General features: G+C 40.7%; 9 protein-coding genes and 1 long non-coding RNA gene across 27 annotated transcripts in view; 6 read left to right on the forward strand and 4 right to left on the reverse strand.

Moving 5' to 3' along the window:
* dcun1d3 (defective in cullin neddylation 1 domain containing 3) overlaps positions 1-4434 on the reverse strand; it is a 7048-nt gene extending 2614 nt beyond the window's left edge. The window contains exons 1-4 of one of the 2 annotated variants that reach the window (XM_040135319.1): positions 4321-4434; positions 3102-3184; positions 2373-2423; positions 1645-2204 (exon numbers count right to left, since the gene is read on the reverse strand). In XM_040135319.1, coding sequence (XP_039991253.1) covers positions 1645-2093 — 449 coding nt within the window. In that variant the 5' untranslated portion in view covers positions 2094-2204; positions 2373-2423; positions 3102-3184; positions 4321-4434. The remainder of the gene's footprint in view (positions 1-1644; positions 2205-2372; positions 2424-3101; positions 3185-4320) is intronic. The other variant, XM_040135320.1, reaches the window with a different exon arrangement.
* lyrm1 (LYR motif containing 1) lies at positions 4151-8541 on the forward strand. Of its 4 annotated transcripts, XR_005708115.1 has the most exons (7): positions 4653-4746; positions 5095-5161; positions 6377-6548; positions 6641-6701; positions 7613-7644; positions 7748-8120; positions 8405-8541. XR_005708115.1 is itself a non-coding variant. In XM_040135321.1 (6 exons), the coding sequence occupies exons 3-6, from the start codon at positions 6390-6392 to the stop codon at positions 7859-7861; spliced, it is 366 nt and encodes a 121-aa protein (XP_039991255.1). In that variant the 5' UTR covers positions 4653-4746; positions 5095-5161; positions 6377-6389; the 3' UTR covers positions 7862-8392. The 4 variants fall into 4 exon arrangements, 3 of the variants coding, with proteins under 3 accessions (XP_039991258.1, XP_039991257.1, XP_039991255.1); XM_040135321.1 differs by lacking the exon at positions 8405-8541 and having other exon boundaries at positions 7748-8392; XM_040135324.1 differs by lacking the exons at positions 4653-4746; positions 5095-5161; positions 8405-8541 and adding an exon at positions 4151-4407 and having other exon boundaries at positions 7748-8394.
* Positions 8542-35036: 26495 nt separating this feature from the next.
* LOC120793899 lies at positions 35037-53191 on the reverse strand. Of its 3 annotated transcripts, XR_005708066.1 has the most exons (5): positions 52957-53191; positions 52695-52818; positions 52351-52561; positions 35592-35696; positions 35037-35286 (listed from the first exon to the last, which is right to left on the reverse strand). It is a non-coding gene; the product is annotated as an uncharacterized LOC120793899 (long non-coding RNA). The 3 variants fall into 3 exon arrangements; XR_005708064.1 differs by lacking the exon at positions 35037-35286 and having other exon boundaries at positions 35295-35696; XR_005708065.1 differs by lacking the exons at positions 35037-35286; positions 52695-52818 and having other exon boundaries at positions 35295-35696.
* On the forward strand, positions 41604-42908 carry kcnj12a (potassium inwardly rectifying channel subfamily J member 12a). The gene has a single exon (XM_040134329.1). The coding sequence runs from the start codon at positions 41607-41609 to the stop codon at positions 42906-42908; it is 1302 nt and encodes a 433-aa protein (XP_039990263.1). The 5' UTR covers positions 41604-41606.
* Positions 53192-53346: 155 nt separating the features above from the next.
* Positions 53347-66265, forward strand: med24 (mediator complex subunit 24). 4 transcript variants are annotated; one of them, XM_040135634.1, is made up of 26 exons: positions 53347-53469; positions 53766-53899; positions 54000-54082; positions 54171-54209; positions 54313-54386; positions 55278-55501; positions 55686-55797; positions 55920-56070; positions 56411-56524; positions 56813-56866; positions 56992-57074; positions 57224-57310; positions 57593-57704; positions 57998-58140; positions 58390-58427; positions 58544-58626; positions 58906-59084; positions 60021-60120; positions 60491-60666; positions 60794-61058; positions 62284-62465; positions 62559-62652; positions 62784-62883; positions 63890-63970; positions 64660-64808; positions 65352-66265. In XM_040135634.1, exons 2-26 carry the CDS (start codon positions 53770-53772, stop codon positions 65466-65468), a joined length of 2970 nt encoding a protein of 989 aa, XP_039991568.1. In that variant the 5' UTR covers positions 53347-53469; positions 53766-53769; the 3' UTR covers positions 65469-66265. The 4 variants fall into 4 exon arrangements, with proteins under 4 accessions (XP_039991568.1, XP_039991572.1, XP_039991569.1 ...); XM_040135638.1 differs by having other exon boundaries at positions 57605-57704; XM_040135635.1 differs by having other exon boundaries at positions 53355-53469; positions 53769-53899.
* Positions 66266-66665: 400 nt separating this feature from the next.
* csf3a (colony stimulating factor 3 (granulocyte) a) lies at positions 66666-68952 on the reverse strand. 2 transcript variants are annotated; one of them, XM_040135640.1, is made up of 5 exons: positions 68834-68952; positions 68220-68392; positions 67315-67422; positions 67072-67212; positions 66666-66982 (listed from the first exon to the last, which is right to left on the reverse strand). In XM_040135640.1, exons 2-5 carry the CDS (start codon positions 68370-68372, stop codon positions 66791-66793), a joined length of 594 nt encoding a protein of 197 aa, XP_039991574.1. In that variant the 5' UTR covers positions 68373-68392; positions 68834-68952; the 3' UTR covers positions 66666-66790. The 2 variants fall into 2 exon arrangements, with proteins under 2 accessions (XP_039991574.1, XP_039991573.1); XM_040135639.1 differs by lacking the exon at positions 68834-68952 and having other exon boundaries at positions 66667-66982; positions 68220-68470.
* An 8333-nt stretch (positions 68953-77285) lies between these two features.
* Positions 77286-82751, reverse strand: lrrc3ca (leucine rich repeat containing 3Ca). 3 transcript variants are annotated; one of them, XM_040134379.1, is made up of 3 exons: positions 82604-82751; positions 81962-82277; positions 77286-78635 (listed from the first exon to the last, which is right to left on the reverse strand). In XM_040134379.1, the coding sequence occupies exon 3, from the start codon at positions 78547-78549 to the stop codon at positions 77755-77757; it is 795 nt and encodes a 264-aa protein (XP_039990313.1). In that variant the 5' UTR covers positions 78550-78635; positions 81962-82277; positions 82604-82751; the 3' UTR covers positions 77286-77754. The 3 variants fall into 3 exon arrangements, with proteins under 3 accessions (XP_039990313.1, XP_039990312.1, XP_039990314.1); XM_040134378.1 differs by lacking the exon at positions 82604-82751 and having other exon boundaries at positions 81962-82471; XM_040134380.1 differs by lacking the exon at positions 82604-82751 and having other exon boundaries at positions 81958-82471.
* An 8721-nt stretch (positions 82752-91472) lies between these two features.
* Positions 91473-104499, forward strand: top2a (DNA topoisomerase II alpha). 5 transcript variants are annotated; one of them, XM_040135745.1, is made up of 35 exons: positions 91473-91644; positions 92216-92365; positions 92610-92700; positions 92817-92880; positions 93042-93187; positions 93701-93798; positions 93893-94105; positions 94467-94640; positions 95017-95118; positions 95313-95450; positions 95547-95685; positions 95786-95943; positions 96216-96341; positions 96577-96687; positions 97057-97162; positions 97308-97417; positions 97607-97699; positions 97784-97898; positions 97997-98118; positions 98504-98652; positions 98803-99034; positions 99152-99286; positions 99436-99636; positions 99797-99992; positions 100296-100387; positions 100505-100654; positions 100766-100849; positions 101104-101310; positions 101502-101622; positions 102318-102479; positions 102884-103067; positions 103171-103226; positions 103320-103439; positions 103581-103813; positions 103956-104499. In XM_040135745.1, the coding sequence occupies exons 1-35, from the start codon at positions 91627-91629 to the stop codon at positions 104100-104102; spliced, it is 4743 nt and encodes a 1580-aa protein (XP_039991679.1). In that variant the 5' UTR covers positions 91473-91626; the 3' UTR covers positions 104103-104499. The 5 variants fall into 5 exon arrangements, with proteins under 5 accessions (XP_039991679.1, XP_039991678.1, XP_039991681.1 ...); XM_040135744.1 differs by having other exon boundaries at positions 101502-101621; positions 102314-102479; XM_040135747.1 differs by having other exon boundaries at positions 101502-101621; positions 102314-102479; positions 102890-103067.
* Positions 104500-105992: 1493 nt separating this feature from the next.
* On the forward strand, positions 105993-106897 carry LOC120794593 (gap junction delta-3 protein-like). The gene has a single exon (XM_040135800.1). It carries the CDS (start codon positions 106046-106048, stop codon positions 106895-106897), a length of 852 nt encoding a protein of 283 aa, XP_039991734.1. The 5' UTR covers positions 105993-106045.
* Positions 106898-142162: 35265 nt separating this feature from the next.
* Positions 142163-142431, forward strand: part of raraa (retinoic acid receptor, alpha a) — a 138522-nt gene continuing 138253 nt past the window's right edge. For both annotated transcript variants that reach the window (XM_040134312.1, XM_040134316.1), the window contains exon 1: positions 142163-142324. The gene's annotated coding sequence lies outside the window, so the exon portion shown is untranslated. The remainder of the gene's footprint in view (positions 142325-142431) is intronic.

Genomic DNA, 142431 nt, shown 5'->3' on the forward strand with positions numbered 1-142431 from the left:
AGTGACAAGGGACCCGGCCAGCAGGCAGCCCTATTCATCTCCACAGAGTGGGAGCTCAGAGCAGGATCCATTTCCTCCATGCCCCCTACCTGAAAGGGGAAAATTCAGAGTGAGTGTGTGTGTGTGTGTGTGTGTGTGTGTGTGTGTGTGTTTGAGGTGGGATGGGTGGATGGACCACTGCAGAGTGAAAGACTGAAGACTTGAGGTCAAACAGTTCAGTGCTGCTGTCTTATAAAGTGGCTAGAAGTGTAATATCAGACAATAAGCTGCTTATTAAGGGTGCACAATATATTGTGGTAGCAGTATCAGACAATAATTGCTTGAAAACAAGTATATGTCAGGAACTGTTTCAAAAGAATGACAGAAAGGCACTTGTATTTAATAAACCAATTATCCAGCTGGCAAATTGAAAGTTCAGCCTAAGTGTACACCATTTAAACTTTCCTCAGATATGATCATTTCTGGCCAAGTTTAAAGAGGTCTTTTTTTTCTTTGCATTTTTAAAAACTTCTCTTACCCAAACATTTCTAGCCCTGTCAAAATGCTTAGTCTTTTCATTGATTACTGGCAGCACCCTGAGGAGCAGAGTGCCTGGTCAGAAAAAGGGTGATATTGTCATTAACTTCCAAATGGACAGGGATCTTTGTGCACAGTGCTGGTCATGTGGAGATGTGTCAACAGTCTGTCTTTATACCATGTCAGGGGGTTGCCCTGATATAAGTCAAAAACAGTAAAGCCAACTGAGTTAAGAACAGATGTGTTTAAGAGCTACCAGCTTTACATTATTACATAGTGAACATAGCATCAGTGTGGAACATGGTGTCAGGAAATTTTGACTCTCTCTCTCGCTCCCCTGCATTAACAAAATATTCCAGTTGAATTATAGGTGTCAGCTCACACTTCAGAGGTGTGGGGAGCCTGCAAATTCCCCTTAAATAAGACACAAAGATAATTTTTTAACCTGCAAATGGCTCTACTCACACTGTGCTGCAAAGCTGTGCGTTAGGCAGAGGTTTTAATATTTTAAATGGAGCGCAATTAAAGGTTTTTTTTGATAGCTGGTGTGCATAGAGTGATTGGGTTACATGAGTAACATGTGGGTGGGTTACAATAAACAATACAATACAATAAAGTCTGGGTCATGGATGTAACCAATAACAAATAATGCCCCTATTGGCCTTATTCCCTTGGAATCCCTTCCACTATTATTTTTATTTATTTAATTATTTTTTGCATTTTCATCTTTATTGGCTAGAGTGATGGTGAAAATAAAGACAGGACAAATGGGGAGAGAGATGGGTATGAGATGCAACAAAGGAATCTAGCCAGGGATGTTGAGACACCAGGACGAAAGAGAAATGAGAAATGGCAAATATACTGCCAAAATAAACGTGGCATGTATTATATATTTGAGTTAAAGTAGTCTGTGCTAATCTCCATGAGTGTTTGCAGATAAAACGGGTAATTAAATAAGCGCAGACATTAATGAAACTCTGTTTTTTAGTCATCTGTGATAAGGAAATATCTGTATCTGTAATAAAATGTTCAGTTTTCACCTACAGCTGATTACTGTGCAGTAGTTATGCTAGTTTATCCTGATAAAGAAATTCCAGTGAAAACCTCTTCCCCAAAGCTCCACTTTACCTTGTAAACTTGCACATGGTGGCTGCTTGAAACTTCCAGGCAAGAACAAGCACACGAAACTCTGCTGGGTCCACGCACAGGTCATTGCAAAACCTCTCCATGCCTTCCTCCAAGATGGCATCTTCCTGTTCATCCTTGTAGCAGCAGAACAGCTCCTCAATGCACAGCATTGAGAGTCCATCTCCATCCGGAAACTCATCCTTGGGTGGTTCCCCCATCACTGTGGGTATAACAGGTGTCTCCACTGTAACTTCCAAGGCCTTGGTGCCATTTGACAGCTCGCTAGGGGCTTTGCTACATGGGATGCTGGGCTCTTCTTTATGGCCCCCACCACCACCACCACCACTGCCACCTTTCTTGTGGTGGGACTTGGAGCTGTTCTCCTTGTCTCCACTCTTACTGCCGAGTGAGGACGTCGGATTCTTACACTTGGTGACACACTGGCCCATGTCTTACTCCCTGGTCCCTTGTCTATCTTTCCTCCTCGCCTTCAGTCCCCGTCCGAACCACCTAGACGCCTCTGCTCTGGCCTGGCGAGACGTCTCAACATACCCTCAGGCCTGAAGTGAAGAACAATTTAATAACGTTCATTATCATAGAGTGTAGCCCTAAACTGAGTCAGTCTTGGTCAAAATCAAAAGGTCAAGATCCAAATTCCTGCGAGTCTTAGTAGAAAGAAATGAAGCCACATGGATCTCTGAACATTGACAGTCAATAAATTAAGATACCTGTGCCAAATCTGCCACGATCCAGGTCTTGCACTGCTAGACTTAAAAACCCTAAAAAGAGAAGACCAGAGAAAAACAATCTATATGTAGACATACAATGCTTGCACAGTGAAGATTACCACAGAAACCTCTCAGATGAAATCCAAGAAAAACATATTTGATAACCACAGAAACCCACTCAAGTAGAACTGATTGTCTTCCACAGAAGACCTACATAACTTTAATATGAACTTTATTAGGTTTTTCTTTGTAGTCACCAAAGGTTCAGCCATCTTAGGCAATTAAAATGACTCCATTTGTATAACTTTATCTTGTTATTTTACTTATTAGTTTTATTGTGCATTATTTTATTTCTCAATGATCAATAATCAACACTAAAATGGGAACTGGGGTTGAGATTGGCAAGCAAGAAAAGGGGGAGAATGGGAACTTAATGTGCAGACAACTTAATAGGCAGATAATGACATTATTTACTTTTTATGGAGAGGAGGATAAACTGATCACTGACCAAACTGCATACTGAGGTTTCACAGTAATCAGACCAATGCAACATGTGCCAATGGATTATCTCTCTTAAATCTACTCAATTACTCAAAATAACCTGATTTCATGTCTAAATGTTATTGCAATTAATCATTCTGCTTCACATCTTCACATCTACAGCCATAAATGTACAAGTTAATCAAGTGATTGATAACTAATAAAGTAGCCAATAAGGAGGTTACTTACAGGCAGTCCCTCAAATGGCACTGGCCACAGATCAAAGTGTCTTTCTATTCTGCTCCATCATTGTGACCTTGACATCTGCAATGCTGAGAAGACACATTATCTTGTCATCATAAGCAGAAACTGATACCTTTTCACTCCCCAACCTGCATGACTATTTTAGTCGACATGCTACGAATATGTAATTTGAGCACAACCTAACAGTCTGGACTTATTGGGGGATAATTCAGTTACTGATTTATACCTACAACAAAGTTGCTTCACAGCATTTGAATTGAAACCAAACTGCGCACCTTGGACTTAAGAAGGACTTCTGGGGTGGTAGATCTCTAACGCTAGGTTTCCACTAAGGAACCTCACACTGGGCAGAGGTTAGCCTTGTCCTGAGTTACAGCTCATGAGCTCTGTTGTAGAATCCACAACTTTCCAGCTATTTCTTAAACCTTCCTCTGAAACCAACTTTTACTGTGTGTGGTTATCACTGATCTTGTCAAGCCACGGCTCATATCAGACACAGGTGTAGAAAATCTATGTTCAGCAGGGGAGCTGTATGACTGATAGTAGCACTGGGCATGTAGAGGCAAATCTCCCACAGGTCCATTCTGGTTATCTTCCCCTAACTAACATCTGGTGGACGTGTGATGGCCTACCTATTGATTAGACTTTTTTTTTTTTTTTTTTTAAATCCACAATTAGCTAACATGCTAGGTTTGCAAACACGTCAGTATTCATCAGTTTAGATTGTTCGTCCTTAAACAGTGAGAGATAAAGTTCAGCTAGAATACAAATGTGTGATATTTGGACCATTATGCTCACTGCACAGTCTCAGTTAAGTTAGATATCTGACATTAACTAACGTTAGCTAGCTTTAACGTTATTTTACCAACTTGTGTTCTTTGGGAAGAGGCGAGCACAAACAGAATCAAGTGAGCTCAACAGCACATTCACAACACTAAAAAATGTTATGTAAACACTGTTTGGCTAATCAATTAAACCTGGCAATTTAAACATTCACTAACTCAGAAGGTACTTGTTGTGAAGCTGTTGTCGATTCCTAACATCACCGCCGCCGGGCCATTTACATCTTTACTGCCTGGCCCTGACGACGTCGCCATAGCTAGCTAGCATCCGATCGGTTAACTAAAAGTTAGCTATCGGCTAAGCTAGGTCTTTCGGTTAAGACACCGAGAAATACCACAACTATTCTCGTCAAGAAACTTACCTTTTGGAAAAATCCTACTCTTTGGAACTGGATGTACATCACTTCAGGAATGCCAGTACAAATTGAGTTGTTAGTAAGTTGGCCAAGGTATCGTTTACGAGCAGAAGCGAACTGAGGCAAACTCGTCGCGTTAACTCAGATAGCTAGCTAACTAGCTGGCAGCTGACAAAAAACTTACACATCAATATCACATTCTTCTCCACTTTTAGAAAAAAATAAGTAAAAACCTAGCAACCAGTGTTTGCTTTTGAATTCATTTTGAAATGTGTTCGCTCTTTGAAGAGAGTTAAAAGACCACCTCCGACTACAGGAGCCAGTTTCTTTGTGCTTCCCCCTTTTAGTCATTGAGTGTAGCTACATTATGGGCATTTTCCTGCATCACTTCCTCCAACAGCTGATCCTCATCTCCGCGGTGGCAACGACAACGTAAATCTTTTCATTTTAACAAAGTGATGTTTTTGTAAATACTACATCACATCCAGATGGATATGTTATTACAGAAACAATTACCGAAGCACGTGTTTTGACGATGACATTTTACAGAGCCTTTAGAGTATAATACATAACACTGGAAAGTGTGTGAAAACCCCTTTGTAACTTATCTGAAATAGCTAAAACTGTCTCATAAATAATGAATTTTAGAAATATAGCTAATAATTTAAACATCTTAGTCCTCTCCGACTATGCATGCGATAAAAAGTAGACTTAGTCATTTATGGTTATGAGTTAATTTTTCGTTTCTTCTTTGCAACCTTTTGAAAACGTCATCATTAGTCGACAAATGTGTTTAGGCTGCCCTAGTAAGCTGCTGGCGAACCAGCCTCTGCTTCAGACACAGCCGGTAGGTCAAAGTTTATGCTGTTAGATAAATTGTGAAACAGAACGAATGATAACTCTGTTAATGTGGATGTGGACCTAAACCCGAGACTAATTTAACTCCGTTCTCTTACAGAGCAGTAGCTCTTTTCGGGCTGTAATACGAGAAGTGTTGATGAGAGCTAGCTTCTTGCGACCAAGTGATGCCCATGTATAATAAAATAAGAATTGATACAAATATGCCAATGATATTATTCTCAAGACTTCCGGTAATCTCAACGCATATCAGATTGTATGATGATACCTGACAGTCAGTCATGTAACTGCTTGTAAAGACTACGCTTGGCAAACGACCCGGGTGTTGGTTTTAGTGACATCTTGTGTTGAATGATGGGGACACTCTGGGATAACAAATACCGTCAAAGCGAGTAACTGCCCCCAAATGTCCTAGGTTTACTGCGTCTCAGTTTGATTTGGTAAATTGATCATGTGCAGATCTGGTGGGGAATCTGCACCATTAAAGCACAACTTCAACAAAGACAAGTCTTATATTATCAACAAATCTCGTGGCCCTGACTTGCAGAGGGGCAGATTTAAGATCTTTATTATTTTGTTTTTGTTTGTTTTTGTTCACATGATGCATATTCCTGAATGCTCTGTTTAACCAAAGCATCACAAATTTACAGATACTCCGAAAACCTGGGCAATGGTTTTGTGGTTTCTGTAACAAATAATGAAACTGCCACGTTTAGTGTGTGTGTACCAAACATAAAGGAAAGGGTTTTTAAAGAATTCTATTATCTTAGTTAAAAAGAAAAAAAAAACACATCACATGGGGCTGCCAACAAAAAAGTAATGACAACTGTAAAGAGAACTTACCTTTCCCTGTCCTCAAAAGATGCATACTCCTACATTATAGATGTGTGACAGCGTAGCATTATGTTCTCTGGTCACCATTCATAAGTAATGTGATGTCCAATAAACTGGTATCAAACTAGCAGCCTATTGTCTGATACAGTGTCTGTAGAGGCATATAAATTGAAAAAGGGACTAAGCAGGTTCAACTGAGGGCGGGGTGTTGGAAACATGATTTTGTGTGTCATCTTCATGACCAACCCTCAAACTTGTTAACTTATTTTTAGCAGGAGGTTAGCATAAGAAACAGGTGATGCAATAGTATTAGCAGGGTTTGTGATGCCGTTAAGCTTTATTTCCTTTAAGACACCTGCTGTTTTCTCAGATTTTGATTCCAGATGACGGCCTCCACTCGCAGGACGGTGCTGTCACTGTACATGCGGGTGTTTCGCATCGCCCGAACCTGGCAGGCACAGAGTGGAGTAACAAGTGACGCAGAGACTGAGAGAAAATACATACTTCAGGAGGCCCGCACTCTGTTCAGACAAAACCAGCAGGTGCGAACAACAATACTCTGCTCACAAAAGCGAACGTACAGTAGTTTTATGACAGTGTGCATGACTAATGCTTTCTTCTTTGAACTTTTCAGCTCACAGAACAAGAGTCAATAAAGAGATGTATAGAAGAATGTGAAGCAAGGATAGAAATAGGTAAGAGTGGAGAGATGCCACAAGTTTTCCTTTCATAACTCAGAACTAAGTTTTATTGTGCCCAGATAAAAGGCCACAGTTCAAAGTAGCACTATTTTGTGCCTCCCATGAATTTCAGGATGTTTTCATGTTTTTTTTGTCTTGATTAGCCTTAAACTTTTCACAAGCATCACAAGTGGTGTGACAAGTTAAATTCAGTGAAACATCTGCCAGGTGCTGACATGATAAATCATGCGACACAGTTGCACTTCCTTGTGTTTTCATTAGGTGAATGATACTGGCATCTGATAGTTTTGTCAGTCTCAGTTTGAGGGCGTTGTCCAGTGTCATTTTTGGTCAGATGTAATAAATGGCAAAATGGAATAAAGTATTCGTCATCAACTGACTGTGCAAGTTCATCTGAAAGTCCTGAGTGTTTCAGCTTGACTAATCGGAGGACTAAACACTAACTTGATGATCTGAATATTGCTGGTAAAAGAAAAGCCAGAAAAAGCAGAACCATCAGCATGAGCAACATTTATATTGTCAACAGCTAAGTAAAACATAAGCCTACTTTAATGACTTGTACAAATCCTCTTGAATGCTTAATTTGTAAAAGGAGATGAGTTCATTTTTAGTACTAAACAAACTTTTGACAATTTTACACCCATGCTCAGCTTTTTTAAAATGGTCTCTATAATTTGACCACTGGGATACTTCAATTAAAGTTTATATCCTGTCTTTGAAAGGAGTAAACAAGTCAATACAGATTAAATTAACACCTCAGAAATCATTCATATATCAAAGGAATTGGACGCTTTGGTTAGAGCGATGCAGGTCTATAGGATTTGCTCTGAGAGAGTAATACTGTATGTTTTCAAGGCTGTATATGATGTTGACAATTCCTGCCAACATGATTATTTTCTTCACAGGTCTCCATTACAGGAACCCATATCCAAGGGCTGTAAGTTTCCATTTATCAAGCCAACCTTTTATTTCTGTTTTATAGGTTATAATGTTGCTGATGGATTTTATTCGGTTATTTTGTTCTCTGAATGTTCCCGTAGACCTACTTGCCACCACTGGGACTGGCAACTCAGAAGGGCAGGAAGCTGCGAGCACAGCAGCGCCTGAGGAAGCAGGCCAAGCCAATTTACTTGCAGTCACATGACGAGACCTGATGCTCGATCTCGCCAATCCTCTCCAAGAGTTCAAGTGAACAAGGACAGGAAACTAGAGTGCAGTCACAAGCTGATCCCACAGGCTGAGTTGTTGCAAGCACTCACTGATGCAGCAACATCTGTCATTCAGGAAAAAGCCATTTTTCATTGTCATTATTTCCTGTAAACCGCATAACCATAAGTTGTTATTGTAGCTGCGGAGTGTCAGCTTCTGTTCAGCTCAGGAAGGTCAACAGTGTGGTGTGACTTGTAAGATAAGGTAAAGTTGTATATTTTATTTATTCTTCAGTGTAAAAAAAGTGTAAAAAAATAAACACTTCAAATTCTTTCTATATCAAACAGAATCATACAGCGATAAACTTTGGTGATTAAATCGTGTCAAAATGCAAACACATTCATTTCAATTAAACTGCTAAGAGACAAAGTTGTCTTAAAGTAAAGACTTATATTCTAGTAATAAATTTGTGAATTGATGAAGAATTCATGTAGTATCTATGTAAGCTCTTTAGGACACACTCACAGTAACTCTTCTCTCTTTCCCAGCATGCATCCTTTTTAGGAACCACCCCATTCTTCAGCTTTTCCATCTAGGTTGCCTGTTTAATCATGTTAAAAATATGAAATAAACTCCAGAAATGTTGGCAACAGCACAGAGGAAGATTTTCGGTGTAAATGATCCCTCCTGGTTGAACAGATGTAGATTTAAGTTAATGTTCAGAGAGTACCAATTGATTTAGCTGCAAAAGCAGTAAAAAAAAAAATAATAATAATATTTTTTAACGAGTCTTACATTTCATTTGTTCCCTAAATTAGTCATTTGAAACAGTAAAAGAGCACCAGTAATTAAAAGTGAGCAAAGTAATGCAATTCTTTTAGATCAAACCAGCTAAAATGCTGCATAGGGCCCTATTTAAATAAAGTGGTACATTTCAGTTAGTTGGCTACATCCCAAATGCACTTGAAAAGCCCTTTATAGCTGCGGTATTCTGTGGGGACTACAGCATAGTTTATGTTCTGCTCCACTTTCCAGCAGTGAGCGGAAAATCAAAAATGTGGATCAGCAAATATGACTTTTGATAATCTCAGTGGGGCACACATTTACAGTTCACTATTGTTCTCTGGTGATACAGTGCTGTATATCACTGAGCTGTAATGCCCCAGAGCTCAGAATGTGGACCTTATCAGACCATTTAAATTTCACACCCTGGACTGAGTCACCTTGATGAGCGCAGTCTCCTCTTTTCTAGGACTTTTTGAGGGCATTTTCTTTGTCCTCCAGTGTCACATTGGCCTGCATGCAGCCACATGATGGAGCCAAATGAACACAGAGCGAAGGGAGGCGTGCATTTTTCACTGGGTGACGTCAGTCCAGGGGCTGACACACCAGACTCCAGCCTCAGGCGTCTGGGCTGTGGTGTCTTCAGGAGTGAACAGTCCTGGTAGAATTAAGTGGCCTTGGTTTTAACATAGAACTAACATGTCCTATATAGATGGTAGTTTGTCCTCCTTCTGCTGGTAACAGAGAAAATGAGTGGATATAACAAATATTAAGGAGAGGGAGATTAAAAATCAAAAAGTTCTTGTCAAGTTCTGTTTCAGTCATGCTGTCACAGATCCCACACAGTGCTGCAGGACCTAATGAGTGACGCACACAGAAAATAAGGTTTGTAAAGGAATCCTCAAGGGAGACTGTCTTTAAAGTAATCTCCTGAACAAGAAGGGGTCAGACGGGGAGACACAGTGGGAAGACGAGCCTGCAGCAACATCAAGACTAGCCAAACTAGTTTGTCTACAAATAGGAGACCTATAAACCAGTAGGAAGACAGATTGTCATGATTAATTCTGGGCGTCAACTGTAGTTTCTGCTAAACAAACTGTCTGACTGACTGAATGATGGACTGACTGGGTGGTCGCACAACTGACTACATAAATACATAAAATACAGCCTTGAAACATTGCCTCATGCGGTTTGAAACCTTGGAAAAGGCAAGGAGTCTCTTATCAGTCAAGTGCAGTATGACAGAGCGAGAGTGGGCAAACAAAGGTTTATTACAACTAAGATGTTGAAAACAATCGCTACAGTCTTTATCCACCAGGGGTCACAAAATACTTAGTACTGAAACCTCATATAGTTCAGTGAGTTCACTTGTCAGAACCTCGAATGGGCTTCACAGGTGTGAGCAGACCACAGGCTTTGCTCTGAATCTGAGGGATCTGTCAGGTGACATTCAATATGACACAAACCTGATGCACTGTATAAAAAAAAAGATGCCCTTTGATCAGGAGTAAAAACAATCATTAATGCAACTTTAACCTAAACTGAGCTACAATTATGATTTATTTCCACCTCTCTACAAAAAGTCCTCTGTTTGGTTCTCTGAGGACTGTGTCACATTCACTACCACTTCAGACTCAAATAAATGTCTGACGCACAGCAAATACTCTCGGTTAAAGTGGTGGGGTCGTTGCTGCTCTCTCTGTTCTCTCTCTGGAGACTATATTACCTCAGTGATTAATGACTGTCTTCACTGTAATTGACCGCTGATGGGAGAGCAGGAGCAGCAGCAGTAGCAGCAGCAGCAGCAGCAGCAGCAGCAGCAGCAGCAGCAGCAGCAGACCGCACTCTATGCATTCATAAAGTGTATAGCAGTCATGATTAACAATGACTCCTCTCTTTTTCTGAGTCATATCTTGCTGGGATGATATTTCATTCAACTCATTGATGGGTTGGTACATACAGTATCTGAACAGTTTACAGTACATATGTCACTTCTCTCAGTAAACTAAAAAATGTGAACAAGGGACAAACAAACCCCTTTATAAACACTCTTACAGTAGACTGCACATTTTGTATCTGTAATCCATTTACTATTTGTAATCAGTGCTAATTATCATTTGTTCGCATGCTTGGATGTGAAACGAAGATGGTGCACAAAGTGACCATTATAACTGCTAAACATCAGCATCAGCATTATCGTTGTGAGCATGTTAGCATTTACCTCAAAGAATAACTGTTCCTAAGTACAGCCTCATAGAGCTGCCAGTGTGGCTTTACACCCTTTGTCTTCTTAATGTGGTCTATATAACGCATTTTTTCAGGGAAACTTTCTAGCCCCTTATTTCCCATTGTCTTACTCTATTAAACAAAGGGTGTGTTGCAGTGGCGGCTATGGGCAGAAATCTGTTACTTTCGACACACTGTCACCTGTTTCTGTGGAAGTATGTGAAAGGATGTTTTAACTACGGCAAGGATGGTGGAGTGGTTGCTGAACATCGTATGGAAGCCTGCTGTTTTACTTGAACGGGAAATGTGACAGCTCGTGAACAGTGATCAGTATGCTATTGATTATGATACAGGAAAATACAAAACATGGGCTTCATTGTCAGCAAAGCAGCAGTGTGTGGACAGTGTCTCCCACCATGGTAAATCATGCTGCTGTGTTGCTTTTTTAATACTACACTATACAGGTGGATAAGAAAACAATATCTATGTGAAAAATCAAGAGTTAATGAAGCAACTTTAAAGCTGTGTTAGTAAAAATCCATGTGTAAAAATACCCAAATGGCACAGAAGCTGCAACACCCTCTGACTGACCCCTTTTCAGATCTGCTCTTATTGTCCATGTTTATCTCCGGTTCTGGGCATGGTAACCGCCATAACGTCTATGTCATAATGTCATGATGTCTCCGTAGCTCAGAGATCCTCCCTGGGGACATTAAACCTCATGGCACCTGTCCTTTCCTTTTCGAAAGAATACACATTTTATTTGAAAAAAAGTTTCATTCATAAAATATTTGTGAAAAGACAAAATGGTCATTGTATGTGTTGTTCGAATATTTTCAGATTGAATTTACAGTCAGGTAGGTTATTTAGGAGTTATTTCATCTCCTAAACTGTATATACAGTCTAATTATTGGTTGTGTCCTTATATATTTTGTTCCTTACTGCTGCAATGAGCTAATTTCCCCATGGGGATCATTAAAGTTTCATTTAATCTTACAAGTAGACTTTATGTAGACATAGTTTGTTTCAGGCGTTATTCATACTGGTGAGAGCAGAAGTTTCCTTTCAGTTGCATTTTCTCTCCTTTCCCAAGCCAAAAAGTTATTCAAAACAATCGATAAACATTCTCATGAAATGCATGTTTAAAGTTAATTGTAAATTGTTGGACTTTTATCTGTTATCTCCTTACATTTATATCTTTACCATTATTTCTACTGGAGTGTTTATTATGTATATTTGTAGGAAAGTTTGTTTTCTGAACCTATAACAATAGTTCAACCATAAAGCGATGAAATAAAATGAATGAGTGTGAATCAAACAGCTGCCGCATTTACTTTCCCAAAAATCATGTAACAAACAAACAGGAGCTTTAAGTGCAGTGCTTAGATGTTGATGTTTTAGGAAAACTGCAAAATAGACCAAAGGTTTGAATTCAGATGGAATCACAATAGTATTTGGACTTATTTCCTTTAAATATGTTCTCCCATTATACTTTAAATTTGCATTATAACCCATTGGACACCGAATTTCTGTAAAAAAAAAAAAAAGTCAGTTCTGGATAAACACCACAACTGGCAATTTGTTGATTTCACTGCCTGTAAATACACTTTCAAAATAAAAGTCTCAAAGCAGTCAAGTGACCCATTTTCGCCACAATGTCACTACTAAAAAGTGGATCATGGGAAAAAGAAGTGGCTCTTTTTAAAGATTGTCTGGTGCAAATATAGATATTTAAAGATTCACCCGAAAGCACTGTCATTATGGAAATGATAAATAAGCTTCAGTTCAAGAAGAATACAACAGCTCCAGAAAGTGGAGCGTGATCCATCATACAGCCCCTTTAAGCCTTTCACTCGGTGTGCATTATTTAGGGATTTCGGAGAGACCCTGGGGGAAATATGGCGGAAGAAACAGTGGGAGCAGGAAAAAGAGGGAAAAGTATAGGGTAAAGAATAATGCAGGGGTTAGACATCTAATGTTGTACTTAAGGAGCTAGGGTAAGGTAATTAGATGCTTTTAAATCGGGAAATCCATCTCATCGTCTTACATGGACAGCTTGCTTTAATGCTTTGATGCAGATCGTATTATCGGCTGTCCTGACAACACCTGAACCATCATTAAATAAATATCAAGCTTGTTTTCGCTTTACAATGCAGTCAAAACACACAAGATGAAGCATATAATAGTGCTACTGTGATGGCATATCATTTCTACTGAGGTTTAAAACAAACACATTTTACGGACTTTAACATACTGTATTACTGGAAGCTGATGAATTAAATTCTTTTCTATTCTAGTCTAGAACAGAAAATTACTTTCAACAACGTCACAGCCATGAACATTGCAGCACTTCCTGCTGCCCTGCAGCTACGACCTGTACGGCCTGTCATGCTTTCTTATGTAAAAAGCACATCTGTAGCTCTTTGTTGCATGTTTGATTTGAATAATTGTTAGTTCTTGATTAGACTGGTGCTCCAGTGATTCAGTTATGGGCAATCATCCTCATCAGAGTCATGGTATATATTCAAGGCAATCAAGCATTTTCTGAAGCCTCTAAGACTTGAATACATCTCAGTGGGCTTGTGGGATTTTTCCATGATTGAATGATTTCTATTATATCTTTTTTATGTCTTAACTCATAAACTCACTAATAAACCATACGTATATGGTACTGTAAGTGCTAGTTCGACTACACATGTACTCCACACATCATGGCTTCTTTTGCATGCAGTCCCTAGTAGCCTCCATTCAAAATATAACTAATGAAGACAATTTAGCATGTTCTCGCAACAGTTTCTCCATCTTTGGTCCATTAGGCAACACCTTAGGATCATTAGAGCATATTAAAATGATACAGTATATCAGTTTTCAGCACACACATAATTTGTCATGATAGTCACTTTTGAAGTAAGCCCATCTTGTCCATAGCCCATCTTGAAGTAAATTTTTCAAAGGAAACAGTGTTTATGAAGGGCAATGATTGATGAGAAGTGACAAAACAACAAAATACATCAGACAAAGATTTGATATTTTCGTTTCAAGGGTTATATTTGGACTGACACAATATAGGCAATAACAGGATGAGATGTTCTCTCATGACTAAGCGACTAATTGCCATTTCGTGTTGCCACAGACATTTGTCCCATCTCCAGCTCTCTTGCTCGCTCCTGTCCCACTCACTCTTCGTCTTTCTCTGGGCTTTTGTTTGGATTATGCGTTTCACATTGTCTCAGCTCATGGACTAGCTGCTCTGAGGTTAGAGGAGGAGGACCGAGGTGTGTGAGAGTTGACTGGAGCAGCGTAGCGACTATTGCTGAATGCCTGCAGTATGGAGAGCGCAGACAAGTGCTGATGCATGCCTGGTTAAGCTCTGCCCATTGGGACGCTACAATGGGAAGTGTGTGAAGTGAGTGTATGCAAGTGTGTCAGGGAGTCAAGGTGAGGTCAGGGGCGACGGGGTGTTGATTAGCTCATGACGAAGAAGACCGAGCACCTAAGAAAACAAACTTATTTTCATTTTTTTAAAGATGATTTAGTAAAAAGCTGACACACTTTTGTCCTCTGGCTTCATACACTTTCTTTTTATAAACACCTCACATGCTGTACCAGAACATCTATAACTGTGTGAGTTTATACTTGGTACACTGAGGACCACTACTGAGAGTCATAATTGTGGCCAGTACAGAGAGCAGAGAGAGCACAAAGCCTGCCAACCAGAGTCATGTGCCCTCAGGTGTGAGCCAGTGATCTGTAGAGGTGTTTAACAATGACTGGATGTGCTGAGGTCCAACTCTAGTGTTGGGTCACAGGGTGACTGCTCCTGGGTAACTCGAAGAAGCCATCAAATATTTAGCTGGCCTCCTTTTCATGATCGCGGTATGTAAACAAACATATTATCCGTGTGATTGACACACAATCTTGTGTCCTGGCACGACAGAGCTTGGACAGCTCTTTAGCGTAAAAGGAAAAGAAGGTCACGGAGGAGGATTAATTATCAAATTAATTTTCACAAGATGTGATCAGACTAGTAGGAATGTTAGACTTCTGCAGGGACACCGTGAACATGGCTCCTGGAAAGTAAGCAAACTGGTGCCTCAATAAAATTAGGTTTGACAGATAAATGAGAACACGAAAGAAAAAACAATTTCCACGCTACACCTTGTGTTCTGCGTGTTTCTGCTGTTCTTTTTAGGGCATCCAATCTGCTGAGAAATGTACCCTCATTTTGCATTTTCTGGTCCATTACTTACTTCCTCCCCAATCATTAAAAGTATCTTAAAAATAGGGGATAGATGCATTGTACAAAGCAATAGTTTGATGAAATGAAATTAAAGTGATCAAACAGAATAATTGTTTATTTTAATTGTGGTAGATGCATGAAGGTGGATGGAAAACTCATTAAAGGGGGCAGATGAATAATGGAGGAGGGTGTGTTGGTGTTGTGCTAGCTTAGTTTACATCTTTGCTGGATGGTGCGTTGTTGTTTGCTTGGGGGGGCTGGTTCAGGGCAGGCAAGGCAGCAGAAGGAGGAGGAGGAGGAGGCTGGCAGGGCAGAGAGCCAGAGTGTCTCAGCGCTATGGAGTGAAAGTGAGGAGACGGCTTCACTGAAAGGCACAGCCAGCACCAGCCTCATCAGGCAAAAATGGAAAAAGGGTAGCCTGCCAGACAGCGAGCTGCAGGGATGCAAGAAAACCATGACCACTGGCAACCATTACAGGAAACACAACCTTCTTCATTGTAGTTGATGGAAAAAAAAACTGTGGGTGGGAATTGCTTCATGTAATGTGATAGGCTGCCTCATTATGCATGGTTAATGCACATTTTGATTTCTGAATGTCACATGCTATGTTATGTATAATCTAATTCAACTGTATGTGAGCTTAATTTTCCCCTTTGCTCTGTCTAATTGTACCAAGGAAAGAACCTGTTTCATGATGAGTATGATTTCTACTCTATTTCTGATTCTTAAATGTTTGTTTGTGGCCCCAGTGTGAAATAATGAAGATCACCGTTTTGCAGCAGTTACTGATAAGTCATCATTGATAAGTCATCATGTATATCAGGAAGACAAACTGCGCTTCATACTGTACCTTCAGGCAGAGGATATATATGTGGAGCATACCGTGAATCTATATGCACAGCTGTGTGGTGAAAGTGACAAATGAAGCCAACTGGTTGTAGGTGGCTGTAGGTGCTGGGTTTCAGGTGACCAGTGTTGCATGGTCAGTGTGGTAACCAGAGCTGGAATCTCCTTTAGAGAATAAAGAGTCCAGGGTCCATCAGGTTCGGTCTGATATGTTCTGCGTCATGCACAAGGCATGCAGATGCAGATGCAGATGTAGATGCAGATGCAGATGTAGATGCAGAAACTGAAAAAAAACAGCTACATTAATACGCAGATCAGCGCCTACATGCATTCCTACATGCGTTCACACACTAAATTAATGTGAGCCAAGCTAACTAGCCATGCTTCTTCCTCCAAGGTGTCAGGGAGCATCAGGAAGTGAAAATTAATAATCACAGGTCTTAAAGTGTGATCTTCTGCACATCCTTTACATATGCCTTGTTACGAGAGACAAGGCAATGATGTGTCCTTCTTATTTTAGAAAGCATCTGAATAGGTAAATCGTCTGCCACAACAGCATTTCTAAGTAACAGAATCGGAATGAAGACTTCAGAGGGCTAGGTGGATGGCTAATTTGTGGCTCAAAGCACAAATCAATTTTAGTGGAATGGGGAACAATGTAGAAATAGTTATCAGGGAGGACATTTTGCTATTACATCCTTAAAGACATTTCATTACCTCATCAACAATACACTCAGCTGGATCCAAGTGTGGGGGGGAAGCATTACATATTCATTAGTCATTCTCCTCAACAGCAGAACGTTCACTTCCACTGCATATTTATCTTGTCAGCTTTGTCTTTTTGGGTGTTACATATACAAAAAGCCTTTCATTCTGTCATTGCTGAATTTTTTATGTCTCCTTAGATAGAAATGGGAGTCTCATTTGTTGTTCTTCACCTGTGGATGAATCCATTCTAAACAGAGAGAGCAGCAGCGGGTGCAAACTCGGAGAATGACGGCAGCAGAGATGAGGTTCGGCCGGGGTTCAGGCTGGTATAGAACTGGTGCTGGTGCAGCACGTAACCTGGGCAGAAACAATGCACTCAGAGTGGCGGATGATTCATTTCAAGTGTGATTGCACAGCACTGAGAGAGCAGACAAAGAGAGCGTGGTTGAGAAAACACTCACCATGAGTAGGAAGACTAACAACTCACAGCTCAGCAGATTCATCTTCATTGCACCTATGTTGTATTGTATAGATTAATATTCTGAACAGCAGAAGAGTATAGTTTTGATGCTTTTGAATAGCCTTCTTTAACATTACAACATATCTCTGAAGTCATATATTTAAAAAATGAAGTAAGGTATCTATAATAGGTAGAAAAAAACAAATCCCAGTGACTTGATGATCATATTGCTTGTGGTGTGAAAACAAGGTCAGGGTTTCACAGTCCCAACAGTACCTACACACACGGAACAAATATAGGGCTTCCCAAACATAGCATTTAACATAAAATTCATTCATATTCAGTGTTAAAAGGCCAATGTATTCAAGCCAGGTGTCATTAAGAGGAGTTTCAGCTGTCGTGGAAAGAGAAGTGAATGACCATTAATGTAATTGGTTATGCTCAATATGTAAAGGCACATAAAAAGAAGAGCGTGGAAATCACTTGCTTACAGCAGAGAAGAAATAGAAACAGTATGTCAATTGTGTCCAAAATCAAATATATTTGAAACAGGTTGACGACAAATAAGGAGGTGAAGGAGGTGAAGTCTACTAAATTCATCTGTCAAATTTTGCAGTATCTTAAACTTTCACAAACTCTCTAACCATCAAAACAAATTTCTTCCACTCACAGGTGCAAACCTGGACCACATTATGAAAACCTCCTGTCGTGGACTGAATTGTTTTGTGAGTGAGCAGCCACAAATGCACAAGTACTTACTGCCGAATGGGTTGCAGTTTGTTAGTAGACAAAAGATAAAGCAGTCTTTTTTTTTTTTTCATTTTATTCCGACTTTAATAGACTGGAAGAATGTCTCAGAGATAAGTTTTTGGATTAGATGTTTGCCTGTGTGGGCAGGTCAGTGGTGATCTTTCCTGTCACTTCACATCACTCTTAAGACTGCCTCTTAGCTGTATGAGAAGACATGTCCTCCTGAAGGTCCCCTCTTTGTTTAACTGGCACTAAAACATTGTTTATACCAAAGCACATTATGCAGATTCTTAAAAAAACTGAATTATCAACAATCAAAGTTTTAATCAATGTTTTATATCAATATTTTGGAAACATCTTTGTTGTTCATCGCTACGGTGTTTTTTCCGCGGCATCCCCTCAGAGATCACTTGTCAATCAGCGTGGCCAGACACATCACTTCCTGTGAGCCAGAGGATTATTTTACAACGAAGAATAGGTTGAATCCCTAATAAGATATATTAATCAGCAACAGACAGGAGCGAATCAGACATGAATTTATATCAAAATGTCACAAATTATTGCAGTCAGTGCATAGCTTAACAAATCCAGCCGGTCCACACAGGTCATAGGGCGACCAGGCTGACCTAGAAACTAAAAATATCACCGGCTGCAGTTAATTAGTGAAGTAATAAGATTAGATAGCTTGATTGGAAAGAAATGGACAGGAGCTGGAGTAGAAGAGGACTAATCCTGTTCAGCAGCTGTGAGCCTAATCACAGATCCATACACAGCATTAATGGAGTTTCCACTCATTCAGCGGAACAAAGGTTGATGGTATGACACAGTGTAAATTTTAATAAATTACTACAACATAAGCGTAGTATTTCAATTTCTGAGCTATGGTAACAGTACCATAGTACAAAGCAGTTGTAGCAGCCATAGCAAATCTCGGTTTTCCGTCAGTTCTATACACATCTTTTCGATCAGATTTCAGATTTTGAACTGAAATTGAGCTGTAGTGCCCTTTTTTATAACTAGACAGAAACACACCATCAGTCTAATAGTGACAGTATGCAGCCTTATGTGCATTTTGATGAGATGTCTGCTGGAAACAGCATTTAGCCATTGGCTAAAGTAACCAGCATCCATAAAAAGACAAGCGGCGTCAGGGAAGCAGATGGCAAATGTGGGCAATATGTGATCAAAAAAAGAACAAGAAGGGACCGGGGATGTTTACCTGTGCTTGTGAACAAGTCTTGTCTGCTTTGGTGTTTCATCTTTTACTTGATTCCACCATTGCTGTTGTAGCGATAATTCCCTGTTTTGGCTATATTTTTTAATCTATCAGGACATCACAGGTTCAAAGACATCATTCCTGGCTGGTTATAACGCTTGAGTCAAACCTGGTGACACTAAAATGAAGCACAACTGTGATTCAGAGATGCAATCTGATAGCAGCTGTAATGCTAGGGTGAGGGGACGCCACATTGACCCTGCAAAATACTAAAAGTCCTGTTGTACTTTGGGACTCTCACTTTTTGACAGAGCAGTTGTTACTTTGCTGGACAGTCGCAGGCTCAGCAGTGCTGAGGTTTATAAAAGCATAGAGCACTTCATCGTTCCTCAGGGAGGAAAGAAGAACAAACACAAAGTGACACCCCATTTTTGGATTTAAAAAAAGGAAGGAAACTGGGAAGAAAACGACATCTGTCTGACACAGTAAAGTGAAATTGGTCGATTGCCCAGCAGACACAAAGGTTGGTGATAGCTGTTTGCTGCTAAACGAATCCAAAAGCCCCTCGAAGTCTGCATTAGACCAGTGGCATACGACTTTTGACAAGCTGTTCAACCCATTATTACTGGTTTTGAGTTTTTATCACCAAGATGTTGGCAAAAAAACTGAAAAAAGTCTAGAGCCGGTAATCTGAAAGATTATACTGTTTGTTTTTTTCTGCAGAAATAATATAAAATATGCTTTAAAAGAATATATTAACACATGACTAAAAAGTATTTGCATGGTATTGTCAGATAAAGAACATTGTAAATCTTTCTCTCTTCCCAAATCAATCTAGACACTAATAAAGACAGAGCCGAAACCTCCACTGTGGCAACTGATAAACCTTTTACATCGGACAGATGAAAAAACACAAACTCTGGATAATTATACATTCTCTTAAAGGTTGGAAGATGAAAAAGTGAGAAAATATACAGCATCTTATTAGAATTCCCATCTCCCTGTGGACATGTCGTTCTCCATTGTAACCAAAGGCACGAGTGTTGAAGTAATAATTGCTCTTGCCAGAGCGCTACAGTTCAATTGTGTATGTGTGTGTGCGACTGAAACCGACGTCCCACTCCTGCAGATCATCTTAACACAGCTCCAATTACACAGGAGTTGATTAGACGTTCCCTGTAGACACGGCTGGGAGGAACACAGAGGACCGAGACGGATAAATGAACCACAAAAAAGTGTGCCTCTGATTATTATGAGAGCAAATAAATCCTCAAACAGATAGGGGCCAGCCAAAACACGTTTACAATAAATTTAACCATTATCAGTAAACATGTAATTTTAGGGTTATCATACTGTGATCAAATAGCTCTCAACATTCTATCAAAAGAAATCTGAGGCTGCTGGGAATGTCGTCAGTTTTACAGGCATTTGGTCATAAACCAATATAATGGACAAATGAAAATTTTGACCTGATGATGGCACTAAACAAAAAGTCAGAGGATCACCAACGTTATTACAACTCATCCTGAGGGGAACATGAATGTCTGTGGCAATACATCCAATAATTGTTGAGACATTTCAGCCTGAAATGTCAAGCTCATGGTGACGCTAGACTAAAAGTCAGACTCACCAAAGTCAGTGGGCTTCATCCTCTGCAGACCATGAACAACTGCATAAGATATTTAGGACAATCCATCCAATGGTTGTTGAGATTTTTCAGTCTGGAGCAAACTGACTGACTGTCACTGCTACCCCTAGAGCCACACTGCTAATACGTGGCTAATAAAATAGCTATGGATCATTCATACTTCTTTTACTGGCCAAACAAAAACAACATGACATCGAGCATAAAGGTCAGTCCCTCAGAATGAATGAGCAAGAAGAGCTGTCGAGAGCAGCAGTTTCAGCAAAGTTCACACCCGTGCAGAGGGAAATCCATCACAGATGTGTTAAAGCTACCAAACTATCTACAGACAGAGGCCTAAGGAGACCATGATGCAATGCAACCAAAAGACGTTTTGTGTCCAGTAAGGGGTGCGACTCTCAGTTTTTCTCAACAGAAAAATCTCTATCTCTAGTACATTTAATTGCACACTCTGCCTGATGTACATATGTCAGCCTCATCTGAATGCAGCGAGTTCACACCTGGTCACAGGAGGTTTCTGAGAGGCACTCTGGGAGATATAGGATAACAACAACTGAAGACAAAGGAGACAACATTGAGAAAAAGTGGGTAAATCAATTATATAAATTACAAGAAAAAGATGCTAAAGAACATAAATCCTGGAATTTTGATCACATTAGTATAAGTATCATAAGGGCTAAATACAACCATGGCCTTGCTAATTCCGTTGAAATGGAAAAACTGCATGACACTGTGCTTGACCGGTTTATACACAGTTTGAAGCTTATGTATGAAAAAGATTGTCATTTAAATGTAAATGACTACTCCTGAGAGGTCCAGTGGAGAGAGCAGTCCAGGGTGACCATTGGGAAAAGGCCGCATGTCCTGGGAATGTCACCGCTCTGCTGGTGCCCTGCCTTGGAGAATCACTGTGACACCAACTCAGCACAGCCCTGACACTAAGCTGGGCTGACAGCACCATACACTGTCGGCTCTCCTTCGCACTCCTCCTACCTCAGTTATTTCCAAAACTGCCCTGTCTTGGTTTAAAAAAAAAACTCTTTGGTTTAAACTGAGTTTTGGGTCAATGACAGTTTTAGCCTTGAGTTTTGTCTTATTCCTTCACTTTGGTCTGTTTATGGAAAGAGTTGTTACACAGTGCACCTGGTTATCAAAATAGCTGGGGCAAAATGGAAGTGAGCACATGCTTGAGTTCAAGAAACAACTGTTAAAAGTTAATAATGGAGAAGCAGATCTAACAGGAACAGGTGTTTCCCTTTTAGTTCAAAACAGTTTTGACTATTTACCTCCTCTGTAAAGTCCCTTTCTGTATTGATCTGTATGCATTACATTAGTACTATAAGACTGCAATGGACGGCAGCTGAGTATTTGTTTGGCATTGATTAAGTGATTGATTTATGGATTGGATTTTGGTATGTTTCCCTTCCAAATCCCACAGCGCATGGACAAACTCAATCATCAGTGGGATTTATCTGCTCTTGAACTCTGGCTTCAAAATAATTGAGGAGTTTAGCCTAAAGGTAAAATTTTAGCCAATGTTAAATGGGTACAACATTGCAATAAATGAAGTTTCTCCTAAAAATACTACAGTCAATAGTTTAGTATTCCATATTACTATTATACCAGTGCTTCCAGGAATAAAGCTTTCAATGAAAACTGTGGGTCTTCTGCCCATACCGAAATACAGAAACCCTCCCTGTGAGGTCGTCAGTGGGGGTGGAGGTGAAGAGCAGACTGGTGAAACACAATCCAGGGGGATAGAGTGGTTGAAAGTGATAAAGCAGCCAAGGCGATGACGCTCAGAGGACAGTCAGTGGCTGGTGATCCGGGTGCCACAGTGGCTCCTCCTTGCCACCAAACCCGCTTCCTCACCAGCCAATTACAGTAATTAGAGGATCGTTTCCAGTTGCTGAAAGATTAAACGCTTAATTTCCTGGCTGCTAAGATAGCTCTTGCTGGACATATTTCAGTATCAGTGACTGTTATAAAAAGCGAAATTGTTACAAAACACTCTGCAAAAGCTGTGAGAATCCCAAAACCTCCAAGAACACAAGCAGCATGTCCATATCATATTCATATGGTATGAAATTGAATATATTAGGATTTGTTGATTATGTGGGTTGATTTTGTTGTTGCAGGAAAGGAAAAATGCATCACTCTCTGTGTCAGCAAATTTAGAGCAAATGCTTTAATGAACTAGCTGTAGGCTGAATCACTATCGTGTTACAGAACCGGAAATTACTTCTAATTTGTTGAAAATCATTAGATTAAGGTCTGTTTCCTTACACGTACCAAGCCAAGGTAAGTGATAGTAATGTGAACTACAATGACACACACTTCATGGCAGAGCAAGCTCTATCTGTCATGCATTAACAGCCAGGCCACTGAGGTTACTGTCCAGTGCTACTGGCACAGCCACTTGACCTCTTGCGAGTGTTGAATGAGCCAAAAATAAAATAAATCTGCCAAAATGAGAGCATGAAGCATCACCACTTGGGATCTTCCTGTCCTCTACTGTTATTGCCTCGTGAAGCTCTGATGCAGCATAGTGAATAATCCTGCAGTGTTAGGATGCTTGTGCCATGCCTGGAGAGTGCTGCAGCTTAGTAGTACCCTAACACAAAAATGAAATTCACAAAGTGAAGGAGAGCGATATTCATTTGTAGGAGTTGAAGTTTGAAAAAAAGCTGCCTGTGGGTCTTTTCTCAGGGATAATGCACCTGCATCAGTGCCTCAGACAAATGCCAGGAGTAAAGACTATTACATGAGCTGGGACAGACCTACAGTTATTCTGCAATTTGAAAGCAACATTTGAAAACTCATTGTAATTACTCTATTCATGCATTCATTTACTATTTTCACATATCCTGTACAGGGTCGTGGGGCTCAATGACATAACTGCTGTATAATAACACTTTAGGGTTTAAAAGTCATAATAAACAAAGAAAAGATCTAAGTTTTGGCAAAGGCTTGACTCTTGTGGGTACCAATACTGTATAATTAGCAGGCAACAGTCACTTCAAGGGTAATAAGATTCTTAATTATGATTATATGTGGTGTGGAATATTATAGTGACCATAAAACTTGGCTGATTAAAATGAGATTTGAATCAGAAACAAAATTAGCTCAGACCTATTTTACCATTCTTGATAATAAATCCCACCCCAAAATAGAGATTACATAGCCTATTGCATTGTTTAATAGAGAAAAGTAAAACTTAAAATTTTCCTTAAATGCCCGATTATATGGGCAATTTTGAAAACATTTCTCTACACAAAAAGTTACATGTACCAGTACGGTAGCAGACATATAGAAACATCAAAAGTTGAAAAAAAAGATGCATAATACATTTACATTGATAAAAAGAATCTAGAATATCTATGATATAACTGAACTATTTCTTGTTGTCATCATTTGCGTTTGAATGTGGTAGAGACTGTTGTCTTTGTTTTGTTTGTTTTTTTGTTTTTTGTTTTTTGCTTTGCTAGTGAGGATTTTGAATGTCATGAACTGAAACCCACAGTGACATGGCAAGCAGAAAAATAGTGCAGGACTTTAGGACTGATCTAGGCATAATCGTAATCGATAAAAAGTTTCTACTGAGTTTTGGTTAAGCATTGATTTCAAAATAAAGAAAATCACATCAATTTGTCAGCTATGCAACAGGATGACAGAGTTTAGAAGGGGTGAGATGGAGTTACAGGTGAGACAAAACCTCAGAGGGTGTTCTCTATCCCTAGTCTTACTGACATGTTTATTGTCGGGTTAATAAGAGCCTCTCCCCATCAGTGTAATAGAGAAGACTGGTGACTGTCAGTTTGCACCTCATCTTTCATGCTTCTGCAGCTCTGAACCTAATGGTGACATGAGGGCTCACTCAGGAGGCTCATTGCTGTAATGAGAGCACCCCATCCCAGCTGAGTTGGATAATGTTATGAGCGCTCAGCTTTAGGCTTTAATGCCAGAGGATTAAATGCACTAAAGCTAAATGTTACATAAGTTTGGGTTCTCCATCTCTGAAGTCTCCGGTGTAATGAAACCATCTTCCCTTGAAGGAAGTCCAACAAAGTTTCAAAAGGTACGACAAGTTAAGATCATATTTCGACACATTACAGTTCAACATTAATTAAATATTAATTTATCATTTGAATGTAACGGCTTGTAAATGGTTTATGGCTTTGTTTTTCAGATGGCTGTCTTTCTTTATGCTTTACATTCGCTCCCCTTCACTTTGGTTGTTTTACAGCACTTTGTAATATTATTGTTGAAAGTTGCAGGTGAACATTTTGGCTCTCTGATGCATGTCTCATATTCAAAGCTGTTTATATATCATAGTAACATATATCCATACATCTTTCTCTTTTTTTTTCAAAGAGAGCACTTATCTTCAAGGTGTATATTTACAGGCTTAATTTAAAAGGGCTAATGTCACCAGTTTCACATTCACTATTAAGTGAGGAAAATCCTGCATAAACATGAATTCAGCAAAGAAGAAAAATGAATTTTACAAGATCCAAAAATAGAAAAATGACAAGACAAACTGGGAAAGATTGCTGATGCTATTATGGACATTTAATTACATAAGTAACTGGACAAAATATTATAATTAGCAGGCACTATTCTGATTTCTCTAGTACTACAGTTGTAATCAAAGTAGGATTCTTCAACAGTGCAGTGGTTCAAGATGATTGATTGATATGAATCCATGTTGTTTGTCTCCTCTCTCTAAACACTATGTGATTCCCGCAACTAAAATGAGGGCTGACTTTGAGTAATTTCACACAGCCTCAGTCTATTTCTCACTTCTCATCCACACGCCCACAGTGAGAGGTGTTAAAGAGGGACAGCTTAATCTCGAACAGAGCCAACGTGAATCCCACTGGGTTACCTTGGGTCAGTGATACCCAAACACACCACACACACACACACACACACATTCGTACAGTATATGTACATGCATTTTACTATCAGAATTTCACTAACAATTGACAAAAAGTTCTGACGAAGTTAATCCATGTAAACACCAGCAGTCCAAAAAAAAAATTGCTGAACATCCTCGTATTCCCCAGCCATCCCTTTAAATCCGGCCTCTCTCAAGGGAACAATAGGAGAAATGTTTGGCCTTTGGAGCCGGTGAGCGGGGCCATTGAGCGCCTTGCTGCGGGATCGGATGCAGTGAATTAGTGTAAAGCCTCAGTAGAGAATAAAGCTGACGCAACGGCACTGCTATGGCCATGCTATCAGCTTCTGCTACGCAACACTGGACCCAACCTGGAAAACTCCAGTTTTGGGAACCACTGATACTACCATGCCCACGCTGAGGGGTATATTTTTATATAGGCACACAGATATGGATGTGCATGCAGAGGTTGAAGTGCACCAGAAAGATAAGGGAAGTGAACGTGCAAAGAATCGGGTTTTCCAAAGGACTTACTGAATATTAAGCACACTGGATGCATCTCACAATGCGATTTCAAATCATAAAAACAACAATAAAACCACCAAAACCATTTTCTAAGCCATATGATGTGTTTTAAGATTGATTTGTTACTGCCACACAGCCACTGGTTTCCAAATGTTTCTAAAGTGAACAACTCAGACATTTACTTTGTCTATTAATTCCGTCATGGTTTTCTTATTATTTCATTGTAAACGCAGCTTTGAGCAGGTGCCATTTTGAAGATTATTTTTGTTGGTGTATTCAAAGACAGACGCTGACATCCTAGACTTCTGAGGCTGCTATCAAAAAAGCAAAGCATTTACAAGCCATGATGTCACAAAATCCAAGCCAGAAGACAAACAATTAGCAAACAAATGTTGTCAAACAAAAAAAATTGGTTTTGGTTGTTTCTTGAATTATAAGGGTTGTCAATTGCCACCCAAATCTGTAACTCTTGGTGTCTGCATGTCCTCGAACACACCAACAGGTGCAGTTTTCAAGAGGTCCCTTGCTCGCAGCTAGACAATAACACAACAAAAATGTAAATTTAACAATCAAATCACTGTGATGGACTGTTTACTGACCATTGATCTCAAGCAAGTTACAAATGTCTCCAAGGTTGATTTTTATATCATACCAATACGAATGGGAACCAGTGGCTGCCTAAGAGGAAACCGTCAGCAGTGAAGTGCCTTTTCAATTTCATGGTTTGAGAGATGTAAAACCACCTTTGAATAAATGCAGTACATGGTCCTGGCATGTCCTCTTTACTCCAGCCCTCATGTGTAAAGGAGAGATTCTTTGCCCAGTCTTATGAATGGCATCTTGTAGGTCTCTCCAAAAAGGCCCCAAGCTAAAGGGGTAAGTGGCATCCCACCATATGCCTGCACAAAACCACCATATGCCCCACTAGTTAATTCGTTTTTCCAAGGCCACAGGGCTATTTTTCAGCATCTCAACATACTAGTCATACCACAACACACTTTTGAGCCTTTATTCAACCTCCAGTGCTGCATGGCATTTAAATCATGTGATGCAATCTTTGACTTCCAAAAGCTCTTAGCCATTCAGTTTAAATCTGCCATGTCTGCCTTGTGTCTATTCTAGCAATGCTACAGATGAGTAAGACGATGAGTAGACTGTGCCTGAGTGTGTGGAAAAGCATACGCATCTTTATGAGTGTTTGTCGGCAAGAAACAGAAAGAGGAAGAAGGGGAGAGTAAAGCAGACAGTGAGTGAGAAGTACTACAGAGCGATGCTTGGAAATAATGGGGTCTATGATGCTGCTGAGAAAAAGGGTCAGCTGCTGGTAAATTTAGGGTAAAAATTAAGGCTTTGCTGGGATCGGCTGTTAGGAATGGACAGATGGAGGATGGGTTCCCAGGGAGCCAGACCTGCTACAAATAGCTCTGTGTGGACACACTCTCCTGTGCACAAATGCATTCTAACATGAAAAAAGCTCAGAATAAGAAGATGAGCTCTAACGCAGATGTACACACACCCACAGAGACACTTAGGCTTTAATTATTCTTTGGCTTATGTCATGGACAACAAGACACATGCAATAAGAGAGTAGTATGAAGTTGTTGTGGTCGTTCTCACCTCTCTGTACTACATAACAAAATTTGAGCTGGTTCTTGACCTGGTTTCACTTGGTTTTGTCTAACATCCTGAGCACAACGCTGTGACCAGTCCCCGTCCTGGGACTAACTTTGAGGGATTCACAGTAACTGTCCAATCACATTGCAGCTCAACCATCAAGGTGAGGGGAACAGATAAATGAGGTAACACATACAGTAGCTATGAAAAAGTCACGTTGTGGCAGCTGACTCGGAACTGCTCTCCCTGTCCTCGTTCTGCCATTTAAAGTGAGTTAATGTTCAAGAAATGCACAGGATTTTATAATATATATATTATTGAATAATATAAAACAGTTTAATGAGGAGCGTAGGTCCTGTTTGTATGTCCATTTACCCATTGGCTTTGTGCGAAAAGGCTTTACTCATAATGATAACACCCTCCATTGTTCTTTTACTGGATGAGTGCCCACGGAAAATAAATGAGCGGGGTGTTTTTTCTTGTTTGTTTGTTTGTTTGTTTGTTCTTTTGTTTTGCTGTGGGAAACAGAGAGGAAGTCTGAGAGCACCTGAAGACATAATCAGTCACAGGGTCACATGGGAAAGAGGAGGCGGAACTGAAACGTCGGTTGAGCGGCCATCTCTCAGTCCAAACAGTGCCTGATTTAGTAATAACATTTTGGTGGGCTTCTCTGTGACTTAAATAAAAACCATGAACCTTATATTCCCCATAGACATGACTTGTTTTATGTGGCTAAATTAAGAGCTCCTGAATGGTCAAAATTCTAAAATGAACTGAATTAGGAAAAAATCTTGATTTGCACTTAATTGGTTTAAAGACCATCAAGGGATTACGGTGCTCAGAATCACGTGTCACATTTGTTTGCACTACAGCAAATATAATCTAAATATTTTAAGTCAGTACACAATAGGTAATTCTATGAGCCATAGTTTCTCTCACAAATGAATGACAAAACAAGTTCAAAGGTGTTGACACTGTTACAATAGAAGCATGAATCTTAACAGATTATGATTTGCTTAATTACTTCTAATATCTAATGTTGGTGAAGAGCAGAGGTGAAAGAAGCATTCAGATTAGTTAAGTATATGTAGAAATTCCCCCATGTATAAGCACTCCATTAAAAATAAAAGTTCTGCGTTCAGTGTTAGCAAAATGATCTAAGTATAGAATCAAAAGTAGAAGTACCGATTATGCAGAATGGCCACATATGGAGTATTATATTATTGCAATTTGGATTATTATTACTGATTATTACTTGAATGTGCTCAAGCAGCATTACAATGGTGTAGTATCAAAATGCATTATATTTTAAAAGATTTTTATTTTTTTCCATGTCTTAATCTGCAAAGTAAGTAGTATAAGCAACACAGTTGTAATATGAATATAGTGGAGTAAAAAGTACAATATTTCAATCTGAAATGTAGTGAACGTTTCGTAAAAGGGAAATTCTCCAGTATAGTGCTAGCGCCCCGAAATTGTACAGTAGTATAGTACTAAATGTAAATGTAGATGTGCTTCCCCCGATGCAGAAGGGGGCAAAAGTGTTTGATAACTACAGGGATGGTCTGTTGGGCAGAGGCAGAGGTCAGGGTCAGCAGAGGAAGGGGTGGCAGCGAGGACACTGGATCCTGAGTCAATTAATTTTCTCACCCCCAGGGTATCGATGGAAAGGCAGACAGGAGCTTTTCTCAGCATGCTGTCAAGGTGAGGACATGGTGAACCATATGCACCCAACTGCCACCCCCAGCATCGCACCACATAGCACATTAGGTAATGAATCTCTTGTGAAAGGCTAGGATAGGAGTTTCGGGCAAGGCAAACAGTATATGAGGGGTTTCACTGTATATGGAAATATTTTTCTACCTGACATTCATCAGAATGATTCTGTCATCAGAAAGTGGAGAAAATGTGTTACACTGACTCTCAAATTCAATACTAACCCATATTCAGCAGCAGTCAAAATGATATACAGGGTACCATTCTTTTTGTTGTGGAAGATGTCTCACTGAACTCTTCACTCTTTATCTCTCTTTAACAACATAAGAAGATGATACTCTTAAAGAGCTAGTGTTAAATGTACTTACAGTAAAAGCTTCTGAGTTGCGCTGAGCGGCAACTTAAATGGAAAATTGCTTTTGTTCAATTCTTAGTAGGTGCAAAATGAACATCAAATTGCACAAACTCAAACAGAAATGTGAGCTTGTATAACAGGGCTTATGTTGCTGTCAGTCACCACAAACCACCATCATTGATGCATGGAAGTTTAGATTCATCCTGTTTAAGAAATTATAGCCAGTCTGACAGTAAAAACCTCAATGATCGGAACGTCTTGAACAAGGACAATTATATAACCGTAGCTAACAATAGATTGCATTTATGCCTCAGTCAAAGATAAATGACTACAATCCACATGCCAACACTTGTCTGAAAGTCACCATAGGAGATGTAAGGAGAGTGCAAAAACTTTGTCGCAAAATTTTCTATTAATTATCAACATTTACTTTGAATTGATTGCTCAAAACCCTCACAGATTAGCATTAGCACCAAAATTTCCATTAAGTAGACGCTAGTTAAGTGGTAATGACAACACATTATGAAATATACAGATTTCAGGACACCTGGATCACCTAAGAGGAAATGCTAAGGAAGTATGTTTATACAGGTAAACACATTAATCAAGAGTGGAAATCAATATTTGTGATAATTATACTTTAATGTGTCATTCACAGATTTATTTTCTTCAGAATCCATCCTTACTGGTCACAGGATTGATTCTGCACACGTCGTTACAATCAAATTGTGATCCAAAGTAAGTGCATTTAATCTGGGAGATTAGAGGCAGCATTGCAATTCCTTTTAGGATGACAGTGTGACATGTTAAAAATACGAGACACTATTAAGTACTAAGAAAATTTAAGAAAAAAAAACAAACTACAATGACTGTGATTTGAGTGGATAACCACATCTAAACATGCATACCTAACAATTTTTTCCTTGTTATGATAAACACCAACATGGACTGCTATCACAATTCCGGCGTACAGATAAAAAGCAAAAACAATTACATTGCATTACATTGCAGAAAGGAACTTTATGAGCAAAATCAATAACAATTGCAACAATAAGCAATAACACATGTCAAGAAGTGACTGAGGTGTATACCAGTAGTGTACTTACCAGGACACCCTGATATACAACTTTAATGACTACCTGCCAGCCAATCAGAAATCTTTAATCTTGAAACAGTTATTCCTTAAGTACTTTATCATATAAGTAAAAGCAGACTGGAGGAAACATTGCATAAGTGTAGGTCATAGATAGATAAAAAGCAAATGTAACATAATAGTGACATTATTAAGGAGAGTTAGAATGTCCATCAGACTCAACTTCCATCACTGTCCATTTCCAGAACTCAACATAGCACCAGCCACCCAGAATGAGGCGGAGAGAGAGAGGGATTTTAAGTGCAGCTGTAGGAGTCATTATGTAAACGCATTAACGGTCTCTGTCCTCACACGGCGTCATGGCTCCTGTGACTGTACTAGACTAATAGGTGTTGTGGAATGTCCTTCTATGGTGTTGTTTTCTTTGACATATCCTTCATACTTTTTCAGTACAAATTTGACAGTATCAAACCTGGCTTAAAATGAACTGTGGGTCTTGCTAAAAAACGTGACGAGGGTTTATTTTTCTATTTCTTAATGCTTCCTGTAAATCTAAGGTGATAGAATGCTAGAGGAATTGAATGTTGTGGATTGATCTTGATGTCTAGTGGCCACATGCTGGCAATAGTATCAGTGGCAGGTATGATTTTAAAATAAGCATTTTTAACAAAAGAAGATCCAGTGTGTATCACAGAAAAAGAGAGAGATCAAAACCAGGAAATTAACCATCTAAAATATTTATCTTATTCTTTATTATTTTGTGATTATGTACATATCTAATATAAAGGAAAAATATATTTAGAATAATGTTTTGTTTTGTGTATTTTGATTACGGGCCACTGATCATAGCGCCACAAACTCCTTTACACCCCTTTCTGACTGACCTGGGCTACTTCACATTTGTGGGTGGTCTACATGGGGCTATACAGATATCACACCTCACTTTAAGAAAATGCTTAGCAGTGAAATTTATAAAATTACTATAGCTACAGTAACATTATCTATATCACCCTCATGCACATAAATAGGTTTGGATGTGAACATATACAAAATGTGTGTATGATTACCTTTCACTATTTGTCTTAATTTCTGTCTAATAAACACACTAATTTCCTTTGTTAAAGGTGTTTGTGCCAAACTGGAACGTGCTATGGACGTTATTACCAGTAAAACCATATTAAGGCTTTTTGCTTATGTCCTGGCCAATTTTTAAGATTGTGTAAGTTGTTATATCCACGTTGTTCAACAAAGAAACAACTAATCAACTCCCCAACACACATACACATTCCACCACCACCACCATGCTAAACAAAAACCAACTGGCCACAAGAACAAGAAGGCCTTTTCACAACTATTTCAGCCAATGTGAGTACAATAATATCACATTCCTAATTCCTGCTGACAAGAAATGTAGTTGTAAAAATGAAATGAACAGGAATGGCTCCAAAGCCTGAAATAGCTACATCAGACAGGAGTCTCAGAGAATAATGTAACTGGGGTTCTTAGTGACAAGCTGAGCGGGGAGGGAGGGAAGGGGAAAGTTCAGAGCTCTTCCAGGCTTCCACGCAATATAAAGATGCATTAGTGTGGAACAAAGTGATTTGTTAAGATGAAAGGTAAAGAGGCAAGGGAAGGGTCAGTGACAGTATGTAGCTGTGGTTTTCAAGTATCAAAATAACAGAGAGTAGCTTTCATTTATTAAATACTTTAATATGAATTCATTTAACCTTCTTCAACAAGGTGTAATGAATGAGATTGACATAAAGTGGGAGTTTTGTACATTTTGTAAAGTCACTTCCAGTCTATATGCTAATCTATCACTCTATAAAAAGCTCCGTACAAATTAATCTTTACCTCAATTAGGAAAATACACATGCTGATTTCATTAACTTCAAGTATCACTTATTACTAAAGCAGCATATATTTAATATGTATTTCACTTTGTGTGTCAGAACCCTGTAGATGATGTTTCTTGATTATGATGGAGAGAGATTGAGCTGTCAGCAGCAATAAGTCAGTAGAGCTCTGCCTTAGGCAACCGTCACAGTAAAAGATGAAATGCCACAATCACTATCACCGGAAAGATTGTGAAAAGTTTATTCTTAGGGCCATTCTGATTAATGCAAATTACACCTTGCTGAATACAACTGGCAAGAGCAGAGAAGTCTCCAATTTTCCTTTTTCTTCACTTTCTCTGCTCAGCAGCTGTTTTAATACCTGAGTGTGTCACTTCTCGTTTCTATTTTCACTTTCAGGCTTTACTTCAAAGGTCCCATAATAGCCTGTTTTCAGTTACATGATGACTATGCTTTTTTTTTTCAAACGATTTCTTTTTGACTTATTTGGTTAATGTATTTGAATTATTTTTCCTCATAGACAAAAGAGTCACAATACTGCACTGCATGAAGACATTTCAATTCAAATGCTGCAGAATAGTAGATTAGAGGGATGTTTGTGAATGTTTAGTGACTGGAGCCAATCAAACCCAGCTCCAGGTGGTATATTGACTGGAGTTACTGTAAAACAAATTTATAAACATGCACTTATTTGAAAATTTTACACATTTTAGCTCTATAAAATTTTGTATTTCAACATTATAAATTCAATTCAACAGCCTTAGTAGAGCCAAATCCTCTAGTTGATGAACAGCCCCCCTCTTGTCTTCCTTCTCTCTCTGTCTCTCTGTTTGCTTAATTTCTACCAGTTCTTACTGGTCTGAAAAAGTGAAAATGTGCTATACCTGTAGCCATGGAAGCGGCAGCGAATCCCACTTAGCCATCTCCCTAGGAGGCAAAACCCTTTCATTTAGACACAGCCATGCAAAGGATATGTGAGCTGCCACCTGTGATTATGGTGCAGTTACATAACCAGGTTTACAGTCTGGATGTGTGAACCTTGTGATCTACTGTTCTCCTGGCTTGCAGCGCCATGGCGTCGAAGCCTTACATTGTGCAGGAACCGGTACAGTACCTGTTGCCGACACAGACCGAGAGGCACTTTATAGGGACGCTTTGAGCTCCATTAGTTGACGTCCTCAGCCAAACACAATAGCCTGGTGATGATCACACACAGGCTATTGCCAATCACCCTTAGAAGTCTGAAATCAGAGGCTGTGAGGGGGAAAGAATAGGAGCACAGAGAGAGAAAGAGAAAAAAGAGAGATCTCCTGCACTGATGAATCATTAGTGATAAAGCTGGGGCTGAGCCAGTATGGCTGTATTTAGAAACTTCTCACTTTTTCAGCCCCCTCCTTTACTAATTGTCATCTCTTTTAGCATTTGACTGATGACCGCCTCTCTGAAAAGACGTGAGAAAAGGGGAGTAGGCATTCGGCTCTGAGGATAATGTCACACTTTGAAGCCGTCAAGGGTAACAGTAAAGTACTCAGCAGTGGTGGCAACGGGGGGGAAAAGCTACAGCTTGCTCCCAAAAAACAGGCATAAACCAGGGACAGTGAAGGATTTTTGAGAGATGCAGGCGTAGTGACACACAAAGAAAATAGTCCTGTAAAATGAAACAGCTCCTCCTCTGGATGTAACCATGTTTTCCTAGAAGACTTTATGTGTAGAACAGTGTTACCGAAACAGATGAAAAATAACTAATAGACTGACTGGCATCTTTCAATTTCACTTGGTCTGACACGGGAATCCTGGTGTGGGGAGACTGTCATATTGTCAAACACGCATGCACATGGGCACACATACGCACATCCTTAGGTCAATTGTTGTTGATTAGTTGTTGGTGACAAGTGTGAAAGGCATCATTCTGCACTAAGACACAGCAGCCAGAAGCATGGTCATATTGAAACACAATCTGCACTGCACTGCACTGCACACCTAGGGTTTTTCATTCCATTAAATGCAGGTCAAAAAGATACATGAAGATTTTCCCTGGTAATGTTGCAGCCATGCAACAGTCAATATTCTCACCTGATGCTGCAAAGACTAGGTGATTTTTTTCTACTCTAATAGCAGAGCCTTAATGAATCACCCCTTTTCTATGAGTTTAAATGGTAGGTTAACAAGACTTATCTCAGAGTAAAAGCAGAGTAAATGAGCTCAAAAAGGCAGCAAACTCTGGGTTATTAATTTTATGTGGGAAATCAATGTGAAAGCCTTTCATCCTCATAATGTTGCTTCAATTTACTTTTGATTAACATGTGATCAAATACAATGGTGGATTGTCTGCTCATGTTTTCTCAATGATACATTTGTGCATCAAGTTGCTGTCAACTGGTAGTGCAATGATGTGGGAGGGAGGGGAGAAAGACAACAAGAGGGAGAGAAAGAGAGGAGGGGAGGAGAAAAAAGAGAGAGGGAGGGAGGGAAGGAGGGAGGCTGCAAATGGCAGCTTCTGTGACACCACAGGAGGGAGGGGGGAGGGAGAGAGCGAGCAAGAAATAGTCAGAGGGAGAGAGAGAGAGAGAGTGAGAGAACAGCAGTCGAACTAGATCAAATTGCAAAAGATTGATAGAGAGAGCTTTTCAGTTAATGAGCAGTGAGGGAGTATTGTACAGTTTTATGGGAAATGTGAAGGATAGACTTCGTGTTAGTAAAGGTGAGGGATGAGCAGAAGACCAGCTGAAGAAATTGCCTCAGAAGATGGAGATACAAAAACCTGAATTTTCACTGGGATAGTCCTCGTTTAACGTTTCACACCTGTTTTGCACGTCCAGCACTGACTGAGCAGGAGCAGCTTGACCCAAGGTTCTGCTGTGATTCAGCCTGGTCACAAGTGCATTTCGTCTGCGCTCGCAACAGCTCCTGAGAAAGAGAGAGACAAGAGATCAAGCAAGGATGAAGAAATTCAAAGGGGGTCTGTGCCTTGTGCTGAAGATGATGGAGTGGTTTTCTCCAGTATTAGAGTAACACACAAAGAAAGAGCAGCTGCGGAGGCAGATGCAAAGAATGCCTCAGTTTGGTTAACAGGGACACTGGGAGAGAAGATACCATCTTTTACTTCTGCAGCCTGGAGGAGGACAGGTAGAAATAAAGGTAAGAGAAGGACAGAAAACTTCATCTCAAATTTGCAGCCTGACTGTCACATCAATATTTGTCAAATGTCATTGGTCTGTAGTGTTATAAAAGTGGCAGCAGATGACATTTTCTACTCTCAGGCATTCCCTGTGGAGCACTTTCACTGTCATTGTACTAGAATTCAATCAGACATCTAATATACATAAAAAACATTCTAAATTAGACTAAACTAGTGATTGATTGCAAAGGATTTGCAACCAAACTTTAATATCACCTTATTTATGCTCATATTTTTGTCGAAGCACATGTTGTCCCCTAAAACTGGGAGAAAACATATAAAAATGCTACAATTACTTGACTGTGTCTGATGTGAATGTAAACACCACAAATTAAAGTCCTCCCTTTAACATATTTGTCTTTTTCTTTTTTAGATCAAATGTGTCGTAGTTTAGAGATTAAAAAAAAGTAAATAACTCTGTCACTGATCACATAATTACAAATTCACAGAATATAGCTTTTGTAGAGCAGAAAAGCTGTAGAATACGGTTAACTGTAATATTTTGCGACTGATGATGATTTTTCCCGAGCTAAGGCTGTCATATAGGGTTGATCACCTTAACTCTTAAGCTTAGATTTTAAACTGGCCAAGAAGGCCTTGCCTGTCGATATCACAGCCTGATATTGACAGGCTCCCAGCTCCCAAAGGGTTAAAACAAAAAAGCTGAAATGTAGCTAGAAAGTAGCCAAAGACAACAATTAAAAGTAATTAGTGAAAACAAAATTAAATCCTGAAGCCAATGAAATCTGAGTGTACAATAACATGGTATTCATCTCTACATTATCTGAATCAATATCATGGCTTGTTCACTAGGACAGTAAAGCAGAGAGATATAAAAGCACCATATTGCGTGACAATTGTACGGCTGAAATGATCAAATAATCAATTATTCAGTTAACAGAAATTTAATTGTTGACAATCAACTGACAATTAATAATAGATAAATAATTAAAGTAATTTTTCAAAAATAAAATACCAAAACATTTTCTGGTCACAGCTTCCAAAATGTGGAGAGTTGCTGCTTTTCTATAGGTTTCTTATCATTTTAAACTGAATAGCTGTGGGTTTTTTGCCCATAGGTCAGACAATATAAGCCAACATATTTTAGGATATCACTTTCATATATGGTAAACCTTAATGGGAATTTGTCATCACTTTTTTAGATTTGACAGACCTATTAATGACAGAAATTAGTTTAAGGCCTAGATAGTAATGTAACTATCGGAATCACAAATCCATACAATGTAAACAAACACTCATATTTCTGCATTACATCTTCCCAGTTTAGATTCAACAAACAACCTTGGTAATAAATCCACACTTTTTAGGTACCTAATTTTTTGCAAGTGTTATCACATAACTAACTGTAGCATCTAATTTAGCATAATAATACTGGAAGGCAGATATGGGCAGGTATAAATGAATAAAGTACTGCTTCAGGTACTGCACATTTCTATCAGTGTATACAGAAATCACTGTTGTGAGGGTTCAAAAGAGAAAGAGGATGAACAGAACAAATATCATGCAGTGTTGCCTGACAGTTCAATGACCTCATCCTGCTCTACATCTCAGATTAGTTCAGTTTGATTCACTTCTATTATCCCAAATGGATATTTAGTACGTAGTAGGACTGAGTGGAAAACAAAATATAACACATTCACAAAAAATGGTACAATATCATATCAAACACATGGACTACAGCTTATATATCTTCTTGTATGACTTAATGTATGACTTAATGTGTAACATCTAGCAGTACTGTAGTAAAAGTAATAAATCTAAGCTTGTGTGCTATGACCAACAGGTGTCACTTAAAATTGGAAATTACAGAGTTCTGTTTTAATATGGGTGATTCAGCCTTTGTGAATGGGTACAAGTAATTAAAAAACTGCACAAATAAAGATCAAAAAAGCCCAGTGAGAAGCTCACATGTGGGAATGATCAATCAATGAAAACCAGGTGTTTGAATGGTTGAAAAGCTACAGGTGCTGCAAGCAAAAAAACTACAGATTTTGTTCTACTTGCATAGATTATACCAGCTGTTCTAACAGTGTGAGAAGGTGACTCAGTTCTTTATGAACCCTTCGCTCTACTACCTTCTCAACAACCACATGTGATGGCATCTCAGCACAGGGGATGGCCTACATACAGAGACTAACAGCCTCCAGGGTTGGTTACTGTCTGGTGCTAATTTATACTCTCTTTGTCTAGCAGCATTTCAGATAACAAAGTATCACCAATTATTGCATTACATTTGAAAACAAGAAATAAAAAAAGCTGTGAACTAGTTTGTATAACATTCTGCCAATCGGACAGCATCTCTGCATGGTGAAGTAGTGTTACTTTCTATAGGAAAATACCTGTAGGTCACTTGAGACAAGATGAGTTCCGCATGGTGAGCTATAGGAAAATACATGACACCTGAGCCTCAACTCTTCCTTCACAATGGCCTTGGGAGGTGGGCCGGGATCATAGTGGTTGAGCTCAGTTTCCAGAATGCCTTGTTTTGAGATGAAGTACCCTCTCCCACTCCACCTCATTGCTCCTCCCATTCCCCTCCATTGTTTTGCACATCCAATTATTCATTCTATTCATTCTAATCACCTGCAAGCTTATCATCTCCCCTAGCTGCTCCTCGCAACTCCCCAAGAAGACACACAGCCGACTAGGTCACAAAAGGTTATTCAAGAAATGATTGGCTGTAGTGCAAACTACTCCATTTTCCACCTTATGAATCAACGATGCATGTTCTTTGGTTATAGATGTATTCTAAACTCCAAGTGTTTTCACAACAATACACTACTAATGGCCTCACTTTGAGCTGTCATTTCATGCTGCTTGTAGTACAAGATTTGCATAGTTGTGCTGCAGTGCTCTAGGAATTACTAACCAGTATTAAAGGCACAATCCGTTATCTCAATATAAACAAAAAGGTCAACCAAAATTCAAAATACGGGACTGGAACGTACTATCACTTCCAGACTGATTGACACGTCTCTTAGTATAAGGACTAATTACAGTATATCTACACACCTTTAACAGCTGCAGTAAACTCATATTTAGCTGTTTTCCTTTTGTTCATTCCTGTGAAAAAATGCTTATCTGTTTGTCCTTATGACCAGATTTTCAATTACATGTGAATATACTCTACGTGTAATTAATATGGCTAAAGAACTACTGATTTCCTCTTAACTTCTAGTTTATTTGAATTAAGGCAATTAAGATTTATTCAGCTGTCATGGCAGGGTAAAGATTAATGTCAAATCCAAGTCAAAGAGCTAGTGACAAAGATTAATCTTTAAGAACCATGTAGACAAAAACCTTACATGCCCAAGCTATCAGAGGGACAATCTGATTTACAGAGATTCCCATGTAGCTACAGAAAAAGCTTTCTGATGAAACTCTAAGGCACTTCTCAAATTACTCCAAGGAGACAAGAGGGTTTTTACTTTCATTTGACCAATTCGCTCAACACCTGACACCAATGACTACAGAATGATATGGAGCCTGTGCACCATGTGAGCTGCTCAGGTCATGTGTGTAGTGTGGAGACAAAGATGTATAATGTGAAATGCTGAAACAATGTTCAGGTTCAGGATTCATCTCAATTATATAACACTGCCAGTGTGTTAACCATGTCAAACAGCAAAGCCCACCTGCCACTACATGGATGAGGAACACAAACCTGCTTAATATAACTGTCTGTGTAAAAATCAAGATACAATTAGAAAGGATTAGACACTATAGTTTGAGTTACATACTTACAGATTTACATAGCTGAAAGGAGTGCTAGGAACACTATTTTTAGCATTAACAGCTGTGCTCTTTTGGGAATGTCATGCGATATTGTCAAAAGGCAAAAAGACCATTTGCAAGTATAAAAATATAAGATAACATTTCGCTACAGTATGAATTCTTGATACAGATATGTGTCTGACCCCTAAGTGATAAATTTAAGATTGTGCGTGAGGTAATCTGGCTCCAGATCAGGAGAACTTCCACCTGAAAGCATGTGAGTTCGGGAGAAATTAGTGAGTATGTGGCAGACTGCAGGTCACCTGGGATTTCGGAGCACACATGAGTGATCTTTCAAGTCTTCAGGGCCCAAATCAGGCAGCCAGACACAGAATGGATGTGGCCAGGCGATAAAAGCTGTCTGCATCCAGAGGGGCCTCGGTCCAGCTCCCATGAGTAAAACTCCTTGACCCTAAGGCTTAACATCCAGCGTAGTAGCCAGGTTATCTGCTGCCTGACCGAGACAATCATTTGACAGCTGTACTGACATATTGCAGATAATATTTTGACACATATACTATGAGTATGTGCTTTATGTTGTCAAGAGTGCTGTATGTCTAAACTGGTAATATAAGCTTAAGTCCCACGATGTAATTACAATGAATATGTCATGGCATTGCACAGGGGAGAAATCTACTACCTACTTTTAATGGAGCACCATGGGAATGTGCTATAAATTTACTGCATCTTCACAACATGATTTGTAGTACTGCAAAACTGTACAGAATGGGTTCAAATAAATAGAGTCTATCTCTCTCCATCCCTGTACGCAGCATCTGGAAATGCATTTCCATGCAATCAGCGCCACACATACAGTTCCCTTAGGAGTTTAAACACACACACACACAACCCCCTCTACTCCCCTAACAAAAGTATTGTACTGAAAGGACTATGGCAAACTTATGCCCCAAAAGAACAGATACAGGAGCACAGCTTGTCTGTTGGATGTGTGATGCCTGCATGGCATGCTGCTGATAAACTATAAATACCACCAAGATGTGCTGAAAACTATCGTAATAGCTTTCCCTATCTCTAGTAGGCTTAAAAAATGACAGGCTTCCCCATTTTATAAATCACCTAACCAGATACAAGCAGTGACTCTAACTTTGGTCATTTTTTTCATCACATAATAATAAACATCTAGTAGATGATGACTTAGTTTGTCCCCATTGCCAACCTTCTTTATAATTTGAAAGAGAAAAGCACAGGAAATTTCATGTGACAGAAGTGGATCTGCTGTGAGGCCAGCTCTCACTTACTCAGCCAAAAGTGTGAGAGAAACTGTTGAAAAATAGATGTCAGTAAATCTACTTAATCTGGTGCAGGTTTATCTCATACATTTGGCCAAAAATATATTTTTTTATTCATATGACAAGAATGTGTAAAAAAAACTGTTAGTGATGATACTGAGTCGATCATTTGGGCTCTAAAACACAGACAGTTCCATTCAGTGTAATAACCTATTAATATCAGTAGCCTTCTTTTTGGGCCAGAAGCAAAAATTTTTGTGTAAGTGTTACTTATGTAACAATGGTTTGCCTTTGAAAAAAGTTTTACTTTTCCTTAGTTAAAAGCTTTTACGGTTGGCTTTTTGGTGATGTTTCATACACAGGTATGGTGTGATTTGACCATTATGTCACAGAAAGACACTCACATTGTTCTCTTCTCCTGAAACACTCTACAGGGATTGGATTAAAGCACAAGGCTCCCACCCAGCCACCTGTCTATGACTCACTAAAATGCAGCTTAGCCAGTAATCAAGCTGTGAGGGGCCACGATCACACACTGGGACTCCAGGCCTGCCCTTCTGCTCTGACCCTGCAGCTGGAGGCGACGCCGGGAGCATGAGTGTGGGAAGGATCAACCGCTACAGCATTGTGTCATCTGAGGAAGAGGGCCTCCGCCTCACTACCATGCATGGCATGAACGGCTTTGGCAATGGCAAGATCCACACACGCCGCAAATGCCGCAACCGCTTCGTCAAAAAGAATGGCCAGTGCAATGTGCAGTTTGCCAATATGGACGACAAGTCACAACGTTACATGGCTGATATCTTCACCACATGCGTTGATATTCGTTGGCGATGGATGCTGGTAGTCTTCACCCTTGTGTTTGTTGTCTCCTGGCTGGCCTTCGGCTTAGCCTTTTGGGTCATTGCTTTGCTGCATGGTGATCTGGATAACCCAGCCGGAGATGACAACTTCACTCCATGTGTCCTACAAGTAAATGGATTTGTGGCTGCCTTTCTATTCTCCATTGAAACACAGTCTACCATAGGTTATGGCTACCGCTGTGTGACTGAGGAGTGCCCAGTGGCTGTCTTTATGGTGGTCTTCCAGTCCATAGTGGGCTGCATCATTGACTGCTTCATGATTGGCGCCATCATGGCCAAGATGGCGAGGCCTAAGAAGCGAGCACAAACACTGTTGTTTAGCCACAATGCTGTCATTGCCATGCGGGATGGAAAGCTGTGCCTCATGTGGAGGGTAGGGAATCTTCGCAAGAGCCACATTGTAGAGGCCCATGTCAGGGCACAGCTCATCAAACCTCGGATCACCGATGAGGGGGAATATATTCCTCTAGACCAGATAGACATTAATGTGGGCTTTGATAAAGGCTTGGACAGGATTTTCTTGGTTTCACCCATCACAATTCTCCATGAGATAGATGAGGAGAGCCCCCTTTTTGGGATCAGCAAACAGGACTTGGAGACAGCAGACTTTGAGATTGTCGTAATCTTGGAGGGGATGGTTGAAGCAACCGCCATGACCACGCAGGCTCGTAGCTCCTACTTGGCCTCTGAGATCCTCTGGGGTCACCGGTTTGAGCCAGTCTTATTTGAGGAGAAGAATTTGTACAAGGTGGATTACTCTCACTTTCATAAAACCTACGAGGTGCCGTCCACCCCCCGCTGCAGTGCCAAGGACATGGTGGAGAACAAGTTCCTAGTCCCCAGCTCTAACTCCTTCTGCTATGAAAACGAGCTGGCCTTCCTAAACCGCGATGATGAGGAGGAGGATATAGGTGGTGGGAGCAGGGCACTGGCGAACCTCAGTCCAGACCGGAACAGCCGACATGAGTTTGAACGCTTACAGGCCACCAGGGCACTGGATCAAAGGTCATATCGTAGAGAGTCAGAAATATGACCTCTACCCAATGACCCAGGGTCAACTATAACTTTATCCAAGGGTAATAATGCAGAACAATGCAAAGTGCCATAGGAAAAGCTGACTACTGTGAAAGATTGGAAAAGAAATAGGACAAAAATAAAAGGGACTTAACTGGAGGGAACGGGGGAAAGCAAGAGTACACAGCTTAGGAATTGTGGTAAGGAATGTCTACAATCAAGGAAAAGGCTAGAGAAAGACCTTCTTCCTTCATGGAAACTTGAATCTTTTTTCACATGGTCATTTTGAGTTAAGAGTGTTCAATGATAGCGCATCAAAAACTATAATGACAAAACCTTGTAATCAAATTTTAGGTGTAAATACATTGCTTAGGTAAGTTATGTTTTGTGTGCAGTATAAGTTTCCACAAGCACCTCTAAAAAATAGAAGTTGCTATTTCAACTTGTTCTTGGGCATAAATAACAGTGTTACAAGGCTTTTCTTAAGCTCTCCTTGCATTGATGTAAATTGCTGGACCTGCGTTCAGTGACACATTGAAAATTCATGCACTGTAGCATTCAGATGCAATGAGCCGTAATAAAACATCTGACCGTGAGCCACTGGGAACAATATAATTCAACACCTTTATTTTGGTAATGGTGTCATCCCAAAATCTACCAACATAGGGAGATTAGGCAAAATTAAATGCACTATGAAGAACATAAAGGAATATGTTGAACAGAAATAAAACTGTATAGAGAAACACTATTTATATAATCTCTTACTGCCTCATGTTTTAATCTTCTCTTAAAAACAGAAACATCTTACACACAGCCAACATTATGATTTGGCTGCACTGGCCTACAAACATTGCTAATTAGTCAGGTAAAACAAAACTAAAGCACAAATAGTGGACAACCAACTTTAATAAACATTTTGTAGTTTCACAAAATTTCATTTTTGCAAAATACAGGTTGCAATATTCAGGTCTACACGGATCAAATTAATAAATGAATAACAAAATGAATAATAGCAATTTGTACTTTGTAACCCCACTGAAAAATGCACCTTAAAATCTACCTTTACTTTCAAAACTTGAAAAATTATCTAATAAACTAAGTTAAACTAAAACCTTTATGTTGGCAGTCATGAACAAGTCTATTCCCATTCCATATGGAAATTAATCTGTAACAAACTGGCAAAAATTGATCACACTTAATGTGTTTTTGTTGTCTTTAAAAATGAATCTATGCATATTGTTAACTGCATCAGGGGACAGAAATCCTATTGAGTTCTGAGTGAGATGAAGTGATGTAATGACATTGCTTTAGTCAATGCCTAATGCTTAGAAAAACAGCCTGAAATAAAAAAAAAAATTGCATAGACTCAATTACTAATAGTAGCTGTTATGTTTATCAAATCCATTTGACAAGGGTTAAATTAAATATATTTCAAAATCTCACATTATGTCTAAAATTTTTTAAATATGCACAGGTAGAATGCAAGAATGAGAATTTTTCCTGATGCCAGAGAGTTGACCTATGGTCAAGCTAAATTTGAAATGTAAAGTTGTTTCTAAACACCTAACAAGCATCCATTCTAAAACGAACAAGCATTATAAGGGCAAATGTGTCTACAACACTTTCTGTTATCCTAATAAGGTTAGTATTGTCTAAATATATTAGCCAATTTACAATATCTGGGCCTACATTTCTATTCATTCTACATCAACAGTGGTTTAATTTAACTGATCCTTATATTATTATTAAACAGAATCAATGTCTGTTCCAAATTTTAGACTAATGACAGTACAAAATATTATTTAATCATTATTTGACATATGTATTCTTTAACAAGTAAAATGAATGTGTGCAAGACTGAGTTTGGCTAAAAACCTGTTATCACTGCTTGCTGTCCAAACATATGCATGAGCAACAGTACAACAAAGAGAAAGTAGATTCTTCCTTTTTCCCTCCTCTTATTGATTCCTCTGGTATTTACAAACATCACACACTGTAGACAGCTAAATGCATCTTAGCAATATGCTAGTACGGCAAGTTAAGACACTGGACCAAGGTCCGAATGGAAGCAATAAACACTGAAGCACACCTTTCGGAATAATTTTCATAAGCGTATTCTTTATGAGTCCATTGTTATACACTGAACGTGCATATTTATAATTCTTGATTCACAGATAACAGGTGAAAGGAATGGTGTCAGGAGAATTACCCTACATTTTTTAGTTTTTATTGTACTTGTATACATATGATTTCTTTATGCATTTGTTAAAGTCAGATTTGATACCAAAGTAATGGAGTGTAGCTCAGACTTAAGTTTTGAAGTGATTGTTCGCAAGGTTCCAAAAACAGTTGGACTGATCTTGAAAAATGGTTAGTCATATTCAGAAAGTTGTTTGAATCTCCAGTTTGCAAATGGTCTATTTACAAATTTAAGTTGTTCCTAATAAATTATATTTGTTAATTAAAGTAAATCCCTGTTCAATCAAAAGTCAAGACCAAATCAACTAAAAATTTAAGTTGTAGTTATAGATTCAATCATTTGCTCGAACTATTTACTGTACTTTAAGAGACTAAATTATGATGCATGACAAGTTTTTTTCTTTGGCATGAACAATAGCATTTTAAAATGATCCCTTATTCTAGATGCCTAGTCAAAATTTATCATTCAAACCTCAACATGTTTTTGTTGTGTCACAAAATACTATTTATCAAGTCCAGTTTATCTATTACCTCACTAAAACGTGGATGTCATGTCCCTGTGAAACAATGTTAGTTAACTCTCACACATAAGTGATTACATATGTGTAAAGATGGAAATCTACAGGATATGAAAACAAAGAGGAGAACCATAAAATGGTTGTTATGTTGGTCACAATGACTAATATTTTCCTAATAGTCATTTAACTCTAGCGGTCTGCTTGACTCTATTATATTTCTGGGTTGTATGTTGCTTTTTTAGAAGATTGTAGGATGTAGTAAAATATGAAGAGCATTTTTTGGCTAATAAGTGAAACGTTCTTTACCCAACCCTAAACATGTATTATGCTCATTGCCTTCTGGGAAGGTTCTATACACTGACGTGTGAAGCTTCTGCACCTACTCACAAAATTTCAGTGGTAAAAAAAAAGGTGAAGCGTCAACAGCTTCTATGCTGCATCACTGAAATGAATAGTTCAATCATTTCTACTGAATAATTATTTTCAGAGATTGTTTTAGCTTTGATGTTGCCCACCTGAGCCCTTAAAAAAAAACACAAAAAAGTTTTAGATAAATAGGTTTATAGTGTAAAAAGCATAGTAACATTACAAAAATTATAATAGGGAGCATCCAGGCTGAAGAAACCTGCTTATTTTTATACAAAGTTCTTTTTGATAGAGTATAGCAAACAATATTTAACTGTTTTTATCAGGGTAACACAATGAAATCACTATCGAGAGGCAACACTTTGATTCTTGTCTCAGTTTTCAATGATTTAATTTCTGTCGTTTCATTTCAGCACAGATGCTCATGATTATACAGGTATTTCTCTTAAAGGGATGATTGGAAAAACCTTTGACCTCTGTAGAAGTCTTCCTATGTCCATCAAAATGTCTACTGGGCTTTTGAGTTTAATTCAAAGTCATTTAAATTATTCAATTAAAAACTAAATGTGAAAAAAGATGGGTTTATCTCTTTTGTTGAAAGTGGTCCACAAGTCTGGGCTGTATTGAAATGTAAAATCCAATACAAACCGCGGATATCTTCAAGCTTGACTAATCAATGGATGAAGTGGTATATGAGGTAATACATCACCATGAGGGGTGGTTTGAGATGAGAGATCAAGATTCATGTCACCACAGTCAGATAACTCCTTGGTCTTGGGCCAATTGTTCAAGAAGGCTCATCAATTAATCACTGTGACTCACAAACAACCAGCAGGGCCAGGGGCCTTTTGGCCCCGCTGAACTAGGCAAGAGGCCTGCAGCTGACTTTGTCAGATCAATGGGGTAACAACACATGAGAGATAATTATTACCCTATTACCTCAGAACTGGGAAAACCGTACTGTTTTTACGTATTAAATTTCACTGTGGGCCTTTTTTCAAAGAAGACATTTAAACATGTCTCAGTAATAAAAGATTGAGATTAATAATGAATTCCATTAGCTCCTTCAGTTTCAGGGTCCTGGTATTGTGTATGTTGGCTCCCTGTCATACCCTCATGGCTTACTGAGACACTTGAACAGAATGGAGCCATCGTTAATGTTATTAGTAACATCTGTGTGCTTCAAACTATGACAAGTCAAATGTCTGCTGTGAAAAAGGCCTATAGTATAGTAACTGCACATTAGGATTTCTTGTAAGTTTAAGGTCTTACGCTGTTCATTAGAGCCTAAACAATACTGGATATTTTAGGCCTGTACTGACAATGGTATTTGAAATTTGACAATTATGATGTATAAATCTGAATGATATATCAGCTGATATCTGCTTTTTAACATAAACGTATTACTGAAACAACAAGTTTTGATATGGGTCGCTTAAATTTGGTTTTCAACTATAATATAATTTAGGATTAAAATAATGCTCTTAACGGTGTTTTGCATAACAATCACACTCCTGCTGCCTGCGTGGTTAACAACATCTTCATTCAAATGAGAAAAGTAAGGATTTCATCAATATTGTTGTTAAGAATGACACATTGCATATAACATGCAATGCAATGATGACTAAAACTAAATTAAATTAAAAATATAGCCATGACATGAAAAATCCATGATGACACAGGACCACCTTAGAGTAAAGAGTTGAAAGAGCTTGCTAGTCAACGCCGTCATCAGCACCACTGAACAAATTTTTGACTGATGATGAATAATCCTAAACTCTTTGCATGAGATCTGTGGCCATCAGTTCTTTCTAAATAATTCAGGTTTGGGTGATTAAATCACCCACAGTGAGTGACAGATGTAGGATTAACATGCTGGCCACTGGTTGTGCTGAGCTCAGGCGTTGGGTCGCAGCACTAACTGACACTGGGATCACAGAGGCTATGCTGGAAGCTTTGCCAAGTTTGATTATGTAACATAGCCTGGCCAGGGTGTGTGAGGCTTTGTGTGGCTTGGTAACATACACATAGAGTAGAAGTGAGGCTTTCAGGATTAGTGGTGGACAGTGTTAATGAGCGCCTAATGCATGAAAGCATTATAGATTTTTCATCAGTGTAACAGGAGTTGTAAAACTCAGAATCTGACTTGACTCTGAAAGTGAGCCATCTTTTGATAGCTGTGATGTCAAACTGGTGTACTGTCATAGTAGGATTAGACACCATGGGGTCCTGGATAATTAAGGGCATGTCAGGATAAACTGCCCTGCAAGTGAGATGGTTGCTATAATCCCAAACACATGCAATACAGATGGGATGAGTATATAGCCTATCGGGATGGGTTTACTATGACTTCAGTTACTTAAGTAGTTCTCAGCAGGTAGAATCCCATGGTATTCTTGAGCTAAGAATTTTTTTGGCCTCCATGTATCCATGTCCAGTGTTTTGTAATAATTGAATTTTATCATCTTGGGTCGGGGCTCTAAGATGCAAAGCTGTTACAGATGCTTTTTGTTGATAGATTTTGCCAATACAGTATGCAAAAATGTAAAGCAAAAATCCTGAAAATGACCTTTTTCCATATTCTGTATATTGGCTATTTCTACCAACCCCTCGTGCAGAAAATCGTACAATTCAATAATGGTTTGTTAGCAGTTGTTTGTATGTATAGAGCTATGAATGCCACTGGTGCACCAACCTCTCCCTTCACACTCGCATCTCCTGCAAATAAAACCTATTAATTACCATATGGAGGCTGTTGCCATGTAACCCACTGGCCAAAAAATAAAAAAACAAAACAAAACAAAACAAAAAAGCATGCAGCTGGGAAACAAACCAGACACAATCTCAACAAAGACCAACACTACCAATTATGGATACTGTAACTCGGTTTTATACAGACAGATAGAAAGATAGAAAGATAGAAAGATAGAAAGATAGATAGATAGATAGATAGATAGATAGATAGATAGATAGACAATTGTGATGCTTTTTTCTTACATCTTCGTTATTATTTGTCTAAATTACACAACAGTAAAGTTGACTGCCAGGATCCCTTGGGAAGGTCCAGGGAACAGTTGATTAAGCCAGCTGAGGCCTGGACTCACACATTTGCTCACATGATATGAAACAAAAACTCTTTCACCTACTAAAGACTTCTGGAGATAGTTAAAGGATGTGAAAGGATGCGAGGAAGTGGCTTTTGTCAGGCTCTCTGCCAGCCAAAAATGAGGGGAAATCATGTTGAAGGGGCTATATAAAGACCTTCAGTGTCAAGCCGCATGTGGCTCTGTGGCCAACACTTTCATCGCTAAAAGTACTCCCTGTTGGTTCCTGTGATAGTATCACTCAATCAAAGATACTTTCTGAAGGCCTGAGGTCTATGTTGTTATAACTACGCCTTTTCTGCCTTGAGAATATTATCTACTACAAAGGAATTTATATACATTAATTTATAAGCCATTGTGTTACAAATGGACAATATAGTATGAATCTGAGTTCAATTCAATTTAAATCAAATAAATTAATACAAATTAATGTAAATCTATCTCACACAATGCAAGTAACTCTGAACTTTTATATGCAGACTAATGATCATCTATGTGCAAAGTGAATATTTTAATAGGTCACCAGATGTAGATAAAGTAATCAGATTATGAACTCCATTGTTATAAAATGTATATAACAAATGGTGCAAGAAAGCAAAGACTAGTGCAGAAATTTCAAGAATGATAGTATTTATAGAATCCAGAATTAACACAGTGAATCAACGAGTGAGTGATACATATTTCTGTATAAGGAGATCAATGATTGGTACACACTGAAGCATTAATTAAGTTATTCTATAAAGAGATACTGACTCTCTGTATTTTAAAGACACGCTTCACAACAGAATGCTGAGTTAGAAAAATGCAAATGAAAGTGCTGCTGAGTTGATACAAAGTATTAAGTGATCCTTCTGAGGTCCTCAAGTGTGATGGGAATTTAGCCAATGACTGAGACATGTTGTGTAGTCTGTTGCCACAATGGAAGAGACACGACAGCCCTGTCCTACTGCCCACGCTTGTCGTCTTGTGTAATAAGCCAAGAGCCCACTGGTGTTGCCCATTAGTCTGTCAACAGTGCCCAAGTACATATCAAAAGACTGCAAATGTGCACAGGATTTTAAAAACACAGGGGGGTACCCTCGGTTGATGACATCATCCTATCACTCGCTTAGGTAAATACTATATATGTGTCTTTTTTTAAGAGAAGATGTTTACATCCTTTAGAAGACACTTGAACAGAAAAGAGCCGTCATTAATGTCATTAGTAACACCTGTGCTCTTCCTTCTATGACAAGTCAAAATGTCTGCATTTTGAAAATGGCCTTTCGTCTTGGTCATCGAAAAGCCTGTTATAGACTGTCATTGTCTCATCCTGCACATGAGAATCAGTCAATTACAAATGACAGAGCTAAAACCATATCAGAAGGACTGATGACTGAGTTTTGAGAGCTGTCCTAATTAGGTACACATCTCGGCTATCAGTAACATCAGTAAACTAACAGTAAACTTGCTGAAGGCCTGGCACACCCACACAGGTGTCTTCCCTTGGCTAATTTGGCCTCTGTACAATATGTCACCACACTCTGTGTCGGACATTTTGATATGTCAAAGCAGGAAAACCACAGGTGTAATTAATAACATTAATGATGGCTGCATTCAACTTAGGGGAGCTAGTTCCAGGGCTAGATATAGTAAGTGCTGGCTCACTGAATAGGCTTTGTGGGACACTTAATGGAACAGGGCAATTGTTATTGTTTGTGGTTCCACCTGAACTTTTCCTGTCTATTGTGAAAAAGGTCTACCAAGCACAGTCTGTGCGGGAGTCTTGAAAACAGGTCTAATCGAGCACAATAATTGAAAACACCTGTGTGGGTGACCAAATGTTCTATAGTTTCTTGAAAATTGTAAACACAACTGATAAAATGGATTAAACCAGGTATAAGATATACCAGATATCAGAAGTTATATATAGAGCTTTGCACTGGCCCTTGCGCTTCCACTATTAAAATACTGGAGGACCATATGTGTTGCCTTCAGGTGTGCATTGCTGTCTGTCAGTATTTTTTTCAATATTACCACTGGAGGTCACCGAGTCCAAACTTCTGAAATCCTCCACATACAGTACAGTTGACATTTCTTGCAATCAAGGTTGCTCACTATAGCTTTGACATGAGATGTTTGCAACCAAATGTTTATATCTCTCATGTTACTGTTTGTTCCCCTCTATTATTTTAATAATTAGCGGCTCCACCTCTGACTGCGCCCTCCTCTGGGGGAAAGGGGCAGTGTGCAGCAGTAAGCATGGCAACACATTATGTGCCTTATCTTCTCTCAGTTACAGTAGGTGCCTCTAGTCTATCCTGATTCATGAACAACATGAATGGACAACCTGAGGGGACATGAAGGGGCCGCTCTCATTTCCTGGCTCTCAACCCTTGATAATTACCTCTGTGTGCCCAAAGGCCCTCAGTGTGTTTTAGATAAAGAGATAAAGGAAGAGGAACACAATGATGTTGTGTAGAAAAAACAAAATAGCCTTGCTGTTACAGATGCACAGTTCGACAACAGCTCAGGGGCACAAGCCATGAAATATTAGTTCTATTCACTTATATTATTTCATAGAGGTTTTGAATATCCTCTTCTGCCTCTCTGTGCAATCTATACAGTATGTTTTATGCCTTAGTTACCAATTTGCCCTACTGGATTTGAAGATAGCAGCTGTTGTTCAGCCCAGTACAATGGGGCTCAGAGGTATTTTGTGGTGTTCAAAATGCCTGTAAAATAAAATGCGAGAAACTGATATACATTTACTTTAAAATAATAATCATGAAAATCCTCAGAACATGTTCTGAACAGTGTCTTCCGTCTGGACAAAGTCAGACAACTGATGGGTAAACACTTCGGCAAAAAATAGGATTTAATTAAAGTATTCACATTGAAGTAATTTTGGGGGACTTTGAGTACAGCAAACCAAATGCCAATGAGTTCCATTATACTGAGATAAGTCAACAGCTTCAAACTTATGCAAATCGCACAGTCACAAAGAAGAAAAACGAGAGTCATCAAAACTGGGTCTGTCCCAGCAGTGAAGTCATGAGAACAGGCACAGAGCTGCAACTACAGTCTCTCTGGTCTCCCCAGGGGTAGACTCAAATCTGTCAGCACCCTTCTCTAATGCACCTCTCAGAAGAAAGCAACAGGGATCGGATCCTTCTCACCAGATACCCTTCCACACACACACACACACACACACACACACACACACACACACACACACACACACACACACACACACACACCTCACACACCAATCCCCCCTCCAACCCCAGCCTACCTAGACCATGCCAGGACACATGAATCATGTCTTGCTGGCTGGCAATGCTCCGTCCCAGGACACAGACCTTGCACTAGCCAGGACGACGTCTCCAGTGCCAGTGCAGAAAAGAGGGTCTTTGTTGCTGCAGACTCAATACGGGACATCACTCGCAGCGGTAGTTGGGTGGTTTTGGACTGGAAAACAGTATCCCTTTTAACTTGATGAAGAACTGGATGCAGAAGTGAAAAATGAGACAGTACAGACCATGTTGTGAATGACCAGGTTAATTTTCACAGTAATATTCTACAGTTTTTTTAACCTCTCAATAAAGGAACCATTCCTAAGCTCTGCATTGGACTTACTCTCACGTATTAAGTTATGCTTCTAATTGATTGTCTTTTATAGCAAGGATCTTGAATGTTTTCAAGACAAATATTCGGCTTTTCTTTCCACCTCTCAGGTGTGACACAATAGACAAAAAGGAACCTGTTGAAAAATAATGAAATAACACACAACAAAGAAACTGCAGTGAGGCAGTGAATCACACAACTGAACAGAGCTGTTACATAAGACAACAAAGCATTTCGCTGTTGCCACTGCAACAAAAAAATTGAAATAACTCACGTAATCAACTTTACCAGACAATAAGATTTGACACCATAATATTTGTAGTCTGTAGTGAGCCAGCTGGGTAGCTGTTGCAATGCGTTTTCTCAGCAAAATGAACTCCCTAGTGTTAATTAACCTTAAATGACAGTCGAGCTCTACAGGTGCCAGGCTTGACAGTAAGTAATATGTAAGTATTTCTCCGGTTAGAATGGTGTTTTGTGTTAAACCACTGGTTTCAATGCGGGAAAAGTTTTAGTTTCTTCCTCCCTTACTTTTCATGATCTGGCGAGCTTTGAGTCTTACCTTTTTAAAGTGCGCCATCTTGTGATACTTTTGAGTCATCACTCTGCCGTTGAGCGTTGAGCAGTTGCCCCCCCCCCAACCAATCAGCGGAAGGAACACTGAAACGGCACGAGACAAACCAATGAACGCTTACGTCTTTTAAATCAGCAATGACGTATATTTCATTGTGAAGCGGAGGAGCTACAAACAAGTTTCTTTTATGCTTTGAAAAACTGGAAAAGTTAGGTAAGCATCAAATTTGGTAGTAACGCGTTGTGACTGGAGTTTGTTTCATTTACTGTGGCATGTGTGCGCTTTCGCAGCCAGTAAGACAACTTTATTTGAATCCATTATTAAATGACATCGGCAGCTAACGGCTAACGTCAACCGGCCAAAGAGCTAATGAATAACATAAAGGAAGCTAGATTGAGTGGTTTATAAAAGCATATAAAAATACCACATAGCTTTAATGACTGCATCTTGGAAATGTTATATTATTATTATTTTTTTTATTTTTTTTACAAATGTGTGATCGTTCCTAGCAGGATGAAGGTGGTCAATCTGAAGCAAGCCATTCTGCAGGCATGGAAGGAGCGTTGGAGTGACTACCAGTGGGCTATTAACATCAAGAAAAACTTTCCAAAGGGAGCAACGTGGGACTACCTTAACCTTGCAGGTTAGAGGAAGGAAAACAGATATCACGCTAATTATATGACATTTCGCCTGTTATCTTGCTGTCATTTCTTTTGTGATTATAAATGCTGTTTGTGTTCCAGAGGCCCTGATGGAGCAGGCGATGATTGGTCCCTCTCCTAACCCCCTTATTTTGTCTTACCTCAAATATGCTATAAGTTCCCAGGTAAGACAAAAATGGTGTAACTGAGTAGTGTGTCAAATAGCAATGATATTATTTTTCAAGATGAGAACTGTAGTCCCTCTCTCCCTAGATGGTGTCTTATTCCAGTGTGCTTACAGCCATCAGCAAGGTAATTTATGCTTGATTAAAAATGATAGCAAAATGCATTTTACTGTTACATAAAATACATTTTCATTTCATATGTGTTTTTTTTTTTTTTTTTCTCTTTGAAGTTTGAAGATTTTTCTCGGGAGCTGTGCGTCAAGTCACTGTTGGAGATAATGGACATGTTCTGCCATCGTCTCAGGTATGTGATATTATCCATGTCAGTTGTGTATCATCAGTTTCATACATTTTTCCGCACTTAATAACACTCCCAAATTAAACAATGCAACCAACTGTGAAATCCATGTTTTGCACTAATATTATTGGTACATTATAGAAACAGTTCAAACTAAATCATTCCTAAATACAAAACTAAACTAAGATGAAGTAATCTTTTACCAAAACAAAACGGATGCATAGAACATATTTAGGCTTTTTAAAAAATGATACACCAATGTCTAACATACAGTTTAGAAAACACTCAGAATATCATCTGGCTTCAAATGCTAAACCTATGGCCAAGAATCTGTTTTCACTGATTGCATATTAACTGTTATTAAATGTGTTGAATTGGTTATGCAGTTACCAGAATTTATATAAAAAATTAAAAGGTTGTTTTGTTTGTTTCATGTTTAGAAAACTGGAATTCCCATTTATCTTGCTATGCCCAGATGTCTAATTAACACCTGCCTCTTTTCGAGAATACTACTGTGCTCAGTGCTAGAAATCAGCCTTGTTCTACCAGTCACTTAACAATAGTTTTGGGGTAATGACATCTATCGGCTTTAGCTGCATACCATCAAAACACTTAATGCGCAATTCAGGATCTTTGGACATATTTTGTATGGGTTCCATCTCAGTTTTAAGACCAAGAATCCAAGCTACTCTATTTTTTTAATTTATTTTTTGGTACATTTTTTAACCTTTAACTAGACTAACCAATCTTGGTCTTTTAGATTTACTTTTAGAAGTTCCCAGGCACTATGTTGTTTTTTTAATAGATTATATTTATTACTATTTATGAAAAGCTATACATTTCTTGTCATTCTTCTTTTATGTTACAACTGACTGCCTCTCATTTCTGACCCTGAAGCTGTCACGGGAAAGCAGAGGAATGCATTGGGCTGTGTCGGGCTCTGCTGGGAGTGGTGGTGTGGCTGCTGCAGGGCTGTGCCTGGTACTGTGAGAGGCTGAGAGAACTGGGCCCATCATCCAGCACAGAGGCCAGTCTTAGAGCCTGCCAGGAGAGGCTTCAAAATCTGATGAAAAGCACCAAGAACAGAGCCCTGGTCCACATTGCCCGGCTGGAGGAACAAGGTGTTAGGAGTGTGTGTGTGTGTGTGTGTGTGTGTGTGTGTGTGTGTGTGTGTTTTGTGCATAATCCATTTGGGTACAAAGATTTTTTTTTTTTTTTTTTTTTTTTACAACCAGTATGATGGTGATTCCTACCCTGCCAAAGCTACATAAAGCAAACTGTAAGCCTGCTGCTGTTCCTCCACAGGATCCTGGAGCAGTGTAGAGCAAGCAGTGCTGAAAGTGACAGATGGCCTTGGCAGCGTACCTAACCAGACACTGAGGACTAAACTAGAGGACAGCTTGTCACTAGTAAAAGGGTGAAGATTTCCATTTCATTGCTAAACAGTGAATGCACAGAGCTGTTTAACTTTAGCATGATACTTCTTTAAAGATCATCACAATGAATCTTCCTCATGCTAACTCTTCGATCTTTCCTCAGTATTCCCCTGATGCTGTCAGTGCAGTGTGACCCTCTACTTCATGCTTCCTTCCCATCAATCCATGCCTTCATAATGCTGGAAGGGACCATGAATTTGACAGGGGAGACACAGCCCCTAGTGGAGCAGCTGATGATGATCAAGAGAATGCAGGTGAACATTTAGATGCAGAGAAATGTAATGTTAAATCTGTCACAACTCTTCACGTTAGCAGATCAAACTGGCAGGGGAAGGAAAGTGCTTGAAAGAACATTGCTGTATTTTTACATAAAACGTTGCCTAGTGCACTTGTAATTTTGACATAAAACTCGTAGATAGAGGAACTTAATCCACCAAATCTTCGCTCGCACTTTATAGTAAGATCTAACCATGTCACTGACACCACTTTGACTAAGTTTCCGTGTTACACTGGCCAGATGAAAAGGTGCAGTCGGTTGTTCCATATATTTTACTTTATTAGCGGCAATCTTCTCAAATTGTTTGTCTTCCTCAGAGAATTCCTGCTCCTCATTTTGTCCTGGAGATCTGGAAGGCTTGCTTTACTGGCCTCATTGAGTCACCAGAGGGCACAGAGGAGCTCAAATGGACTGCCTTCACATTCCTCAAGGTAAGCGCTTTCTCTAAGATGAGGACTGGGCCATTTATTTGCTACATTTCTCTGCCTTTTTATTTTGGCTTGGTCCGAGTGTTGATTGTGTATTTGTGTATTTGCACAATAAATTTTAATCAGTTCAGTTTGCAAGGTAAAATAAGGTCAACTGATATAGATCCAATATGTGATTATTAAAAGTGCTGCCACTGTGAGCTATAGGTGCCACTGTTAAAATGACATTTTCACCATCAGAGGCAACTTGACCACACTTAAAGAAATCAATTTCTTGTTTCTTTATCCAAGATCCCACAAGTTTTACTCCGACTAAAGAAGTATCCTCAGGGTGACAAAGGACAGGTAAAACCATTGAGTCACTGATGTCTTTCTAACAAATGAACACATTGACGTAATCATGGACATATAGTGCTGCCAATGTCTCATCCTTCACTGCCACCTTTAAACATAAGAAACGTATTTTCCAGGACTTCATGGAGGATGTAAATATTGCATTTCAGTACTTACTCAAGCTCACACCACTGCTGGACAAAGCTGATCAGAGATGCAAGTAAGTGCACCAGAATCTTGCTACAACCATCTATACTGCCTGTAATCTCATTGTAAAACGTTCTAGATTAGAAAGCCATTTAAATGCCTGGTAATCCAGCTCCTTGACACTTATCATTTTTATCATTTTTGTTGTGCTTCTTCACATAGTTGCGACTGCCTCGGCATGCTCCTTCAAGAGTGTAACAAGCTTGGTCTGCTGTCAGATGCAAATACAGAAAGCCTCACTTCAAAACGGTACGGGTTCCCATCTCAAAGAGAATACATATAATGCAGAACATATCAGGATGAGGACTGTATCAAGAATGAAGTCCATCAGAAACCCCTCTTTTCTGTCTTTTTATTCTTTTATTTTCTGAACTCTTTTGGTTAATGTGATCATGGATGAAATTCTATTCACCATATTCACGCAATATCACTCACACCATATCCCCCAACCCCTCCACTCTGTGCCTCTCTTTCTCTCTCGCTTCTCTGCCCCTTCCTTCCTATCCCTCTCCCAATGCACATTTGATTCAGGACCGAGGACAGGGAGTTCGCCCCAAGGCTAAAGACTGCAGAAAATGCTAACATCCAGCCCAACCCAGGTCTTATCCTGAGAGCTGAGCCTACTGTCACCAATATCCTCAAGGTAGAGCACCACAATCTGGTCTAAACTGTACAGGGAGTTCTAAGTGTATTACGGTGTTGATGTAGCACGTGTAATTAATAGCCTGGCCTACTAAGTAGTGCTCAGAATGGGTACATAAAAAGTATCCGATCTCAGGGGAAACCATGAGCTGAGAATCAAAGTTACATGCTGAGACAACTCAAAGAAAATGTGAGTGTCAGTGAATGATAATGGTTCTCAAAGATCACACCTATAGTGAATAAACCTTGTTAAAAAGAACAAGTTAACATAATTCTTTCCTTCTTGTTCATCAGACAGTAGATGCAGACCACTCCAAGTCCCCTGAGGGCCTTCTAGGGGTCCTTGGACACATGCTGTCTGGGAAGAGCCTGGATCTCCTCCTGGCAGCAGCAGCAGCCACTGGGAAACTCAAATCCTTTGCCCGAAAATTCATTAAGTAAGTAAATGCAAAATAGAGTTGGAAGTTAAGACAAATAGTCCCCTCATTCATCAGAATCATAGCTAATACTGTAAAATGACTTATGTACGTATTTATGACCATATTTGAAAGGTTGGCAATTATTAATGCCAGTGTGTATGCCCCGTTGGAAACTCCAGTTGGCCTAAGAAATTGAATTTTTCAGAGGATGTTTCATATCTTATAATGTGATTTTATTTATTTATATTTTTTGGTCTTTTGTTCTAGGCTTAACGAGTTTCCCAAGCACATAAGCGGTGAAGGATGTGAGTTAAAAACCAAGAGTGACAAGTTCCAATGTGGGAATTTCTTTCTTCATAGACATACCATTTCTTGAATGAGATCCTAACACCAAGGATTTTTTCCCTCCCCTCTCTCTCAGCCAAGTCTGCATCAGTACGGGCCCTGCTCTTCGACATCTCCTTCCTCATGCTCTGCCATGTGGTGCAGACATATGGTTCTGAGGTTAGTTCGTTGCAATTCAAGTTGGTCAGAAAAACAATATAATGATGGTCAATGGTACAGTATTCGGTGTGGACAGCAAATCAGCCTGCTCTTTCAGTGTGAGGCCACAAGATGTCCAGATAGGGTTGTGTATTATTGACTTCACATTATCTGCTGCATCTCTGCTCGCTGAACAAAATATTGAAGTATGGAATAGATCTGTGTCATCTGTCCATTTTGGTTGATTAAGCCTTCATTGAGTCACACAGTGCATGGCTGCCCCTTGTTTCCCATCTCCAGGTGATCCTGTCAGACCCCAGTCCTTCAGGGGAGACGCCCTTCTTTGAAACATGGCTGCAGACGTGTATGCCTGAAGAGGGCAAGACTCTGAACCCAGACCACCCTTGCTTCAGACCTGAGCCTGGCAAAGTGGAGAGCCTGGTGACCCTGTTGAACAACTCCTCAGAGATGAAACTAGTGTGAGTTGCAGACTAATCTAATCATTTTTTTTTTTTTTTTCAAATGTATTTATTTTTATTATTGTTCATGCTTTATTCCTTTTACTTACAATCACTTAACTTACTTTACTCCACTGCTGATGATTTTCCCCAAGAAGGCCTGTTTAATAATTTTTAAATGGGGTTTCATCCCTTCCACATAACTGGTTTCTATTCATTTCAGTGAGAAATTAAAATAATTTAACACTTTCTTAAAACTGGTACATTTTCCTTGATGTCCCTTTATTTAGCGTTCATAATTGATATATAAAACCTTAATAAATTATTTTGTTGTTTATTAATTTATGGTTAAAAAACTACATTTCCAACTGTTGGCACCCATAAGTGGAAGCAGGTGTATAAGCAAAAGCTGAAAGAAAATATTCTGTAGTAAAAAAAAAAAGTTGTGATAATATAAACTACGTCTTCATAGGTGAAGATCTAATAGCGGACAAATGCTGTACATTAATAAACACTTTAAAAATTTGGCCTTTATAGCTGCGTACAATACCTTTTAAAGCTTCTTGAGCCAGGAAATAATTTACATTAAACATAAATATCGCTTGTAATTGCCCCTCTATTTGGCTTTTGACTATGCGTCAGATGTCCGACCATCACACCAGTACATGAAAGCACCAGACAGGCATACAATTCAAATAATTGAACACTTTAAGCTTCATTACCATCCAGTGACAACAACTGTTACAGAAATGCATCGTTTTCACTGTTCTATTTTGAAAATGGGACTTAAAATGTTGTCGGATCAGATTCTAGACAGTAATGACTTGCACTACTTCCGTGTTTAATTTTATTATTTGTATTTTCATTTTAGTTATATTTGTGTAATGTAAATTTCTTAAATATAGCAAGTCAGGCTCTAAATACGGAATTTCTTCTGACGTTTATCTCTTTTGACAGTCAGGTGAAGTGGCATGAAATTTGCCTCAGCACTCCGGCAGCCATCTTGGAAGTTCTGAATGCGTGGGAGAATGGTGTGCTGTCTGTGGAGGCAGTACAGGTCTGTCCAGTTTTATTAATTTGTCTTACTGTGACTGGAAAATATTCCTGTTGATTTCCTGAATGTTGGTTTCTCATGCAGTACCGGTAACCTCCCTACCCATTACACATTAGATATCTAAGAATTTTCTTTTTCTACTTTTTGTAGTTTGACTCATTACTCAAGGGAGCATGACACATCCTGTGGAAACTGATGAGCATTGCAACAGCAATGACGTCCTGAATTCCTATAGATGTAACCGACTTCTCTTTTTTCCCCTATTCCATGCAGGTTTTTGTTTCACGCAATGTGGAGGAATGTCTTTTTAGTCAGAATCCTTTCTCCTTCCTTCCTCTTTTCTTACTGCTGTCCTCTCTGTCTTTGAGTGTAGAAGATCACTGACAACATCAAGGGGAAGGTTTGCAGTATGGCCATCTGTGCGGTGGCCTGGCTGGTGGCCCACGTCAGGATGCTGGGGAGGGATGAGAGGGAGAAGCCCCAGACTATGATAAGACAGCTTGTGACTCCGCTGTATGGGGAGAACACTCTGCAGTTTTACAATGAACGGTATATAAAACTGAAACACACACTTATACTTCACAACCTTAGCCCTTGATCAGATACAGATGGTGGTATGTTTAAGTCCATTATTACTCGGATTAACAATTATATCCTCTCCCCACACTCCCTCCAGCGTGATCATTATGAGTTCCATCATGGAGCACATGTGTGCTGACGTCTTCCAACAAACGGCTGCAACTCTGCGTCCCCCAGTGGAGGGACAGGAGCCGATACCTTACCGCAACCTGCTGCCAGCCAAAGAGCCCATCCACAAGGCCCTCAGCAAGCAGTTCCAGGCAGTGCTGCGGAAGGGCTGGGTGGACAGCCGGGCCCTTCATCTGTTTGAGAGTCTTCTCAACATGGGAGGGGTTTTCTGGTTCACTAACAATTTGGTCAAGGTAGGAGGATGAAGTAAAGGTGCTGACAGTTTTAGGCCTGATAGGTTAAGGATTTAACATTAACAACTCTGGCTATATTTAAAGGCTGCAACTAGCAATTATTTTCATTATCGATTAATCTGCCGGGTATTTTCTAGATTAATCACTCGGTCTACACAACATTAAAAAGCATTTAAAAATGCCCATCCCAATTTACTAACAGCTCCAGATGACGTCTTCAAATGTCTGGCCTTGTCTGAACAACAGTCAAAAACCCAAAGATATATAGTTTATTACAGTGTAAGACTAGACAATAATTGCTGGAAAAATTGCTAATCCTTTAAGCCTTCTAATGTGTTTAGCTCTACTACATTTACAACGAGCTTTTACAGAGCATTCCGTTTCTGACCATTTATGGGGCAACGCGTGTCAACATTATGACTATGCTAGAATAACGTAATTAGGAATATATTATGAGATCTTAGATTTTTCCTGCTTATACTCACACTATAGAAGTTACGATGGATTTCACCTTATGTTAAGATCTGCTGGAGTTTTGCCACATTTTGATACCTTGAATGATCCGGAATATATTTTGTGTATTAGAAGCAGCCTGCTGCTCAGTGAAAGAGGCTCTTTGTGGCTTTTCTTTTCTTTTCTCAATGAATGGTCGAGTAAGCATGACACTTTGAACAGACACACTCTTTACTGGTATATTTGAATTTACCCTGCGGAGTTCTGTTGTAAGCAAATTCGTTTATGGTTATATTGAGTGATTTCCAGCGAAAAGCATTGCGTGTTGAATGCCTTTTCTTTCCTGATAAAATATCTGCTAAGTCAGTTTGTTTTGTGAGTATTTTGAAACCTACATTGTTTACTTCCATATTGGCTAGCCAGCAAGCAGTTTTCTCCTTACATGTCTTTTGCTCACATATTGGTCGATTTCTTTGCACATCATTGCCACCAACGGTCAATCAGTGGAAGAGCATTAAATCATCGCTAGGAATGTCTATTGTGTCACTTGTCTCAATGATTGTGAACATATTTGTGGATCTCTGAGATACACAAATATGTGTGTTCATCAAAGAATTGCTCCATCACACCGCTGATGGTCATAAACTCCATATGGTACCTCTTTGAAGATGATGAAAACTTATGACGCATGCAAAGGGACCTTAAGTAGAGTACGGCCGACAGCTGGAAAATAATGTAGGTGTGTAACTGAAGCACTGCATTCTTTTTCCAGGAACTGCTGAAGGAGACTCGACAAGAGTGGGCAAATCGGGTGGTGGAGCTACTCTACAGCATCTTCTGTCTGGACACTCAGCAGATCACCCTCATCCTGCTGGGTACCATACTGCCCAACCTGCTCACAGACTCCGCCCACTGGCACAGCCTGGCAGACCCACCTGGAAAGGCACTGGCCAAGTAAGAGAAGCTTAATACTTTGGTGTTGATGGTGGAAATGGTTTTGGCTTTTAGGGATCTGGTGTTAACATTACTCTCCGGATGACTCCTCAGGTTGTCTGTGTGGTGTGCACTCAGCTCTTACTCATCTCACCACAAAGGCTCGTTCTCAGCTCGTCAACGCAAAAGGCAGCGAGAAGATATTGAGGTAAAATAGTCATAAGGGCAGTTTATTATGCTCCTTATGAAAATACAATTCTCAGCATGAGAAAAGAAATAACAATTATTTTATTGATCACTAGTACATTGTAGTTTGAAATAATATATTATTGGCCACAGGACTACAACAGCCTCTTTCCTTTGGATGACACTCAACCATCTAAACTCATGCGCCTGCTCAGCTCCAATGAGGATGAGCCTGTAGCCCTTTCCAGTCCAGGTCAGTCGTTTAATATCTGTTTTTTAATACACAATTGTATTATGAAACCTTTGACCATTCAGTCATTAGTCTTGGCCATCTGAGCTGGGGATTATAAAAATAACTTTGAGCTTTTTCAAAAGCAAATGGACTCTCTAAGATCCTGTTACCAGCAAGTTGCTTCTTGTAAGCACTTGAAGTTAAATCTGAAAAGCATAAACATGAATAATCTGTTGAACATCTTGCCCATCAGCAGGTTCTAACTTGAGCACTACAGTCTAATGTGAGGTTTTTGCTTGTAGCAATTCATTACTAATCGACAAGCTTGATATTGGTTCCCTGCCACTCTTTTGATCCCGAACGATTTTATGAGCATTCAGACTGTCAGCTTTAGAAAGTTTCACTTTTTCAGTTTTAACTAAATGTAGGTAGAGAAATCCCCACAGGGCGTGTCAAAAGTCAGTGTGTTGCATGACTTTGGAAAAAAAATGTATCAGCTTCTTTGATTGGTGGAATTAAAATTGAAACTAAGAACACTTTTTACTCAACGTCAGTGAGCTCCAACTTTTCCATTGAATAGACCAGTCATTTGGAAAGTCTTTAATGATGATTTATAGATGTTTAAAATAATATTAATATGAAGAAAATTGCACTTACGTTTGGTGTAATCAGAATTTGGCTTTTGTTTTGACTATATAAATAGAAACATCTGCCCTACATCTTTAAAAGAAGTTGAACTGTGTCTAACAATGTTATTTTAGGAACTAGAAGATTATGTCAGACAGCAGTGGAAGGAAGCCTTTTGGACTTTCACAACCTATAGTCAAGACTACATTTTGTCAGCCACCAGCACAATACGGATAGCTTCAACTTCCCTGTTGACATTCTGTTTGTTTTGTGTGTATTGTTTTTTTTCCTTTTTTTTTTTTTTCCCCTTAAATGACCACATAAAAATAAATAAATAAAAAAAATAAAATAAAACTCATCTGCTCTTCTGCTGTTTATCATGTCACTTCATATATCTTAGGAGACCGATCTATGAGCAGTTCCCTCTCAGCCTCCCAGCTCCACACTGTCAACATGAGGGACCCTCTGAACCGAGTTCTGGGTGAGAACTTGGGTCTTTGTCACATGTCCACATACTATCCTTTTCACTCCTGACCACTGTCTACTCTGTATACCTCCCTTGCTACCACTTTTTAATAATATCTATCTTTTGTAAGAATGGTTTTACTTCCTTCCAGTTTGAGTTAGACAGGCTTGTGGATCCATGCAAAAGAGCACTGAATGTGTGCGGGTGCCTTGTGGTGGACCAATACCTTTCTAAGAGAACTAAAGGGAAACTTCTAAACAGCACAGGCACTTCCATGGATGTAAAACAGGGAAATAATGTTTTATTTTATTTGAATGGAAGTAATCAAGAAGGTTATTAGTCAAAAAGCTAACTTCAAAAACTGCACATTTTTGACAATGTTTTTAGTGTGCTCTAGTCACTCCTATAATCCTGCAGAAACTACATTGCACAATCATGATATCATCTATCAGGATTTCAGTGAGTTAGCATTTTTGGCGGTTTTCTTTTCCAAATTAAACTTTTGACAACTGCTCTGACAAAATAAATATTGGGTGACAAATTTTTAAAAAAAATCTTTCTTAGGAGGGATAGTTCTTTACGATTCTAGTTACAATTCTCTGCAATAACTGCTCATCATCTCAGGAATATCACATGAACACAGAGAAAAACGTCTGCAATTTCTTCGACCATGACCAAGCATACACCTCTTCTCTTCTCCCCAGCAAACCTTTTCCTCCTTATTTCCTCCATCGTGGGCTCCAAGATGGCTGGACCTCACACCCAGTTTGTTCAGAGTTTTATGGAGGAGTGCGTTGAATGCCTCGAGCAGGGAAGTCGCGGGAGCATCCTGCAGTTCATGCCCTTTACAATGGTGAGTTATGAGCTGGGAGAAGAAGAAACTGGGGAGGGCTGGAAGAGGGAGGGCAAGGAGTGTCTGTTGCACCAGACATTACTGGGAAAGCTATGCACCATCTCCTTAAATTTTGTGTTTTTTCTGCTGGTTGCAAACACATTTTTCAGGATTGAGTGCTTTGGTGAAGAGTGATAAATCTAAGCGTGAGAGATTCCACGGTTCATGACAAACTGAAAATTTGTAAAATGTTATCACAAAACTTTCAAAAATTTGACTCGTTAAAATTCACTTTGGGGTTCAGCTTATTTGTATGACTAATGGATTTATGGGAGCCTGTAACCATGAAGCTCTTCACACTACCTTCTGGGAAAGGAATAGAAAGTAGTTTTTGATCAGGATACACAAGCACAGTTTGAAAACCAAATCAAGGGTCCAAACATGTGCTCTAGTGAAGCATGACTAGATTTCTTCACGCCTTGAGCAACATGATGCCAGTCAACCTGTTTGTTCAGATACGCTAAAGCTGAAAAATAATGGTTATTGGTCTCTTTGTGCATCCAGGTTTCTGAGCTGGTGAAGCTGCCCGCTCTGGCCAAACCTAAAGTAGTCCTTGCCATAACTGACCTGACTCTGCCGCTGGGGAGGAGAGTAGCTGCCAAAGCCATATCTGCCTTGTAAACTGTGGTTTTAAATTTACATCAGTACCGAATGAACATCCTGTTGGCCCAGTGCTGTCTCATTTAGTTCTGTACGTGGCAGGATCATCCATTTGAAGGGATTCTCTTTGTTGGAAGATAACGTGTTCTATAACCATGTATCTGTGAATACTGTTTTGCTACTGTTTTTTTAATGTTCCTTTTCACACTTGAAGAAATTTGTAAATAAGATTCAGACTAAAAACCTATAATGAGGATCCTGTTTCTGCTTGCTAGTATTTACTTACTCAAAGTGAGTTTAATTTATTGTGTGGTTATTTACTGGATCATATTATGATTACATCACATTTGAAGGTTAACAGTAACATGAGATCCAACCACTGTGATCACAAAACCCGAGTCAGTTAATTAGTCACACACTAGCGCGGCTACCACATGACACAACATACAAGGGACTTTGGCTCACCCTCTGGTAAAACCTCATGGTCATCAGACACCCACCCACCACTTGCAACACTTCCTCAAGGAAATCCGTCTGGCTGTGTAGCAGAAATAATGATACAAAAGCATCTTTTTCACTTTTAGTTTGCACTTCTCCATTACAATATTTACTTCACTGGAATTTTGATATAATTTAATTTAGGAGACAGCATGCCTCAACATGACCCACTAACTCATGTGTCAGTATGTTAGTCATTGACAATAACGAACAAGTCCCTTTTTCAGGAAAATGTCTTTTCATTTGTTTGTTTGTACTTTATTGAATGATCAGAAAATACAGTTTTTCAGATAAGTTTCATCCAAAATAATTAGTTTCATTTAAAATTATAATTAGTTTCATTTATTTGCAGGAAATTTAAATACTTCATAATGTGCCCCCAATCCCCCTAACATCAGTGTTAATAGTTGATAAATTTCATAAATGTCTCTAAACGGCTGTTTTCCTATAAATTAATGTTATGGTGCTAGGGATGGTGCTGTATACGTATATTGTTTGTTTTTTTTGCCTGAGATGAGAATTTCATTTTCAGTTATTTTTAAGTAATGTAAACATAGTGAAGTACTTTCAGTGGAAGTTAGCAGGCCTGTGTTTAAAACAGAAGTTGTCTCAGCTGTCAACAAAAGAGGACCAAGGGAAACAAAGCTTTGTAATCAAAAAATAAATTGCCCAAATAAATATTCCATATTCCAATTTTGTAAATAAATACATAAATAGAAATAAATTTAAAAAAAAAAATAATAAATAAATCTTTAACAGATAAATAAATAAATGCCATAATAAAAAATGGCAGGATAAGGTTTGTTTTGGGCATAAGCCAAAAGCAGTTGGAGTATGGCAATTGGTCAGCTTTCTGTCATCTCTTCATTGCTCCGGTCCAGACTCCTGAGGCAGCGGACTGTGTCCTGGCCAAAGGACTGGAGCTGCACCAGAGTCAGGTGTGCTGCCACCTGAACCTCATAATCCCCTAGTAGACTTAAAGCCATAGGGGTTGGGGTGGGCTGCACCACAGCCTCATTTTGGACCATTTTCAGCATCTGCAAGGCATGGGATAAAGGCATCACAAAGGTGCTAAAAATGCAAAATATTTGTCAGGAAAGACAGTGATTTAGAGGCACTCTCCTACCTTATTGATCTGAATGGTGAGGTCTCTGATGTCAGCCATTAGGTCGGTAACTTGGTTTTTCTTTTGCAGCCGCTCAGAGACAGCGCTCAATAGGGCCCGGTGCAGCTGAAGACCCTCAGACATTAGTGTCAAACTGTTTTTCTAATGGAAAAGTAGACCAGCAAATTGGTCATGTCCCCCTTTTTTTTTTATTAAACCCTCATTACAATCAAAGAATGTTTGCCCCATTGGAGGATTGCTTACCAAAGTGAAGTTTTCCGACACAACTCTGAGTACAGGAGCAGGGGGGATGCCAATGTTTTGTGCCATTATGTCAAGCTTTGCATTTTCTGGGGAATTCAGCTGTAGAGCCTGAAACAGAGAGAAGCCATGTTGTGGACTGATTACAGCTTGGCATGCAACAGCAAACATGCAGTGAAAAATGCTAAACCCGAAATGAAAAAAAAAACGGTGGCAGAAGCACTCAGATTCTTCTCTTCTGTATCGAAAGTAAAAGTCTTCTTTATGGGGAATGTCCCCTGTCAGTGTTATATGATTATTATGATGCCTCATATTTAATCATCATAGGCTTTGTTTATGTAATTTGTAAAGTAATGAAATGTTAAATGAATGTAACATAGTACATGTATGGTAGTACAAGTATGACATTGCATAAAATGGACAGAATCTAATAAGGTACAGCTCAAATCTGCGTAAGCACAGTGCTCAGTGTAAATGGGTAAAGCGTACATGTTGGCAACTGCCCACCCCAGTGAAGAAAGTAGAAAAGCATGTAAAGACTGACAGACTTTGGAGATTGTTGCTGGTCCCTTTTAGCGTCCCACTGGTTTCGTAACTGCTTAAAGTCAGATAGTGAATACTGGTCCAACAACGGCCTCAAGTAGCAGCCTGCCAGTACTACTACAACGATGCGTGACTTTGTAATAACTATTCACATTTGTTTATGACTTTTCAAATTGGCTGCGTAGCTAATGGTTTGGAAGTAAATGGACAAGTGTCGGGACCTTGACTCCCCAAGCGGCCGGTTACAACCTGGCAGCGGAGGCGTAGCGCTGACTAACGGGCTCGGTCACGCAGGAGCCCATACGCAGCAGCGACCTCGAGGCCTCTGCCTGAAGCGCAGTCAATCAGTACGCGACGTGTCTCACCTCTGTGGTAATGCAGGATTTGTGCGCGCCGGGAATGGAGAGGAGGATCTTTTGTATTAAGCTGCGACTCCTCTGTACCGTCTGCTGGAACTGCGGCTCCTCAACAAGTGTGCTCCTGTCCGGCAGAGGTGCGCTGCGGGCGAGGCTGGCCATGGAGCACTGGACGGCGAAAACTGCAGGAGGAGAAAACCCAAAAACGTTAGCGCCGTGGCATCAAAAAGAAGAATCCCTCTTTATATCTCCAGTACGGTGTGTGTGTGTCTGTGTCTGTGTGTGTGTGTGTGTGTGTTGGGGTGGGGGGGGGGCGGTTTGGGCGTGGGGGTGTGTGTGTGTGTGTGTGTGTGAGTGTAGCAGAGGAGGACAGTAGGCAGAACAACGCCTGTCTCTCTCCTCGGCTGCTCCCTGGCGCTGCAGCACCGGGCATGCCCCACTTCAGGCTAAATGGCTGCATGAGTTGAGAATAGTCGCTGTAATGTGAAACCTAAGCCAAAAGTAACCGCAGCACTCCAACGCGGCGAGTGTGGCCGCCTGAGCGTTTGCCAACTTGTGATAAATATACTATCTATTCCTGAGAAGAGTCCCCGATGCTTTCAAATCATTTTTTTTTTTTGCACCTTCAACAGCACCTCGGTGTTTCCTTGTAGCTTCTCCTCCTGAGTCTCTGATGTCTCTTTGGGGAGATGGTCAGCAGACGGAAGAAAGCCGTATTTTACAAGCATTACCTCATTACTCACCAATCAGGATGTTCATGGCCTCTCTTAGGGAATGTCTTAAAGTATTGACCTCAAGTGAATACTATTCATGATTTATAGTACACTTATTGTGGTATATATATAGCAGGTCCATGTAGAGGGTTTTCCCATCATTTGTTAATTTGAAGTCTCGTCATGAGTGATGGGACATTTCCTTGAAATTTACACAAGGGACTGTCACTGTTTTTTAAGAAGCCCAACGTATTTCGATCCAAATTGTGGAACTGATAAAGATGAAATGATGAAAGTAGCCCAGGAACGATATTCGATCTTCGGTTTATTCATTTAACAATTTGGGTCTCAAAAATGACTTATTAAAATGAATAAATAATAATAAATTCTTTAATATTTAATATAAAATTCTTTTTTTTTTTTTTTAAATACACTAAACAGGTGAAAAGAAGTAAGAAGGTTAACGTAGTTTTTCAATGTATAGGACTCTGTGTCTGTTTTTTATTTTACAATAAAATATTCAGCATAAGCTTCCAGAGTTCAAGAGTTCACAATTCAAGAGTTTTTCATTTTTGGAGCTGGAATTTCTGTGTAGATGTAATGCAGCTAGCAGTTTTACTATGAGTCTGGCCAGTTGCACAAACCTATCTCCGAGACCTAGAGGAAACAGGCATTTCCTTTTGACAGCAGTTACACATAAACTAAATTTTGAAAGTGCCTAAATGCTTAAATGAAAATGTTTTTTGAAATTCAGTGTTTTTGTGACCTTTTCCCTTCTAATGATCTCTGTGGGCATCCTGAGTGGTTCTGGCCCGTCGAGATTCGTCTGTGGAGAATGACTCAAAGTTTTTGCCTTTTCATTGATAATTAGATAAATAGGAAATATTTGTGATAAATGATTTAATGGGAGTACACACAACTGCCTAGAGATGCAGTCATCCATTTCAGAAGCACACACAGCTTTATTGCCCTGGCTGTAGAGTAACCTTTCTTGAACACACACCAGCCCACTGAAAAACCTCAAAAAAGATTATTATGACATTTAGAATGATTCTTAAATTGTGGCGCCTTTAGCAGCAATTATAAAGTTCCAAATTTGTCTTACCTTGAGTGTCCTTGATCTACACAGGTGCCCCCTGATTCAAGGATAGTGATCACTAGAGTGAAAAAAAGGAAGGGAGCACCATACAAGAGTTTGGGCACCCCAAGAGATTTCAGCTCTCAGATAACTTTCACCAAGGTCTCAGACCTTAATTAGCTTGTTAGGCCTATGGCTTGTCCCCAATCCTTGTAAGGAAATGCCAAGTGATGCAAATTTCAACGCTTTACAATTACTCCTCAAACCTCGTCCCAACAATCAGCAGCCATGGGCTTCTCTAAGCAGCTGCGTAGCACTCTGAAAATTTAAATAACTGATGCCCACAGAGCAGGAGAAGGCTATAAGAAGATGGCAAAGTGTTTTCAGGCAGCCATTTCTTCAGTTCGTAATGTGATTAAGAAATGGCAGGAAACAGGAATGGTTGAGGTCAAGTTGAGGTCTGGAAGACCAAGAAAACTTTGAGAGAACTGCCCATAGGATTGCTAAAAAAGCAAATCAGAACCCCCGGTTGACTGCAAAGAGACCTTCATGTAGCATTAGCAGACTCTGGAGTTCTGGTGCGCTGTTCTACTTTGCAGCAAGGGTGCAGGATTTCATGAAACGCACACCCCTCCAACTGCTAAGCATGGTGGTGGATCGTTCATGCTTTGGGCTCGTGTTGCAGCCAGTGGCACAGGGATATTTTACTGGTAGTGGAAAGAATGGATTCAATATAATATCAGCAAATTCTGGGAACAAACATCACACCGTCTGTAAAAGAAAGCTGAAGATGAAAAGAGGATGGCTTCTGCAACAGGACAATGATCCTGAACACACCTCAAAGTCCACAGTGGACTACCTCAACAGGCAAGCGCTGAAGGTTTTGCCATGGCCCTCACAGTCCCCCAACCTGAACATCATCGGAAATCTGTGACCCCAAAAGAGCAATGCATGCAAGACGGCCCAAGAATCCCACAGAGCTAGAAGCCTTTTGCAGGGAAGAATGGGCAAAAATCAAACAAGAACTGAAAGACTATCGGCTGCTACAAAAAGCTGTGATACGTGCCACAGTGGGTGTTACTAAGCACTGGCCATGCAGGGTCTATTGTTTGGGGCCCTTTTTCTTTTTTGTTATTTTGAAACTATAACAGATGGAAATTTTTTAAAAGTTATCTTTCCTAAAATATTAAAGAAGTGCGTCATCTTTTGCTCTATGCCTTTTGGAAATCAATTCATCTCTTACTTATCTTAATTTTTCATTGTAACAGAAATTTTGACCAGGTGTGCCCAAACTCTTTCATGCCACTGTATATACAGGTACATTGCATTGGACAGTGAAAAGAGAAGACGACAAGTGTTGGCAGATACAGGAGTGCCATCTGGTGGAATTACATGTTTTACAGAATAAACCTCAACTGTGTGGTTTCACTTTACAAAAAGTGTGATGCTTGCATTTCATTCACAAAATCTTAAAGTTGAAAGTGCAGAGAGAAACAGCAGTCACTCTTGGGAACATAAATTGCCAGAAAGTTTTTAAAAAGAGCAGTATAACACAAATGTATTTCATATCGTGATTTCTCAAATAGGCTTTCCATTCAATCGTTGCTACTCAAAGTCGTAGCTGTGAAGTTGCCAATTATACCAGCTGAGACTCTAGGAAGTCACCACACCCAAAAAAATCACAACTTCAACTTTACACGTCAGTTTTTGTACGAGTTAAACCAGCAAGTGTATCTTTCTGGTTTAATCAAGTTAATTGATTGGTTCTCTATAGAGGTTCTGGTAGGCAGATTGTGTTACTTTGGACAGAGCCAGGCTAGCCGTTTCCCTTCATTTGTATTCTTTATGCTAAGCTAAACTAATTGACTGACGACTCCAGAGTGGTATCAATCTTCTCATCTGGCTCGTGTCAAGAAAGTGAAAAAGTGTCAAACTACCCATTATTTTTACCTTCTAAAATTATCCATTAAATCCTCATTTTTAAAATCCAAGTTCCAAACATATACCATTATAGTGAGTTATGTAATCACCTCATTGGTCACTCATGTGCCTCCACTGTAGCAGATCACTTCATGCTCTGACACGAGACCCCTTGATCAGTCAGTGTAGCTATGTTACATCTGGCCATGCTCGATAGGCTGTGAAGTGAAGCTGTCAAATCTGATCCCTGAAATCGATACTGGTCTGATCTCCAATCAATCCTGCACATGAAAGGAGGGCATTACTCACTGCTGAGACCTCATTCTTTGACCCTGTTTAATTGATGTACTGTGTGACACAGTGTCACCTTTATATCTGCTTGCTACAATTCTGCCATTGCAGCAAGTGAAAACATATGTGGGGCATGAATGCCATTTGATTAAGTATGATATATCTGTGGTCTGTGAAAGCCTTATGGTATTAATAAGAATTTAACATAAGGTTCAGCGGGGTTGAGCAATGCTTGGCTCTTCAACACACATTTAGGAGACTGACCCACGGGCCTTTAAGAACAGGGATTTAAGGGGTCAAAATGGGTTGTAAGATGGCAAGTAAGGAGAGTATCCACAATGAAAACAGAGAGGGGTTTTTACATTAAGCCTCTTAATTCTCTCATTTTTGTGACATACAGCTCCTTTTTATTGTAAGATTGCACAGGAAGCCATTAAAGGACCTGGATTTAGAGAGCCCAAAATGGACATAAAGTAATTTAACATGTTAAATATAGGAAAGAGGTTTTAGGGTTAATCCTGGGTCTTGGGAGTACTTCTAATGTTAACACAATTTTCTCAAAATATGTCATCATCAAATGCTTTCTGATTTTAAATAATATATTTTTCATCTGCAATGTTCTTAGCCAGTAAGTAAATTCGTTTCTAATATTTTTGTACTAAAGGATTTAGCCTAAACAAACATTCATCTTAGCATTAGTGTTCATGAGGAACATCAATCCTGTGAACAGAAACATTTGCCCTCTGATATACCGTATGTGTTCCCACTTGACAAACACTGAGTTCTTCTGGTTATTTTCCACCACACCGTACATCTGAAACTGCTTGTTAAATAGTCTTTCCCATTTTTGCGAAATTAGGAAAGTTCGTGGAGATAACGTGGACTGGTGTTCTTGAGCAAGATCCAAAAAAAAGCTGTTGTGCTTACATGGTAATACTGATACCCCTAATCCACCAGGATGTCCAGGTTAGTCCTCTTTTGAAACAAGATTTTCCTTACCTATTGTGTCATGAGATTTCAAATGGAATAAGAGTGAAATGCTGCGGACTGCAAAATGTATTATTAGCTGGAATCAGGAAAGTTTGGCCCAGTCAGTAGTATCTGTGTTGAAATTGGGTGAAATGAACTGCGGACTCTGCTCCCTCCCAGAGGAAGGAGGTTTAGACACAAATGGATGTTGCTCAGGAAATGAGTTTACAACAAATATGATGATAATGTGACTTTTCATTCAAAAAAAAAATCTGACTCAGACACAAGACACCTTTATCAGCTTAATTTCACTCATCAGTGCACCTCCTGTATTTCATCTTTTGACGGCAATTTATGCTGGTTTAAACATTTAATGTGAAACCATCCTTGTATTCTTTATGTTGCCAGTTTACCTTTATAGGTTTACATCCGTAAATAATATATCCAGAGAGAGCATTGACCTACATCGAATTTATGTCATACCAGTTAGTGGGTTACATCTCTGAATCTAGAATATAAAAATTGTAGAATAAAACAAAATTTACTTTAAATTCTACACTTTACCCAGTCACAGGATGACTGTATCCACATGGCAATTTTGAACATACATATCCAAGTACTGTGCAACAGTTATACATACATATGAACTGTTGTATATAATGTTCACCAAACCTGTCAATACTCACATTTGAACTGTTTCACATCAATAGACTATTCAACTCCTTTACAATTGTACAATTGCAATTCCCATTTCCCTTATAATAGCTGTATAAGTAACCACTTGTACATTGGTGTATGACATTTTGGCATTAAATTACAGTATGACACACTGTAAAGTAATACCAATATGGATCCTGCTCCTCTGCTCCTTCTTCACACTCACTGAATATACTGTTATGTAGATTAGGCATGCTCAACCATGGTTGGATTACCAACGCAGCAAAGTGGGCAAAGTGGGCAAAGTGGGCAACTGCCCTGGGGCCCCACACCGTCAGGGGCCCAAAGGCCTCAGCTTGTTGGTGTGGCAATTACTTTGTGGTAATTTGCTTATTTGCAATTTTGTTGTACCACCAAAACTGGTAGAGGAAGTGGTCAGGGCCCTTGGTAATATTAAGGTTTTAAGCAATTCCTCCTAATCTTGACGCTCTGTGTCAGTTCTACTTTTAATACCTTTAATATTTCAGGCGATATTATGCTTACATATTCTTAAATAAATTTGATCTTAATCAAGTTTTCAGCCCTTATTATAAAACACTACTGTTTCCTGCTACCACTGTGTGTTCTTGGTTCTGTATGCCTCTAGCATGCACTGTGTGTTGTTGCTGATGTACATTTCTTACGTATACAAAAGCGTATTTGACTAGAAAAGGCCAATCTTAATGTCTTAACATAAAGATAAAGGCATTTATTTTCCTCACACTTACACACTTAGCACGACAGAGGGAGCTGTGTAACACAAATTGAGTCTGGGACCTTGACACATTTTTTTCTCCTCAGACAGCACCAACCCTCTGTCTTTTTTCTCTGGATCACCCCCTGGAGGACACCAAAAAAAAAAAAAAAAAGGAGACCATCTCAGAATATTGACACTCACCCAAATTATGTCCTTGTCACTCTCCTCAGAAGCAGCGTCTTAGGTGTCACTTACCTTTTTAGGCTCAAAGAGGAAATTAACAGATGCCCACACAGGTCCTTGCTGGGAGACCCCGTGTGATCTCGGAGCTTGGAAACATTTTCACCTGCAACCCAACCCCAAACAGGGCCGCGCTCTGTGGGATTGGATGCGTCACCTTATCCCCCACTTTGTGTCCCATTACCCAGCAGTCGTAATGCTCACACCAGTGTAACGTGTCTAAGGTAGCAGGCGGGGCAAGCTGAGCTGGCCTGAAATTTAAATTAACCTCAGCGACATTTATGTGTGCTGGGGAACACAGGTGTTACATTACCATTACCCTCGCTCCCAGCATGCCCACACACCTGTCGTACATACAGGTGAACAAAAGGAAGTGCACACTCACCTACTAGTTTTTTGTTTATCTCCTCTAGCGGTGAGGCTCACTTAACAGTGGCTGATTTCAAAGCCACCGTGAGACTCTGTTATCAGGGAGCTGTGTATGTGTGTGGCAGGAAATGTCAGAGACAGGCTTACCATCTATTTTTCAGTACTGTTGAACCTCCTGCTCGTCACAGAAGGCTGAACCCGGGCTTCCTTTAGATTAACTCTGTCAAGATCAATATCATTGTCGTCTGTAAAACAAACTCAGCCTGTTAATACAAACTATGGAGCATGGATACCGTTAAGCAGGTATGCCAAACCAAAAAAAGTTAAGCTAATTGGCTGCTTTCTCCAGCTACATACAGTATTAACCGTATAGAACGGTATTAATCGTCTCATTTAACTCTCGGCAAAAAAGTGAATAAGCGTATTTCCCAAAATGTCACACTATTTCGTTAAAGACTAAGTGCTGCCTTTGGGAAAGAGGCAGTGTGAGGATGAGGTGGAACTGCCTTTGGCTGTCACTGTGAGTCCTCTGGACCCTCACTGAGCAGCCGAAGGGCTTTTGGAAAGTGCTTTACCCAAGCAAGGGTTGGCCAGGCAGCAGAGATGAGGGCAGCTGATCCCCTGTGGCATTCTCCCTTAATTTCTCCTCAAGAAGTGGGTCGCACAAGATGATGGGTGCATTCCCAGCCTTTCTGCTCAAGTGTTTTTTTTCTATGGCCATAATGAATCATTCATTGGTCTTGCTCTGCTCTAAAGGCATTTGTGTGTCTGACAGAGGGATACCCTTGTTGACAAACCATCTCCCACATCTTAAACATCAAATTTCATTATTTAGGACTGCACTGGGTTATTCTTACCAGTTCTGTGGAAAAGAGAAGAGCACATTTTAGAGCACAGTCTGGTGTGGATTAAATTATATCTTCCCTCAAAGACATTTCCCTTTTTTATAGCCAGTTTGTATTGATGAGAGGAGACAAAAAATAATCTTCCTCTTTGCCATGTCTGGTGAAATAGGAGATCCATATCTCTGGAAGCTCTTTTAAATGGACCAGCAGGTCATGGCCCCATAAATGTTATTGGAAAACCCATGGGAGTGACTGCATCAGACAGTATGGCTCCCAGAGGAACCTTGGGCACTCATTAAAGACATGGGAGAAAATGAAAAAGAGTATAAAAACAGAGACTCTCTCTAGATAACCGGATACGATCATGAAAGATTCCTCTGTGTTCCCTTAATTACTCCAGATGAGGAGGTGAGAGAAATAAGTGTTTGCTGAAGGTCTTTTCCCACTAGAATATGAAAAACTTGTCCCTGTTTTGATAGAAGTCTCTCTCCCTCTCTCTTTTTTATTTCATGACAGTTGAACTGCAGTGATCTCTAATTCTCTGCTTCTCAAATCAACCTTTTCTGACAATTAGATGATATCGGATGCAGGGTTACTGGCTTGCGACTAAAGATTGGCATGTCAACATTAACATATTATATTAAGAAGTATTTCCAGAACTGCTGTGTTTCTGGTATCAGGTAGGCATTAAATGCAATGCCTTTGTAAATTTTGCTTTCATCAGGTAAATAACAGAACTCTTCAAATCTTCTGTCACCCTTGGGTGACAATGGGTTTTGGTTCGTTTCATCATCACAAACCTGCAGGATTCTATGTCCCTGCATGTGATATATAGACTTTAACTTACACATCAGGAAACTGAGTACTCAGAACTCAGGATATTTTCCACTGCTGTGTTGTATAAATCATTTGGGGATCCTAATGGTTATGAGGGTGAACAAGCCAAGGTCTCCTGTTAATTGCTTTTGACATAAAGAGGCAGCTTGGAGGTCTGTTATTCTCATCAGTATGGAGCTCTGGTACAGTAGCTACTATAAAAACATCACAGAATAACTGATAAGTCCTTTGTACCACAGCGTTGTGATACATCAGCACAGTGAGATGAATATGCATTTGCCAAAAAGTGGAGCAATTTAAATTCTAAATACTGTATGTATTTTTTTCATTTTCCTACGATACAGTTGAGTGAGTTCAGTAAGAAAAAAAAAAACCCAAAACAAAAATTTAAATGGAAAATATCAATTTAATTGTTATATATTGGTGAACACTTTAAGGATATTAATGGAAAATTGTTCACAAAGTTCCCCATTCTAGTGTTGGCTTTACCCACTATTTGTATTTCTGTGTGATACTGCCTTCTGAATTGTCTGTGTGGGAAAGAGGTGCGTCAAGGTGCATGCACCGCTGGATAAATTCCATTTGTATCCCATACACAGTGTTCACCAAAAACACGCAGCTGCTTTTACTCCCTTAATGCGCAGACTAGTCCATCAACTCAGCCAACAGAAATTCCTAATGGGTCGCTGAAAGATGAATTATTCATCTGGGCTAGGTTGCATCGGCCTGATTTTCTTGTGCAGGTGTATGTCTCGTTGCCCACTTTGAATCTGTGACACGACTTGGCAAAACTGTCTGAGACTGATGATGAATGTGTAGTTGCAGATTGTAGCTCCATCCTGTTTGGTGTGGGTTACAGCTTCAGGTCCCACGTGTCGCTCCAAAAGCCCTATACCACAGTACTAATGGTGGAAGACTCCTCTGACTTCCCCTGTTTGCTGGGCAATGACTTGAGATACTCCAGATGTCTGCGGGCGTCCTCCTGGTTAGCCCTGACATAGTAGACCAAGTAGGAGATGACCATGGTGAACCAGCCAAACATGACGACCAACATGGCAACATCTGTAGTCCTCTTCATCACCACACATAGGTCTATGTCTGGTGCCAACAGGAAGGCAAGTCCCTGAACACCTATTTCCTCAGGATCTGAAGTCTTGCACACAATGCCCGTCAGTGACGCAGGCTCCAGGTCCACACGAGGCATGGCCATCTGTAAGTTGCAATCACAGTGCCATGGATTGTTTGTTAGATTGGCACGAGCCCGCAGGCCCTCGAAGGCCTCAGGGTTAAAGTTTACTAACTTGTTCGAAGAAAGGTCCAGGAACTGCAGTGAGGACCCCAGGCCTCGGAACGCCCCTGGTTCTAGCTGGCTTAATTCATTGTGTGATAGATCCAGTTCAACCAGATGGGGCAAACCTTCAAAAGCATTCGCTGGGACTGTAGTGAAGAGGTTGAAGTCCAGGTAGATGCGTCGTGTGTCATTGGGGATGTCCTGGGGGATCTCTGTGAGCTGCAGATTGCTGCAGCGCACCGTCTTGCCACCGCTCTCACTCTCAGAGCAGTAGCAGCTCTTGGAGCAACTGGTGGCAGCGTGGTGGAAGCAGAAGGTCATTAACACCAGGCTGTGCAGCAGCAAACACATGACCACTGAGTGGCGCAGTAGCCAGTCTGCAAGTAAGGACATTGTGAGACATGAGCATGCTCCAGGAAAGACCACCTGGGTGCATGGGTTGATGAAGTCCACATCAACCTCCCCAGTAGCTGTTGAATCTATGACATAGAAACAGAAAGTCACATTAGCAGTGGTGGGAAGACTACCCTTTGAAAAAAGACAATTTAAAATTGTACTGCAAAACACTTTTGCCATAGAAGACATGGGTAATTAACAATGTTCTTTAGAGGCCATGTTGTTATTTAACGTAGAAATGGGGGGGGTACAGTAGCCAGTGTAACTGCAGTGAGGAGGCGGCGGGAATGCTGCATGCTCATTTCAGCTTGTCGGTAGCCAGAAACAACTACACTTCTGTTGTATTTCCAAGAAAGTCTACGGATCAAACATTCCCTTCACACCAGCACAATAAACAAGCTAAGAAAATCCTTTGGTGTCACTGTGCCTCTTTTATAATTGACATCCCTGCAGTGCAAGGCTATTTCAGTACACAGAGACCGATATTAACATAGTGATGTTACACCATAACAAACAACACATTCCAAACAAAAAAATAAAACCAACAATATTTTTAATGGCGTTGTATAGAGTATATCATGTTTTCAGTTCTTTCTGAAATTTTAGCTGCCATTCTGATGTAACATTTTTCTATAAAAGTGACCATTATGACTTTCCTAGCTTGGTATCTTTCAAGTTATACAGTTGCTAGTCCATTGGGTATTTTACTCAAAAGTTTGAATAACACAGAGGTAAAAGCTTGTCTGTGTGTCCTGTAAATTACACTTTATATTTTGTATGTAAGCCTTTGAAAATGGCAGGTCTATCCACCCTAACACACTTCATTAATAGCTGATCAGGGCTACCTCCTATCCTGTTACTAATCCTCTTCGGGAAAAACTCCTTAAGTCAGTGTAGCATCAGTGTTGGCTACCCAATCCTTTTGTTGGGGTAAATGCTAATGCTATAAACAGCGCCAAGGCCAACAAAACAGACAATGTGATGGCCTGTCTTCTTTGAGACAAGAGGGAACCTTGGAGTTCAACCAGACTTCTTAATTTCTTCAAAATGGGTGGAGACTGGGCAAGATCTGCTTACCAAGATTAAAAAATGAAATTGATCTCTAAGTACCTGTAAGTATCACATGACGTTGGGGGGTAGAGGACAGATTGTAGTGACAATGTATGTGTGTGTGAGGGGGACAGATGATTTTTCCACAGGACACAGCTAATAACATTCTTTGCGTTACGCCAGTTTACGAGATGCCTGCCAGACAACCCCAATCATGAGCCATCAGTGGGGGGAAGGGGCTGATGCACAATAGCAAAGCGCAGATGAGTCCTGTGCTATTAAGCGCTGACTGCTTTAGTTTGCCCCCCGTCAGACAGGAGATGTTTATCCGTACATCTTCATCAAGGCCAGGCAAAGCAACTTCCAAAGGATTTCCCTCTGCACAAAGTGTCAGCAGGGTGTATGAGAAAGTAAAATAGCATGACAGATGCAGCTTAACACCCAAGGAAATAAAAGGTCTTGCTTCAGTTGAATGGGTAACATTATCCTCCTGTAAAGGCTGTACTTCTCCTGTCAAATAGCAAGCCAGCCTGGTATTTTGGTGAGAGATAATGGGGGAGCAGAAGTAGAAGTAGAGGAGTAGAGGAGGAGAAAGCATGTGGGAAAGAAGGGAAAGGGACACACAAGCACAGGGTTGTGAAGGGAAGGATGATATCAAGAGGATTTAAGGAGAGGAGTAACATTTCAATTACAACACTGAGAATAGTGTTTGACACTAATGAGATATTTAAGAAAGGGGCAAATGTTAGTAAGTCACAGGAACAACCGATGAAAACACCTGGCAGTGAAAGAATAAAGGGGAGAGGAAGGAAACAAGTGCTGCCTGTGGATGAGATAAACACACGAGAGATGGGTGTAAACCTACTCAATAGCAGGGTGGGGCACCCATGTAATTCCCAATAAGATTTTTCAGAAACTGATCTCCATTCAAAATATGCTATTCAAAGACATCACTGGCTAAAAAAGAGTAATTTTACTAATGTCTATACTCTTATAAGAAATGCAACTCCTCTCACAGCCTTATAGTGTAAATGCAATAAATCAATGGCCCTTTAAATCAGGTGACATCTTCTTCTGTGTTCCTAAAGTCATTGCCTAATTGTATGATAAATAACTCTCCTGTTTTTGATTTACATAATAAACGCAGCACTCAGGAGCCAAATGTTGGCCTCTCCCTTCATGCATTCACTGCTGTCAGTGCTATACTGACAAGTCCCTGGCAGCAACTGTGTGCAGAGAAGTAATTTGGACTCAAACCCAAACACCAGATGCATCAAAAACTGCAACACTACTTTAATATGTTAATATGTTTTGTCAGGTAGTGTTTTTCATGTACGGATGTGACCTTTTCATGGCATCACATCACTGCTAAAAGCAACGCATGAATGGTAAATTAAGATACTGGTTTCTAATTATCAATGGGAGGTGTGGATGACAGAAATGGGAAACAGGAAAATAAAACATCCTTGACATTTTGAAACGCAGACTTTTAATGCAACTGTAATCATATTTCAGTGCTTTTAGCTCCATCCTCCTCTCCCAATTCCTAACTCAATGTCAATTTCAATTATTAAAGATGCTTTTCATGTTTCTTTGAGCAAAACACATACATACACACACACACAAGCACACAATAATTTGTTGTTTACCCAGGGAGCAATATCTGTAAACATACTGTTACAGAAGGGCAGTCAGCTCTTTTGATAGTGTAATGTTCAAGATTAGAAAAGGTTTAGTCATTGTAATCAGTGTAAATATCACTTCGACATTAATTTAAATATTCAAATCCTCAGCATCAGTACTAGATTGGTACTGATCCAGTTACTTTCAAGCCTAAAATCATATTAATCAAAACCACAAGCTGAGCACATTTACGATGCAATATTAAACCGTAGCAGTGGGTTAAGTGTCAGTTCCGGCTGAATGTTAAATTCTACTCATGGGCAACGAGCATCTGGTGGAAAATGAACTCAAAAGACAGGAGATAAAGGCGATGCCCTGTGGGAACTGATACCCTCGGTAAATTTGTCTTTCATCCTGTTGTGGTCCGCACCCTTCCGCAACTTTATTTCAGCACCAGTCACATTTAGAGCATCTCATTAATACTGGACAACGGCAAACAGTCGCTCTTTGTTGTGTATTGAAAATGAGTAGATGCATGCAGTATCACAAAGAAAGCGTATGGGATGGACTCAACAGCTGCTCGTATGAGACTTTGTCGGTAGCGAGGCTGCCTCTTTATGTGAATGCTACGGTGGAAATTGGTGAGCCACAGAGTTGAGATTGCAAACAGAAAGCCCCCGCTACGACCAAAAAACGTTCAATGATATATTTCATACACCGACACACACTCACTCACGTCTTTGCCGCTTGTCCTCCCCTTTTCATGGTGTCCTCCTCAGCGAGTGCCCCGAATAAAATGCTCCACCAACTGCGATTCGCCGGGCATTTTGGTTCGCCTCCATCGGGTCCTCTTGCGGCTCGTTAAACTTGCGCCGAGCGCCGCGCTGACAACCGCGACGCGCCACCGGCAATGCTCCGGCGGTTCGCGGCTCGCTCCGCGCAGCCTTTTTAGTTTCCACGCAACCAGAAAACTAGGCAACACCGCTGGAGCCGGCGCGAGGGGACGCAGCGAGAGAGCAGGACTTGTCGCCGATGGCGGTGGCTGACTTGCTCTGATCCCGGGTCGGACAAAAAAAAAAAAAGAAAAGACTAATGCAAAGTTTAAAATGGCAGACAGCGCATTTTACGCACCGAGGGGAAGCGTTAACGACTGGATCTGGTTGTTGGAAATGTATTAATGCAAATATGTAATGGTGTGACTCATTACATTCATTCACATGCTTCTGCTGATTGCTGTGAGCGAAGTGGATTTGATGTGTGTGCAGCAGGTGCTAGTAAAGCATGGAGTACCCCTCCCTCACATAAACACCCCCCCCCCACACACACACACACACACACACACACAGAAGTGATCTCACACACGGTGCCATGTTCATACATGGAGCAGTTGGGTTGGAGCAGCCTTCGTTAATCATGTTTGATATGAGGCTTGTTGTTTCAGACATGCAGCCTGGCTGCCAGGGCGGTGGATCGTTGGCCGTCTCCAGGTCCTTTTTCCTGCCTGCTGCCAGCCGATAAGAAAGCCCAGTCAAATCCACTATGAAAACAGACGTGCATGGGCACTGGCCTGGGAGAGTCTGCCAAGCAGCCAGTCATAAGGTATTAATGGAATTAAAATCAATAATGTGGGATACTCCACCCAAACTCCCTCCCTGGTGCTTCTGAAGGGCAGACTGTGTATGATTAACTGCGGCTATTGGTCTTTCTGTCTCTCTTTCTTTCTTTGATTATTTTCAATTTTGTAATACCACTAAAAAACAATAAAAACTGAAATGTAAGGACCCATATAGGTTGTTCCTGCAGTTATACTTAATATTGAATTCCTATTTTATAGTTAGGCCTTGTGTCAGTCCTGGGTCAACCCTAGTGCTAAGACCTTTAATATTTCAGTTGATTTCAGATAGTTTTTGTCCCAGTGGCTTAATCCGGCCTTGACTGCATAAACTGTTTCATCAATGAGAGGTGTTGATGACAGAAAAGAAAACAGGAAAGTGAAGCATCCTTGATATATTTAACTTGAAACACAGTCTTTTAATGCAATTTATTGAGTATTTCAGTGCTCTCTGGTAGTCAACTGTTTGTTTCAGCCCAGGTAGAGTTACATATTACTGTTTCCCTGACAGATCCTTTTCAGATCCCTGTCCTAGCCCCTGTCTTACTCTTGGACATTGTTGGAAATGTTATTGGACCTTTCAGTTGTGCTTTCCAGGTCATGTCTCTTGTCCCACTGTAAACTAACAGTGACATCCAATAACATCCAGATTAAGCTGCAGGACATGTAGTTTAACAGTGCAAAAGGCTCGCATATCTGGGTTTTATGTTCATCCTCCAAACAATTGCATTCTTAATTAAGTTTAGGTTGCACTGTTTACAAGTCTGCATAGGCTTGTATTTCTTTGCCTCATTGGACTCTATTGTAAAGCTGTTTCCTGCAGAGAACTCATGTCTGCTACAGTGAAGAGGGCAAACACAAAGTCACCTATTTGCTTAAACAATCACAATAAGACCGAGCTCAGAAGAAACAGAATCTTTTAATGTTTTCATGCTGGTTTTGTCTTGGTACTATTCGCTAGTTTTTGAGAATTGATAGATAAAACCACCATAATACAATGAAGTATCTCAGTCCCCATGAGAAACTTGTACAACATGGTGTTCACTGATGCTGGTCTATGTTCCCTGGGGTTGTGAGGCTGCTCTTGCCAATTAGAAGAAGATCAGATAGGTGGAAGAGCATATGACGGTGAAACAGCAGAAAATGGGATTACTTTTCCTCATCGACAGAGGAGGCTGGCACTCAGTCTCCTCAAACTCTATCAGATTACTTCAAATGCTCCACTGTGGTTGGCAGATAGATGGGGCTCTGTATGCATTATCAGCCAAGCATTAGTCCCAGTAGACTAAACTTTCAAGTGAATCAAAGTTTCTTTTTTTCCTCCTTACTTCATTTTTCTCCACTCTGTCAAGTATCGCAGAGCAGACTCAGGCGCCCTCTCTGTTATCTTCATACGTTTGCAGGTGGTGTACAGTACCTGGAAGCTAACATTAATCCGTGAAGCCAAAGCACTGAGCAGGAATCTTGCTGAGGAAATTCTGGTACCGAAGTTTCTACGATGTCACCTCAACAGGGTGGGAATGTTTTGCCATGAGTTTTTTCTGTGTGCTCCGAGTTGCAGCGTAACAAAAGAACTCATATCGTTGAGATCTCTCAATTTCATTCGCATTTTTATATCCTACTCCTTTCTCTGCCTGCTCTCACAAACACACATACACGCACACGCACACACACACACACACACACACACACACACACACACACACTCTCTGTCTCTGGCGCCCAGCTTACTCCTCGTCCCTGAGCAAGATCAAAGTCCTGCCTTGTCTTTCTGAATACAACATTACCCTGCTGTTTTTTAATTTTATTTCCTTGCCTGTCTTGAACCTTTTAATCAAAAGCTGTGAGAAAGGTGCATGAAAAGGATTTTCCTGCTACCACCAGTAAAGAGGGGGCACGTCACCACACCTCTCTTCCTTGTGAGGAGCCTTGTCTTTGAAGTGTGATATCACAGACATTAAGGAAACAATGGACTAGCAATATCAAAGGGTTGTAGATATTCATTGATCCTTGTGTAATTCCCCACCGACTGAGTGTTGTCAGACGCTTCCAACCACAAACCTTGAAATCTTGTGGAAGCAGATTATGAGCAGCTTTATGCTCCACTGGCTTGTTCCAAATGGCTGATGTTGTTTGTAGCTCAAAACGCCCTGCAATTGCTTCCAAAAAAGTGCAGCTAAGTAAATTTTAGGGAAGTGGTTCCCAACCTAGGGGTTGGGACCCTACAAGGGGTCATGGGAGGAATCTAAGTGGTGCTGTGATGTTTACTAAGGTGGGAAAAAACAAAAATCTGCTAAAAAATTGAGTTTTTTTAAAATGTCTTTTTCTAATCTTTGCTTTTTAATTTTAATACTAAATACTCTTACCTCTTCAGGACTCTAACAAGACTAATAGTAGGTTGTGCTTTGAGTTAAATACTAAAATCAGCATGCTAATATGATCAAAGTGACAATGCTAACATGATGATAAGTAGCATCAATGTTTACCATGTTCACCATCTTAGTTTAACGGGTTAGCTTGGTAACATTTGCTAATTAGCACTACAGTATTTACCATTATCTGCCTGCTAGCATGGCTAAAAATAACTATGAGTCAACGTGAGGAGAGAAAAACACTAGTATGAACTGTTCACAACTTAAAGACATACACTCTATGACAAGGGCTTGCAAGTAGATACTGCTTCATATTAGGGGTCACAAGGTTCATAAAGTACTTACTGTGCATACTGTGAATGTAAGGTGTTCCTTTCTCTGCAAATTTAGTTATTTTTATGAAACCCCTCATGGTAACATTTCTTACAACAAGTGTGAACAATTAACAAAGTGGCGTAGCTGATTGTGAAGTACAGCATCTTAAATGTTAAGTTGTTATAGTTGCCTGCAGTTCCTGCCAACACAGGATAGAGGTTGTTGGAACTGTTTTCCATTGCCCTTTTAAAGTATTTAATAATTCTTAGTCCTTCATTGTGTCTCTCGGACATATTCACAATGACAGCCAGGGAGGGGTGTTCACCTTAAAGGTCATGTTTTGGGCCTCCAAGGACGCTAATGGAAATGCGATGGTCAAAATATGAACAGTGAGTGGATACAAACTGTCTTTCAATGATGCAAATGTTAGAGGTTTACTGTAATTTTTACTTCCCTAAATACTGTTGGGATGTCTGCAAAGGTTATGGTATGAAAGGTATAAATAATTGTGTGTCACATCTTGAAGAATATTAGTGCTTTTTAATTTGTCATTTAGGTTACTCTACTCATTTATATTTTTCCTCTGAGCATCCACACAAATTCAGCATAGCTTGAGCTATTGAGATTTGTTGTTCTATCTTGAACAGATTAATGCCAGTCAATTCTTCTGTCGCACACCTGAAAATTGCCTGAGCTAAATACTGGCAGAGAACATGAAGCTGTGATTGAATTTTCAGAAGGTTCTGTTTTTCATCATTATTTCATTCTAAATGAGTGTTCATATCAATACGCACATTAAACTCTACATGCCCTACTTCCTGTTGGGACTAGTCTTAGCCAGGAAAAAAATTCTCAGAAACATTGAGGTTTACTTAAGCAAATTCCCTTTAGCGAACTCATGATAGAGAAAACTCCAGGGGGGAACATACATGTCCAAGTCTAACACTGATTTTTCTCAAAGGACATTTGACCAATCAAATGGGAGCAGAGGGGAAAGATATAACTTTCATGTCTGTCTGGTATATGTGAAGCTACGGCCAATGAGCTTAGCTTAATATAAAGACTGTAAAATGCTGGAAACAGCTGAAAACTAAAAACTAAAAACTAAAAACTTTATATTGAATCCGTTTTTTTAAATCCATACAAAAAATTAAGTGTAAAACTGACAAGTTGTCACAGCAAGCCTTCCAGCCTCTAAAGCGGTACTTCTCCACCAGCTCCTGGTACTTGGACCACTTACGCTCATTTGCCTCCTCTATGCGGTCCTCCCAGGGAACACTCAGCTGTATCAGGAGCACTTGCTTTGTAGAGGCTGATGTTAGGTCCATGTCTGGCCTCAACAAAGTTGTTATAATTTGGTCTGGGAACTTGAGCTGCCTCCTCAAGTCCACTCGCTGCTCCCAGTCCCATGCCATGGTGAGCAGACCGGCTGCTGAACTGGGCTGTGCCCTAGGCTGCTCTCCAGCCCTGACAAAGATGATGTTCCTCTGGCTGTGCACGTACTTGATGTTAGCCACAGCTTTGGAGAGGGCCTCTGCAACCAGCTTCAGCACCTGGTCATGTTGCGAACAGGAGCGGCCCTCCCCAAGGGTTGTTGGGCAGCTGCTGAGGATGTGCTCCCGGGAACCTTTTCTGGGGCACCGAGGACATGCTGAAGTATCACTCTTGCCCCAGACATGGAGATTTGCCGGGCTGGGTAGGACATCAAACACAAATTGGAACATGAACTTGATGCTGGGGTTCCGCCTGCCAGATGTCAGCCCAGGATATCTTCCGCTCCATTGCACCCTCCCACCTAGTCCATGCTCCCTCCCAATTGCCACCATCCTCCTCGACTCCTGCCCACATCTCCTCCAGGACCACTGCAGTGCTCAAGCTACGTGGCAGACCCAACCATCTGCGGAGGTAGCTGCTGGTCTTTCTCTCCAGGGTCTCGACCGTTGACAGCGTTACATCATACACCAGAAGAGATCAGAGGACTCGAGGTAGAATACCATGTTGATAGATCCAAGACTTGAACCTTCCTGGTAAGCCAGACTTGTTTACCGTAGTGGCAAATGTCTCAAGCTCCTTGATGGTTGCTTGGACTGCCGTTGCATCCCTGAAGCTACAGTCAAAGACCTTGCCCAGGCTCTTGACTGGTCTTTCGGTGATGGATGGTATTATGGAACTATTCATTCAACATAAATTAGTGGCAAGTGAGATTATCCAGCTAAGGAAGCCCCAGATTTGAGCTATTTAAAGTGTATGCATGTCAAAAGCAGCAATCAAATGCTACTTAGTTCAAATAGATCTGTTTTTGCTGTCCCACATTACAACAGAGTTGTTTCACACAGCTCTCATCAGGAGCGGATATATCTTTGGCTTATCTTTAGAGTTCTTTGGTGAGTTGAAAGCCAAAACGAAGAAAAAAAGATGCATGTTGACAATCATCCTTATCACTGTTGACTTTCAACTGATATATCTTTTACACAACCCAAGCTCTCTCTCAGAACAAGCTCTGACATACCTGTCAAGTGCTCAGTTGGAAGCAGCATCTGCTCACCTGTCACCCTAATATCCTTATATGAAGCCAATTATAAAGCTGTGCCAAACAGCGCCTTTAGACAGCTATCAGTAGATCTATGACACATCAAGTCTCTATCTCCCCCACTTTCCAAATAGTCAAGCTGCATCAGGCCTCAGAAAACACAGTGCCATCAATAAATAAACAGGAAAGCAGGTGGCACTGAGAGCGCTGGTGTCCATCTACTTTGCTAACATTTCTCAACAACTTCAGATGGGTGACTATTTTTGGATGCTGAGTACTTAGTATTCTCTCTTTCAAACAGCCTACTAGTACTAGACAAGAGGAAATCTGTTTGTGAGTGTGTTAAATAGTTAGAATAGTAATGGCATAGTTGCAAACAAAACTGTGTTGTCTTAAATTACCCGAAATTGTGTAATCTGATGGTAGATACAATTAAATTACTAAAAAAACGAATACTTCTGGAAAACGTTATCGGAAGTCAGTGGATGGCCTTCTACATCACTAACATGCAAAATGCAAAAACAATATAGGTTTGTAAACTGCTTAATTTGTCAGATTTTCTTGTATGTACCATTTTAACATTAAAAGAATAGTTTGAAATTTGGGGCAATATGCTTATTTGCTTTCTTGCCGAGAGTAAGAGAAGAGCAATACCACTTTCATAACTATCTCTTAAATATGAAGCTACAGCAGAATAATACAACATATTGTGTTTTCAAGATATCAAATCCTTTGTGTTGTGTGTATGAAAAAAGGATGAAGGCAGCTGGCACGTTCTTTTGTATTTCTTAACAGAGATAAATCATTCTTTCCAGTTTCAAAATCAAACTGCAATGTGGGTTTTCACCATTCATTCATGTGTGCAGTTGTGGGCGTATTTGTGTACGTACATTGCACTACATCCTGTACCACAGCTCCAGCTCTTCAACCCTATTATTATCATGCCAAGGTCAGATTAGTGAGCAACAGAGCAGAGGAGGACAGATAAAAATGACAGAACGATAAGATAAATCAGGTTACTGCATTTCTATTAACTGATAGCCACCAGACCTGAAATGTAAAGGCTCATGTTTGAATAGTATTGAATAAAACCATCATCGTTTCTCTGTAGCGCTTTTCTAAATCTTGTAACCTCTGAATACTTTGCGTCAACTGAACAACGCTGTAAGACACGAAGCAGAGCTCTGCATGATGATATATTGCTGTAAAAACACATCAGCTGAAGGCTATCATAAACTACAACGACACACTTCTGGAGAGATAAACCTATTAACCACTAAATAGCTTTTAGGCTGCTATCATGAACAGTGTGTATGCATGTGTGACAATGAGATTGGAGGAAATGAGGGAGAGAGAGAGTAGGGGGGAGAGAATATTGATTAATGGAGCAAAATTGAAATGGAATACTGGAAAAACGGGAACACTGCACTCCCAGAAAACATTACTGCACTCTTTCTTGCAAGGCAATTATTGTACATTTGAATATTTAAAAGAACAGTAACAACTTATACACTAAATGACCAACAGGTACCTATAAACAATGGTATACTCATCAGGAAATACTGAGCAAATCTGTGTGCTTCTCTCCCTTTTTCCTCGTAGTTCGGAATGGAAAGGCCATTTCTCCCCTTTCCTTACTTCGGCTGAGGAGTGTGAATGTGTGAAGAGGGAAAGAGACAACAAAGACACAACCACCAGGACACAATCTCTTGCCAGCTTTGTTCATTCGAGCCAACTGAACCTGGATCTCAGCAGTGATGAGCTTGTTGTGGCCCATCTGGGTCACCCCATCAGTTTGCTTCTGTAACAGATTTTAAAATGTACCATTACTTCTGACTTGAATGATATGAATATGTATCTTGAACTGTATTAGTGACTACTTGCAACTTTCTCGTGACTCAGAAGGTTTGCATTTGGAATCTATTTTCTCCTTGTTGTTGCACATCTTTGAAAAATGTAAATCTCCAGTGCTTGAAATATTTTCTGTGTGTGACAAGCAGCTGCCACCTGCTGTACTTTGAGTGATACAAATACCTTGGGTATTATCTAGATGAACACTTGACTTTTCCGAAATCTGTTACATTATTTGCTGACTTTACAGGTGTAGCTTCAAGACGATATGTAAACAAGATAAAATATGCACAGATGTTGACTGTTGCAGCCTCTCTTAGTTCTGTGAATCTTGAATGGCTTATGCAGCCACAATTTCTCTGATCACTGTACATCCTGAACGATTATACAGCTAGCATATTAGGCCTCAGAGAATATGGGGAAGCTTTAAAAAGTGCTACACAGTAGCTTGTATGATATGCCATCTAGTAAGACAGACCCATGGGTTGGCAAACAACTGAATTAAACATATACAGTTTTATCATGGAACAGAATAAAATTGTAAAGAAAGACCTGAGAACAGACAATACATTTTCTGAAATTTGGTCTAAGCTCAAATTCATCTCCTTGTATCAAACATCAGAACTGTCTTTGAGCCATGCTGTATGTTACACCTGACAAAAAGTGAAGGATTGATTTGGCTACTATTAAGATGTGGCTCTCTGTCTCATTCGCCATTAAAACCAGTAAATGTCATAACATTGAAAGAAGACTGTATTCATGGTCAAATTAAAAAAAAAAAAAGTTTTTAAATCTAGTTGATAATTCGATGAGGCCTAACCTGAATTAGTTTCACCTAGAAAAGCTTGAGAAGCTCTTTAATGAATGAGACGAAAAAAAAGGGCTTTTCTGTCACAGAATTGAACTTTTTAAGATATGTGGATTCATGTATATGTATAGCCTATACAGTGTAGCAAATGGAACAGTGCCTATGAGAATATAAAGCTGACTTTCAGGTTTAATCTTGTTCAAATCAATTTCGACTTTGTGGAAACTGTATCCTTTTTAATGCATAAACCTTTTATACATAAAATTGTAAGATATTTCCTAATGGTAGACCATCAATATTGTTTCAGCTCACCTTTGTCAGAGTTGGGGTATTTATTGTAGTTTGATCATGAACATGTATGAAATGTGACAGGCCCATATGAGCTGGACCTCTAAGAACACTGACAAATAATAATCAATCCGTGATATATGTAATTAATCAAAGCTTTACAAAATGTGATGTTTATTTCCGCATTGGCTAATTATTGCCGACTCAGAGCTGAATGGCCAGCTTTTATGAAGAATAATAACAAAATACAAATACTTCGTCCCACCATTCATCAGTTTTCGCTTTAAATACACTTACTGTGTAAATATATTTCTTGGGAAGCTGATTGGCTTCGAGACACAACGTAGGCGGGCTCATGCCTATTCTTTCGTCGGTGATTGGTTTTTTACTTGGAAAAAAAAAATGACGTTTTTTACGTTCCTCATTGGAGAGAAACGTGAAGAGGTCCTTCGTTTGATTGGTCAATATATCTGGCGCGAGAGAGTTCCTCTAAGTTTTGAATTTTCAAACTGGGGTCTTGATTCACTACAATTCGGTGCAGCAAGGAAGCAGTTGTTGTTAGGAGTTAGCTAGTCATAAACGTAGTAATTGCAAGCACTAGGGTTTGGCGGTAAATATAAGAAGAATGGCTGACCCACTGAAGGTAACTTTACGGTCAATTTGATAATTATACTTGTTGCTAACTTAATGTGAAACTAGCAAACAGTTATCTCTAGTGTTAGGTACAGAGGAGCTTCTTAGTAACGGTCAAAGTTAGCTAGCTAACATCGTATAATACAACGTTAACACAATAATCGTTAACGATATTTAAAACGCAGAATGTAACATACAAAATGCACTGTTCAAGAAAACAATAATTCTTGATATGTCCCGTTCAGTAAAGTACTAAATCCCCTCCCGGACACATGGCAAAACATCAAATGTGATGTAGGTCAAAATGTCAGGATCCATAACGTTGACCATCTAGTTAGCTAACGAAATTAAAAAAAAAAGCAACCAGTAAGCCCCAGTTAAAACATCTGTCCAAGGGGATGGGGTGTTTTGTAGACTGTGCACTGAAGGGTTTTTTTTGTTTGTTTTGTTTTTGTCTACGTTTGGGCAGTTTGAGTAAATGGCATTGGAGATGTTGTTGGTCATTGTATGGAGAAAGCCCTGCTGCTGTCTTGACTGCAATGCAAGAATTCACATAAAAGATGATCCTGTGTCTTTCGCAGCAGACCTTCTATGAAAACAAGCCGGTGGAAAAGACAAAGAAGGATCCGAAGCGGCTTTCAGTGGAGAGGATCTATCAGAAGAAGACGCAGTTGGAGCACATTTTGCTTCGACCGGACTCCTACATAGGCTCTGTAGAGCCTGTCACCCAAGTAAGAAGTCTCACAGCAATGCCTATGTCTTTAAATTGATGGCTTCTGTAACCTTTATTGATTTAAGTCTTTCGGTAAATCTCACAGGAGCTGGTGTGAGGGTGGACTATTTTAGATCATTTCTGAAGAATTTTGCTCTCACCGCAAAGTTGCAGGATGTTGATTGGGAGAATAAAGCTTTAATGGATCATATTATATGAATTCATGCGTGATCTTTTAGTCACTATTTGACTTCTTCCCTTAGCAAATGTGGGTGTATGATGAGGATGTGGGACTGAACTGCCGTGATGTGACATTCGTGCCTGGGCTTTACAAGATTTTTGATGAGATCCTTGGTGAGTAAACGGCTCTCATAATTTTAGATGGTGTATAATCTAAATAGACAAAATGTCTGCCATACCATTGCCGGCCAACTATAATGAAACAATTTGTTTTTCTATTCTCCCTACAGTAAATGCAGCTGACAATAAGCAGAGGGATAAGAGCATGTCCTGCATCAAAGTCAACATTGATGTGTGAGTAGCATATACTACTGTACGGCCTGTTAAAATCTCAGAATATCCTGTAATCCTACCACAGAGTCCCTTGGCTTGTAAATTGTCAAATCATAATCAACAGCTTTCCTTGCTATCACAGAAGTACATAATGAAATGTGTGCGTACGTTTTTCCTTTTAGTGAAAACAACACCATCAGTGTGTGGAATAATGGGAAGGGTATTCCTGTGGTGGAGCACAAAGTGGAGAAGGTCTATGTGCCTGCTCTCATCTTTGGGCAGCTCCTCACCTCCAGTAACTATGATGATGACGAGAAGAAAGTCACTGGTGAGAATTATGAAGATATTTGTTTTGATTACAGTGCTAATACAACATACTGATTGTTTGTTTTTAAATGAAAATGTTTTACCAACCTGGATTTTATTTCTCTGGTTTTGGCCATCTTGGCTATTGGTCATGGAAACATTTTTCTTACCAATGACATTGCTGAGATCTGGGCCTGTGATGACAATGCTAAACACAACTTTACCATAGAGTCATGTTCAGTTTAATGATCAGACATGCAAATTCCCCCAAAATTTCTGTTATAATTACTCATAATTATTTCATTATTATGTAGACTCCATAATAAGAGTACTGATCCAGGTTTAAAAAAAATATTTCATCATAAAGCAGTGTTGGAAAAACTATGAACATAAGATCCAGGTAGTAAACAGAAATGTAATTTAAAGCTACACATAGGGTTTTGTATGAACTTGCTACAGCCAGGCTTGGTGTTTATCAGCAGATCATTTTTCTAACATCCTAACCCCCATCTTCGCACCAATACTTGTTCTTTAGGTGGGCGTAATGGATATGGTGCTAAGCTTTGCAATATCTTTAGCTCAAAGTTCACTGTAGAGACTGCCTGTAAAGAGTCAAAGAAAACCTTCAAGCAGGTGAGAAGGAGACCAAACTATGTTTGCTCTTTTCTATTCATCTTAATCTGCAAGGGGAAAATGTGAATTTCCAATATGTCCATGTTTTCCACAGACTTGGTATGACAACATGGGCAGGGCAGGGGATACTAACATCAAACCCTTCGATGGAGAGGAATACACTTGCATCACCTTCAGGCCAGATCTACCCAAGTTTAAGATGAGCATCTTGGACAAAGACACAGTGGCTCTGATGACCAGGAGGGCCTATGACATTGCTGGATCCGCCAAGGGTGTCCGTGTGTTTTTCAATGGCAAGAGGCTGCCAGTGAGTTACCACGCTGAGGGATTTTCGAGTTAACTGAATTCAGTTGGGAAATGTTTTAAAAAAGTAATCATTTTAAATATAAGAAGCAGAATCTCCTTTTTTCTTAGCATTTAGACTACTTATATCATTTTGGCATTTCTCAATATCTTGTTTTGTTTTTTTAACATCTTCAACTTTTACATATCTTTGATGTAGGAGGTTTTTTAAATGAAACAAACAGCAATAACCACATCACTCTTTTTCTACCATTTGTACCAGCCTACCTATTGAGTTTAAGCCCTTATGATTTTGCTGATGATTGCATAAACCTGTATTGCTTAAATCATGAGATTAAGAGTAATAAGCGGCTCTTGCACTACAGGTTAGCGGTTTCCGTAGCTATGTGGACATGTATGTGAAGGACAAGGTGGATGAGCTCGGTGATACCCTCACGGTGGTCCATGAAACTGTCAGCGAGCGCTGGGAGGTCTGCCTCACCATGAGCGAGAAAGGTTTCCAGCAAGTCAGCTTTGTCAACAGTATTGCCACGACCAAGGTAACGTCTAGGTGTACTAGATCCTCGTGTGTGTGTGTGTGTGTGTGTGTGTGTGTGTGTGTGTGTGTGTGTGTGTAACAGAGTGTTTGATGAATGAGCGTGGGTTGTGACTTTGATGCTGATTCCCGTAATTTAATTTTTTAAGTAGTCTGTTGGAATACCGAGCGCCAATTTTATCTTCTTTTGTCAGTCCTTTTTAAATTTACATGTTAGAGCAGCTATGAAGCATTTTCAGGGCTGAATGAACTAATATACCAGGTTCCTTTGGGAGCTAAGTACAAGTTTGGCTACTCTCCAGCCGTTTTGTGCCACTGTCATAAAGATTTATGAGATTTATTCTCTAAATGGGATCTTATTTTCATCCTCTGGACTTCAGGGAGGGAGGCACATTGACTATGTGGCTGACCAGGTGGTTGGGAAGCTTATTGAAGTGGTGAAGAAGAAGAACAAAGCTGGGGTGACCGTCAAGCCTTTCCAGGTAAAGTCATCATATTGTAAACTCCGATCTCAGGTTTTTTTGGGGTTTTTTTTTTGGTTTTTTAATGAAGCTGTTGTGGAGTGATTACATTGTTATCATAATTGCTGGATCAGTATTTAGTAGCTAAATCATAAATAATCCAAATACTCTGTTAACAAAAAATACCTGAGTTTGCTTCACTTTCCCTGCATCAGGTGAAGAACCACATGTGGCTGTTTGTCAACTGCCTGATTGAGAACCCCACCTTTGACTCTCAGACCAAAGAGAACATGACATTGCAGCAGAAGAACTTTGGGTCCACCTGTCATCTCAGTGACAAGTTCATTAAACAGGTGATATTAAAAAAAAAACACTGGCATTGCATTCTTAAACTCAGACATGTACTCATTCAGATTTCATAATGCCTCTTCATTTTTTGTTCTCCATAGGCGACATCCTGTGGGATTGTGGAAAGTATCATGAACTGGGTGAAGTTCAAGGCTCAATCCCAGCTAAACAAGAAATGCTCAGCTGTCAAACACACAAAAATCAAAGGGGTGCCTAAACTGGATGATGCCAATGATGCAGGTACTGTATACCAAGCTCATTCTCTCCTTTTTAAATAGTCTGGCCATATCAAAAGACAAATGATTGGTCAACGTCCATTGATAACCATGTTCTCTGGTAGGTGGGAAGAACTCCATCGGCTGCACTCTGATCCTTACTGAGGGAGACTCAGCCAAGACACTGGCTGTGTCTGGGCTGGGAGTTGTTGGCAGGGACCGCTATGGCATATTCCCTCTCAGAGGAAAAATGCTTAATGTCCGGGAGGCATCACACAAACAGGTTAGGACCAACAGAATTCTCCTCCACAGTTGTTAGATGGCAGCTGCCTTTTTTTGCAGATGCATACAGACTTTTATCTCTGGGGTCATGGAACACCAACATAATAAGTTCAATAAAAGAACACCATATTTAGTAGGATAATTTGAATGAAACATAATGAGGAAAAGCAGAAATAAATGTTTTAATTTCACGTATATATTACTCTGTAATCATGTATTTCTGTAAGTTTAGTAAACAGCTGAAAGTGAAACTTGTTTGGTCTTCCCTCTCAGATTATGGAGAACGCGGAGATAAATAACATCATTAAGATCCTCGGTCTTCAGTACAAGAAGAACTACAGCGACCCAGAATCCCTCAAGAGTCTGCGTTATGGCAAGATCATGATCATGACAGATCAGGTGTGCCTTCAGCATGTAATGATATGTGACTTGTCTGTTTTACTTTTGCCTTTTACTGTAACCAATTTTTGTTCATCATTTAAAACTTCAAGTTATCTAGTGTTAAGGTTGACAGGAGTCACACTGTTCAGAGCAGCTGTAGCAGCTGCAAGTTCAGGTGGTATTGCTCTTTAGCTCTACTTATTACTTTACATTAGTATGACTGGACTCTACCGTATTCCTCTGATTGTGACAGGATCAAGATGGCTCCCACATTAAAGGCCTGCTGATCAACTTCATCCACCATAACTGGCCATCGTTGTTGCGCCATAACTTCCTGGAAGAGTTCATCACCCCCATCATCAAGGTACGTCATCTCACAGGATGTGTAGGTAAAATTTGGATTGCAGTTGCTAACACCTCACAGGGACACACAGTTTGCTCGTAGGGGTTTTTCTGCTCTAAGACCTTAAATTGCCTTAAAATTATTCAAAGTTGGAAATCCACTAGATAACTCTGAATGGGAATTAAAATCCAGCCCTGATGGCAATCCAAGATGTAGTCTGCTTGAATTTGCAACATTGCTGCCATCTGGTGACGAAAGCCTGGAACACTCTGAACTGAATTCCTCTTTGATTTTATGTTCAAATCTTTATTGTGAACATTTAAAACATTGAAATGACAAGATGTGAAGACATGAAATGGTTGCAGATTTCTTTTATTTCTCTCTCTTTAGGCATCTTACAAGAAAACTCAGCTGTCTTTCTACAGTATCCCAGAATTCAATGCATGGAAGGAGAGCCAGCCCAACCACAAATCTTGGAAAATCAAATACTACAAAGGTTTGTTGCAAACCCCTGTGTGGTAGTAAAATAGACAAGTAAGCAACCCATCATACCTGACATGTTATGGTAATAATCTTGTGTGTCATTATAATGCTTTAGCTAATATCTTCCTCTATCTTCCTTTATGGACTCTGCCCCACAGGTTTGGGAACCAGCACATCACAGGAAGCCAAAGAGTACTTCTCTGATATGCAGAGACACCGTATCCCATTCAAGTACTCTGGGCCTGAAGACGATGAGGCTATCACCCTTGTAAGATGTTACACAGCTGTTTGGCTCATTACTCACCCGATGTGATTTACATCCTGGGGAAGATCACATCATTAAACTTTTTAGACCTCTTAGTGTACCCTGTCCACCCATTACAAACTTCTGGCAAGGATATAATCAGCAGTTGGAATGTAAATATTTTACTCTTGCATCTTGTTTACTTTTTGCCAGGCCTTTAGCAAGAAGAAAGTAGAAGAGCGGAAAGAGTGGCTGACTAACTTCATGACCAACAGGCGCCAGCGAAGGGAGCACAACCTGCCTGAGGTATCGTACCAACTATCGATGAGCGTAATGTGATTTATTATCGTTTTCTCTTGTTTCACTGTATCTTTTTCTGTCCCTTCACAGGAGTACCTATATGGTCAGTCCACCAGGTCCCTCTCCTACAATGACTTTGTCAACAAGGAGCTGGTACTTTTCTCCAATTCTGACAATGAGAGGTCGATTCCCTGTCTGGTGGATGGTGCGTGAAATGATTAGGATCACCCAAAAAAAAAGTTGTAACTCACAAAAACACTGAGAGATTGTTCTAACTTGTGTCTGCATTTGTGTTAATACCAGGTCTTAAGCCTGGCCAGAGGAAGGTGTTGTTCTGTTGCTTCAAGAGAAATGACAAGCGGGAAGTGAAGGTGGCGCAGTTGGCTGGCTCAGTGGCTGAGATGTCAGCCTACCACCATGGAGAGGTGAGATGACTTTACACTTGAATGAGCTTGTTTCTCGATTAGTTTACAATGCTAATCATTTTTTGTAAACTTGCAAAGAGGCTCTCTGTGTATAACGCTGTCTTTTCAACGCTGTTAGTTGTCGCATTCGTACATGTGGAATATCAGTAGTTTGCCCTTCCTTATTTAGCTGGCTCAGCTACTTTGCTATTGCACATTTGCCTCCAACTTTTACATTTCTATGATCTGGTTAAATGAATGTTTTTGATTTGGAGGAAAATTATGCAAAACAGATTTTTATACCAAGTTTATATTATACTGACTGTTCATGGTGAGAAATTCTAGCTAAATTTAGTAATTTTGATAATACTGATGATTTAATCTCCTCAACCCTTTTTATTTTCAGGTCTCTCTAATGATGACAATCATTGGTTTGGCCCAGAACTTTGTGGGCAGCAACAACTTGAACTTGTTGCAGCCTCTAGGTCAGTTTGGAACCAGGTTGCATGGTGGCAAGGACTCTGCCAGCCCTCGATACATCTTCACCATGCTCAGGTCAGCAGCCTCCTTGCAATCTACAAAAAAGTCTGAGGCTACAGGACTCTTGTACACATTTAACAGTTTTAAGAATGTGGGGAAGTTGGTATCATGGTTTAGCTAGTCAGTGATTAACTCAAAAATTCTTCCACCTTTCTGTCCTTTCAGCCCGCTGGCCCGCCTTGTTTTCCCACCTGTAGACGACAACCTGCTCAAGTACAACTATGATGACAACCAGCGTGTAGAGCCAGAGTGGTACATGCCCATCATCCCCACATTGCTGGTGAATGGTGCTGAAGGTATCGGCACAGGCTGGGCCAGCAAGATCCCAAACTATGACATACGAGAAATCATCAGCAACATCCACCGTATGCTCAACGGCGAGGAGCCTCTGCCTATGGTGGGGACAGGAAATGGTTGTTGGTGGTTGTTGCTTTCTCCTGTATCATCCGTGTACAAAACATGATAATTTGGGTTTTGTTTTTTGTTTTGTTTTTTTTCCTTTTTCCTCCCACAGCTTCCAAACTACAAGGGTTTCAGAGGCACAATTGAGCAGGTGATGGACAACCAGTACATGAACAGCGGAGAGGTGGCCATCATTGATTCCACTACCCTTGAGATCTCTGAATTGCCTGTCAAATCTTGGACACAGGTTAGTCGCTAAAACTTTATCCTTTCTCTCAGGGATGCGTTCAGGATGTTCAATCATGTACCCATCATTATTTCTTATCCATTTTAAGTACTTTTGAGACCATTTTAATTACCTGTATATGTCATTTCATGTTATTCTCTGCGGTCTAGGCCTACAAGGAGAATGTGTTGGAGCCAATGTTGAATGGCACAGAGAAGGTCCCTGCTCTAATTACAGACTACAAGGACTACCACACCGACACCACCGTGCGCTTTGTGGTCAAGATGACAGCGGAGAAGCTGAGGGAGGCAGAAGCTGCTGGCCTCCATAAAGTCTTCAAACTGCAGAGTCCTCTCACCTGCAATTCTATGGTAATTCTATGGCCACATATATGCACACATCTAATATTACCGTTACAGAGGATGAGTCTTATTGGACCTTGCTATAAAATCTCGTGCATTTCTGAAAAGCTTCACCTGTTTGCAAACTGTCATGAACCTTACCTTTTTTTTTTTTTTTTTTTTTTTTTAGGTTCTGTTTGACCATGTGGGCAGCCTGAAGAAGTATGAGTCTGTGCAGGATATTCTCAAGGACTTCTTTGAGTTGAGAATGAAGTACTATGTTCTAAGAAAGGACTGGTTAGCCGGCATGCTGGGAGCAGAGAGTGCTAAGCTCACCAACCAGGCCCGCTTCATCCTGGAGAAAATCCAGGGCATCCTGGTCATTGGTTCGTAGCTTTTTACATTTTTTTCGTTTAAAGCAGACACTGCTGCAATTTAATTTGAAAGACATACAAACAACAAAGATAAATAGTTTGTATATTTACAATTCTGCCCACTAAAAGTACGTTATAGTTATAGTGCAAGTTTTTGTGTCACATTAAATTTTCATTTGGAACATCTTCTGAAATTGTAACAGTTGTAATGGCAGTCACAAATTACATGATCTTTTTAGCCATATTTGTGCAGCCATAGAACGTGCTTTTAATTTTCTTTGATCAAAAGTATTAATACTGTTCATCTGCTTTTAGAGAACAAGCCAAAGAAGGAACTGATCCTCATGCTGCAGCGGATGGGCTACGACTCTGACCCAGTCAAGGCTTGGAAACAGGCTCAAGAGAAGGTTAGGCCCTTTTTTTCCCAAGTGGCTTTCAGCTACATCAAGTGTGCATAAAGTGTGCCAAATAATCAACCTCCACATGAGCAAATAATATTGTATATTTGTGTTCATGCCTTTTAGAATGAGGAGGAGATGGAGGATGAAGAGGAAGAGGAAGGAACGGAGAAGGAGGACACCAGTGGGCCTGACTACAATTACCTGCTGAGCATGCCCATGTGGTTCTTGACCAAAGAGAAGAAAGAGGAGCTGTGCAAACAGAGGGATGCTAAGGTTTGATGTTCAACTATGCTGCAATCTTACTAATGGTTAAAAAGTAAAATTTTAAGTTGATTTATCTCAGCTTTTTTTTTTTTTTTTTTTAACCCAACTGCTTTTCTACAGTTGACAGAGCTGAACACCCTGAAGAAGAAGAGACCAGCAGACCTGTGGAGGGAAGACCTTGCTGCTTTCTCTGAGGAACTGGTGGTATTGACTCTTTATCTTTTTTACAATTTTTTTTTTCTATACAGCCAGTCATTACTGCCTGTTGTCAGTCACATATGATCAGATACATTACGTCTGCCATATAATGTGACAGTCATACTGCCAATCTCACAGGTGCATGCGTGCTTATTGAGTGCTGATCCAAGCCTCTGGAAACCCTGGTCAGATTCAGTGTTGTCACTGTCAAACTTTTCCCTCCTCAATCATCTGCTGATCTTGTTCTTTCTTGTGCTCAGCGCATTGAGGCAAAAGAAAAGGAGAACGCCACCGTGACGGGCGTAAAGGGGACTGGAAAAGGCAAAGCAGTGAAGGTGAAGCAGGAGACTCTGCCCACGCCCCAGGGTCGCCGCGTCGTCCCGCGCGTTACCAGCACCATGAAAGCTGAAGCTAATAGGAAGGCTGACCTCAAGAAAGGAGAAGGCAAGAGGGGAAGGAAAATCAAGGTATCTCTTTTAAAATTTAGCGTGTGTGTCTTGACGTACATTTATTATTTTGTGTACTGGGGCCGTAGTTTCAACTATCCCGACTGTCAGAAACAAAACTCAGTACAGTATGTCCGCATCTTAACACTTTTTGGTACAGCACTATCCCCAAATGAAAGTAAAATTTTGCTTAACCCTTCCTGTAATTGCAGAGTGAAAATGTAGTGATGAAGATGGAATTTGGAGAAGATGCAGAAAACACAGATCCAAGTGAGGAGCTTGGCTTGGCTGCAAGAGTTGGCAAGAAAACTAAAACCCAGGCAAAGGAAAAAGGTGAGCTAGACTACTGTAATAACAGCTGGAAACGTTCCATCACTGGCCAAAATTCTGAGTTCAGTTTGTTGAACACAAAGCAGTGCCTTAAAGACTTTCTATTTGTGCCAGCTCTGTTGGTGTCTGTATCATTAAATATAGTGTTGTGTTTAAAAGGGCAACCAGTACCAAATTTCTTATCAGTAATATCTGGTGGCAGCAGTGTGAAAATACATAAACTTCAAACCTGACTATTTCTTTAACCTGTGGTGTATTTTGAAAGCCAAAATAAAGATTTTGTTTATATAACGCCAGCTAGGTATATTCTAGTTCAGAGATAAGACATATACCAGTAACTTCTGAATTTTACAGCAGCAGTTACTCCACACTCCCACATGGTTATAAGCTGACTCAGGTGTTGTTTTGCCAAAGAGCTTGAGCAAACAAAAGAATATAAAGTTTATATGCCTAGTGATATGGGCACATTGACAGACTTCTACTGGATGTTTGTTGAATACGAATGGACTTCAACACTGTGGCGAGATTATGTGGGTATTGGGTTGGGTTTGCCAAGAACATAACAACTCTTCGACTTATTACGACACAGTAAAATTTTACACATTGCACCTATTTATGTACTCTGTCTCGATCTACTGTAATGAAGCGTCATTGCATTTTTATGAAAGATGACTAAGAAACACACGTCTCTGCCGCAGTATCAAAGACAGGAAAGCAGACCACTCTTCAGTTCAAGCCTGTTACCAAGAAGCCCAAGAAGAACCCCTGGTCAGAAAATGAGTCTGACGATCTGTCCGGCAGTGAAATTGAGGCAGAGGAAGTGGTTGCCCCCAGGGAGCGTGTTGAACGCAAAACTAAAGGTGAATCTACTAGATGACCCAGACCACCATCATCACGGTCAGATAGCTGTATCCATTGTTAGATTTCTTGTCTATTGAAAAGACTGTGTTTCAGCTATTTGTTTGTTCATATACACTGAATACTTGGCAGATCAGTATTCTAAGCACTTCCCTTACCCAGACCATGAGATAAGATGTAATCACTCCAGAAATGTTTTGGGATTTTGAATTAAAAGACTGATAGACCTCATTTCCTGAGGCTAATTAGCTGTCTTATCTCGATTTAGTCCTAACTGGTCTTTGGAACAGCCGTTTGGTGGCGCATCTACGAAGGTGGGGAGAATCCTAGAAAACAAACACCGGGGGGGTAGTAGTAAAAATGCATAACAGGATTGCTAAGCCCATGCTGTTGCTTATTTCATAAGGTGCAGTGAAGTACAGTATGTCCTCCGACAGTGAAGGTGAATTTGATGACTGGGGGAAGAAGGATGCACCAAAACGGAAGGCTGTTGTCAGTGATGATGATACCAGCTTTGCCCCAGAGCCCAGCACCATGGCAGACAGTGATGTGGACTCTCGACCCCCGCCTCCCAAAGCCCCAGAACCTGTGTGAGTATGAGGCAACAGACTTGATGAATAAAACTTCTTTCACATCAAGGCTTTCTTTTTTGCAGTCAGTTTATTTACCTCTAATTTCATCATTTTTATTCAGGAGGAAAGTGACAAAGAACAAATCAACAGTAAAGCGAGCTGAAACCAAGTCAAGCTGTAAGTATTTTCACAGGACATCCGTGTGAAGAGAAGAGCTTGAGAAATGTTGAGTAGGAGGTTTACTTGCTTGCTTTTTGTGGAACTTGACAGCTCAGTCGGACGATCAGGTGCCTGTGTCCAAGGCTCCAGTCCAACGTAAAACCAAAGAGGCTGCCCCTAAGAAAGCCGCTGCTGCAAAGAAACCAGCTGCACCCAAGAAGAAGGCTGCAGGTATTTAGACAAGTGTTTAACCTAATTATGAACATCTCAACTCACTTAAGGTTCATGATGGTTACAGAAAAAAACAAAATTATATGCATCCCTGCCTAATCTGCGTATTTAGTACAGTGTGTTCCTGTTAATTTATCTTAGATGTGAAGCAGCCGTCCATCCTGGATGCTCTCTCCAAGCCCAAACATTCATCCAACACAGCTTCCAAAAAGGTCCCTTCATTTGACTCCAGTGACTCGGAAGGTGAAGCTAAACCTCCAGTTACCAAGGCAAAGCCCGCTCTCAAGCGGAAACAGGCTGTCAGTGACGACTCCGACAGCAGCTCAGACAACCTCATGTCGCGCCTCAAGGCCAAAACCACTGCCGGCGGCAAGGTCAGTTCTCACACTGAATTCTGATTTCAGGAAGGCCTATAGAGGCCTCACGGACCGTGAGGCCTTATGCTTTTCATTTATTCATTTATTTTGGTATTTTAAGTCACTATTAACACACCTTGTTATATTTCCTCTGATGTAGAAAACCATGAAATGGGACGAGGATGAGAGCTTCCAGGTTTCAGATCAGGAAGCAGCAGCTCCCACAGCTGTGACACAACGGGACAAGCCCTCACGTACCCGCAAACCTGTAACCTACAACCTGGACTCCGACTCAGAAGACTTTTAAATTTAGCCTCTAAGTCAGTGTCCATGTGCTCATTTCTTCTAGATTTTGTAATAAAGACCGGTTCTTTAGTAAGTTATACATATATCTTGTGCCATGTGATTGATATGGCCTCGGTTTTATCCCTTGAAGCATGGTTGCATTTACAAATGTGGCTTAAATGGACCTTAGACCTGCAGTCTGCATGGTCTAAAAAAAAAATCTGATTTATTGTAGAGGGAAAAAAAGTTTAAAAAATCAGTTATTTGTGTCGGGTGCTTGGACCCGGTTATGCCTGTGCAGGTCAAGTTTTTAAGCCTTTTTTTCGTCTGTACTCCACTTGTTTTGTCTTGTCTTGTAAATATTTCAATGGCTGTTCATTTTAGGTAAAAAAAAAATAAAGCTAATGTGTCTGTACTGATTCCGCAGTGTCTTTGAAATTATGAGTTGCAAGAAAACCTTGCTTGAAGGCTAAAGTTTTGTGAAATATGTCGTTGATTTTTGTCTGTACAAGTCAGGTTCTCAGGAGAATTCAAATAGCATGTTTAAGGGAGGGAGGAGCATCAGTCGCCTCTTCTGGTAGGTATGCTGGGGAACAGGGAATTTGGAAATTGCATTTCCACATCAGAAGGAATAGACAAAGGAGATTTTTTTTTTTAAAGTTTTTTTTTTTTATTCAGAAGTTGAATTTGTGATCATTGAAGTGATGAGATTTATTTATTTTTAATTTCCTTAGCTAGTTTTCCAGTGCAACATTGATTCACAGCTGCAAAGTTATGTGGCCACTAGGAAGAGATAAGTGTGGTTCTTTCACTGCATAAACAATCAGAGTGCTTTAGTCACATTACATATTTTGTATGTTATCCCTGGTGGTACAGCTTCGAACAGATCCTTCCTGCTATTTAGGGAGCTCTTTGAAATGCTCATCAAGAGTTAGCCTTTCTTGAGTAAACCACTTCTGTCTGGGACTAGATGGTTGCAGATAAGGACGTCACAGGAATTTCCTTAACTGTTGCCGCCCTCTCAATTAGACGTCCCTGCAAACATCAATCACATACCATTTGGGAAGGGAGTGAGAGGAGTACAAGTTTGTATGGACATGAGCATAACGCTTTGATTGGACACAATTTTTATTTTTTCAAGTCTTCCTTCAGTTTATCCAAGGACATACCTGAGGGCAAACGAGGAGCGCGAAACAGGATTTTGAAGGCTGAATCAGATTGGGTTAGGTTTCGTGTGTCTCTGCATGAGGTACATAAACCACCTTAGGCTGAACCTGTTTTGTCATGCTGCCATTGGCTTCTGTAAAAATGCTGCATCTGAGTCGGGTTTCAGACCGGCAAGTGGCTCAACTAGCCAATGTTCTTCCACAAGTAGCAGCTTGTAGGCGATTGTATTCATAAATTTGGACCCCACGGTTAAGCATATTACTTTTGGCAAAAAGATAATGTCAAAAATGCATCGGTCAGTTTTTGGAAAGTGCCTAAATGACTTGTACCTTTTTTATAGTAGCTGGTAATGAATTTCCATTATAGCAATTGTTTTGTTTTTTTTGTTTTCTTTTATTTTTTGAGGTTTCCCATTGTGGGATTTAACTGTTTTCTGTTACACTCTCTTCAAATAAGACCTAAAGAAAAAGAAACATACCTTGGAGTTTAATATTGGCCGGTGTTATTGTTTAATTCCTTGAATGATATACTTGAATTGCTGTTATTGCAGGTCGAATAATCATGTTTCAGTTTCGTTCTAGGTCACTGGAATGTGAATCGTATCACCAATTCAGAAACCCTGGACCGACCCTTGATCTGCATATTAATGTTTAGACATATTATCAGACATGAAGTGGGGATAAGAAAATACATTGTAGTGCTGTCTCTTTTTAGCCACAGACAGCATTTGCTCTGATAGGGAAAGGTGGATAAATCTCCAGACTTCGAGGAAGACATACCTGAGACAGTATTGCAATCATGGGGGAATGGGGCCTCCTTGGTGTACTCTTTGATAACCTCCAGGAACACTCGACTCTGCTTGGTCGTTTCTGGCTCTTACTCATGCTCGTGTTTAGGATACTGATCCTGGGAACTGTTGCCAGTGACTTGTTTGAGGATGAGCAAGAGGAGTTTGCCTGCAACACCCTCCAGCCAGGCTGCAAACAGGTGTGCTACGACATGGCCTTCCCTATCTCCCAGTACAGATTTTGGGTCTTTCACATCGTCCTCATCGCCACACCTTCCCTGGTTTTCCTCATGTATGCCATGCACCACCGTCACAAGAGGAACAGCAACTCAAAAACCAAAAGTGAAAAAAGCAGCCAGGGCAGCAGAGTAGACCTCGATTTAAGGAGGCTCTACATTATCAACGTGACCTTCCGCTTAGTGGCAGAAGTTGGCGTTCTGGTGGGCCAGTGGTGGCTGTACGGCTTCAAGGTGGAGGCCCAGTTCCCCTGTACCCGCTTTCCTTGCCCCTACACAGTGGACTGCTTCACCTCCCGCCCTGCAGAGAAAACAGTCTTCCTCTGCTTCTACTTCATTGTAGGGGTGATATCAGCACTATCCAGTTGTGCAGAGCTTTTCTACAGCTCCATGAAGTGGTTTTGCTCAAGCCAGGGGCCCTTCCTTCCCCAGTATCACCGCAGCTTCGAGCGAGAGGAGGCAGAGGCGCAGGAGAAAGCAAAGAGAAAAACAGTGTTGGGGAGCACGCCCAGCAGTGTGAGGCTGAACGGAGGATCGCTGAGGAGCAGCAGCACTAGGGAGGCCTCCAGCATTGGCCACAAGCACAGGAGTGGAAAACATAAGAGAAGCAGGACATTCATGGTGTGAGAGAGCCTTAATTCAAACATGCTGCAATCACAGTAGTCTCTTTTTTTATTTAAATGCCATAACTATCTTTCTAATTCCTGTATACCATTTTATTTCATAATTCTTGAGACTGATGATGAAACTGTTACTGGTAAGAGATTGTTGTCTGGTTTGGTTTGGTGACTTGTTAAAGACCATAAACAGTTCAGGAGGCTGAAAAGCCTCTGGATTACACTTGATACGCTGTTTAACACGGATTCCTTCTTCCCTTCTTTGTTTCAAAGAGAACCGATTCTACATCCCTGTACCACATCGTTTGTAACTGAAAAATCCACCTGAAAATAAGCATTTAGTGAACAGCGTGCTATTCTAGTGGTTTTGGGCAGTGAAGTCAAAATCTAAAAATGACAGAAGCTGTCTCTGCAAACTGGAAACCATCGCTAAACCTTATTTTAAGTGTGCTTTTTTCCTTGCTTTCCTGCCAAAGCTAGATGAGAATATAAATACCACTTTCATGTCTGGAAGCTTAGTATGAAGCTACAGCCAGCGGGCCATTAGCTTGGAAGACTGGAAATGGGAAATGAAATCTAAACGTCAAACTACTTCTCAATGAGGGTTCAGATGGTGTGACAGGGAAGTAAATTATGCTCTGGATTCAGCCACTAAATATTTGCACACTGATCTACCAAGTTCTTTGGTTTATTTAATAGTGAGAACTATTTTTATCAAGGTTGTAAGATTGTCCTTGTTTGATTTTTGGTGCCACTTTCCATTTATTTATTTACTTATTAGTTGCATTCGTAACTGGATTATTACCAAATAGAAAGGCTTAACACCAACCGAAGGGTTTTTTTTCACAATTTTGCATTCATAAACTTGTTCCGATAAATGGCTTGTAACTGGCCTACACACCATTAATAAATGATATTGTGAACATTAGTAAATTCACTAGTTACAACTTGCCCTTATAAAGGGGCCTTTATTAAAAAGTTGCTACTCAATTATTTTTTTTAAACAAGGACAAATCCCATTAAAATGGGGCCTAGTAGCTAGTTTGTTTCCTACCACCAAGAGCAGCGGGCAGCTGGACTGGTTACTCAGGTTTTTATGTTCACTACATGCAGTCTATCTTTCTCATGACGATGATGAAATGAATGAAAACTTCACATACTTCAGAACCTTTTTGTGAGATCATCTTGACGTTTAAGTTTTCACTGTACTTATACAGTTTAACACATTTCATTTAACGACTGACATGTTTTTATTGGCACTTCTGTAACAGATATATATAAATGGACTATAAGTGGGCAAGTTGAGTTCAGAGCATTTCCTACATTGTTTCTGTTTCGGTGTCAAACAATGTGTCAGAAACAAGCTCAGTGGCATTTTTAAAATCCATTGTTGTATTGAAATGAAACTATGTGTTGTTTTGTTCATCCTGCATGTGGAATGTTCAATTTCATTTTCCCATTTTTAATGTTTGATGATCAAGTACAAATGATTAAAAGAGCTCATGATTTTTCAGCTAAAAAAAAACATAATCCTGCTCTCTACATTATTCATGTACACTGATTCATTTAAGGTCTCTACTCTGCAGTTCACAGTCTCGCAATTTAGTATGCAGCTAAAAGTATATTATGCAATGGCTACGAGAAATCAGTTAACCCATCAACATCACTTCAACTGCACAAAAGTCCCAGATATTTCTCTGTGTTACTGTTATAAATTTATTTTCTAAAAGCAAATGAAAGGTTTTGATTTACCAGCTGCTGAACAAGCCATGACACATGAAAACAAAGTACAAAATCATGTGAAAATACACATAAAATACCACCAATTAATTTACTCGTAAAACAATATGTTCTGATAGAACACATTATTTGGCAAAATGCTCCGATCACAACAGCATCAAGCCTTAGTCAAGCAAATAATCTTGCATGAAAGTGCGTTTTGTCAACAGTAGGTGGGAGCAGTGGGACGGGAAACGAAGCTCACTTGAATTATGAAGCTCTGATCTTCAGTGAGATGACTTCATTCGCAGCCACATTATTCCTTTGACAGCATCCACAAATCTGAGTCATTACAAGGGCAGATTTTTTTCTTGACACCACTGCATGACACCGGGACTGCTAATTTCATTTATACTGAAACAATGTAATGTCCCTCTCAGCCATTCCACCTTGAAAAAGCTCACAGCTCCCTGTAAACATAATTGATTGGTTCTTTTGTTTTTAATGATCACTTCCACATTTGCAGTGTAAAGAAAATGTGAGTATCCTGTGAAGACTTCTGCAGTCACAGACCCAAGTGGGTTATCGAAACACAAAGTCGTCTAAATACTCTCCAAAGAGGCTTATTTTTGACTCAAACATTCCTCCCAGACACACACACACACACACACACACACACACACACACACAAGCACACACACACAGCCCTCCTGCTGTTCCCTGGACGCATCATATATGCAGATCGCATAGTGGTGCAGGCTCTTTGATGTGCATAGAACAGAATTCTAGATGTGTTTTATATAACCGCTCGAGAGGGAAGGAAAGAAGAGTCGAAGAGGATTACCGTCAAAACTTTCTCTGTTTCCTTTCGTGTGCCTGCGTCACTACCTTTTCATGTCTGCCTTGTCAAACTGAAAGTCTGCATGTTTCTCTCTGTCTATACCTTCTCCCCAGACTCTCTCTTTTTTTCTTCTTCCGTGCTTTTCCATTCTTCACCCTGTCTTTTCTGAATCTGGGGAGGCCTCGCTGCTGGAGTCTGTCTCACAGAAAATGTAGGTCATCTGTTTTCAACGACTCCCTCCACGCCAACACGGAGGGGATGGAAGTGATAACATCTCTCTGTGCAACCACCCCCCCACCCCCACCCCTATCTCTACCTCTTCCATCCTCCCTTCACCTTGAATGAGACACTTCAGAGGCTACCTGCGCTCCCAGACCGCTCCATGGAGCCTCTGTCCGACACGCCTAGCTAACTGACAGCTCCACATGGAGTGTCTCTGAGCATCTCACATTCTGTCAAGTCATGTGCGGACAATACTTGACAAGAGGCTGTCTTTTTCAAATCACATCACTCCCGCAATTTGCTCCAAACAAGTAGTATTAACAGCTCACTCTGTTGCATTACCCTTTGATTTGGTTTATTTACAGCACAGTGCCCGGTTCTAAGCAAATCAAGCCACTTGTTTACTGGCCCGAGTTTTGGTAACTTGTGACCCAATAATGTTGATTCCAGTCTCTGTTAGGATAAACATGACATATTTTAAGAACATGAGAAAAATTATAACACTTTATTTTAACACGTGCTGTCATTTCTCAGTAATTTGCAAGGAGGGTTCCCAGAAATAACAGTTTAATTTGTGACTGATGGGAGAAAATAAACAATGTCCATGTGACAGTACACATGATAGGTACCCACTCATTTACTTGAGTTAAAAAAAAAAGGAAAAACAGCAAATTATAAGGTAAAGTTGAGTTTAAATCAGCTCATGTAATAAAAGACACAATTTACATTTATGCATCAGTTAACCTGCCGTGGTATAACGGTGCTATAACTTTTCAAAAAATGTTTACACTAGTTTTAGCAAAAAGAAGGTTATGTTATCACTGATTTGGACCAGTTGAGCACTGTTTCCATTTTCCCTCTAATTAGTTCCACATTACATTGTCTTTTATAGAAACAGCCCTAAGAAATTGCAGTTTCTCTTTAGGAAATTAATTGGAAACTACGGAACATGTAAAGTAAAGCATTTCCAAAAAAATTTTGAATACGAGCTTTCTTCAACTCTGTGTTATCTTTCATTCTGCGTCGCTTTCCAAGCATGAATACCTGCTCGCTATCAGATGTGAACATCTGCTTCCTTGTACCTTCAAACCCCTGCCCCCATTCCTTGATGTGATGGTGTATTTACTTATAGTCAAGGTCAAATGAACCCACTAGGGGGCACAGGGCAAAATTAGGAGCAGGCCCCAACTCACCCCTGGTTCCTATTTCTGTTGGTTTTTGTGTATATGAGCGAATGCAAAGCCACGAATAGCAATCTATAACACCGTCATTGAGATATCTCAGTCCAGACCAAGGTGGTGAATCATCGCTAGGGCCAGGAGCCATCTTATAATTTCAGAACTTGTTCAGATGTTTTGTATGTGAACAGAAGTGTACCCCTGTAGAAGATATTCCTTTATGACCATCTGCAGTGCTGATGATGCCATATGCATTTCTGCGTGTACTCGGTGACCTCTGGCCTGCCACACAGCCGGCTACATAACTGGTGGCCAAGGACAGCTTATATCTCTGTCTTCCCTCAAAGCCGCCGAAGCGTGCCTCTGAGTTTAAGGCGTCACCGAAGAGCTCGGGTCACTGCACATCACACTTTACCACTCCATCTCCTTTTCCCTCCTTATTCATCCATCTGTACCCTTCCCCCTCCCGCTCTTTCCCTTCCCGCAGGGTACACTGTGTGAATGCAGCATTTACAGTGAAATATTCTTGCTGCCTCTACTATTCCTCTATTCCTGTCTCTCATCCCCCCCTCCATCTGCTTTCTTTACTTCTTCCTGTACTCCCTGCCTGAGGGGGGGTTGCGATGTGAATGGTGCACCGTCATCTGAGCTCGCTTCCTCTCCCCTCCATCCCCCGTTTTCTCTCATTTTCCCAAGGAAAATACTGTGTAACAGCCTTTGGGCTCATGGCCACAAAGCCATGTTGTATGTAGTGACCAGAAAGTGGATGGGCTGACTGCTCTGCCCCCACTGACAAAATAACTTGGTCTGATGAGGATGATGCCTCTTGGCTGCTCTCTTCGCCCAGTGCAGCAATGTGTTTGACAGCAATAAAGTAAATTGTTATGGTTCATTTGTAGCTCTGTGAAGTCTGCACATCTGGGTTTCTTCTTGCCAAAACAAGACATTGCCTGTGTTACTGAACCAAGAACATCAGGTTGCAATATTTTCCCAACATGAATCCACAATGTTTTGGGAAAGACAAGACTTAATTTGGCTCTAATTGATCCTTTTCCGTCATTTTTTCGGATTAGTGTGCACATTCTTCTGAGAAACGGAAAAGGAAATAAATATTCCTCTGTGATGACTGTACTCACAAATGATGGGATGGATAAAGTGCTGTAATGATGGATAAATGAAGGGATGGATGGATGTAAGTAAAGTTGGGAAGTCGAGCACTCGGCCCTGGTTTCTGTCAAACCTCCATCGGTGCTCACTTGTTTTTTGATGTCCTTGTGGTCCTCGTGGGAGATTAGAAATTGTGTGCGTGCACTCAAGTGTAGGTATCGTGTGTCCTTGCGAATTTAAGCCTACGTGTGTGTGTGTGCGTGTGTATGCGTGGCTCACCCCGTGTGCACAGAGCTGTCCAGAGTGGTGCGCTCAGCAGTCGTGCTTGGCTGCACACTAACACGATGTGACAGGGTAGAAATACCAGTACCGACCGCGCTCTCGCCCACCCACCGTCACACGCACCAACTCCACCCGCCGCAGCCACCACCACCCCTTACCCACTTCCCCATCCCCCACTCGCTTCCCACTCTGCCACACCTCGCCCCCACCCCATTGGCTGTCTACTTCCGTCACTCCACGTCTTCTGCTCAGAGACAGAACCATAAGCCCTCCATGTTCTCCCTCCCCCTACATTTAGCATCAAACCAGAAAAACCTTCCTCTTTTTGCCTGCTTACCAGTAGTATTACATGGGGCCCTAATGTGCATCACTGAGTGACGTGGTATCAAATGGGACACATTACGCAATATCCCATTATGCAACACTACATTTTCATATGTTCATCCTCCCAGCCTCTTGAGATGAGTTTTTTTTTCAATACTCTGCTTCCTCGGCCTTTCTTTCTGTATCTTCCTGCTGATTGGTTGGCTTCCTAAACGATGAACCAAGGTGACAGCCACAGTAGGGGGCGAGTCGTTTGACATTTGCGATTGTCACAGTTTGAACCCTGACCTCTGTTCCTTCGCAGCTGGCAGGTTCAAGCTGATAGAACAAGGAGAAATTTAAATGCCACACTACCGTCTCATCTTCACATGCTGACATCAAAGAACAAGGAGGCACCTTTCTTTTAACCTTCAGTTACAGTATCTGGTGAAAGTGGACCTGTCATCCAACACCTTTCTTCATATTTATACTATTACACATTGTCACGTCTGGATGCCGCTGGATAAAAGCCCAATCTCTTGCCACTAAGCAGCTCCACTGAAACGTTTGAGTTTTTAGTGCCTTGCTCAAGGACATTTCTGTTTTATTTGCTGGGTGAGGAGAGGGCGGCTGCGTGCTTTCCAACATTTTTTTCTATCAATACTTATCAACAAGCAACATAGGACACTGAAGAAAAAGACAGAAATACATCAAAATCCCTCCCTATGCACTCGCTTGGGTGCAAGATAAGGGCTGCACTGCTGTGCCTACAGTAGGCGATATGCATATGCAGATACATACACATGCAAACATATATATATACATATCCATACATTTCACATGTGGTATTTTATTAACAAGGTAATACTTTCACTTCCTCCGCCTCTTCAGACCAAACGGCAACATTTTTTCCCTTAACCCGAAATTTTCTTGTAATATTGGACGTACTCGTATAGTTCCCACTGCTGATGATCTGTATTTCTGGAGAAAAGTTTTAAATTACTCCAAACTAGTACTAGAGGATTCCTTCAGATTCTTTACTTAAGTACAAGTGGCCAACCTGCATGTAAAAATACTCCATTACAAGTAAAAGTCCTGCATCTAAAGTGTCACTGAAGTAAACGTATGACAGTATTATCAGCAAAATGTACCTAGAGTATCAAAACTACTGATAATTCAGAAAAATAGCTCGTCTGACTTTTATGCTATTATATATTATGTTATTGAATTATTACCACTGACGTATTCTTGCGTATTTAGCATTATTCTGTTGTAGTTGGTCAAGATGGAATCAATTTTAACTGTCTTATACACTGTTGGGTGATTGAATCTGTAGCCGTGCATTGGTTTTTATAAGACTGTATGCGGATTGTAAAATTCTTATCTTTAAAATAACTAGCAACTAAACCCACATGTGAAATGAAGGTAGTGGCGTAAACAGTACAATATTTTCCTCTGAACTGTAGAGGAGTAGACGGCATGAAATGGTACAGTACTTGAGTAAATGTACTAACAATGGTCCACCTGGGGCCCCAAGCTGTGTTTCAGACATCTATGAGCCGTTAGCAGCTCCACCAATTAGTGTATTTCCCAGTTGACTTCTCGGGTGGTTTTATTTGAGTAACTGTTAGAGGTCCAAATAGGTAAAATGATCCAATATTACTGACCCCTAGGTTGGGAGCCACTTGACTTAACCACCCAACAGTAAATAAAGCAGTTAAAACTATGTCCATCTCGACCATCCACAGCAGTAACATGCTACTTACAGTATTCACTGATGCATCATTATTTACTATCTTACAGTACGATATATAATAGTTTCAGTCACAGGGGACATTTTCCTGCAGAATGAGTACTTTTACTTTTGATATTTGCGGCTAACACATACAGTACATACTCTTAATTGCGTAGGATTTTCAGTGTAGGACGTGCAATGGAGTATTTTGACACTGTTGATCCTTTACTTAAGTAAAGCTCTGGGTACTTCTTCCACCCCTGTTGACAGTAAAGATGGCAGGCTGAGAGAGAAGAAGAGGAGGAGATTAAAGCGACAGCAGGGACAGCATTACTCCCTCCTTGTGCCACTTTGACCTTTTATACAGAAGAATCTATATTACGACTGAACACCCTGTTTATATTTTCTTTCTGCATCACTCTGCCTCTCACCTCTCCTCCTCTCTGTGGGTTTACGTGCACTGTCTCCCCCTCCTCATCCTCCTCCTCCTCTTTCATCTCTCCTCCGCTCCATCCATCCTGTGTTTTTCTCTATCCTCGGGGAGACAGCTGCATGCAGAAGCATTGTGGATCACTGAGCTTCAAGACACCGCCTCTAAAAATTGCTCCATTTTTCCACAAAGCATTTTCCTAATGTGCTGAGCAGGACAGGCGGCTTGATATGATGCTGCAATTCCTGTCTTGGAATCTGTTCTGTGAGCTGATGTCTGTGTCACAAAATGGATCACGTTTTGATGCATTATTGATGTAATATGATTTCTTTGTCCTAGTCACGGATTAGTAAGTCATATTTGGGTTTTAAACTAGTTTAAAGCAGGCAGTTTTGGGTCATAATATCCCGTGATGTGAATTTGTCCAACATCATTAATTTCTGAATATATAAACATTGAGCACTGATGGATGCCAAGCTAGTCTCTTCCAGATTTCAGCTACAGAAGAGTGGGTTTCACACCAGTACAACCCCGGAGGCATCCATATTGGATCTTCTCCAGTCCAGATTACATTTTGGCTCACTTCCAGTCCAATGGGCATGTGAAGCAGGCCTCAGAGACTCCTGGGATTTCCCCTTAACACCAAACACCCCTGCCCTCCATTAACCAATTAGAGGAGAGAATTGCTTAACTGGACATATAAAAGACTGCGTGCAGGCTGCGGGGAATAGGGATAAATCAGGAGTAACGGGAGTCACGAAGAAGCACCATGGGAAAGTAGATGAGTGAAGGGACAGAGGGAACGTGTATGTGTGAAAACAGTGGATCACTGATATAAAACACAGAAAATATCATAACGTGGCCCCCTTCTGCTCTATTGCATCTGATTAATCTGTCGCGCATTCCTCACTCAGATGTGTGTTGCCGACTACACAGGCCAGTGATAGATGTTTATGAGCTCATGTCAATTTTCTTCTGTGAATTTACTGTCAGTGGATGATGAATGCCCTCAATATCGCTGGTTATTCATCTCATATATTCCCTGAAACAGCTCCCGTTGCAGAACAGTCTCTCATGAGCGCCAATAGGTGTCGTCATTGCCCAGCTTGTCACCGAGACGATCGGGCTGGCAGAGAGAGCTTCCCTTTCAAAACTACTGGGGCATGATGTGGTAAAATGCTGCATTGTTGCCATAGCTCTGGCAGAGTAAGTGTTACAAAGACAAAAACATCTTTCCGTGTGCGTTTGAATGAATTTAACAAGTTTATGAACTATCAACTACGGTTCAGACAGTGCACGACTGCGCAGCAGATGAAAGCAGGTGACAGGTGAAGGACAGTATACCGAGTGTACACAGTGTCACCTCACCCTCGTGGTTCACCTTTATGTGTGTGCCTGCGTGTGCCTGTCCTTGTCCTTGCCATGCTTCTGTAAGAGACCCACATCAATTCATAGGGCCCCTGCCCTTTTCCTGGGGCTGCTGGGGAAATGTGATGTGACATGTGAGATGAGCAAGATGGAGCGAGGGTCGAGGAGGAGGAGGAGGAGGAGGAGGAAGAGGAGGGATAGGTGAGGTTGTTGTAGGTAGATTCCAGAGGACGCTTTAGTACACAAGTCGAGGAGATGCACAAAGTCAGGCTGTCAAACAGAGTTGCAGAAGGGCTGCGTTCCGACAAATTCCTACATACTTTACACAGACAGTGGAAGAAAGATTTTCTATAAAAGAAGATACACATACAGAGATATAAGCTTTCATATTGACAGGACACTTGTCGACACTTGAATCTTATAATATGCTGGGCTGACTGCACAAAAACAACAAAGCATTAATACTTGTTCAATAACATATTTTAAGTTGCAACAAAATGTACCACTGATAAAATAATACATCAATTCTGACACATTAGTATTTTTTTCACAAGCTCTTAAGTCCTGGCAGGCTCCACACCTCGTGCTGGTTTGCTTTTAGCCCCAAAAAAGGAACTGTGTTGCGTTTTCAAGAACTCCATTTTCCCCCAGTTGTTAAACTACTTGCTGTGCGTCGGCTTGTTAGCATTCATTGTGAGCAATGTTAGCACAGCTGCTAGCATGGCTGTAGAATCTTGTTTTATTGTCACATTAACCTTCCACAGTAGAATGTGTGGTTGCTGTTTTTAACAGTTTTTATCGACTTTTAAAAGTCCTTGCATGCACAGTAATACCTGACGAGAGATGGCATGCAATGAACTCTCACCCTTGTTTTGTACCAGAAGCAGCAGTTTGAGGGAAAAAAAATAAGCTCGATTTTGAAAATCTTTTAATTCTACATGGACATGTTTGCCACTTCGCTCCTGATATGTAATTCCCTCAGTATATTCGGCTACGGTAGCTTGTGGTGAGCAGACACTTGTGTCCATAATGGGCAGCAGATGAGAAAGAGGGTGAGAGAGGGAATGACAGCGAGAGAGAGAAAATGAGAGAAGGTGAAATCTATTAGTGTGACAGGCTTCCTGTAAAGCTGGAGACCTCGAGGGACACACTCCAAGTGCTTAGCACAACAGAGCGAGAGAGAGAGAGGGAGACTGGGCAAAAGACATTCAAGAGGAGACAAGAGAGTAAAATTAAAGGAAGTAGAAGAGGCAGAAAATGACAGAAACAGAGAGAAAATAGTCCTAATGTGCATGTACAGAAGCCATCGATCCTGAACCTGGTTAATTCATGACATTGTATACAGCATGGATGGAAAAGTGAATTTACTGTGTATATAGATAGTGTGTGAATGCATGTAGATGGGGACTGATAGGCCCGTATGTACACCCGTGCGCATCTGCATAGTTATGTGTGCGTGTTTTCCCCTCCGCCTCTCTTTTGAGTGCTACCCGTAAGACTGTGCTCCATATGTATGTCAGTTCCAATCAGTCAGTGAAACCACAGCACGGGGGGGGGGGGGTCATTCATGTCTACAAGAGTCTATGGATGACTGAGCATCTCAGACCTGATGTGAAAAAAAAAGTTCCTCTGTTTTGGGAAGGAGGTGATAGATGAGAGGTGAGAAAGGTGTTTCTTTGGGGCGGCAGGGATGGATGGAAATAATATTCTTTGAGTGGTTTCAGCTTCTCAGGAGAATTATTGGTTTACTGCTAACATTCATTCCTCCCTCCCTTACTGTCATTATCCGTCTCTGTTTTTTCTTTCCCTCCTCTCCATATTTCTGCAGTTCACTTTAATATTCTCTCTCCACTGTCAGTCGCCGTCTACTCCCTCTGCACTGCCCCACCCATGTGTACTTTGACACCCAGTTCCTCCTCGGAGCGGTGGAGGGCCGGCCCTGGCCTTCAGTGTCCTAGACCTAAGTCATGTGACACTGACCCGCTATGTTTTACAAGGCTGCAGTGAAGCGAGGGGGGCCTCTGAGGAAAAGGGCTGCGTTCACCAGCGGCAGGAAACAAAGCACAACTCGGAGGGGAGAAGGGGAGTGTGTGTGTGTGTGTGTGTGTGTGTGTGTGTGTGTGAGTGGGGAGATTGTGTAGGTGGGGGGTGGTCAGGAAGCAGTATTTCAAGGGATGGAACTCCACTATAAAAAGTTTGACATCAAGAAGGCCAGAGTTTTCAAGCGAGCATTCAAACATGCTGCGTTGTTGTCTGCCTGAGATGGAAAGTCTTTGATCAAAGCAAGCTGGATTTTTTTCCACCTGGCCGACGTTAGATTTTTCAACTCTTATTGACATTCTTAGATGAGCTCTGGCCTTAATCTCCCCTCTCCTTTTCTCTCTCTCTTCATCTCCCTTCCTCTCTCCCTGCATTAAATCTCACGCATCTGAGCCTCCTCTCCAACTCTAGTTTATTCCCAAATGAGTTGACCTTCACTATCGCTCAGCTCTGTAGAGCAGTTACTCTGCTCTCACTTGTTCTGTGGCTGTAATCTATGGCTGTAGACACAGACGGATCCTGTTGCCCTTCCAGCCTCTTACACACAAGTACACACATGCTTCAACAGGCACAGACAGTACATGCATAAAAGGGACTTCACACAGCAAAGTACATGAAGGATGGCCACAGATACTTACAGGCAAGTGTGGAGACACACTCACACACACACACACACACACACACACACACACACACACACACACACACACACGCGCGCACACACACACACACACACACACACACACACACACACACACACACACACACACACACACACACACACACACACATCTGTGTCTTTCCTGGGAGATTTTAGCCCATTATATGAGAGCAGCCCAGTCCAGTCTCTCAGATCGCTGACGTTCCCCCCTCTTTGTTCCCCAAATCAGGAACAGCTGTGCTCCTCCACAGTTGTAAGTCACTCACTCAGTGGAAATTTAAAAGCCATTAACTGAGCCCTTCATTGCTACCCCACCCCTTTGTGTGCATGAGTGTGCGTGTGTGTCTCTGTCTGTCTTGCTTATCTGCCTCTCCACACAGAGACACATTTATATACACACTTGTGTGTACATGTTGAAAGTCAAAATACCCCCTTGGCCCTGCGCAGTACATTTGAAACAGCGTCTCTTAAAGTGGCCTCTCTTGTTGAATCACAGGGTTTTCAAGTAAAACATTTTGGGCAAAGCATGGACTCCTCTGTGTTGGGTGCACTGCGTGGTTTTGCTGTGATCTGCCTCCCACACCTTGAACACTTCGCTGTGTTCCAGCCATGAGTAGCTGGGAGGGGTCACATGAGGTCATGTTGTCTTTGAGCGTGGAACAACAAAAACAAGGCCCTGCTGAAATAGCTCGCTGCTTGTCCACTTTCTTGGCTTAGCCAGCGAATTACTGTGCCAGGAAAGAACAACAAGCCCTGGAGCCTTTCATAAGGCAAGCCCTTCGAGCTCACTACATGGACGCAGGCACAGCTGCGTGCTCGAACACACACAGCAAGCAGATGTTCACGGAGACAGAGACAGAAAGACAGAGAGACAAGGAAAGGAGCAGATAAAGGAAAAGGGAATGGGACTATGACATGGAGAGTGGACATTTGGATGCCAAAAGTCAAATCTATGGTTCTTTCCGCTGTTTTTCTTTTGTCTCCTCCTCCTCCCTCCCTCCCTCCTCTATCTCCTGTGGAGATCTCTCATTTCCTGCAGGCCCAATGTTGATTTCATACTGGAGCTCAGGGCTTAGAGTGGGAGTCTGTGAGATGGGTAAGGGGGAACATGATGAGGAGAAGTGTGGGGGTATTTGGGTTCAGGCCAAAAACAGCATTCACCTCTACTCCTCTCAACTACTCTGTGCTGATTTTAAAAATGTAAGCATGCTAGTAGAGGTCAAAGTAAAACTAAAGTCTTATATCAGCCAAAAGACATGGTCCACTGGGGCAGCTGATAGCGTGTTTTGCTCAAGAGCACCTCAACAATAGTTTAGGGAGAGGAGCGCGCAGTTCATTCCCTCTCCCTGTGGAATTTTTTTTTCCCAGATTCTACCCCTTTAGTCAATTTGAAAAATAAAATGAAGGTAAAATTATACTACGTTTACATTGGTAAATTCCTCTGTTATTCATGTCTTCAGGTTTTCTCGTGGATTCACAGGTGTTTTGCTAAGTATAGGCATGGTATACTTAGCATTTTAGCTTTTCTTGACTTTTTGAAGCAAGGATAACAGGCTCTGCCCCATTACTGATGGCAAGATTGCATTTAAAGGACAAGTTTGGGGACATTTTGGGGACTATGCTTATTCACCAGAGCCTGTAGCCAGTTAGCTTAGCTTAAACTAAAAACTGCAGCACACAGCTAGCCTGGCTTTATCCACAGGTAACAAAATCCACCCACCAGCACCTCTAAAGCTCACTAGTTAGCACACTATATCTATTTCTTGGCTGGTAAAGCAACTTCGCGGGAGGTTCCGCTGGTTGCCTGTCAACTGGTCCCAGACAAAGAAATGGTCTGGTACATAAAATTGTACATTTTTACACATTTCTTGTACAGATTAAAAAAACAAGATATAATATGTTAGTTAGTGAGCGTTAGAGGTGCTGGTATGTGGATTTTGTTATCTTTGGACAATGCCAGGCTGCCTGTTTTCCCCTGTTTTCAGTCTTTATACTTTGCTAAGCTAAGCTAAACAACTGCTGGTTCAAGCTACATATTTACTGTACAGACACCGTTCAGGGTGGTAAATTCTTGACTCATGGCAAGAGAGCAAACAAGCCTATTTCCCAAAATGTTGAACTAAGCAATTCCAGGGGCAAATATGTTTCATTCAGTAATGCATTAAAATACGTACTTGGTGGTATTTTGTTATTTCAAGAACAGCATGACTGAGAAAAAAAAGATCCATTCAACAATTTAATGGGAAGACCATGATTCAGTATTATTCCAGAAGTCCACAAATAAACACTAACTGCTAGTCACCATGACCTTATAAAATCTAAGACCTTTGTGGGATATAAATGACACATAGCCCGATTGAGGAAATAGCCAAGTGAGGGTTTCAGAGTGTCAGTTTTCTATGCGGTGTTACTTTGACCTTTTCTAGTTGAAGCAGATGAATGTGTCGGCATACACAATCAGAATGAATCACTTCAGTTTTAGTAAGCCACATATAAAATAACAGATTTTCACACTACATTTCTAATTTTGATTTCCACTTTTTTAGCTTGGGTCTACTGTGTTTATCTCACCAGCAGTAACCAAGGAAGAGGAAAAGCGCTGAAAAACAGAAGTCTGACCCTGGTGTCCTGTTGGGACTGACACCAAATCTTACACACAGTTAGACTCACATGCATGGCAGATTGTAACACTCGGATAACGTGGCACAAGGGCAATTTCTCCTCCTCACTTCCTTTCTCATATTGTTAGCATAGATGAGGCCTTCTAGACATGAACAGCTGCAGCCATCAGCTTTCACTTCCCCTTCTATGAAACCACACATGTATCTGTTACCACAACAAGTTCCCCAAATGTGGCCTCTAATGCCCCCTGTACCTCCCCCATGCCAACACATGCACACATGTGCCTGCAGGCAGGCTCAGTATAAGTATAGAAAGCTGCTGCCACCAAGCTTCAGATGAGGCAGTCTAGTGGCTTAGTTTGTCAGTGAGGTTGTTCCTTGAGTCCAGTGCTGTAAACTAAGGATATTTCCAGACCTGTGAGCAGTGGTGAGGGGTTCTGTAAGACATTTTTTTAAAGGTGCAAATTTGTGAGGGGCGGTGTCATGAACTATGACTTCCTGTGTGCAGGTCTCTCAAGGTTAGATTGTCACCTTTGTATGCAGAGATGCACTCACTATAGTTAACCACAACATACACACCCAATTTGGCATACTATTAGTGCCATAGCACCCAAAACACATACACACACAGCAAGCCAAGCAGAGTGGCATTGCGTGACTGAGACTTCACACCTCTCTTTCTCTCTTTCACTCAACGAAAGCATTAAAAAAAAATCCCTCACCCGCAGTAATGTGAGAATTGTGTGTGCATCTGAGTGGGATTGGCAGCATGTGTGCTTGTGTTCACTGTTGGTCCGGGGCACAGGCTGTCTTTGCCCTTGATTGGCCTCTGTCTTTGTCACCTACACACCTATTATATATGCACTCCTGCACACGCAGAAAGAGACTGAGCCCTCACATGCTCGTGGGATTTCATTGTTTGCAACTTCACAGCGTGGTTTGCATGCAGTCCAAATATGCTCCTACACGTTCACACTGTAGCCTCAAAACTCTCATAATAATTTGTGAATGAACTCATTGACACAAAAGCTCATCCTTATTATTGTCTCATTGCTTTCTGTTTGGAAACCAATGCAATGTGAAGGTGTAGGCTGGTAGTGGTGAACAAAAGCTCCTGGTAGATCTCGTTCCCTCTACCAGCACCCCTGTCATGGAGATGGTTTATGGATGATTAGGGGGAAAAAAACAAAACAAAACAAAGCAAAGCAAAACAATATACAAAATTAATTTTGCAGCTGGCTTCCAAAAAACATCCTATTCTCTTGAGCCATTGCACCTCTGCCCATGGGCTGAAAAGCACAGTCTTGTGATGGGGAGACAGTGGCCAGGTGGCTAATTGAGCTGTTCCCAGGGCAGCCTGTGACAGCGTGCCACCCTGTGCCAAGGTGATGGGGTTTCCCAGGGCTCAGTAATAGACGCTTTCAGTCCCCGTAAAGTGTGTCCAATTGCCCTGCCCCGCTGGCACAGAGCAGGCACACAGTACAGGACAAGGAAAGGACAGAGCGGTCACACTTATCCCACAGGAAAAGATGTTGGGTCGAGTGAGCCTTTTGATAATGTACCGGATGTGGATTCAAACACCTGACCATCACTGTTTGTATTTGTGAATGCTGAGTTTGGTTATATAAAAAGAGGCAGACACATAGTACAATGCTCTCTAGTAGGGGAGAACATTCAGTGCAACATTATCTTAATCAGCTCTACACTGCGCCATTGTTTGTAGCTGCTACAGGATAAGTAATCAGAGGTATTGTGTTGTTTTCTTGAAGTTTGCTGTCCACACTGAAAAGAAGTGTGGTTAGGGGAATTGAGGTTTTTTGTTTTTTTTTACACATACTGATCGCGTGGCTGTGGGGATGGCAAGGTCAGTCTATACGTCACTCCATCACTTTGGTCCAAAGGAGGTTAAATTTAATTTGTCATTCATATCCAATAAGCTGCAAAACTAATGACATCAGCTTCAGCTGTACTGTGTTTAGTGCTAATAAGCAAACGTTAACATACTAAGCAACCCTGTCTTCTAGAAATTATGTGTATATACAACTAAACTGTAACTGCAAATATGTTTTCTTAACATAATGAGGATAAGTGCTTTTGCTGCCAACATCTGCATTACTGTAAAATGTGATTTGATCTTGATCTAATGATTTTTCTTGTGGACCCACATTAAGACCCTCAGTCAAATAACCATTTTACACTCATTAGGCTGTCTGACCTACATGTCAATAACAGCACTGGGATTGTGTGATCGGTCACACTGAAACTCATAATGAGTGATCAAAGAGATAGTTGTAGCTGACAGAAAAGTGACTTCTTAGTTGCCCTTTCACAGAAGTAGCTGACCATGTCTAAGAGGGCTGATCATCTTGCATCAATGTTATGCTTATTTTGCACTTTCACAGCATTTTCAGATGTATGCAATCTTCTTTGAAATCCTGCCTCTATGGCAGTGGAAACCAAACAGAAAGAAGAAAAGGAGATGTGTTTCTTATTCATTTGCGTGTCTCGCGTGGATACACGGTCTTAATGCGGACGGAGCTTCCATTCAATTCCACCGGCATTTCAGTAAAAAGTGGAACCAGCTCAACGTGACCACTGGAAGCTGCATCTCAAATGATATACGTACGCTACAAATACAAATAGACATTTGAAACATTCAGTAATTTCCTGCATAGTTTCTGTGTGTGCATGAGTTAAACTTTTTTTTTTTGGGTGGGTGGGGGTAAAGCTGGAGGGAGATTCGCCGGCTGTGAGGGATCAGTTTCAGGATTGTAAACATGGCTGGGACACCCCCCCACCCGCCACTCCCCATCCCTGAAAATTGCCTCTTTTGAAATGGTTGAGCCTATGGGTGTGCCCCCCCCAAAACATCCCACCCCGTCCAACCTCCCCACCCCCTACCCCACCACTCTTTTCCTCTTCATGTTTCCTGTTGAGCTGGCTAGACTCCTTTGACAGATTTACAACTCTGGGGTCAAAGTTTTCCGACGGCAGCAGATAAATCTTACACTGCCCCCCCCCCTCCTTCACCTGATAAAAAGACACACACTCTGAACAGCCGCCCTGCTTTGCCCCACACAGCAGGTCCCCCCCCCCACCTACCCACATCCTTTCATGTGTAACGTGCCTTTTTTAAAGAAAAAAGCCATGTCCTTGCACTTATGTGCACGGACATGTGTTTGAGGACGCCTGCATTTGCGTGTTCTGGAAGAGGTGTGTGCAAATGCCTTTGTGCATATGTGTGTATATGAGTGTGTGTGCACAGAAGGGTAAATGCCTTGCAGTTTTGCGGTTATGAGAAAAAATGCAAGGCATTGTTCTTAAACCATAAAGGCAGGCTCTTCATGTTCCAGTTGTTTTTTTTGGGAGGTTGGTACGGTGATTTTGCCCACCGTTGACCTTCTTCTTTTTCCTCCATCTGACTTTAATGTTTTGGTCCAATTTGATACAATGCTTTCGTCTCCTCTCCTCCCCCAAATAGATAAGAAGAGCAGTAGTATGCTCCATTCCACCAGTGTGCCTTCATTTGTATTTTCTTCAGTCTCTCCCTCTTACACTCACTCTATCCCTCTGTCTCTCATCCCACCCACTGCAAGATTTATTTCTCTTTATTCGCCTGCCTTTTATTGCCGTGTCTCTGTCAAACATATTTGGCTCTACTGGGGCCGACTGTTCACAAATGGAGAAGTATTGAGGGAGAGTCTCAAAAAACACACAGGTCTTGGGGCCATGCCTCTCCCACTCTCTCTTTCTCCCACCCTTTTTGCTCTCTCCTTCCTCTTTATCTACTCCGATCTTGCCTTCTTGCCTTCCAGGGTGTGAGGCAAGATGATTAGTTTTCACAATCTCCAGCCACAGCACATGAAACTTTTGTTTTTTCAGTTATTCTAATAAAATCTTCACATTATTTTTCCAGTGTTTGTCATTCGGCATGTTTGGATGTCTAACCCCTCCTCTGGCATCCATCCCTTCTTCGGAGAAATAGCATTTCTTAAATGATTTGGACTGGTGACAGATCCGTAGAAGAGCCATTGGTTTAGACTTATCCTATTGCGATCGATTTGATGATATAAGGACAGGAGGACATGCAAAGTGAACTTTGAAATTAGATGAATGATAAGGAATGCAGAGGCATATTTGTCTTGTTGTATGAGAGTAAATGACCAGAGTACTGCACAAACTTGACTTCAGCATATACTGTATACTATATAGAGAACTTGGCTAAGCCTTGGTCTGCTCATTTGCGCTAAAAAAGTATCTTTCACAATTATGGCCTTGTATAACCATGCTGTTTTATTGAGTAAGCGGAGAAACATGCTTGTTTTTTTCTTTGCTTGCGCTCCTTGAGCTTTGCAACCTTGTAAATCAGCATTGATTTTCCTAATTTTAACCTTACAGTAATATCATATTCTTTATAGCCCACAACAACAAACATTCCCCAATATACACACGCATTCTTCCCATGGCGTTGAATCAATGGACATGATTGATTTGGTGGTGCACTGGCAGCCAGTCCTGATCAATGTTAGCTTGGCTGATGGCCGCAGACCGTACATCACTGTCATTCACAACGTGCGTCGAAGTAAGTGTGAGTGAGTCCGCTATCACTTCCATCACTTGTGATAAATTGTTGTTTTGTTTTTTTTATGCGTTCATATAATATTTGTGTTCTGTTTTGTTCAGTAAATTTTCCAAGTTAAGCCTAAAGCAAAGCAAGCACAGCAGATTCAAATTCATTTTGATGCGGTCAGATGAAAACTGATTTTAGAGGTTTTCATGTTTTATCTTTTATAGATTATTTTATTGGGCGTTTTCGCCCTTATCTGATAGCAGGCAGCAAAGAGGGACACAGGAAACAAGAGTAGGGAGTGCAGGGTATGACATGCAACGGGCCCCAGCTGGAGTCAAACCAGGGATGTTGCACTTATGTGGTCTGCCCCCGCCATTCAGCTGTCATGACATCTCACATTATAACTCCAGTTAAAGGAAATGTATCCCCTCAGTGTCTAAGAAACAGGCTCTAAGCTTCGGGTTCTTCAAATTCTTTCAAACTCAGTGTTATGCAGCTACCAGGCTGACGACAGTTTCCTTCCCGTAAAGTCATCATTTTGAAGATATGAGGTTTTCACCAGACGTCAGATATATGTGATAACATGCCAGTTTGACAAAATAAACCCATATGAGTCAACTTGGTTCTTAAGAAAGAGCAATGATGTTGGAACAGAAAGTCTAAAAGATGTGCAGAGACACACCCTCCACAGGTCATCCTGTTTGTCAAATTGCACACACACACACCCAAACATACACACACACACACACACACACACACACACACACACACACACACATCCTTGTTTTACTATATTCACGGGGAATCATAATTGACATAATGCATTCCCTTGCCCTTTACCCTAACCCTAAACTAAACCTAATTCTAACCCTAACCATAAAACCAAGTCTTAACCCTCAAACAGCCCTTTAGTGGGCTCCCAGTTTTTGGACCCTACAGATATAGTAAAACAAGCCCACACACACATATACACGCACACGCACATGCACGCACGCAGGCACACACACACACACACACACACACACACACACACACACAGGCGAGAACACACTATCAGATTTGCAGGGAAGCACATCAAATATTACAAAACATCACATGCCTTGTGAAACACTCCTCACGCTGCAGCATACGCTTTGTCAAGCATTGACCTTGAATATTTAAGAGGCCCCTTGGTGGAGGATTCTCCCTCAGTGCTCTTCACACACCAGTGCTGTGGGAATGAGTGATATGATGGCAAGAGAGGAGGAGAAAAGAGGGACTCAATGAGTGACAGAGAGGAGGGTTAAAAGATAAAGTAGACGGAAGGAGGTAAAAAGGAGGTGGGGGTGGAGTGGTACCGTCTGACTCTCTCCAGGGAAATCTTATCATGGCAGAGTGGGGGGAGGTGACTTTCAACTGGAGCGAAAGATTGGGATGAACAGATCCAGGGTAGGGGGGCTTTAGGGGATTAACAAATGAACAAACCTGTTGTCCTCGCCACTCTCTCTCTTTCCCTTTTCTGTCCCATCATCCTCTTCTGCCAAATGGACATGCTGTATATACATCTGACTGAGTCCCCGCATAACCTCTCTCGAGTTTTTATGGTCAGCATCTCTATTCACAGGACCTGTTATTGGATTACAGTTCGCTCCAAAGAGTCTTTTTCCTTCTCTCACGTTCTGTCCTTCCTCTCTTTATTACCAGTTTATTACACCACTCTTCCACACTGCCTTTCTCTCCTTCTTGTGCTAAGCAGCTCTGTATTTGTTCTCTTCCTGAAGGCTGACGTAAAGATGAACAGAGAAGCAAGAAAAACAGAGAAAGAGAGCTAATGTAGCCATTTGGTCTGGTTTAGTTGGATTTTTTGGCTCTGCACACCTTGTATCACTCCACTGGTGCTATTCTATAATGGCCATAATATCAAGCGACAGGCCGGCTTTCCGCTTCGACAAACCCATGTCCTTAAAACAGGGGACAAGTGAGGAAGTGAGTGGCTGACAGAGAGACAGAGAGGGAGGGATGTGGAGGGATGGGAAAGGAGGGGGATATCAAAAAATAATGAGATGTGTAGATGGAGGGGTGGTAAGGAATGAGGGAAGAGAGCATAAGATATATTAAAAAAAAGCAATGACATCCAGTCTCCAACACCGCTGCCTTCATTGGCTCAACTACTCCCTCCAGCAGCGCAGAGGTCGACTGTTTTATGAGAGATTCAGTTACCTTTCAGATCAAACTTTGATGTTAACTTTGCATGATTTGTTTGGCTGCTCCAATGTGGTGACGAACAGAGACACAGAAGAGAAAGAGAGAGACAGAGAGCATGGACTGTATTCCTGAAACTAGGCCAGTCACTGTCTAGAAATGTGGATTCATGTTCCCGTTTCCAACCTTTCCCCGGAGGAGCTAGGCTGCCTGCCGTCTGCCTGCCTGCCTGCTTGGCCAGTTCTCTGTCCGCTGTACTGTCTTCACTGACCTCATCTTTTGTCTGTTTCCTGACTTTTCTGTTGTGTGATATTCTGTCCACATACACTGTCCTGCTGCCATTAATGCTAACGAACGCAGCAGATGTATATTAATCCACGACTAAAAATACTCTCCTACAAATGTAACATTTGCTAAAAACTACAGTGCCCAGCTTTTTTAGGAAATTATTTAGCATTTTAAAAACACAAAAAATGTCTTTTTATGGAATTTGTTGACAATAAGAAGAATATAGCATAATTTCAGCCTCATCATTTAAGTAATTTATCAAACAAGAATGCCAACTATTTGCTGGTTGCAGCTTCCGAAACATTTTCTCACTCTTATAATTATAAACTGAATAACTGTGGTTTTCTGGTCAGTCAGGCAAAACAGGCTATTCGAAAGGAATCACTGTGGACACTAGTAACTTGTGAAGGATATTTTTATTACTATATCTGACACACATTAGATCAAATAGCATTATGGTTGACAGATTATCATACTGAAAATGATCCTAAATTTTAAAATATATATCCTATTAATGCCCCAAAACACTGTATTTTGTTCTGTTGCACTAAGTTGTATAGTTTCACTTTAAAAGTGACAAGACAATGTCAAACATGACACAGTAAAGTAAAAGCTTAACTCAGGTGCAGTCCTGGTAAACAAAAGCAGGGAAAGCATTGCATCACATTGCTATGAGTCTTTGCTGTTTTTTCCTCTGTCCTGCTCTGAAAATAAGACTAGAAACACAGTAAATACAGTATGTATGTAAATCTTTTTATAGCACCCAGCAGGTAAGGTTATCTTAATGTTCTGGCAAAGACTTTTGCCTTGTTTGAGAAAAAAATGTATTTTGTAAATCAGATTAGGAGGCATAAAAAGTGACCGTCACTGTGTCTGTGAGTAAGAGGGAAAATGAGACAAAAGAGATGCAGAGGGTACAATAAAGGAAGGCCAACTCTCTATCCACGATTAGATCAAAAGGTTGGGATCTGAACCCCAGCTGCTGGTACCAAACCTCTTATATCATCACTCATCTATTTTCGAAGGGTAAAGTTGGCTTGCAGAGGGGACAGGGAGCCCTGTGAAGGGAGGGCCCAGACATCTGCCAGCTACCTATGCCTAGCACTGCCAGCCCATTAGCATCATGTTGCGCCTGGCACTAATCCAGCCAGGACAGTGCGACCTTAATCTCTGTGCCTGTCACTGAGCTCCTAACACATCTGGCTATCTCCAGATGCAACAGTCACGCCTTCCTCCGCTGCTCCCGTGTGCCTCGCCGTGGGCGTCATAATCCCTGACTGTTTTTACAGCCTCCTCCCAACATCACTATAGGTTAGCCCTTATTAAACTGCACTCCCTAATCAGCTCTGGCATAATGGGGGGCTCAGCCTTGTTGTGGATTAACATGGACACACGGCACTGTTCCAACCTGATGGCACTCTCTCCTTTTGCCTAGCCATTCTTCCATCACACCATCAGGGTGTTTATGCACCATCTGATCATCCAGAATTCATCCATTTGTAAAGTTTTCTGTTTTCACGCATCTTGCCACTCTTTTACACTCTTATTGGAGATATTGTGGTCATTACAAAGGTTTGACTTTGTAGAGTCAAACACACCAAGGACTCCAAGTATGAAACAGGACTTTTGCACAAGACCCTGTAAACAGCACCTCTCTTTGATTTTCCTGCCAACACAGAACAAGTTTCCATCATTGGCTTATGTACAATGTCAGTAACCTCCTGGGGTAGACCTATTTCAAGTGCTGTTTTCTTAGCTATCAAACCATAATGCCAGACAGACACTGCAAGGATTCGGTCCGATTTCAGCTCCAAACCTGCCCCCCATGACTAATAGAATTGGGCCCAATTTCAGCCAGATCGGTTGGGTTTTTGGCATGTCAGAAATTTTAGTCAACTGTCTTGCGTGAGCAGTTCTACGGTCCAAGTTACCACATGGCTGCTGTCAAAAATCTGTTATAAACTGTACTGAGCTTGTTTTAACATTATTGAAGTAGTAATTTATATGTTGTGATTAAAACTGTAGTATCACGACTGCTGTCATATAAAACTCAACTTCACTGGAAAACAGATAATACTGTCTGCATCTTCCAGCCATCTGTGGCTCCATATTATTCTTTTTTTCTTCTTGCTCTTTGTTCACTGTAAAATCACACAAAGTAATGCTGCTTCTCTGCTGTCAACACTGAAGACGCAGCCATGTTGCTTAAATCAACTTCATTGGAATTGTCACTAGACAAAACCGACTTTGTGCTTCGTGCTTATGTTCGTTGTGAGCTCATCATCTTGGATGATTGCTAGATCTGTGCAGTGTGAGCAGAGAAGTTGCAGGTCCTTTCTGTGCAGGAAGGCCGATTAAAACTTGTAGTTTGAGAACAATAGAAATCTTATAGTGTCTACCCAGCTTTAGGAAATTAATCGGCCACACTGAGGAAGTTTTCATTTGGAAGCTAATATAGATTATTGCACAGCCACAGCCAACAGTGTTATCCTGGCAGTTTTGGGTATCTCATAATGATTTATCTGAGAAAGAATTGGTTTTGCAAAAAGAAACATCATGATAGCCGGCTTTGTATATTTATGTAGAAAATGTGAGTTTTCATAAAAAAGCATCTAAAAATTTGTTTTGAAATTGTCTATATGTGATACTGAGAAATTTTGCATGTAGCTGTAGACAAGAAACCATACTTCCTCTGACCTCCACCCCCCATAGAACACAAACAAACCACACTGCCAGTTGAAGAGATAACAAGAAAAAGCAGCAAGTGTTTTTGTGAATTAACTCAAGGGCATTAGTAGAGGTAATGCCCTTGTGCATGATATAACACACAATAGTCAAAAAGGGCAGAATTTAAACGTGCTGAAAAAATAATTTGTTTTTAAATAAATTGTTATATTTAACTGAAAACACAGAAGTCTGATATTTGGTAGTTTATTTACTTTTGATACCCATGTCCACCAATCTTCAGTACAAATCACAATGTCCCATTCTTATGTACACAAGAAGAAAAAGTATGAAACCGTATCGATATCCATGCTGGTGTCAAGATATTAGACCTGGTATTACATGATACTGGATGGAAAATGAAATCTTAGCCCTACTGTGTTTAAATGCCTGTCCTTGGAGCCAGAGGCATGGCTATGCAATCATACCACGCATACTGCTGCCCGTATGAGTGTATGTGTGTGTGTGTGTGTGTGTGTGTGTGTGTGTGTGTGTGTGTGTGTGTGTGTGTGTGTGTGTGTTTCCTTGCAGACACAGATCAAGGGAAGGAGTTTTCCTTCTCCACCTCATTTGGATCAGATCAGCAGCAGGGTCATCGTGGATCACAGGGGGACATTTGAGGATTATGGTCACTCCTTGGTGCCTGTGTCTGTCAGTCTCTGTGCGTCCACTCTTGTATTTGTAACCCTGGGAAAAGCAGCAGGAGTCACAGATGAGCAACATCTGATCCTGACTGATTATTATATGTGGGTATCATTATTATTTGTGTCTGGATGCGATGAGTCACAGTGACAGTGAGTTTCAACACACAGACTGAAACTAGTGACTAAATTTCTATGCTTACATATTTATATAATTATCTCAATAATAAAAATGTAAAAGTCACTTCACAGCTGCAGTGCTATAACCAATTATCATCACTAATGATCAGTAATTTAACACCACCGAAGTAAGTGTTTATTTCTGTCAGTAGAGGCAAATTCTCTGAACGTACATGATGTGATAAAATCTACTCTTCAATTCCTATGATCTCAAAAACACGAACCTACAGTGTTCTCATAGTAGAAACAGAGTTATTAGATTTTGCTCATCACAGTGAGAACCCTAAAAGTACACTGATGCAGCGAGGCATCAAGGGCACATTAGTGTGTTGGTGACTTACACAGGAAACCCAAAAGAGATAGAGCAGATGATTTGAGTGGTGATAAGTGCCTAAACCTCAAACTTCCGTCACCAAGTTGGTGTCGTCTTTTTCTCTCACAAAGAAAGACATACTTGATGCCCAGTTTAGCAGATGAGGACAAGTCTACTTTTCTCAGTAGCCCTCTTCAATTTCTCGCCACTGTAACTTTTAGAAGCCCATATTAAACAAAAAAAAAAAAAAAAAATACGGCTTGCTTTAAAACTGGACCCCTTCTGAGGGCAAGGGCAGGGTATGTTTTTAAAAAATCCACTTTATTTACTCTCCAGCAGAGTTTACTTTACATTTGCTGCCCTCTGAGACAGTCTCCTGCTCAGCCATGCATTGCAACCCTCAATTCTCATCACTTCCAGGTTTTCCTGTGCTGTTTCCCCTGTTTTTGTCACAGCATGACATAGTAATCAATAAGCAATTAAAAAAAGGCAACATGGCACAGGGATTACACTGCTCACTTAGTTCCTGTGTATGTTTAGCCTGCTCAGGGATATGGTGCAGTGAGTTTTTGAGGCATTATGGTCGCATTGTCTGACACACAGCAACCATGAAAAATAAAAATCCAGTTCAAAAGTTAGATACACATAAGCATAGGACACTGATAAAAGCTCACCATGCTGCTTTTAGTTTTTGTATCTGTGGTTACACGTATGATATGGGAGTGTTTTTATTGAGAAAACTGTGGTATTTGCCATTTCCCTGACATCTGAAGAAGTTGACTATGCAACTTCTTCAAAAAACATTTAGAGCTCCAGATTATGATCAGTCTTAAAGGATAGGAAGACGAGCCAGCTCAAGGTCAGATGATACTCAGCAGTAATCTTAACCAGGAAGAGGTGTTGAAACCACCCATCCTGTGCGAAGAAATAGCTGCTGCTGGTTTACAAGGAATACCCCTGCACGTTTTCCAGCCTCTGATATTCCACTGTCACTCTTCACTGCAGCAATGCAAGGCCTTTACACAGCATTATCTAACGCATTATCTAACAATGACGTGACCACTCATCCCCCATTACAGCCGTGCTCGTTGTAACATACACACGGACCTGACGAGAATGTCAAGTATGTCCCTTGACGATTTAGACTGTGTTGTCTGCTTGTTTGGTGAGAATAAGATGTGTTTATGAAATGGGTTCTTTCCCTCCCTGCACTTTGTGTGTTCGTGTGTCTGGGCTATTCTGTCAAAATTCTGAGACCTCATTCTATAGTCCTTTGAACCTGATGGATAGCCAGCCAGGGCAGATGTCTCCCATCAGCTGCGTCCAGTCCACCCCCAACACCTCTGATATGACAGACCTGCCTGTCTGCCTACCTGGCTAGCTGTTGGGAGAAGCTTCAGAGGGTATACAGTAGGTGTGTGTGAAGTGAATCTGTGTGTTTGTAAGTGCAGGAGGAAGGCAGAGAGATAGAGGGAAAAAAATCGTCCTGTGACATTTGTGTTTCCTTGTAATAACTGGTAATATTTTATGCAGTTACAATTCATGGTATGTTTGTGTAGTTTCTACACTTTCCTGCATCAAAGTGAGTAGCTCCATGGGTCTGTTTTTGCATGTGTGTGTTACAAGCCAGGAAAAAGTATGAGCATGGTATGTTTTGCATTAATGCATGGGATGAAAAAAAAAGGAGAAAAAAAATCACTTCTGTTGAGGACCAGAAACTTCCACCTATCCCTTTTTTCTGTCTTTCTCCCACCTCTCCTAACACTCTTTGCTCTTTACAGGCTGCCATTTCCACTAAATTAGTGCCCAGGGTTTTAATTGCAGTTTATGAAGCTCATTTATTGGCGCAAGAGTCTGTGTTTGTGTGATCTGGCATCCAGCGAGGCAGGCCAGTCCTCTCCAAGCCTCCCTGCGGTTTTGCATTTCTTTTTTTTCCCCCCTCTGTTGTTTTTTTTTCTCCCTCCTTCCTCTCTTTTTAACACCAGAATGTTGCTGGGCTTAACCGTACATGCTGCTGTTTTTATAGAGAATTAGCACTTCTCTACCCGGCACTGGCTGTGTGGCTCCACACTGGAAGTGTTGCCTTTAAATCAGCCCTCCCCTTTAAAACCGCACAGGCACGTGCCCAGAGCCGAACATTTAGCATACAAAGGTTGGCATGTCTTATGACTTTAATCCAAGCACTGAGAGCATTAAGTAATGTTATTATAGCAAAGCATGACACAACATAAATGTAGTATGTTGTTTATGATCGTTATACATGCAGTAGGTTATAGAGCTGGTGATTCTTACAAAAAAGAGCGGACATTGTCATGACCCATGACAATCGCACTCTCTCAAATTTATCTTTCACTTCCCTTCTCTCCTTCTCTTTTCTTCCACATCCTCCCCTCCATGGCATTCCAGTGACACCCTGGAGGCTAATTAAGCCTTAATTACATTTGTTGGAATTGATTTGTGATTTAGTCTTTCCTCTGTTGTTCCAGCTCATTGGCCCCCATAGAAATGTCATTAATGCACTATTATTTTCACGGGCGGTCTAATTAAAGGGACATACTCTCTGGGTTTCCTCTGATGAGATGCTGGGAAGGGGAACGTGTTGGCGACTGGCACCCTGATGATCCAAAATGGAAGACACAGCAGGAGGGAGAGGCTGTAACATAACCTTATGTGTGAGTATAAAGGCACTGCGCAGACGGAGGCTGCCAGGTGGTTAGTTTGGGAAGGATGTCTAATTCATATTGCGTGACTTGAAGTTATAAATTACTTGTTCGAAAGGTTTAAATGAGTAATAGGTGAAGAGTTTATTTTCATAACAGCTCTGCCAGCTTTCAAATAATAGTTCAACGTTTTGAGAAATACATTGATTATCTTACCGAGATTTAGGTGAAAAGATCAGTACGACTCTCATGTCTGTATGGTAAATATGAAACCAAAGGCAGAATTAAAATACCAGAAAAATGAGTTTAAAGGTTAGCTTTAGCGGTGATGAAAGGTGTAAAGTGTTAGCCAGCCTAGCTGTTTCCCCGTTTCCAGTCTTTATACTTATACTTTTGACTCTCAGCTCTGCCTACATCCTTAATACACAGACATGGCAGTGGTGTCAGACCTTCCAATCTCTCAGCAACAAAGCGAATAAAGGTATTTCCCAAAATGTCAAACTATTTCTTGAAGATAACCCTTGACCTTAAAGTCACAATAATTTGGGTCATAGGTTTTGACATCCAGCACTTGGTGTTGAATGTTTTCTCCTGCATATTCTGTTTTCTCTACTAGATAACAAGAAAAGCGGATATTTGATGGGAAGAGGTGGAAATGAAAGATAAACAAATATGACCCTATCACACATTTAGCCTAATCCCTTCTGGATATGATCCCAGGCCTGAAAAACTTGCTCTGTATTAATGGGTGACCTGAGCAATAGAGCATCAGACCACATGCAACACAGCACGGCTAAGCAAAAGTACGCTTGATTCTCTTTCAGAAATAAAAAGCAGAATTTGGAGTTGGCAGTTGTTTGTGCTTCTTTTAAAACACTGGTCTTTCCTTAGGGAGGCTTGTGGGAGGGAGGCAAAAAAAAAGAAAGGGAGAGGGGGTTTTGCGGTGCATTCACATGTGGAAGCTCAAAGCAGTAACAATCTTTCCCAGCCTGCTCTGGCCTCATATGGCCTATGGTATCCTGCTAAGAGCTTCATAGCACAAGACTTTTCCCAATCTATCACTATTTCTCTGGCTGCTCCTCTTTCTTTCTTTGCTTGCTCACCAACTTGCTGCCAGAGTGATTGCCTGCCACTCTCCTCTGCCCTCAATTTTAGTGCAGTTCTATCAGTTGTCTGCATGTACCCTTTCTGTCTATTATGATTGTGTATAATGAGACTCAGTTCAAAATGCTGGCTGGCAGGCTGACGGGTGTGTCGGACAACTGCTTCACAGTTGGCTAGCTTGGTGAGAGAGGGGGAAGTATAGAGGGAAGGCGAGAGAGAAAGAAAGAGACTAAAAGGCGGAGGGAGGGAACGACAGAGTTGGAGATAGAGAGGGAGAACAGGGAATGGGGTCACTTGAGTTTGTTACTCATAGGATATCAAGCGGCTCACTCTCTCCACCCCGTTTAGTAGCCTGGCTCTTCTGTTACCTCCCTCCCTATCTCATCAAAACCGCCATCTTTGGGAGGGTTACTACAACAACAATGTCCTTCATAAAACAATCCAGCAACCCCGTTTTGAATCCCGGCTTAGTCATACCATGTAAACAATGATGATGAAGTTCAAGTAAAGCATTAAGTAAGCTTTAGTCTTGTATTTCTTTTATATGGCACTGTCAAAGCTCAGCAGACGATATTAAATGCCCCGAGAGACGTTGCTGATACACGAGAAATGTTTTGCTTTGCTACAGGTTGCTTTGCAGGGGTAAAAAAATCCAAGAAAACCGCCTGTTGAGCAATGCAGAGAGTAACCATGTCGGGAATATGAATTGTGCCTCATAAAGTGTTTTCCTTAACTTTGTCAGGTCTTTGCGATTGCTGAGTCATCTGGAAAAAGCAGTGCTCTCACATTCTTTATTCTTGGGTAATGCAGCATAAGAGGACTTCCATTTTTAGCTTTACGGCAAATTACATTAAGCCACAGTTCAGTGAGCCCTAATGCTTTGAAAGTAACAAAAATCGACGGAGAGGGATAAAAGTTTTTTGATACTGCTCAGACTTTCTCCCAGCAAGGCCTCCTTTATACCTCCTCCCTGCTGCTGAGCGGGAAAAGAATGGGTTAAACCTGTCTGCGGCCCACATCTGGGAATCATTTGAAACATTCCACAAGGCTTACCACATGTTTTCAGATGGACTAAATCCTGCGAAAGGCTCGGCTGTCAGAGGTTTGAAAAATCATCTTTTTTTTCGCCAGGAGGGGAAAAAATGAGAAAGAGAAAATTAAACTGTATAATGGGTTTTCTCTCTTGCAGGTGAGATTAGGTAGGGATATGGGTGGGTTTGCAGGGCTGTCCCTGTGTGTGGCGGCAGCAGCGGAGGTGGTGGTGTTGTGTGTATGGAAATGTGTGTTTCTGTGTTGTACTGCATGTTGGTGGCATGTTATTTGAATGTGATCTGAGTGAAAGCAGTTTCTTAACAGCCATGTGCAGTTCAAAGGAGGCTTTGGGGCTTGGCTAACTGTTTCCATGCGGCTGATACAATCTCATGGCCTCCCTCTTTCTTCCCCTCGTTTATTTCTTCTTTATTCTTCACAACCTAACGCCATAAAGTGAATCAATGTGAAAGCTACATAGCCCTTCTGCATGCCTGTCCAGACACACCTACAGATCCGGTTGGCACATTCAACTACCGGCAGGGTAGCAACGTTTGAGCTCTAAGCTGTGTGATAGCTTCATCTGATTGTAATATATCCAGAAAGGCTCTTTTATTAAGACCAATCATGTAGCCTTCAGCCTTGCCGTGAAGCGCCTTCTATGGTGGCTGCTTAATGATTTCACCATTATACTCTACTATACATGACAAGCTAATAAAGGGGTGTTGCAGAATGCATGATGAATAGTAGGTTGCTGGGAGGTCCAAATAAAAATGTGGCTTTAAGAAGGCAGCAGCGTGCTGGACGAATTAAAACGTAACTCTGTGGATGGTAATTGACCACCAAGTCTTGGCACCTTCACCTCTCTCTTACACAAGGTCTCAGATCATCTCCAAATGTGTCCCCAAGAAAGGCTGCTAGACTGCTGGCCTTTCTGACGTCAGGCCCCAGGGCTCTCATGTTGCCCCGGTGCACCAGATGCCCCACTTTAATTGTCCACTTACATTCGGGGAACTGGAAATGCTTCTCTTGGGTGTGAGTGACACCCTATGCAGAGGAAAGGCCCCCTTGTCTCTGCCACCCTCTTTTTTTTCTCCGTGGACTGGGCCATGACAAGGGGTATGTGGCCCCATGTTGGGGGTTAAAGCATTCATCAGGCGGGCTAATGTTACCACGCTTTAGAAATAGCACTGGACTTTCACACTGGACAGTAAATAGGCACTCGACGCTTAGAGGCGGAAACTGAGCACCTGCTGAGGGGCTCACCAGGTGCCTTGTAAAATGAAACATGAGAGAGACACTCCACTAAAGTCCTGTAACAATAACTATCTGCAGGGACTATTTTATGTTGTAGCTGTCATAGGAAGGAATCACGTGATTAAGGCAGTTATGTGCGGCCACTGAGAAAGCTTAATTTTATGCCTCTTATAACATCTCAGAGTGTGCCTGTATTAAGTAATGCACTTTGTTGTCAACCTTCTGGGCTGGTAACATCTTAAAGAAATACGAAGATGTTGGGAAATGGGCTTATTCACTGCCTTACATAGTTGAAAATTTGTACAGTAAGTATGTAGCCATGGCCAGGAACTGGTTAGTTTAGCTTAGTATAAAGACTGGAGGAAACCACTAGCTTTGCTCAGTCCAAAGGTAACAAAATCTGCCTACCATCACTAGCTGAAACTCCAGTAAATAACTGCTCTCAGCCAAGAATTACTCCAGCACACAGCCTCCTGCTAATTAGTTTATCAGTTATAGAGCTTAGGTGGTACTGGTAGCCAAATTTTGGACGGAGCCAGACCAACTGTTTACACCTGTTTACAATCTTTATGCTAAGCTAACCACACCAGTTGCTAGCTGTGGCATACAGAAAGGAGAGTAGTATATTTTTTTTCATCTAACACTCAGGAAGAAAGTGAATAAGTCCATTTCCCAAAATGTCAAACTATTTCTTTAAAAAGAAAAAAGAAAAAACAAAATCTACTTCCGACATCATCACAGGTTGTGTATGTTTACAGGCTATGACCATTTCAAACAAAGTGTGATTTTCTTCCCCCCTTTTTCTCTTTGATTCATTTTTAGAGGACAGTGTAGGTAAAACAGTCCAACTATTCATAACAAAAAAGCTCATGTTTTAGTATTAGACATGTTGGATCTTCCAAAGTGTGTCCAAACTCAGATTTTCTGTCTGTTCAGTAGCCTGCCTTACAAGCCACTGCGTCGAGCCAGACATTCTGAAGGTTTGCTTGCACACATGGAGACTATGTAAAGCGTTATATGGAACATGCATCACATGGCTTTTCACTATGCTTGAAATGTCCTTATGGTGGCTGTACAGTACATACTGAAATGCTGTCTATATCTGTATCTCAGAGTAGAGGGGAGCTACACTAGACTGGAAAGCCATTAAGATTCAACTCCAGTAACTTCCAGTGTAAACCTGGCTACAAGTGGAGGATGCAGCTGGGCTGAGGAGACCCCAGAGGCCTTACTATCCAACCTAGAGATATGTAGAGGAAACCCAACGCTACACAATACAAATCCCCACACTAAAGTTGAGCAAACGAGGGCGAGCCTACCCAGTCTACATGAACACATGCTATACATATGCATGCTGGGCCCCAATTCCACCTGTCAGAAGTCAGTGAAATAAGACAGCTCCATCTCTTCAACCATTCTGTTATGACAGCAACTATTTCCACCAGTACATGCTTTTAGCATTTGATGACTCCCTCAGTCCAGTGTTACTTGCATGCCTGTGTGTCCCATGTCACGACCAACCCACTCCCCCCAGCACTGCATTCCTCATTTGTGTGGTGATGTGTGACAACTGACACAGCTTAGTGCCACTCACAGCTTTTGTATAAGGAAGCCTTAAAGGCAGCGGGGGAAACAAGGAGGATACTGTCGCTCGCACTCTCTCTGTTGCAGTGTCAGTGCTCCTAGGAAAAGATGAAAAGCAACTGAGAAGGTAATGTAGAGGCAAAGTATGTCACTAGCTGTCTTGTGGCCTTTTGTCCAATCATATGAGACAAGGGGTTTCACATCTACCACCTGCCACAAAACTTTGCTTTCTGGGGCGGAAAGCTATTAAGTGTAGCTGTTATATCTGAGAGACAGGAGAGAACCTAGGAACACAAATCCCTTGCACGCAAACACGCTCACAGATGCATGCACTTCTTGGCACTTACTAGTGTATACACACGCACATTGACACACACACACTTGAGTATACATGGGAACATTATGGCTGAAAATAACAATTATTTTAATTATTGCTTAATTTATTGCTTACAATTTTGATGCCCCAATTATTTGCATAATCAATAAACTGTGAAAAATAAGGACAAAATACCAATCACAAGTTAACAGGAGCTTCAGTTGATGTGAAAAATCCCAAGTTTTTCAATCTACAATACAAATTAAAGTGAAAATTCATCACTATTACTAATACTATTAAATTGCAACCAATTAATTTAAAGTTGATCTACTAGTTAATATACAGGTCCATATGTATACATGCTCACAAACACTGACACCCTTATGACTAGTTTTGTCTAAATTAATTCATTATATATTACAGAAAATATTTTTTTGAGCTTTCTTTGTTTATTTCATTTATTTTTTTTAATGAACCATGTACAGCATCATATAAATTGCATAAGTTCACACACCCATCACAAAAAAGAAGAATAACATAAAGGCATACACAACCGTAGATCATATATAACATACAGTATTGCAGGTCTATTAAGATGTAGATTATAGGAAAAAAACTTAAAAATAAGACTGGGTGCAGTATAAAAAAATGTGTCATTTAAAAATAAAATGCAGAGTCGGTGAGCCCACAGTTGGGTTGCTCTTAGACACATGTATAATTTGGCTTTAGAGCTAAAGACGGAGCTGCAGCCCTCGGTGGTGGCTTTAACGGAAGAAGCTGACTGCCCAAATGCAATGTGACAAAAGGGTTCAGTACAGTCTGTGATGGAAGATATTTTAGAGGCTTTAATGGTGTTCTCAGCAGGACGGGGAGGCATAGTCACGCAATGGAGGAGGGGCCAGATTGTTTAAAATTTTATACAAAAGATACATATTTGAATATCTAAAAATTCTACAGAAACTGTTTCTGAGACTGATGATGCTGAGTGTGCATTTTGTACAGAACTTGACAAAAAAGGGGAGAGTACTGTAAGGAAATCTAGATTTGCTCTGGGATCTTCCTCCAAAGCTTAAGTCATATATGAGATTTGGCTGCTGAAATATGTGGTTTGGGGGTTAAGCTATCATTATTACAATAGCTAAAAATGTGTGGCATGTGTGTTCTTATCTGCACATTTCTACACATTTGCAATGTGTGATTAATTGTGTAGTGAATATATGATTGTTCCTGATATTCTTCCATTCGAAACCTAGCATTCTCTCTTAATCCTTGCAAAAATAAAATTAATTTTTCATCTGTGTTCTGCCAAAATTCCTCACATATTGAGGCTTGTGTCAAATTTGTATCACATTTTTGCTGTGTTTGTCTTTGGCCTGCCCCACTCTGTTTTGCAAACTTGTCTTCGGTTGCATTACTTTTAAAATATCACCGTTACATAATCACACATTCACTGGAGACAGCAATGAATTGAACCTCACATTGAATGTTCTTTTGCAACACACACACACACACACACACACACACAAAACAAACTGTCTGGCTGAGAAGGGACTGAGAATAGAAAATAGAGTTTTGTGCATTTAAGTGAAGCTTAAGGGGGGGGGGGTGAAAGGATGAGATACACCTAAATGTACAATTAACCGAATGCTGTACTTTTCTTGCTGCATCACTTCATTTCAGCGGAGCAGAGAGCACATCTGGAAGGAGCAGGACATCCACCTTTGAGGACTGGCCCCATAAAAAAGAAAGGGGCGGGGTCAGCGCTGGTGTTGGATTTCACAGCCAGAGAACGTGACTGCAATGGTTGCCTCTGAGAAAGCCGTGCCAAACTTGCCTGCTCTCTGAAAGCGGCTCGCCGCCTCTTACCTACGGTTTTGCCGTGGTGGGGGTGGGGTGGGGGGGGACAGTTGCACTCGGCGCTCGTGAGAGCCACCGTTGGGAGATTCCGAGGGGCCGGTAGAAAACTTTGAAAAGAGCACCACTGCGGAGAAATACAGCTGCGCGGCTGAACTTCCACCAGCAAAGAAGAGCAACTTCCACCAGCAGTCCGAGCGGACCGGGAGGAGGAGTCAACAAGTCCCAGGTATTACCATCCACTTGTCATTGACAGCTTGTCAACATTTGACGGCATGCCACCGTGTCTCAGCCTCTGTGGGAGGTTAACGGGGAACCGTATTTAAACTGTAGCCC

The sequence above is a fragment of the Xiphias gladius genome, chromosome 9 (assembly GCF_016859285.1).
Source record: "Xiphias gladius isolate SHS-SW01 ecotype Sanya breed wild chromosome 9, ASM1685928v1, whole genome shotgun sequence".
In the NCBI taxonomy this organism is placed as follows: domain Eukaryota; kingdom Metazoa; phylum Chordata; class Actinopteri; order Istiophoriformes; family Xiphiidae; genus Xiphias; species Xiphias gladius.

Excerpts from the sequence above, each read along its gene's own strand:
- LOC120794593 (XM_040135800.1), top strand. The coding sequence starts at position 106,046 with ATGGGGGAATGGGGCCTCCTTGGTGTACTCTTTGATAACCTCCAGGAA.
- top2a (XM_040135744.1), top strand. Across the intron at positions 101,622-102,313 it reads AAACCCAGGCAAAGGAAAAA|GCAGTATCAAAGACAGGAAA; the intron begins GGTGAGCTAGAC and ends CACGTCTCTGCC. Across the intron at positions 102,480-102,883 it reads TGTTGAACGCAAAACTAAAG|GTGCAGTGAAGTACAGTATG; the intron begins GTGAATCTACTA and ends TTATTTCATAAG.
- kcnj12a (XM_040134329.1), top strand. The coding sequence starts at position 41,607 with ATGAGTGTGGGAAGGATCAACCGCTACAGCATTGTGTCATCTGAGGAA.
- lrrc3ca (XM_040134379.1), bottom strand. The coding sequence starts at position 78,549 with ATGTCCTTACTTGCAGACTGGCTACTGCGCCACTCAGTGGTCATGTGT.
- lyrm1 (XM_040135324.1), top strand. The coding sequence starts at position 6,390 with ATGACGGCCTCCACTCGCAGGACGGTGCTGTCACTGTACATGCGGGTG. Across the intron at positions 6,549-6,640 it reads TGTTCAGACAAAACCAGCAG|CTCACAGAACAAGAGTCAAT; the intron begins GTGCGAACAACA and ends TGAACTTTTCAG. Across the intron at positions 6,702-7,612 it reads TGAAGCAAGGATAGAAATAG|GTCTCCATTACAGGAACCCA; the intron begins GTAAGAGTGGAG and ends TTTTCTTCACAG.
- csf3a (XM_040135640.1), bottom strand. The coding sequence starts at position 68,372 with ATGGCCAGCCTCGCCCGCAGCGCACCTCTGCCGGACAGGAGCACACTT. Across the intron at positions 67,213-67,314 it reads TGTCGGAAAACTTCACTTTG|AAAAACAGTTTGACACTAAT; the intron begins GTAAGCAATCCT and ends CTTTTCCATTAG. Across the intron at positions 66,983-67,071 it reads TCACCATTCAGATCAATAAG|ATGCTGAAAATGGTCCAAAA; the intron begins GTAGGAGAGTGC and ends CATGCCTTGCAG.
- med24 (XM_040135634.1), top strand. The coding sequence starts at position 53,770 with ATGAAGGTGGTCAATCTGAAGCAAGCCATTCTGCAGGCATGGAAGGAG. Across the intron at positions 57,075-57,223 it reads AAAGCTGATCAGAGATGCAA|TTGCGACTGCCTCGGCATGC; the intron begins GTAAGTGCACCA and ends TTCTTCACATAG. Across the intron at positions 58,141-58,389 it reads TTTGCCCGAAAATTCATTAA|GCTTAACGAGTTTCCCAAGC; the intron begins GTAAGTAAATGC and ends CTTTTGTTCTAG.